Raw genomic sequence first — 144,179 nt, 5'->3', positions numbered from 1 at the left:
AAGAGGAGAAGATCTTTCCCCGGGCCCTACACGTGTGTGTATATTTAATAGCCGACCTCAGGATAGGAGATAAGGAGAGTCATGCAAGAACCCCAACGAGAACTGGCCTCGCTGCCACAACCCGCGCGTGGGAGTCCAGTCATCTGTAACCTACAACTTTGTAAATATCACTTCGCCCTTGGTTTTTAGGGATAGTAGCCAGCGGCTAGATGGTTTAAATAATCGTAAGACTCTCCCTTGGCCGAGCAGAGGAAGTTGTGATTAACACATTGCACAGCCGTACGAGAGACCCCAGCTATTCCCAGGCCAAGTACTTCACTGGCCGGGAAAGTAAGAGGTGGAATCGAGCTCACCGCGTGGGAAGGAGCTAGGGCTAGTCCTATATCATTCTGCAGCTGTCCTCTGTGACAAGGCAAGCCACAGCCATTTTTGGTGGGCTCCCAAGGAAAATACATCCAGTCTGCCACCCAGACGAGGTAGGGGCTTGTATCTTCATGGAAGCCCACGGTGGCTGAAAAAATTATATCGCTTTCTAATCTCTGCCTATGTTAAGATAATTGATCACATACAGAGAGTCCTATCCCTGTGAGGCATCATTGCAAGGAAGAAATAGGAAGAGATCTTGAAGAGATCTAGCCTTCTTTTGGTGGGGGAAGGGATAGGGGAGGTTCTAGCTAAGCAGCCCTGATTCGGCTGCACAGTTAGGGTTCCTTGAGCCTCCTTCAATCAGACTTCAGGCGTGGGAGTAGTAGAGAATCCTGGTCACTAATTTCATCCAGGATATGGGCTAAGTTTAGGTGCCCCAGGCTGATCGGTTTAGATCTGAAATCACTAGCCCTTTCTGGCATCACAGACCTTACAGGACTCCCCCCGTGAACTCTGATAGGCCTGAAGAGAATTACCAGCCCCCAGCTGGATTCGTTCCTCGCAGACACCCCAGATGGTACCGGGTCTATACTCCGCCTCACCGTGGCTCTAGCCCTCTGACAGAGAGTGCCCTCAGGGCAGAGGCAGCTTCATGCGCACCTGAGGCTGCTGTGCTGGGGGGACGTAATGAAGCATTGTGAGCTGCAATATCGGCCGCCAGCTGATTAGATCTCTCTCGCTCTCTCTTCCCAAAATCGGTGAGGTTTCTTTGCTTTCTCCTGTCACCTGGCCATGGAAACATGGATGAAAGCAAATCGATGGAAGTTAAATTCGGACCGGATGGACAAGGTGCTGGTGCGTAGGCGTGGATGCATCCCCCTACTGCTCCCTCACCCAGATCGTGCATTTGCCGTTTCCTTTTGGATCTTACCCACACCTAAGTTCAGTCACAGCAACAGTAAACAGAAGTGATTGTTTTCACTTCTGTGCTTAGCTAGCAGATTGCCCCCTTTCCTTGCTGAGCCTCACAAGAGTAATCTGCCTCTTTCGGGGAGCCCATGGTTCTTGGTCTTACTTTAGCGCCTCTAATCGTGCCCTGGCAAAGCAAGTGAAAGCGTCGGCGAGTGCAGAATGCAGCTACCCCTCTACTTGGTGGCGCTTGCTGTGGAAAATATCACACCTGTGCTTCACAGGCTACCCATTTACTTCCAAGTGCCAATCACGGTCCTGGCCAAGTTGATCTTGGAGACCAATTCTCCTCCCATGCTTCATCTCCACAATTGAGTTCGGTTGGGAGCCCGTGGCTGACAGTCCCCAGTTTGAATTATGCAGGCTGGCCGCTCCATGAGGTGGAGAGTCTTTGCCTCCGTTATTAGCTGCCCCCCACCGGTCCCACCACGTACCCTTTTCGGTGAGCATCAGAGCACAAGGCACAGTTCATCCCTGTTTACTCAGGCTTCCGGGTGCCTGAGGGAGATGAGCCGCAGCTGGAACGGGCGTTGGGCTTTTTTTAAGTGATGTTTTAAAAATGTTTATACGTGCTCCCAGCTAGTACAATAGATACATTTGTATAAGACGTTTCCCTTAATGAATGTAATTTCATTAAAAACAAAAGTAAGGCGAGGTGAACTTGATCACTATAGCTGGTGGATATTTCTGATATGCAAATCAGCAGTGAAATGGTTAATTGTGTTAATAATAAGACTTGGTATTTATACATTGCCTTACGTCTTCCAGGGTCTAACAACCCATGCCCCTTCGGGCTGTCAGTGCAGGTTGGTTCCACACCCAAGCCTATCCTGTATCCGGAGGACTATCACTGATAATAGAATGGCCTGTTGCTTGTAAGTTGCTTTAAAGCCACAAATGGTTCTTACCTCCACAATCGTTAACAACCGCATGCTTTGCAATTAGGGTGATTTTTTTTAACATGACATTTTAGCTTGTCTACGCTAAATTCCGCAGATCCCCCAGCATCTGTGGATTTCTGTGCTCAAATACGCCTCTTTTGTGCCTGTTCAACAATTTGTTACATTGTTTATCTACAATTTTATGCAACGGCTGCAAATAAATGACGTCTCCTTCGGAAGACGCTGCAAATTGCCAGCCCTTTATGGCATCCGTTTCTGGAATCGTAGGGACCCAGCGGTCCTACAGTCCTCAATCAGACAACTTTCCCATTCCAGTGAACTTGAGACGGGGTGGATTAATACAGACGTGTAGTCTGCAGGTACAGTCTCTGAAGCAGCTTTATTTCGTTAACCGAGCTTCGAAATGCGGATGTTTACTCCAGCTAGCCTTTGTGCTTGCGGTGCAATAGTGGCGAGATACCCTGACCCTAGGGAGTGCGTTTGAATGAGAAATATAACGGTGATTTCCAAGCTGCAGGCTTCTTAGCGGGAAGCGGGAAGTGAAATGAAAGTCCTCTTTTTATTGTCCCTTGCTAGCAAACACACACACGTACGTGTGTGTCTCCCCCTAGTCCCCTTTGAGCTGAAATGAAAACCTGACCCCAGTACGTTGTTTGTTCCTTGCCTGCAAAAGCACTTCCCAGCCCACAGAAATTCCCTCCTTGTATTTAGCCGTTCGCCCGTCAATAGAGCGGCAGAGGCCAAGTTACCGCCATTAACCTTTTCATCACCTTTGCTCCCAAAAAATTCCTTATCACAGTTCACGTGGATTCCCTTGGAACAAGGGCAGGTGCGATCTCTTGTCCACTGGGTTTTCAACGCTCCATTAAGCACAGGCCCAGTGTCGCTGAGATGGGCGAGGCTGGGGGGAACGGGACCGTGTCGAGGTCAGAGTAACAACGACGTGGAAGAACCGGACACAATGTGGTTGAAACCACAGTCTCCTTTGAACAAAGAGATTTAATTGTCAGTATTTTTTTCTTATGACATTTTAGGCTAGACTGATCTCTGTTTTGATTGCTTCTGCATCTCTATGGACACAGGGAAACATATCCTTTTATGTATGTGGATGTATATATATATCTATAGAAAGATACACAAAGATAAATACAATATTAGATCATACAACAATTTGGATTCTCTTCTCTTTAGTTGGAGCTTCTCGTTTTACTAATTGACTCTTTTTTTATATATATTTAAAAACCGTTTTCTGCCAACCAGTGGGTGGATATTTATTCACACTAATTATTGGACTGATTTGCAAGGTTTCCCGCTTTTGATATAAAAATCTCAACCAGGACACCTCTTTCAGATAAACTTAATCGGGTTTTAATCACTGAAATGTTGATGACCACAAGAAATGCATGTTTTGAGATGAAGGGCTGATTTTTAGTGTCAGTATCCTACTCTGTTACACCGTTGTAAATCCAGAGTAATTCTATTTACTTCAGTGAAGTTACGCTGGATTTACAGCGGATTTTTCCCTTTCAGGGAAAATAAAAAACAGATAATTATTTCTACATTGTAAAGTGTAAATCATTACTTTAAAAACCGGGGCGTTTATTTTAAGAATGATCAGTTTCATTTTCTTCTGGTTTAAAACACATGTACTGTTTCTCAAACAGGTTTTATCAAAGACAAGAGAAGGAAATTTTAGTGTTTTAATATTCGATAGCTGGATGTTAAAAAAAAAAAAGCCAAAACGTCAGAATAATTTCATATAGATCATCCTCGATATTGTTTACCTCTAGTAAAAAGCACCATAAACTATGCGTTATGAATTCAAAGACAACTAGTTTGATTCTTTATCATACATGTGCATAGTTACAGCTCCCAAAAAGCAAAGCCCTGTGTAATGTTATGGCTACAGAGACGCATAAATCTACACTTTCCTTTCATTTTACGTTTTCCTACAGCACTATATGGGTGAAAAAAATCACTCAAAAAACACGTTAAATTATAATCAAAAGAAAGCTTCAGCATAACCCACAGAATCATAGAATATGCGGGTTGGAAGGGACCTCAGGAGGTCATCTATTCCAACCCCCTGTTCAAAGCAGGCCCAATCCCCAATTTTTGCCCCATCCCTAAATGGCCCCCTCAAGGATTGAACTCACAACCCTGGGTTTAGCAGGCCAATGCTCAAACCACTAAGGTATCCCTCCCTCCAAAACTACTACAAAAAAAAACTTAGAAACCCAAACGCATCCTTCAAATCGCTACCCAAGAGCTGGGGCCAGATCCTCCTCTGGTGCAAATGATCATCACTCCTTTGAAGTCAATGGCGCTCTGACAATTTACACCAGTTGAGACGGTCTGAGTTAGCGTTAGTAAGAGAAGATCCTGCGCCTTCATGCGTGCAGAAGCTGCAACCATGAAAAGAAAATCGGAAAAAAATGTTAAAACGTGTGTTGAGAGGAACGATGGGTTATCGGGAACTTTAAAGGGGCAGAGGGGGCCTCGAACTTGCAACCCAAAAGTCCCATTCATTTTCTTTGGAGCTTCGCCTGAGAAAATACTTTAGGCCTAAGGAATTGCGTTCCATTTCCCTCCCCCGCAACATAATCGAAATAAAACAACCCCCACCTCCTCGTTCCCAATTCGCTCCCCCTCCTCCCCCCCGCCAGACCCTGCTGGAGTTTCTGAACATTTTCCTTGCAGGAGTAATATTTGTACATTGACCACGGGAAACGTACAAACTAGATTGCGTGAAAACTGATATTTACAAGGAAGAACAAAACTCTCCCCAACTCCACTTGCCAAGGCAAACTACTCCCTGGGGTTACGAAAGATACCTCAGCGCAGGGGAGCCGCTGGGGGTGGGCGGTGGATTTCCAGGTCTCTCCTCCCACCGAGGAAATCGCTGCTAGAGAATTCCAGCTGTTCACGGCCATGCAGAGGGAAAGGAGAGGTTGGCCTTCCCTGAATAATTTAAAGGAGGAAGATGAATCTCGGAGTATGCAGACCTATGTATATTCCGTGGGTGGGGCATATTCCATAGATGGGAGCACATAAACCCAACATCAGACGCTTAATTGTGGAGCCTTTGTGGAGTATAATAACCACCAAGAAAAAAAGGGTTCGTTAGCAAAGTAGCGTTAGGGATTCAGGGGGGAGGAGAAAGCATTGGGACATGGCTCAAGTCACGCACACGTCCAGAGGCATAAATATACTAAATTGCGTTCAGGTCTGCTTACAAAATCGGTTTCGCTACTTCGGTTCTTTCGAGCGATTCTTTTGTGTGAGAAGTATACGAAAGTCCCTGTCATCAGCCTGGAAGGGAAAGTAGTGTAACAAAAGAGGGCAGGGAAACGTGATGAGATCTTGGCAGCCGTCGCCCATTATCATGTGCCCGTGTCCAAGCGTCTCCACCCTGAAAAGGACTTCACTGCACGAAACAAGAAAGCCTAAATCTCTTTATTCGGTCCCGGACACGAATAGGAATTTGGACGGAATTATTAGACGTAATTTACGCGTGATACTCAAAAAAGCCGTGAGCCTTAGCTGGAAAGTACACAGTCATCGGTACACACACAACTCCCGAAGCCTCAAATTCTCCCCCAGTATTTTCCCCTGGTGTACAATTCCAGAGGAAATAAAACACTAGCAGGATCATGCTGCCACAGCATTTTGTAATCTTTTATAGATTTGTTTCAGGAACTTTTAGGGGATCAGTTCAAAGGAGGGAGGCTGCCCCAAGCGGCTATTTCATTTTTATACGGATTTCGTAGTTTAATTAAGAACTGGAAGTTTGGAAGGCGATTCTCCGCCTACCCGATCCAGTTGTGCAACTTTAAGCGTCGACCCCGGCTATGCACAGCGTGATGGGGTTATTAGGTAAGCACAGCACACAGAGAGTGGAAAATACACACACTTGGAATAATGATTTTGCCACTTTGTGGGTTGAAATTATTAAATAGGCTGCCGACGACTTGCTCAATACAATAATAAATAAAATAATAATCATAATAAAAAGCCTTCAAAATAATGATCAAAAATAAAAGAAAGGAAAGCTGCCCACCCACGCACATTCCTCCAGAGCGGATTGTGGATTGTTAATCGATCCAGTGCACAAAAACCTTACTCCTCAAGACCTTTCTAAAGCAAAGCGTACCCTCTGGATAAACTGCACTTTAAGGGTGTACAGTGTAAAAATCGAATTGTACTCGTCCAATCAAATATTTCGGAATTTATATTTTAGCCTATAATTATAGCGAGTATTCTGACTTCACTGCATCCTAAATGTAAGTTAACTAGACAGAGTACAAAATATTCAAACCTCTTTCTCAGAAAGAAAGGAGACCTATTGCCGTTCTGAATATATTGGATCAGATATATGTCAATACCTCTAACGTTAATGGTCCGCAGACTCACCCCAAAATGTATTGATCTAAACTGTCTTCCGCTAGGGAAATGAAACATTGTGTAGTGGAACAATAAGGGACAATCAGATAGTACTGCCAGTGTGGGAGACGAGAGAAGATACTTTCTAAACGAAAAATATCTGTGCGTATTTAGAATTCTATGTAAAACGCAGAAAGGACACGATGGACGTAACTATGTGTTAAACTAAAGTTTATAAATTAAAAAAGTACAGCGGATAGCTTACAAACATTCACAATTCATTTAAAGTAAATAATCTAGTTGAGTGCACAGTGCCAGTAAAAGAGGAAAAAGCCACGAATTACCTTGTAAGAAAGAGACTGTTATATTACTGAAGTAGATCACAAACCCACAGGATAGGTTTGCTGACGAATTTAAAGACAGAAAAAGAAAAGGCACTGAATGGTACTAATTTTCCCCATTAACTCCATTTTTAAAAAGCCTGACTAGAAATATTCACATTGAATATAAAAATAATAATAACTTTAGTACAACTGGAAAGTGCTAAAAACGCGTTACTTCTCCCTCCCCCAACCCCCACCAAGGAAAGATCCGAGGGAGAAAAGAGGTCTGGCTTTTTGATACAGGGCTCACCCTTTTGTGACACATCTGTCCTTTGCCATGGACCATGAAGAACAGGAATAACACGGGCAACAAGAGAACGGGGGATTTGAAAGAGGTTCCTTACATTCAGCACCATACAAGGCACACACGGTTTGCAACGATTTGGAAGACCAACAAACAGAAAAATAATCTTCCTTTCAGTCCATGGGGGGAGTCCTTGATCTCCCGTTCTGATCTAGGTTTCTTTTTCCTTTCTCTCACACCAGATTCGGCTCTCTATCAATCCGGAGCAACAATATCAGCAAAACAAAAACAAACAAGCAAGTCTACACGGAATAGAGTGACAACATGGATACCATGAACGAGTCGTGCCGAATTAGAAGAGTCCTCGGCTTGGGGAGGTGGGGGGAGGGGGAGTTTGCAAAAGTCACAACGTGGAAAGGAGGGGGAGGGGGAAAATTACCCAAATAACAATAATAAAAATAATCAAATAAAATAATAATAATAATAAATACTGTCCGGTGCATACAGTCCTGCAGCTGGGGCTCGGGGTTGCTTTGGATCGGAGAGGGCTGAGGCTGGTCAGTCTCATGGAGTCCCCGCGGCTGCGGTGCAGGTGGACAGGGCCCACCCGGGCAGGCAGTAGTAGGGGTAGTAGTAGGAAGGCTGCAGGGACAGCAGCGAGGGCGGCCTCAGCATCTCCCCCGGGTGATACTGTCTCTGATCGTCCCGCACCAGCACTTTCACCGCCACTTTCTTGGCGGCCGGGGCCGAGGCCAGCAGGTCCGCGGCCATCTGGCGCCGCTTGGTCTTGTAGCGGCGGTTCTGGAACCAGATCTTCACCTGGGTCTCGGTGAGCTTGAGCGAGGCGGCCAGGTCGGCTCGCTCCGGGCCCGAGAGGTAGCGCTGGTGGTTGAAGCGCCGCTCCAGCTCGAAGACCTGCGCGTGGGAAAAGGCCGCCCGGGAGCGCTTCTTCCGCGGCTTGGGGGCCGCCTGCTCCTCCTCCCCGGCCAGCAGCTTCTCGCACTTGCTGCCTCCGTCCTCCTCCTCCGGCGGGCTGCGATCTGCGGGGGAGAGCAACAGCCGAGATCAGAGACAGGGCAGGCTGCGGCAGAGCAGGTCACCGACCCAAACCCAGGGACAGTGGGGCGAGGGGAGATCGTCACCCCCGCAGTGCGGCCTCCTAGGCACCGCTCAGACTGCAGGCCTAGGCCCCCAGCAGGCCAGGTTCACGGGGAAGGTCACACAAACCCAGCGAGGCACGGCTCGGGGTTGAGGCACCAATGCACCCCCAAACCCAGCCAGGCACAGCTCAGGGGTAGGCCGCACTGCACCCTTCCTTATTCAGGCACAGTTCAAGACTTTTGACTGCTTGCTTTATAGGTCTCATTTCATCCCCGCAGGGAAGGTGACAGGAGACGCAGCCAGAAAGAGGGCCAAGCTGCATCCCCCAGCCCAGGAGTGTCTTAGGGGACCACGGCACCCCCTAGCCGGGGAACACGTTAGGATATGCCACTGCCCCATTCAGATAGCCCTCGCTCGGGGCTGGGGGGGGGGGGTGTCACAGGCTGGCACAGCTCCTCCCACCCTCACTGAGGTAGAGCTCCAGGGGCTCCTAGGCCGTTTCACACACACTCAGCTGTGCACACGTCTCATTCATAAGGAACAAGCGCTTGCAGGGCAGCTAGTGATCAGTAATTAGGGAGTATTTGTGGGATGGCTTATCTTTTGGGAGCACATCAGAGAGAGCAGGCTTGCTTTCCCCTGTGGTTTTGCATTTCTCTCCTTTCATTGCACTGTTCTGCCCCTCCCACCTCTGTCATCGGGATTTGTCTGGCACCCGGGGGCAAGGGGATGGCTCCCTCCTTTGCCATCCTTATTCTTTGTCGTCAATTGCCTGGCCCATCCTTTTAAAACATAAATAAATCCCGGGGGGGGGGGGCGAAGCGCCTCTGACCCAAGGCCTGTGGGAGTAAAAAGGCAGCTAGAAAACAGTTCACTTCTCACAAAGGGCAGGGAGGCCTCCAGCCGCCAGCAAGGAGCTTGACCCCAAATGCAAGGCGCGGTGGGGTTCTATTTCCTTTAGCACAAAGGAAACTTCTCCCAACGTCCAGTCAGGTGAATCTTTGTAACAACTTGTCTGACCAGCACTTCCAGATTACAGAGCTGGTGGCCGGTGGCTGGTTATTGTGACTGATCTATGTAGCTGTCCCATTCACCCCCAGGGTCTGTCCCTCTCTATTACGGGCTTTCTCTGAGTCCTTCTGCCCTCCCCCCTCCCCCCAAAAAATCTCTATTCTGATTCTCCTTCCTTGTGAGATGCCCGAGCTACAACCACTAGCCAGCGCCCGCGCTGGGAGAGCTCTGGAGAGACCGATTCTCCTTCGCCCTTGGGGAGGGGCCCGGCAGCAATCACAGACCCTGCCACGCCACGGCTCGGCCACCATCAGGAGCTGGGGACTGGTGGGCGCAGAGAGGTCTGGGCCAAGCATCAGGGTGCTGGGCATCGCCAGTGTCCGGGGCACCTGGGCACACAGGGAAACGGGTGTCCAGGGTCTCAGAGAGCTGATCGCAAACCCCAGGGGAGCGAGAGTCCCCGCTCTCTAAGGCACATGGAGCTCAGCGGCCGGCACTGGGGCGGGGGGGCATCAGGGCTCCACCCGCCTGCCACTGGGGGTCCTCCTCGGCCCCTGGCCTCTCCCCCCACAAGCGTACCTGAAACGCTGGCCGACATCTCGCTGTCACTGAGGCCCGGGGGCTCTTCCTCCTGATCCCTGGGCTGAGCCTCCCGCGCAGGCCGCCCCCGACCAGGGGCCTCTCTGGAGCGGGCGCTGTTGCCGGGCGGCCCCTGCGGCACCCCGGTGCTCTCCTCCTCCGAGCGCCTCTCGCCCTCGTGGTCGTCGCTGAGGGCCGAGTCCGAATCCCAGCCCGCCGGGGCTCCCATCGTCCTCGCCGCCGCCGGAGCAGCCCGGGGGCAGGCCCGGGCCGGCAGCAAAGCCTCGTCCGCCGCGCCCGCGCCCGCCCTCTCGCCGAACAGCCTCCAGCAGCAAGCCGGCGTGGTGGGGGTGGCCGGCGGCGGCCGCCCCGCCAAGTGCTGAGCGCGCTCCTCCTTCTTGTTGAGGATGGCCTGGATGGAGAAAGGCGTCAAGGCGTTACCGCTGCGGACAGCCATCTGCCCCGGGGGGCCGCGCGGGGGAGCGGGGAAAGAGACACAGAAGCGAGGGCTGCTGCCGAAGCGCCCCGGTGCACCAGCGCCCGCCCTGGCCCCGGCGCCAGATCCAGTCTCCGCCCGGATCCCGCTCCTTCAACTGGGAGACTTCATCGCCGCCCCCGGCTGCAGCCCCTGCTCCCCGGCCCGGAGAGAGCGAGCGGCGGTGCGGGGCTGGGGACGCTTTAATACGCCGTTCCCATGCAGCCCTCCCATAAGAGCCTGGCTGGCTGCCTGGCCTGGGGGCTGCCCCTGAGCCTCCCTCGCGCCTTCTCCCCGGCGGCAGCAGCGGGGTCCCGCGCGGCGCTGGACTTTTTCCTGCCTCTATCTGTTCCTTTGCTCTTTCCTGCTCCTTTTTCTCCCAGCCCCGGTGTCATTCCTCACCTATGAGTGACAGCCCCGACCCCGAGCCTTCCCATTGGGCAGCGCTCCGCGCAGGGTGGGAGTTGATTGGCGCGCCACAGCTGGAAGCTGTTGATCTTCAGACAGAACTGGGCGAGTTGAAGGGAGTCGGACGTGGGCTAGTTAACCCCTTCCTCCCTGGGGTGGGGGCAGCTTGTCCGTATCACCGGCGCCCTTCAAGCCTGGCGCGATCTACCAGCTACGAATAGACCTTCTGTACCCTAACCCAAGGGGTTTACAGAACTATATTAGGCCTTCAACTTTTCATTCTAAACCCGTGATGGCTCAAAGGATTGCCACGGTTTTCCATTTATAATGTACGCGGTCCTCTGACTTTCTATGTTATGGTTTCACCCACCCCAAACAAATGCTCCGGTTCCTTGTGAAAAACCATGTACTTAATCCGAATCAGTAGTTCTCAGAGTTTCGGGGGGCTTTCCCCTCCTCCTAGGTGTTGGTTAAATTAGGAAATCGATGTAGTGACCCGCTTTTAAAATATGGTTTAATTAAAAGTTGAAACAGTCAATGGAAACGTAAACAGTGTTCCAAATTAGGAAACCTTTGAAATGCGGCTCTCTAGGAAGAGTCTTTAACATTATTTATTTCATAGTCTGTTAGGGACTGTAAAACTGCCCTTGAATTAAAGCTGCGTATGCTATTTAGCTTTATATTGGGGAGAAAAACTTTCAGACTTTGGGCTGCTTGCTTTATAGGGATCACTCAAAATTTCTTCAACAATTTTCCAAGGCGGGGTGTTGTTTTTTTTACATTTTAGTTATTTACAATTTGATGGTTTTATATTAATGATTATCTTAATCTAATGGGACTTTTAAAGTCTTTTTTTTTTTTTTTGTTACTGCGATTAAAAGCTGTTCTTACTTCTAAATCGCTATTTGACGGAAATAAAATAACTCTAAATAACAGGAACATTTTGGAAACTATGAAACCAACACTTATTTTCTAAATCTTACTCATTTAAACATATACAACAAATGTGTCTCTGGTATCATGTTTTATTTTCGCCATTAAAAATATTGTTGCTCTAATAAAATATCGAAAAATCCCGACTGGAGTATTAATAAAGTAAATGAAAACTATAATCTCAGTGCTACAGCTCTGAGTTTTGGGCTTGGTGATGAGGGCCAATACAATGAGAAAGATCATATCAAGATTTTTCGTTACCGAACTGGCGGTTTTTAACGTGAAATAAATACACACGATTTGACTCGCCTCTTTTATAAACCCATCTAAACCTTCCGCATTTTTTATTTTGTTGTCTGCAGCAGCGTCATTTTACACTCGACCAAGAAACCGATTGATTATGAACGATTCTCCATCAAAATATTTCCTAAAACTTCAGTATTTCCGGCAAAAAATACCTGGTGTGCCCTGCGCAGGAAAGAAACCCAAAGGCGTCTTTGATATGACGAATGTGGGTATGATTAAAGCTTGGGAACAAATAAAGCCAGTTTAAATATTATTTGAGCTCCTTCTTCTTCTTCTTGTGTTTCCCATGAACTCCTGGCTAGTTATCAGTTCTGGCACGTAGTGTCTAGGTGCATGGGTATGCTCAAGAGATATGCGAAGGAAACTGGGGGTGGGGGAAATGCGGAGTGTAACAGACATATAGGAAGTATATGAGGGAGTGTGTGTGTGAAATATGCAGCCCTTGACACCTTTAGGTGACTATCCGTAAACATGCAAGCAGCTTCTGGGTGCTTTGGGTGCGGTGTGTTTATACTAGCCGTGCCAGGAGCAGCTTTAGGGGTAACAGGACCGATTAACAGCGGCTGGGAGTGTGGGGTGGATTCGTGGAAGCAGAAATGCGCGTGGGTGTAAGAGAAAGAGACACACGCACGCCGGGAGTTTTGAGGCACACCCTGAGTCACAGATGCAGGCACTTGGCGTAGGTGACCTGGACGGGGAGGGGGAGTGCGCTTTCGGGGCGCAGAGCGGCGTGCTGGGGGCCTGCGTTTCCTGGCGCTTTCGGGGGGCCCGCGTGCGGAGCGAGGCGGCACGGCGGAGCTCCCAGGCCAGGCTCCGGGCGTCGCTAGAGCCGCCGCTCCGATTTACGCGCCTTCGTTCGAGTCTACACGGCTGGACCTCCCCCCCGGGGGGTTAGCTCGCAAGGGCTGCGATTCTTCTTCGCCAGGCTGCCCCCACGGAGCCCCGCCTGCGCCGGCGGTGCCCTCTCCCGGCCCCGAGGACAGTCCCTGGGCGAGGAGGTCGGGCAGCGAGCGCCGGGGAACAGGGGGAAGGAAGACGGAGTGTACGGGGAGCCTGAGGCCGGGCCAGGCCGGTTGCTCCAGGCGCGGCGGCGGCGGGACCGACTGGGTGGTCCGGGCTCCTCCCTGGGCTGAGCAGCAGGCGCAGCTCCGCCGCCGCCCGTCGCTTGGCCCGCCAGCGGGCAGCAGGACGCCCAGCGCCGCGGAGCGCTCGGTTTGTTTGCTCTGCCATCCAGAGGCTAATCTGTGACCTGTAAACGCAAGTGCCACCGGGGCCCAAACGCCAGGCTGCCGGCTTCCGCGCTGCCCGAACTCAGAGCCGAGCATTCCCAGGGCGAGAGTCTGCACTTGGGGGTCTCCCAGGCAGCCCTGCGTACCCCTGCCCCGCACCAGACATCCCACCAGAGCAAAGTTAGGGAGACGCAGAGTTAATCCGGCTGGCGAGGGAAGGAAGAGAGAGGATCGCTGGTCTGCAATACAAATTCACTGCAGCTGATTGGAAAGGCTGTGCCAGAAATCGCTTGTATTCTGACTTGGAAAAGGCCATCTTTCCCCTCCACAAATTTGTCATGATTCGTTACAAATAATCTCTTCTAATTATCAACAGCCCCGAGCCTTCTAATCAGATGCAGGGCTGACTTAATAGTTTACTAAAATCATTTTTTAAAAAGTCAGGTTTTTTTTAATGGTCCAGTGAAATGCCTCTGGATACCGAGAAATAACATGGTTTTTTCCCCCCTAGAGCCATCCATCCTGCACAGAAACAGTCTTGTAGATCTAATCGTATTTGCTGCTTTCCTTTACAGATTGTCTTATTGTTTTGCAGAGATAAATTGCTTCCAGTAGTAACCTGAACTCACCATTTACAACCGCACGATCGAATTATTCACCAAAAGACCAGGACTCTTACGAATAATTACTCTCTGATCATATCTGAGAGAGAAAGAGGAATATATATATATATAAATCTCCTCTGTAGAAGAAAGGTACGCAATAAAGAAAGATTTACAATGTTGTTTAATTGGTAGGTCAGAGTGTAACATACGAAAGTCCCGGAAGTGACAATTTCCACATCTCCCTCAATCCATCAGTAAGTGTTTTATAGGACTTGATTTCCCGTTAAAAACAGAAAACAAGTATTTTGTTTGAGTTGCCATTTTATACAGCTGACTTGCAGATAGCAAATCTCTGTGTATATTATATATCTATCTTAAAAGTGTGATGCGTTAGATCTGCCTGTTAGTTCTTCACTCGAAATTATTTTGTATTCTTCTATTTGGGCTTAATTTTTACGGCTCCATCTCGTTATCTCCTGTATCAGAAACTTTTACATATTAATTTCAGCGAAACGATCGTCTATTTTTCCCTACAGTTTTTGTTCTCTGTCTTCTCAGATCACGTCAAGAAATATGAGGAAAAATAGCTTTCGGATAGTAGATCTTAAATATTAGGAACCGTAAAAACACAATTGTAGAAAGGTCTACAACTACAAATAGACGGTGTACGCCACCTAGAGGCAGTTCTGTATCAGTACCTCACTCTCTCATGGCTGTGTTGCTGCTCCCTTAAGTAACTCGTCTGAAAACAGTCTGGATCCTGATTATTAATTAAACAGAAAAGTAGTTCAGGAACACGGCAGCAGTCTAGCATTCGGCAACAAAATCTATGCTCTGAAGGACGTGCCTGTTAGTTGGTGCAGTGCTGATACATTTTTAATGTAAGTTTTTTAAAAACAAGTTTTGGAAAATTTAGATGATGAATTCAGTAGAAACTGGTGTGAGAGAGTAAGGATGACCAGTGTGAGTAAAGGTAACAGGATAGAGCCCAGAATGAACTAGTATAATCTGCTGGGACCCAAACTTGAGTTATATCAGAGGCGAAACCAGGTATTTTTCCTTTAAACTGCCTACTGAGTAGTTAGAAGTGTCCTTATTTCAGATGAATTGCTCCTTTCTTAAGCTGGGAGTCTTTCCTCTAGGACAGAAGAGAAAGTAGACTCAGACTCAGAATGATGGCCTACAAGCTCCTCTCAATGTTGTGGCATCTCGGGGAGACAAAATGGTATGAGCTGGAGAATGATCAAAGTGCATACTTCCTGAAATGTGACATAAGTAAGGCATAAAACTATGTGGTCAATTGTTTCTCACCTTCATCACTTAAGCATTCCTTAACTTCGATGGGGATACTTGCGTAAAGTGAGCCGGATTTAACCAACATGCCTGCATTTGAGGAGCACTAACTAGTCCTGCGTTAGAGAGGGTCACATGAAAGCACCCATAGTGGAATGGGGAAAATAATACTACTCATAATTATTACATAGCATGGGAAGCAGTCTGGAATCCACTGAGTAGCTAAAAGTCTTTACCCACTAATCAGAAACCTGTGTATAGGTTCATGTCCAGGCCCCTAGCCCATTTTCAGCTGCTGCCTTAAATGTCTTTTACTACATACTTGCCCAGGGCCTACTTCTTTTAGCCTGGGGTCCTTCCTATTAATCCAGTTGTGTAAATGGCTTTAAAATGTAAATGAATCTCTTTTTTTTTTTCTTTTTAAACAAATAATCCCCTGAGGCATTGGAAACCCAAACGGAAATGACCTGCTTGTTTTCGCTGTCCAAGGTAAGTGAAATGCAAAGGAAATAAATACATACACAAATAGATTGCATAAATGGAGGAAAAGCAAATTAGATGTTTAACATTATTCTGTTTAAAAACGGTAAGGTGCTATGAGTCTCACAGATAATGTTTTACAATGGACCTACATCATCCTTTACATGGGAATAAACTGTATAGGGACAGGAAAACTTGTAGAGTTTCCCTGGCATTGCTCCTTTGGTGAGGTACAGTTTGGCCACCTGGGGAACCAGTTGGGGATTTGTTCCCCCAAACCCAGTGGTTTTCCCAAGACCCATGCGGATCTCAGGAATTCCAGAGGCTAGGAACATCCTCAGTGAATGCTTGTGCTTCTACACTGGCTTCCTTTCCCAGTCCGTATGGAAGCACAGTTGCAACTGAGATGTGCTGCCAAGTACTCTCCCTTCATCCGTGATGGTTCCAAAGCATGGAGGGGGACAGTCCCTAAGTAATTCTGCCCAGGGATCGTTAATTTGAGGTGAGATTTCCCCTGAAGAGCAGCTGTCTCCCAAACCCTACTCCCAGTTTACTGCCCTCTGATTGTATACGTATGGATCCCTACCGAGCCTCATGGAAGGTCTTCCATGGGGCTTGAGGAAGAAAGGCCACTTCTGACTCTGAGTGGAGGATTAGTCTCTAAGGTGCCACAAGTACTCCTTTTCTTTTTGCGAATACAGAGTAACACGGCTGTTACTCTGAAACCTGAGTGGAGGGGATGATCTAGTACAGTGATTCTCATCAAGGGATACACAAATCCTTAGGGGTACATAGAGGCCTTCCAGGAGGTACATCAACTCACCTAGACATTTGTCTAGTTTTACAATAGGCTATGTAAAAAGCACTAGCAAAGTCCGTAGAAACTAAAATTTCACACGACAATGACCTGTTTATACTGCTCTATATACTATACACTGAAATGTAAGTACAATATTTATATTTCAATTGATTTATTGTTATAATTAATAGTAAAAATGAGAACGTAAACAATTTTTCAGTAATAGTGTGCTATGACACTTTTGTATTTTTATGTCTGATTTTGTAAGCAAGTTGTTCTTAAGTGAGGTGAAACTTGGGGGTACACAAGACAAATCAGAGTCATGAAAGGGGTACAGGAGCCTGGAAAGGTTGAGAGCCACTGACCTCAGTACATTATTTTTATTATGACTGTGTTCCTTTAAGGTTCTGCAGTATATGAAACGTAAAGGGTTCTGGACAGAAAACTAATTTCACTAGAAACCATCAGGTCAGCCTCTTCTGAATAGGATAGGATTACATTTTATAAGAAAATCATGTTTCCAGATGAATCTCACATTGAAATGCATGGTGATTGTAGTAGGTATATTATTTAAATAAGTTACAACAAAGATTTCTTACTTGTGTATTAGTGGGTCTTCTTGCATGATTAAGGGTTGCAGTACCAACATGCTCAAATTGCTTTTAAAAAAGCAAGAACCCTATGCTCCTGCCATTGTTGTCAGTGGTATGTTTTATTTACTTCAGTGGTTGCAGGAAAGGCTCCTTAATATTAATAGAAAGATTCTAATGATTTTTAGAATTACATTTAAACAAAGCAAGTATTTTCCTTTTTAATATTAAAAATGAGAAATTTTAAACTTATCAACCGCTGAGAATATACTTACCAAATTAGCATTAGTAGGTTTTAATAGTAGGACTGTAATCTGCTTCTCTTCTCATTTTCCTTATATGGGGAAAAGGCTATGTTCCTTTAAGACTGGAAGACACAAATGCAAACATTCCTATAGAAGTTTACAACCAAACTGAAAGTAATGTCTGAATCTTGCTGGTAGTTGCAGGGTGACTCTGTCTGGCCCCATTTAAATGCTCATAGCCGCTGCTCCTGGAAACAAACTAAAACTCATGTTGTAACCTCATCTTTGGAGTAAAAAGTGGAATCCTGGCATGCAAAATACTGAAAAAACCCACAATGTCAGCACTTTGCAAATGGCTTCACAGTTAATCTCCCTTAACGCACCCCTCCCCCTGCCCATGAAAAGGAGACAAAGAAAATACTTCGTTAAAATTATCTGAATAACTCCCAGGAAAAAATAGAGATGCACATTTACTTCCACCACTTATACAGTGTTACTGTAACTCAATGAGATATTGACTCACTAAGGGCCCAATTCTGCATTACATGTTCAGGCAAAACTCTCATTCTAGTCAGCCTTTTCCCCTCACGTATTGCCCCCAGTACTGGAATGAATTGATGTATCTTCTGATATATTTCTCTGTTACACTCTATAAATCTTTCAGAAGTTTGGCTATAAATTGTTAATAATAACAACATAGCATGCTTATCCAAAGATCTGGGAGCACCTTGTAAATAGTAATTAAGCTTTATAGCCCTTTTATGAAATAATGTATTACAAGACGTTGCTTCTGGACTTAACTTTCCATCTGTAGGTCTCAAGATGCTTTAAAGGAGGGTTAGTATAATTATTCCCATTTTAACAGTAGAGCAACTGAGGCACTGACAGATTAAAAGACTTGTCCTAAGTCATACATCAAGTATGTGACAGTCAAGAATGGAACGGCTTCCAGTATCTACTGTACCCACTGGGCAACACCTCCTCCATATCATTTATTAAGGCATTCAAATTTTAATGTATCCCCACTGCATTAAAGGAAATTCATTTGTCCTATGCAAGGCTCTTATGCTATCAAAAATGTTCTTGTTAGTCTGATGATGCTACAGTCTTTAATTAGGCAAAACTCCCACTGAAGTCAGTCGTCTTTCCTTTTTGTTTCTATTGCTACAATCAATTAATGCCTCACCTTGATCTTTATTTTATATTTGTCTTCTATATTCTGAAGGAGTATGACAGTTAGTTGTGTAATTAAAGCCGATGGGAGTTTTTCCCATAGCATAATAACTTAACTGGTCTTTACCTTATTTTACCCATAAGTAAAACAAGTAAATTAATACTGGACTTGCCTACCTCACAAGGTGTTATGACGTTTAATTAATGTTTGTAAGGGGATTTCAGATTTTTGTATGAAAGATGCTAAGAACTCTGGTCAGTCTTGTAATCACCTCAGATTCAGTTTTGCATCATCTTTAATATTCATATTCAGTAATAAATACACAGACAATAACAACAAAAGAGTCCAAGATCCACTAGTGGCTACCCCTTGTAAGTGCATACTGATTGCAAGAAATTATCCAAAAGATCCAGGATCTGGTTACAGTGTGTTACACGTTCTTCACCTCCAGGTTTTTCTTTGCTGTGTAGATATACTCTGAGATCTTACTAATGAGGCTCTAGCCTGCTATCCTTTGATCTCTAAAACCTTAAGGATCTCTTGACAAGCAAGATTAACTCAGGGAAAATAGATTTTTAAAAAGCCAGCTCCTACGTGACCAGAGGAGGTAGGAGCAGCAAACAGGGGAGTTTTGCAAGACAGTTTAAAAGGGGAATATACATATAACAAACATACTCTAAAAACTTAGGCCAATAACACCCCTCCCCCCAAAACAAGCAAACAGACACACAAAAAACCATTCAAGAGTAAAAATAATGCAGGCAGTAGTCCAGCCGCAGAGTAGGGGTGTCATAAATATAAAGGGAAGGGTAAACACCTTTAAAATCCCTCCTGGCCAGAGGAAAAACCCTTTCACCTGTAAAGGGTTAAGAAGCTAGGATAACCTCGCTGGCACCTGACCACAATGACCAATGAGGAGACAAGATACTTTCAAAGCTGGAGCGGGGGAGAAACAAAGGGTCTGTGTCTGTCTGTGTGATGCTTTTGCTGGGGACAGAACAGGAATGGAGTCTCAGAACTTAGTAAGTAATCTAGCTAGATATGCATTAGATTATGATTTCTTTAAATGGCTGAGAAAATAAGCTGTGCTGGATGGAATGGATATTCCTGTTTTTGTGTCTTTTTGTAACTTAAGGTTTTGCCTAGAGGGATTCTCTATGTTTTGAATCTAATTACCCTGTAAGGTATTTACCATCCTGATTTTAGAGGTGATTCTTTTTTACTTTTTCTTCTGTTAAAATTCTTCTTTTAAGAAACTGAATGCTTTTTTCATTGTTCTTAAGATCCAAGGGTTTGGGTCTGTGGTCACCTATGCAAATTGGTGAGGATTTTTATCAAACCTTCCCCAGGAAGGGGGGTGCAAGGTTTTGGTGAAGATTTTGGGGGGAAAGATGTTTCTAGACAGGCTCTTTCCTAATAAAATAAACCCGGTTAGATGTTTGGTGGTGGCAGCTAAAGTCCAAGGGGAAAAGGTAAAATAGTTTGTACCTTGGGGAAGTTTTAACCTAAGCTGGTAAAAGTAAGCTTAGGAGGTTTTCATGCAGGTCCCCACATCTGTACCATAGCGTTCAGAGTGGGGAAGGAACCTTGACAAGGGGTTATCCAGTTTATTGTGCTGAATGCAGCACTTACAATTACCTGCTTGGAGGGCAGGTGATATATGTGTGCATTCGTAGTGAACAACTCATGGCCTTCAGAGAGAGACTGTATGGGCTCTTGAGACCAAAGTCGCTGAACTGGCGGACCTAAGGGAGATAGAGAGGTACACGGAGACTTTCAGGGACCCAATAGAGCAGTCCCACCTCCAGTCTGACAGCCTTTGTGCTGTTGAGCAGGATGAAAGTCTCAGGGAAGGAGAAGATCAAGCTGGAGCAGAGGGAAACAATCCTGTAGTTTGGACCCTCCTTCCCGGTGATGTCATTGTATCCTCTCACACTGAGAATACTTGCTCCTGGGGCATGAATCCCAGTTTCTAGGAAGAACTAGGTAATAGTAATGGGGGATTTAATTATTAGAAATCTAGATACAGTAATAGCAACAATAATGTAATTAAATTTAACATCCCCGTAGAGTGAAAAATGCCAAAGAAACCCACCACAGTAGCATTAACTTCAAAACTGGGAACTACACAAAAATGAGGAGGGCAGTTAAATGGAAATGAAAAGGAATAGTCCCAAGAGTTAAATGCCTGCAAACTGCATGGATATAATTTAAAAACACTATAATAAAGGCTTAGACTAAATGTATACCCAAACTACAAGAAAAAAACCAGTTAGAGGACTAAAAATGCCACCCTGGTTAAAGAATAGAGTAAAAGAGGCAGTTAGAGGCAAAGAGGCATCCTTCAAAAAACTGGAAGTTTAATCCTAGGTAGGAAAATGAAAAGTATAAACTTTGGCAAGTCAATTGTAAAAGTACAATCAGGCAGGCAAAAAAATAAAATAAAATAATGAAAGAGCAGCTAGCTAAGGACACAAAAACTAAACAGCAATTTTTTTTAAGTCCATCAGAAGCAGGCAGCCTGCCAAACAGTCAGTGGGGCCACTGAATGATTGAGATGCTACAGGAGCACTCAAGGAAGACAAGGCCATTGCGGAGAAGCTAAATGAATTATTTACATTTCTCAAGGCTGAATCCCCATGCTGGCACTTTGAGTGCAGAAGGTGGAGGCCCGCAAGGATTCTAAAAATTAATACTGGCCACTCCAGGCTGGTATTAAACTCCCAAGGTTACAGTTTTTCTCTGACCTTGGATGGATAGATGCTGCCACCACCCAAGTGCAAATAAACCCCCTTTTTTAGAGAATCCAGAAAGGCTCACTTGGGAATCCCTTCCTGTGGGGTACCCTCAAGTCCTTTCCCTGCCCCCTCCAGGGAAGAGCTCAGAGAGAAAAACAAAGGAAATCAGCTGTTGTCACCAGCTAATTAAACAACATCTGCACAAACCTCTTAGGACACAAAAAACCCAATCCTGTTCTTTAAAAAGGTAAATTTTACTAAAAACAAAAAGAAAGAAAATACATCTGGAACTTAGGCTTTTTGCTAGATCTTAAAAACAATTACAAAAATTAAGCATCAAGATAGCTCTCTTGAGGTTCAGCTTAAAGGTTACAAGCAAAAAAACCCAAACATCTGGGGTTAGCACAGAGGAGTCCACAAGCCAATAAGAAATAACCCTAATCACGTCTTCCTAGATATTCCCTGATTTACTTACATATCTGGGGTTTCAGATAAGTAGGTTTGAGGTATGATTTGATGCTTTTTCATACCTGGTTTTAAAGCTTTTAAAGCATAGCTCCAGCCCTGTCCTGCTCTGTCCCCTGTGTCTGGAGAACAACAACAACAAACAGAGAAAGGGAAAGTATTTTCCCCAATTCAAAAAAGTTCTAGCCCTCCCATTAGCTCTTTTGGTCAGGTGCCCACTCCCTTTGTTTTACCTAGGGCTTGTTTAACCCTTTACAGGTAAAGCAATTAGTGAATAGCTATTAACAGGGATTTTGTAGCTAACTGGCTGGCTGGGTGTCCATAAAAGGGAGCAACCCCCTTCATCTATCACAACACTGATCTTTACTGCAGAGAATTTGAGGGAGATTCCCACACCTGAGGCATTCCTTTTAGGTGACAAATCTGAGGAATTGTCCCAGATCAAGGTATCAGTGTGTGTGTGTGTGGTGGGGGTGGGGGGAAGGTGGGCTTTGGAAAAAAATGATAAATTAAACTATAATAAGTCACCAGGACCAGATGCTATTCACCCAAGAGTTCTGAAAGAACTCAAATGTGAAATTGCAGGACTACTAGAAGCTGAGATTGGGTGACAGGGGATGAATGACTTGATGATAACCTGTTCTGTTCATTCCCTCTGGGGCACCTGACATTGGCCACTGTTGGAAAACAGGATAGTGGGCTAGATGGACCTTTAGTCTGACCTAGTATGGCTGTTCTTATGTTACTAACTGCCATATATAACCCCTTGCTTAAATCAGCCTCTGTACCAGATGACTGGAGGATAGCTAATGTGACATCAACTTTTAAAAGTGGTTTCAGAGATAACATTTGCAGGCTAGTAAGATTAACTTCAGTACCAGGCAAGTTGGTTGAAACTGTAGTAAAGAATAAAATTATCAGACAAGTAGCTGAACATGATATGTTGGGGAAAGAGTCAACATAGCTTTTGTAAAGGGAAATCATACCTCACCAATCTATTGGAATTCTCAGAGGGTGTCCACAAGCATGTGGACAAGGATGATCCAATAGATATAGTGTACTTGGACTTTCAGAAAGCTATTGATAAGGTCTCTCACCAAAGGCTCTTAAGTAAAGTAGGCAGTCATAGGATAAGTGGGAAGCTTCTCTCATGGATCAGTAACTGTAATGCCCGATGGGCTAGAAGACAGTCTAAAGCAAGTAGTCAAGTGTGCCTGGGTGGTCGGGTTGCTGACAGATCAGTCTATCTCAGAGGCAGTCTAGGGCAAAAGTCAGTGTTCTTGCAGGGGTCAGCAGCTGGAAGATCCAATCCAAAGGGCTGGGTTGGTGGGTTGGGGAGGCGAGGTCAGACATGGCAGCAGGGTAACAAGGCAGGGTCAAGGGAGGCAGCATGGTATCAATGTTGGGTCAATGTAGCAAAGTGGCAAGGCAAGGTGGTCTAGGCAGCACCTATGAGCACTGTTGCTCATACAGTTTCCTCTTCCAGTTGGGGCCTTTTTATAGTCCAGGTACTCAATGCCATGCTGCCTGTCCACCCAGTCAGTGGCTGGAGTGTCACTGCTGTGGATCTGTAGGCCTTTAGCACTAGGGCTGTTGGTCGGGGCAGCAGTGTACAACTGTGGCACAGCATCTAAGGATGCTGCCAGTGGGCCTGGGTTCAATAATGGGGTCTTTACATCAACTGGTGAAAAGGTAGGAAACAAAGGGCTAGAATAAATGGTCAGTTTTCCCAGTGGACAGAGATAAATAGTGGGATTCCCCAGTCTTCTGTACTGGGACCTGTTCTGTTCAACATACTCATAAATGACCTGAACAATGAGGTGGCAATATTTACAGATGATACAAAATTACTCAAGATAGTTAATTCCAAAACTGACACTGAAGAGTTACAAACAAGTCTCACAAAATGGGGTGACTAAACAACACAATGGCTAATGAAATTCAGCTTAGATAAGTACAAAGTAATGCACCTTGGAAAACATAATCCTAACTGTACATACAAAATGATAGGATTTAAATTAGCTAGAGCAAGAGATCTTGGAGTCGTCATGGATAATGCTCTGAAAACATCCACTCAATGGCAGTCAAAAAAGCTTACAGAATGGTAGGAACCATTAGGAAAGAGATAATAAGACAGAAAATATAATGCCACTGTATAAATCCATGGTATACCCATGCCTTGAATACGGTGTGCAGTTCTGGTCACCTCATCTCAAAAAAGATGTATTAGAATTGAAAATGTGCAGAGAAGGGCAACAAAAATGATGAAGGGTATGGAACAGCTTCCTTACAAGGAGAGATTAAAAAAACTGGGACTGGTCATCTTAGAAAAGAGACAACTAAGAGTGGGGACATGGTAGAGGTCTATAAAATCATGACTGGTGTGGAGAAAGTGAACAGGGAAGTGCTATTTAATCTTTTACACATCACAAGAACCAGGGGTCACCTGATGAAATTACTAGGCAGTAGGTTTAAACCAAACATAAGGAAGTACTTTTTCACACAATGCACAGTCAACCTGTGGAACTTATTGCCAGGGGATGTTGTGAAGTCCAAAAGATAACTGGGTTAAAAAAAATTAGATAAGTTCATGGAGGATAGATTCCTCAATGGCTATTAGTCAAGATGATCATAAATGCAACCCTCAAGCTCTGGGTCTCCTTAAACCTCCAATTGCCAGAAGCTGAGACTGGACAACTGGGGATGGATCACTTGAAATTGCCCTGTTCTGTTCATTTTCTGTGAAGCATCTGGCACTGGCTGCTGTCTAAGACAGGATACTGGGTTAGCTGGACCATTGGCCCATCCCAGTATGACCATTCTTGTGTTACATTCTTATGCAAGTATTCCTAAAATGGGGAATTCCTTCGACAGACTTGTTTGCTACCAATGTGAACATGAAATGTCCAGTGTTCTGTTACCAATGAGGAGTTAATGCAGAGTATAGGCAAACAAGTTCTCAAAGGAGAAAGAGAGGCTACTTACCTCATAGTAACTGGAGGTCTGCGAAATGCCTTTGTCCACCTGGCTCCCAGGCCAGCCTTCCTTCCTCACCTATATGGAGTCCTTTCCTGGATTTTCTGCACTAGTGAAGGAACTGAGTGGTGATTAGGGTGGCTCTGTGCTTTATACTCTTGCTTTAGGGGATACAAGGAGGTGCAGGGCACAGATGAAGTCCCACTGGACATTTGTGGTTAAAGGATCCAGGCTTGTGCACACACACACATACGGTTGGATCAGTTTGGACAAAGGAACCTTCATAAACTCTTCCTGTAAGGTAAGTAACATCAGTCTCTTTTCAAATAATCGTGTTCCTTCACTTCAGCATAAGAGCAAGCATTAAAGAACACAGCTTAAACCACCCAGCCTGTAACTTCCAGTTTAATTGCTCTGGATTGGAATGTAACATTTTTTACTTGACTATTTCAATCCACTTCACTTAGTGCCCAGGAAGATCCACATCTCCAGTTCAACCAGTCCTTGATGCCTTCACTTCCTACCATGTCAGGGATTCCAGCTGTCTTGAGCAGGGCTGCCAAGATCAGCTTCAAACTGGTCTCCAGGACTACAGAGAAATTCTCTGGGTCCCTTCATAGACGCCGACTTCCCCTCTTTTTCCCCTGGGTGCTCAACCCCCTTCTGCCCCCAGCCCCGTCCTCACTCCACCCCTTCCATGAGGCCCCACCCCCATTCCAAGCCCTCTCCCAAAGTCCCCGCCCCAACTCCGCCCCTTCCCTGCCCCTATTCCGACTCCTTCAACAAATCCCCGCCCCAGTCCCGCCTCTTCCCTGCCTCCTCCCCTGAGCATGCCACGTTCCCGAGCTTGGCTGCCGGTGGGTGCAGAGCACCCACAAATTTTTCCCCGTGGGTGCTCCAGCCCCGGAGCACCCATGGAGTCAGTGCCTATGAGTCCCTTTACATTTCAGAACACGTCCAAACAGTGGTAGATTAACCACAGATCCCATTGACCGGTGGGTCTATATCCTGGCTGTCAGGGCACCCATTGCCAATATAACTTATTTCTACAAATCTGTCTGGGGGGCCAATGCTGGCGATCAGTGGGTCTAGCAGGCACAGGAACTGAGGATTTGTGGGGATGAGGACTGGCCCTGGCTTTCCTCTGTTTCCCCTTGTATATGAATTTTTCTGTAGTGTGCTACCATGTTAAATATTATGGAATGGGATCTTAGACAGCCCTAGAAGACCACAATAAATTGAAGCACAAGAAGCAGGAAAAAGTGTATGAGGCAGGCCAAACAGGGAGGCAACCGGGCCTACCAGATTAAAAAGCATGAAGTGGTAGTGTTTCCAAATCCCTTATCTAGGCTCTAACGGTTGTGGTGAGCCACCACTGCTGGACCACCCTCAGAGGCCCCTCTCTTCTGCTTTCTCTGTAGGTCCTTGCCTCTCCATTGCAACACTGGCTCTTCTCCACAGTATCCAGGAATGCAAGATCCTTGCTTTACTTTGATTCAGCCTTAGTAAAGTGTGTTTCATACGTATACAAGACTTGGGGCAGAAGAGAGTGCTAAGTTCAAATTCAGTTGAAAGAATTTTTATCACTAGTTCAATGGATTTTTTTTTTTAAAGATGGCCTTACATTACCTGTTTCCTTAGTCTGAGGAATCCTTGCAGAATGGAGTTAAACCCGTTATAAAGCAATTCTCAGCTTTTGTTTATATTAAAAGAATAGAGTGAGACTATCATTGTCTCAAAAGAAAACCACATTCCAGATCTCTGCTTGCTTTGGGCTTTGAACAAGAAACAAGTATTTAATGTTGACATCTTTAAGTTTACTCACTAGAAATGGTGACAGATTATTATGACTGTGATTGTTACCCATTTTCCCTTTCCTGTATTTCTTCTTCTTCATTCACTTTAATAAACTTTGGCATTTAAAGAGAAATTGTTGCATAATGTATGTGACCGTCACAATAAAAATCTAGAAAAATAGATGCTGGTCTTTCAGCACTGAACCATCATTAAAGAGTTACGTTACTCAACCGACAATAAAAGCTATACATTTGCCATTCCCCTGCTATGCTTGATTAGATCCCTAACACCTGAAGCAAGAGGAGGGTTGCAGCTCCACGCACTGATTGATGATGAGCCCTCGCTGTGATAAGCTGGCCTGCGCAGTGTTTTTAGAAATTGAATTTACTATGGTTCCAGCTAAACCAGTGCCTCCCATGGTGTGGCCAGCCAGTGTGGAAGGGGCCAAACTGTGTTAAAACATCTTAAAATGTGGTTCTAATTCAGTTTGGCCCCCATTCCTACGGCTGGGCTGTACCAGGTAAGAACCGCACTTTGGACTTGGTTTAGCTGGAGTCATGTATAAATGCTGTTCCTTAGCGTATTAGAAGCCCCAGCCCCTCAGGACTCTAGTGATGTCATCAGCTTTTACAAGGGGAGCACACAGCTCTGAACCTGACTCAAGGTGGGTAAAAAGCCATACAGTGCCCTATTGAAAAATGTATTGACTCGTTATGTATGTGTAAGCAGCTCTGAATGCGCTCTCCCCTGACTTCTAGTGATGACCTGGGGGAAAGAGGAGCAGACAGTATTTGCAGGGGCACACCTGCTCTGCCCAGGTGTCCAGCGGATGGAACTGCCTTTCCAAAACGTTCAGTTTTGGCTGGGTTTGGGTTATAATTCTCTTTAGTACTGAGGGCAGGGGTAATGAAATTTGTTATCCTTATTGTACGAGTAAAGGACAGCAGAATTGTACTTGCCAAGCCCTGATTGAGGGGGTCACCCTAAACTGAACTGCACTTGCTGAGCTGGGGGTAGGGAAGCCAAATCCTGGTGAAAGTAAGGTGGGCGGAGATGTTTCTTTCAGAAGCTGTGGAGTGTGTCTGAAGAACTACGATTTAACCCTTCCCTTTCCTGTGTTTAAAGATAGAACTGAGGAGACTTAACTGAGCCCCCTTGTTTCCTTTCCGTGATTGCTCGAGCTAAATTCACTGATGAGCAGGTCTGCGAGCTGAGGGTTAGACGTGGTGTGGGGACAGTGTTACAGTGAAGAGGGGGCGTCAGAGAAGTTCCACTACCCAGTGAAATCACTGATAGCTGGACTAAATGGCGGAACCTCAGAACACAGTATTGCAGAAGCAGCAAAGGTGGCCCTGGGCAGCCAGTGGCGACCGAGATAATAGCACCGGCAAGAGGCCAGGGGCAGCAGAGATAGTGGCAGCCCTGGAGCCTCGTTGCTTGTTGCTCCCTGCCCCTTTTCGGGGTGGGGTGTGAACCCATCAGAACACACCTCTAAACTCTGGGTCTGCGCTGACCAAGGCCAACCAGCTGCCAGTGGGGTGCGGGAAAGGGAAGTGGTGTGTGAAAGGGCTATTTGTTCACTGGACTTTCACACTGCAAAGTGGAAAACTGAGGTAAAGGACATGGCCCAGTTTTCGGTGGATTGGGTGTTTGCTGATGGTTCCATGACTTTGAATCGTGCTGGTGGTGTTTTCCCAAATTCATGCTGGTTCCTTTTCCTTTGGTAATACACAGACTTGGTGCTTGTGAGTGGGGAAGTACTCAGGGTGGTGTTGGCTGGAGCTGGTGCTGCTTTGTACTGCTAAGAGGAACCCCTAGATACTGCTGTCGACTGTACCTGGCAGAAGGGTTACATAGGTTGGAGATTTGGGCTCTCTAACAGATTTTTTTTATGTATTTTTTTAAAATGAAGTATTTCAGCTCACCTGGAAGAGCCAAATTTGGAGGATGACAACTGCATGTGTAATCACAGAAAGTGCATATGCATGCAATCTGATGATAGCAAGCCTGGGGGTGAGTTATAATCCCTGCCCCTGACTGGCTAAGAATATATACATCCTATCTATCTATTGTTTTTGTTATCCTGTCTCTGCCAATCCCCACTCGGGCATTTGTTTGTCATATCTACCTATTACAGCTTGTCTTGTAGATTGTAAGCTCCTTGGGCAGGGACTGGGGTTTGCTATATGTTTAAAAATCTAAAATTCTGTTCAGGCCGGTAAGGACCATTATGATGATGATGATGATGTCTGATCTCCTGCATAACATAGGAGCTATGCAGGAGATCAGAGTTTATTTCACCCAGTAATTCCTGCATCAAGCCCATAATCTCTGATGGAGCTAGAGCAATGTTACTCAACTGGTAGGTTATGAGCTGTTTAAAATGTATATTACAATGTAAAGCAAAGGAAATCTTGCTCCCTGAACCCCTGTCCCCATCCTTACTCTTACATTTACAGTAACAAGGATAAAAGTCTATATAATGTGTGGGTGTTTTGAGATGCTGACAGAAAATTCTTGACCTTGAAGGGTAACTGTAAGGGGATCACAAAATATTTGACCCCCTAATCAAGGGTTGCTAATGTGAACTGAGCTAGAGCTTATCTTTTAGAAAGCCATCTAAGGTAAATTTTTCTAAAGCCAAGACTCATTGGCTCCTAAGTGTCTAAATCACTTTTGAAAAAGGGACTTAGGCTCCAAAATCACTTAAAAGCTTTTGAAAATGTTACCCCTAATTTTGATTTAAAGACTTAAAGTGATGGGAAATCCATCTCCTCCTTTAGTTAAGTTGTTTCAAGGGTGAATCTGTGTGTGGCTAGAAAAGGGGAAAAAAATCAGAATGTTATAGGAGTGGATGGAGTGTCAAGTGAACAGATGGTACAAGGACACCCTAGGACTCCTCAGAGGAAGCAAGCACTAGGACTTCAAGGAGCTGCAGAAACTCAGGCTAGCTGATAGGGATGTTTCCTGTGAATTTAAAGTACAAGCTGACAGAATAGCTGAAGAACTGTAAACAGGCCTGAGGGGTTGTCATTACAGCAGTTGTCTGAAATGCCTCCGTAGCCTGTGTAGAATCAATTAAAATAAGTCCACCCCTAAAACAATGCTAAAGAAATTTGTGGAGAGCTTAGAATGGATGCACAGAGCAGAAGTATGGAAGCTGCATAAGCACTTACTGTGATTACATGTCACCTCAGGATGGGATGCAGAAATAAAATTTCTAGACACCATTAATGACTGCTTCTTGGAACAGCTAGTCCTGGAACCCACAAGGGGAGAGGCAATTCTTGATTATGTCTGAAGTGGAGCTCAGGATTTGGTCCAAGAGGTAAATATAGCAGAGCTGTTCGATAATAGCAATCACAATGTAATTAAACTTAACACCCGTGTAGGGGGGAAAATACCATGTAAACCCATTGCGGTAGCATTTAACTTCCAAAAGCAGAACTACACAAAAATGAAGAGGGTAGTTAAATGGAAATGAAAAGGAACAGTCACAAGAATGAAATGCTGCAAACTGCATGGAAATGTTTTAAAAACACCATGCATACCCCAAATAATAATTTAAGAAAGCAATAAGACCACCAAAGAGAAAATGCCACCATGGCCTACCAGAGTAAAAGACGCGGTTAAAGACAAAAAAGACATCTTTTAAAAACTGGAAGCTAAATCCTGCTGAGGAAAATATAAAGGAACATAAATTCTGGTAAGTCAAGTGTAAAAGTATAATTAGGCTCTGGCCAAGAAAGAATGTGAAGAGCAATTAGCAGAAGAAACACAAACTAAACAGCAATTTTTTTTTAAGTCCATCAGAAGCAGGAAGCCTGCCAAACACTCAGGGAGGCCACTGAATGATCAAGGTGCTACAGGAGCACTCAAGGAAAAAGAGGCCATTGCAGAGAAGCTAAATGAATTCTTTGCATTAGTATTCACTGCAGAGGATTGAGGGAGATTCCCAAACCTGAGCCATTCTTTTTAGGGGACAAATCTGAGGAACCGTCCCAGATTGAGATGTCAATAGAGGCACTTTGTTCCAAAAACACTAAATTAAACCATAAGAAGTCACCAGGACCAGACGGTATTCACCCAAGAGTTCTGAAGGAACTCTAATGTGAAATTGTAGAACTACTGTGTGTGGTATGTAATCTATTGCTTAAATCAGCCTCTCTATGAGATGACTGCTGGATAGCTAATGTGACACCAATTTTTAAAAAAAATTCCAAAGGTGATCCTGGCTATTACAGGATCTAATTTCAGTACCAGGCAATTGGTTGAAGCTCATGGGTGCAGCTCATGGGTGCAGTGGAGCATTGTCTCCCCTGCCCCCAAACAGAGGAAAGATATGGCAGGGTGCACTTGGGGTCACAGGTCAATGTCCACCCCTACCCCCTGATTTCTGCCAGTGCTGAGCTGCTCTGCTTGGCCTGTCGGAGGGGTGGAGGGCTCTGTCCTTTCCACCCTGCGCCTCCCGCCCCAGCACATTTCTGTCTCATTTGGTCCCTGTCAGGACAGAGCTGCTTCTCCTGCTGATGGTGGCCACTGCAGCTGGATGGCACCTCCCACCAGGTCCTAGTGCCTGTTGTTGTCACCTTCTACTGGCGCCCTGCATGGCCACCATCCTGTTTTCTGTACAATGGTGAATGCCCATGGCGGGGAGGGGGGGCAGGGAAAGAGGGGCACGAAATGGTGGAAGTAGGTGGGGTGGAAGGGTAGGGGATGGGATATGGCAGGGGAAGAGAAGGGGATAGGGGCAGGGAACAGCTGGGAGCTCAATAGGGGCAGGGGATAGTGGCGAGCTCCAGCAGGAAGGCTGCCATAGCAGCACCAGGAGGCACTAGAGTGCCAGAGTGCCACAACTCCCACACTCAGGTCACTGCAGGAGCAGCAGGGGCTCCCCCGTTAAGCCTGCCCATCCTCCCCCTCCCCCCACACCCCCAGGCACCAGCAGCCCAGGTACCACTCCAGTGGGGGGGGAGAGCCAGTGAAACAGGTTTCAACATGTGCCCCCTAATACAGCAGTCAAACTATGTCTATGCTGAAGCAACAGAACGGAGTTATCAGACATGGATTAACATGATATGATGGGGAGGAATCAACAAGGCTTTTGTAAAGGGAAATCTTCCCTCACCAGTCTATTAGAATTAGGGTTGTTGATTAATCAGTTAACTCATGCAATTAACTAAAAAAAAATGAATCACAATTAATCACACTGTTAAACAATAGAATACCAACTGAAATGTATTAAATATTTTTGGATGTTTTTCTACATTTTCAAATATATTGATTTCTATTACAACACAGAATACAAAGTGTAAAGTGCTTGCTTTATTACAAATATTTGCATTGTAAAAATGATAAATACAACAAATAGTATTTTTCAATTCACCTCATACAAGTACTGTAGTACAATCTCTTTATCGTGAAAGTGTACCAAATGTAGATTTTTTTGTTACATAACTGCACTCAAAAACAAAACAATGTAAAACTTCAGAGCTTACAAGTCCACTCTGTCCTACTTCTTGTTCAGCCAATTGCTAAGACAAACAAGTTTGTTTACATTTATGGGAGATGCTGCCGCCTGATTCTTGTTTACAATGTCACCTGAAAGTGAGAACAGGCATTTGCATGGCACTTTTCTAGCCGTCGTTGCAAGGTATTTATGTGCCAGATATGGTAAACGTTCATATACCCCTTCATGTTTCAGCTACCATTCCAGAGACATGCTTCCATGCTGATGATGATCATGAAAAAAGTAATAATTAAATTTGTGACTAAACTCCTTGGGGGAGAATTGTATGTCCCCTGCTCCATTTTACCCACATTCTGCCATATCTTTCATGTTATACCAGTCTTGGATGATGACCCAGCACATTTGATTTACGAACACTCACTGCAGATTTGACAAAATGCAAAGAAGGTACCAATGTGAGATTTCTAAAAATAGCTACAGCACTCACCCCAAGGTTTAAGAATCTGAAGTGCCTTCCAAAATCTGAAAAGAACAAAACTCTGATGCAGAAACTACAGAACCCAAACCACCAAAAAGAAAATCAACCTTCGGCTGGTGGTATCTCACTTAGAGGATGAAAATGAACATGCATCAGTCCACTCTGCTTTGGATTGTTATTGAGCAGACCCAGTCATCAGCATGGATGCATGTCCTCTGGAATGGTGGTTGAAGCATGAAGACATATGAATCTAGCTCATCTGGTATGTAAATTTCTTGTGATGCTGGTTACAACAGTGCCATGCGAATGCCCATGCTCACTTTCAGGTGACATTGTAAACAAGAAACGGGCAGCATTTTCTCCTGCAAATATAACCAGGCTTGTTTGTCTGAGCGATTGGCTGAAGTAGGACTGAGTGGACTTGTAGGCTCTAAAGCAGGGGTGGGCAAACTTTTTGGGCTGAGGGCCACATCTGGGTGGGGAAATTGTATGCAGGGCCAGGGCAGGGGGGTGGGGTGCGGTGTGCAGGAACAGGCTCAGGGCAAGGGATTGGGGCAGAGGAGGGGTGCATGAGGGGGCTTAGGGAAGGGGGTTGGGGTGCAGACTGCAGGAAGGAGCTCAGGGCAGGGAGTTGGGGTGCAGGAGGGATGCAAGGTGTGGCAGGGGGTTGGGGTGCAGGAGGGGTGCAAGGTGTGGCAGGGGGCTTAGGGCAGGGAGTTGGGGTGCATGGCCCCTGGGGTGGGGGGAGACAGGGCTCTGTGCGCTTCCCTTGCCACACCTCCAGGTACCTCCCCTGAAACTCCCATTGGCTGCAGTTCCCTGTTCCCGGGCAATAGGAGCCAGGAGGGGCACGTGGTGCCTGGAGGCGAGGGCAACGCATGGAGCCCTCTGCCCCCTGGGTCCCAGGGATGTGGTGCCGGCTGCTTCTGAGAGCAGCGTGGGGCCTGTGGCACCACAGGGGGCAATCCCCAGCTTGCGGGCTGTAGTTTGCCCACCCCTGCTCTAAAGTCTTACATTGTTTTGGTTTTGAATGCAGTTATTTTTTTGTACATAAATTTGACATTTATAAGTTCAACTTTCATGCTAAAGAGATTGCACTACAGTACTTCTATTAGGTGAATTGAAAATACTATTTTTTTTACAGTGCAAATATTTGTAATCAAACAAATATAAAGTGAGCACTGTAAATTTGTATTCTGCGTTGTAATTGAAATCAATGTATTTGAAAATGTAGAAATAAATATTTAAATGGTATTCTACTATTAACAGTGCAATTCATTTTTTTAATCACTTGACAGCCCTAATTAGAATGCTTCAGGCAAGCCAACAATTGTGCACAAGGGTGAGTCAAGGGATAATGGTGCACTTAGATTTTCAGAAAGCCTTTGACAAGGTCCCTCACCAAAGGCTCTTAAGCAAAGTAAGGAGACATGGGATAAGAGGGAAGGTTCTCTCATGGATCAGTAACTGGTTAAAAGACAGGAAACAAAGGGTAGGAATAGTCAGCTTTCACAATGGAGAGAGGTAAATAGCGAGGTTCCCCAAGGATCTGTACTGGCACCTGTACTGTTCAACATTTACCACTTTTTCCAGATCACTTATGAAAAAGTTTGCAGATAATATAAAATGCTCACGATAGTTAAGGCCAAAGCAGACTGCAAAAAGTTACAAAGGGTTGGCTCAAAACTGGGCAACTGAGCAACAAAATGTCAGATAAAATTCAATCTTGATTAACGCAAAGCAATGCACATTGGAAAACATTATCCCAATTATACACAGAAAATGGTCTAAATTAGCTGTTACCGCTCCAGAAAGATCTTGGAGTCCTGGATAGTTCTCTGAAAACATCTGCTCAATGTGTAGCAGCAGTCAAAAAAGCTAACAGTGCTAGGAACCATTAGCAAAGGGATAGCTAAGATGACGAAATATCATAATGTACTGTATAAATCCATGGCATGCCCACACCTTGACTACTACGCAGTTCTGTTTGTCCCATTTCAAAAGAGATATCAGAATTGGAAAAGGTGCAGAGGACAATAAAAATGATTAGGGGTGTGGAAGAGCTTCCGTATGAGGAGAGATTAAAAAGACTGGGAACGTTCAGCTTGGAAAAGAGGATTTAAGAGAGAAGATAGTCTATAAAATCATCAGTGGTGTGAAGAAAGTAAGTGTTATTTACCCTTTCATGTAAAACAAGAACTAGATGGTGGTGGTGATTCACCTAATGAAATTACTAGGCAGTAGGTTTAAAACAAACATATGGAAGTACTTCTTTACTCAACACACAGTCAACCCATGGAAATCATTGCCAGGGGATGTTGTGAAGGCCAAGAGTATAACTTGGTTCAAAAAAGAATTAGACAAAGTTCATGGAGGAGAGCTCCATCAATGGCTATTAGCCAAGATGTCAGGGATGCAACCCCATACTTAAACCTCTGACTGCTAGAAGCTCGGATTGGATGACAGGATGGATCAATAAATAGCCCTCCTCCGTTCACTCCCACTGAAGCATCTGGCATCAGCCACTGCCAAAAGATAGGATAGATGGACCATTGGTCTGACCCAGTCTGTTCGTTCTTATGTTCACTTCAAGACATGTGCATTGAAAAAACCCAAAGTGGAGACATACTCTCTGATAGGAAGAGAATTAAAAGCTACTAGCCAAATTCACTCCCGCTGGTATAAATGGGTATTACTCCACTGAAGTCAATGCAGCCGAAGCCATGTGTTGGAAGGAAGACAACAGGCCATACAATATGTCCTGGACTCAAGACTGTGACTAATGAAGTGGTCTGGAGAAAGTAGAGAGCCCAGCAGTTTGCTTCCAGAAACAAAGGACAGATGAGATGGCTTGGGAGTAAAGTTGTCTTTTCTTAATGCAGACTTCAGTGATGGAGATCAATGTAGCAAGAGTGTAAAGCTTATTGAAGTATTAATGGTCTGAAAAGTACAAGTCTTTATGTGGACACCCACACCAAAGTGGGCACTTGTTGATACAGTCATGACCAGCTTAGAGGCTTGAGGCATTTGCCTTCTGGTCTAGCTTATTATTACATTTATGGGAAATTCTGAGGGAAGTCAGGAGAGCATGGGGGCATTCAGACTGGTCAAACAAAATTCTGAACACACACCACATGTGATTAAGTGTACATCTTCATATGGGAGTGGATGTCACAGGCTATTTAAAATAACCCACACACTAAGAAAATATGTTCTTACCGGAGAAGCTGCTGGCATGAAAAGCAGCAACTGGGGAGCTACTGCTTTTTCAAACACTGCAGTGCTAGCAACGAACTTCGTTCTAGATGCTTTGTGCATCACCTACATTATCTATGCTGCTTCCTCCTATGTTGGCTCCTGCTATGCAGAGACAGCAGGTTTCACCAGCTGCTGCTCCACCAGCTCACATGGGATTGTTGAAATGGCAGCTTCAAGTGATTTTTTATTTACAACCCTTTGGAATGTAGGGATTGTTAAAATTGCCAATGAAGACAAGGCCTGAATGTTCTAAACTGAGGGCAATTAGGGGTTCTAAGTATGAATTTAGAAGCTTTTTATTTGTATTACAATCTTCCACAGCAAATTCCCTTCAGCCCCACTAGGAATTTGTCTTGCCAGAACTGGCAGAGGGCAGTCTTGCCTTTGGAACTTGCTTCCTCTGTTGCTGTGCCAGAGCATCACTGCATCAGTCTTTAAGGCACTATGGCCCTCATTCTGCAGTCAGTCAATCTCTAGTCAGCAAAGCATTTAAGCATGTGCTTAACTTTCAGCAGGTGTTTAAGTCTCATTGGCTTCAGTACAACTTAAGCATGTGCTTCGATGCTTTGCTGAACTGGGGCCTAAGACAGACCTTAAAAAGTTTAAGGATATTTGATAAGTCTGAATAACGTAATCAGTTCACTGGAGGAGTTCTTTAATTTCAGGACATGGATTCCCTTAATGAGCTGTCCAAATTATTTTTGTAGTAAATATATGATACCTAGATGGCGTGATACAGAGGCTTTATAAAAAGGGACTGATTATGCAAACTATTACTCATGTGAGTAAGTCCATCCAAGTCAATTGTAAAAATACAATACAAACAAACACAGTGACACAATTAAGGAACTTAAAGATATAACAAATATTGCAACTCAGGTTTTGGGAAACATTTTATAATTTATATATAAAATCTCAGTAAGAAATCAAGTAGAATATCTGACAAATATGCGCCTTACAATAACGAGTAAAAAAACAAAACAGAATGCTAATTTTAATTATAAAACAAGAATATGAACAAAACATTTTAAAATAATCTCAGATTATTTGGCAACTCATCATATCATTGCAAGAGACAAATTTGATCTTAAGAAAAGCTTAACTGTAAAACTTAACTTGAACATTTGCTCTTACAGGAGTATTAATATACATTAAAAAAAGATTCTGGCAATATCATCAAGTTCTACTTTTTTAATACCTGTGTATAAAATGTAACATAAAATGCTGAAGCTCCATAGTTATTTGAAGTTAAATATCACTTCTATGGGTCCCTCTTCATTGAAAGACAAACACTGAAAGAACAGTTAAGTTGTGAAATAAAACATAGCAGTTTGTTGTACTTCAGAGTAGCTTTGGCTGAAATGGTCTGAGTAAACCTAAGCTAGTACTATTGACTACTTTGAGGTTTGTACAAAACTTCAGAGATGGAAAGTTAATCTGGAAAGATGACACTCCCTATTTTATACATAGTTATGAATGTGAACAGAAAAGGGAGAGAGAGTCCCCTTTACTATGCTAATCTACTTTAATACATGCGAGAGAATACTTTACCAATTGTCTGAGCATATTTCAGAGAACTTCGGGTTTTAGACAGCCCTGAAAAAAAAAGACTCCTACTGATGGCTGCATAGAATTTAAAATATCATTAATAAAACCTAAGGTATATACTAAAGTTTACAGACCAGTCCCCTCCATACAATAAATAAAGTGTTCATCATTGATTAGATTCATACACAGAGTAAAATACAACCTATTTTTACAAGTTTATATACAAAGAATATTAGTAGGCCCTTAGTGCCTGATGGAGTGGAAGCATCTGCATGAGCATGTCACATTGGGAAATCCCAACTTTCTGAGTCAGTGTTAAAATCTGTAATTACTTTGTTTTCCTTTCAGATACAAAGTAAACTTATTTTTTTAATCTGTATAATATTCTGTATAAACAATAGTTTATAAAATTGTTTAAAATGTAACTTAAGTTCTGCATCTATTAACTTAGAGCTCAGAAACGAGCACATGCAAATCCCTTTGCTTTTACACAACAAAACAAAAACACAGAAGCAGAGACCACTCTCTTTTCTTTCAACTTTTCCATGAATATTATCAGATGGTAACAATTATCGCTTTGTTTTCTTTAATGGCATTTCGTCCACTTTAGGCTGGCCTTTTCTGCGTACCGCTGGTGGGCTGGCTTCCCTTTTACGCTTGCTAGCCTGCATCTTTAACCTAGAAGTTGTAACAATTATTAATTATGCTTAGAATTTTTATAATAGTTTATATTTTCAAAGGGGTTTTAGGCACACTTACTTAGAGTCACATTCCTCCATCCCAAGGGGAAATGCCAGGAGATACTGTCTCAATTCCCCAGTGTACACCACCTCCCTCAGTTGCACAGCATGTAGGGGGACTATACCCCACTCCACTAGACCTTAGAAGGATGCTACATATACTCACCCTCAATAGCCAGCCAGTTCTATTGGCTGGTGCAGAGAAGATAGAAAGGGACATGATTCCACCACCTCTTCCCCATTGTTTGGGGGGGGAAGGGAGGGGGAAGGGGCAGGCGTGGCTTGTGCCCCAGGAGGACATAAGCAGGGTTCAAGTTCCTTCACTCAAGACAGTAAAAGAACAGCAACTGACTCGTGTCTCTTGTGCAGGAAAGGGCATAATGGGAAGGCACCTTACCCACTCCCCTTTGTGCATGCATGTGTAGGCCAATCATGCCCTAACCCTAACCACACATGACCACAGCCTGAACTACTGGCCATCACAAAGTACTTAATATAAACTGAAATGCAGCCTCTAACTGTCAGTATCCAATATGTGCTTGCCACTATTGCTGCAAGTTATTTAAGCAGCGTGCGTGCTCCCAATACCACACACTGGATGGAGGAATACTGTAGAGGTAAACAATACCGTAGCGGGTCTCTGTAGAGGTAAATAATTATTTGTGCCCTTTATTGTTCCCGTATCATACACAGAGATAGTCTCAAACTTAAAAATGGGAAAAAATGCTTTCCTTCCCTCCCCTTCCAGTGCTATTTTTTAAAACTTGAAATATTAGGACTCTCAAAGGCTCCCTTCCTAAATTCGTCCAACAGAAAGAGGGAATATCTTTGGAGAATCTGATTACGTCACATGCTGCTGAAACCTAAATTGCAGTTCTCCTGGCCCCAGCATCTTCTCCATTCCAGAAAGAATTGCAGCTCAGATTATAGCCTTGTGTGACATTGTTGCTCAGGCTCTCCTAAGTACTTTCCAAGATCCTCCAGCACAGAATGGGAAGTAAAGACCTGATATTTCAAATGTAAAAGAATACACAGGAAAAAAAATGGGGAAGAGTCCTTTGAAACAGTTTTGGGATATCAGAGAAAGGCAAAAACCTCTTTTCTTTTTGCTTTGCAGTTCAGTGCTGTAGTAAATTATAGATGCAGAAAAAAGGATCCATTTAATGACATCCAAAACAAACAGTAAAAGATGCTTCCATTTTCATACTTACTGTGCCAATGGAGGAGACCTGCTAACTTTTGCTTCACTAGGCGACCTCTTTTTTGCTGCTGAATTTTGCTGTTTTTTAGGAGAAACTGGACTTGGGCTGTTTCCTTTAGAAGCAGCACGGGTGGTTGGTTTGCTTGGCTGCTTTCTGAAACGTTAACAGAAAACTTTCTATAAAAATGATGAATGAATACAGCAAAATAATCAAATCAGATTCAGCATGCATATGTAATAAGTACAGGAAATTAAACTATATGGCATTTACCAGAAGTGGATCAATACTGTCAATGCAAAATGACATCTGCAAGTTTGGGAGTAAAGAAGAACACATCTTAAGAAATCCAGAATTGAGATTTGTCCTTTATTCTTGTTGTGCTTATCTTTAATATTAAATTATGCACAGGGTATGGGGGGGTGACTCTTAGGGCTTGTCTACACTACCCGTGGGGGTCAATCTAAGATACGCAACTTCACCTACGTGAACAGAGTAGCTGAAGTCAATATATTTAGATCTACTTATTGCGGTGTCTTCACTGCGGTAAGTCAGCAGCTGACGCTCTCCTGTCGACTCTGCTTGTGCTGCTCGTTCTGATGGAGTACCGGAGTCTGGGAGAGTGCTCAGCGGTCGATTTACTGCATCTATACTAGACGCGATAAATCAATCCCTGCTGGATCAATCACTGCCTGCCGATCCGGCGGGTAGTGTAGACAAGCCCTTAGGCTGTACATGGGGTTCCCCTTCCAACTCAGACGAAGAGTTCTCCTTCGGTGACCATGGTGTGGGTCGCACTGTGCTGCCTTCCCCATGCTTGTCCTTTTTCTGCACTGGCGAGCACGCGCTGTCAGTGCGCTGCTTTTTGTGCTTCTTCCTTTGCACTGGGAGATGGTGAACGGTGTGGGGAAGAGCACAGTGCCAGAGGAGCGCTTCGCACAGAAGCCAAAGTACTCTGTGCAGAATCGGAGCAGCTTTGCTCTGATGCTGGTCTGAGAGTAGCTTCCATTAGGATAACCTTGAGTCTTATTTCTCTGTCCTTTTTAGCGCGGGGTCTAAAGTCCTGACAAATCTGGCACTTTTCCCTCATGTGAGTTTCTCCCAAGCACTTCAAAGAACTTGAGTGTGGGTCGCTCATGGGCATAGGTTTGCTGCAGGAGGCACAAGGTTTGAAGCCTGGGGACTAGGACATACCCAACCAATAGGACAAACAGAGCCCCTCGATGATAGTTAGTCCCTAGCTACGCTATTTATACTACCTCTAAACTACAATTTCTATATACTCTAAAGCTATGTTTAAAACAACAACTAGGAATCAGAGACCAAAATCCACAGGGAAGAAGCCTTACTGAAGCAAGAGAGATAGTTCCAGCAATGTCATGGGCGGTAAGAAGGAAAACTGAGAAGAAGATGAGTGGCCGGCGGTGCCCCTTATACCAGCGCATGAGCAGAGGGCACTAGAGCTGGCCCAACGGATACCACTGAGGGAAAATCTCTGGCAATGGTGGACACAGTGTGCACACACCTAATGTGGAATGGACACGAGCAAGCACTTGAAGAATCTTAGTTACAAGCAAGTATCTGGTCTTGGGTGTGTTGATGTTGGCAGTATAGATAACTCCTCTTGGGGGATTCACAGACAAACAATTGTATGACTGTTCTTTTGTTCTGCATACAAGATCTTGAGGGCCAGAGAATACCGCTGTTAAAGGTGTGGTCTGAGCACCAGCTGAGTCCCATAAAGGTAAAAATTAGATGTCCTCAGAAATGAAGCCAAGATAGTGATTACTAGAATCCCAATGAAGATGGTGGTGTCAAAGTACGTTGTCACTGAAAATGGAACCAAGATAGGGCTTGACTAACTCAGAAGATCCTGACATCTGATTCTGTGGTTCCATGGGAATCCTATGCTCAGCATTAATATAAGGAAGACTAGAAATGAACTTTTGTTTCACTGCACTGAGAACAGCCCCTAGAATGCACCAGATCACCGATCAGCACTGACAGAGATTGAGGTTGGTCTCTCGGGCAGTACTCTTGGTACCATTTAACTTTTGGCATCAAGAAATAAGATTTCTCTCTAATCTCAAGGGGTCACTAGAATGAAAACTTCTTGCTTTAGCACTGCAGATTGGTGCTGTGTCCTCATTTTTTCCTATAATTCTTAGAAGAGAAATAGCAGTTGACAATTGTGGTGCTGTCTCCTTTTCTTCTCATGTTCTCGAAGTACAAAAGAAAGTACAAAAGAAAAATGGCATGGAACAGAGTTAGAGGCCTCTTGTTTGCCTGCTAGATCACCCAGATTCTCTTGGCTCCAAACTTGGGAGAAATCCCTATCAGGAGGGCTATGAAGAAGGGCCTGGAATTAGTTCTTACATGCCTGATACAAATAAGAGTCTTTTAGGAATCTTCAGGTCTTCTTGATTCTTGAGAAGAGAGACTGTCCATCCAAGTTTGCTGATGTAATAATAGACTGTAATTGTCTGCTTGAATTAGAACTACCTTTTGGAATACTCCAATTTTGGACATGACCGCATCTGCAGGACTTTATATAAAGTTGGACTTCTGGAGAGACCAAGTACCATTCCCTTTATTTGGGCTCCTTATCCCAAGAACAGGGTTACTACAATTTGGATTGGAGTAGTTTGGCAGGCCTTTCCATACTGAAAATTTTCTTTGCACTGCCACAACACACAGTATCTTGGAAGCAGCTAGTTTAAGAATACACTAGGGTGTGTGGTATTATGACCACTATAGTAGCCATCAAGTTCAACATCCACAGCATAGTCCTTGCAGAAATTTGCTGACTCACGTAAATTTTTCTTGTCACCTCCATGATGTCCTTTTTTCACTTCATGATTCACTTTTTTCAGGGTGAATTAAAGCTTTTAGATGAGCCATGTTTACCAGTATACCTATATACTACATTATTACACAAGGATAAAAGGGGATTTTAGATCTATGAACTTATTAACTGCAGCACCCTAATGTTGGCAAGAACAGATCCTTCTATGACCACTAAACATCTCAGGGACACATACTGCATGGGTGCCAGTCCAAAAGACAACAACTCACTCATTGCTAGAACCAATTCCTTATCAGAAATCCAAGATGTAACAAACAGATGGGATGCAGCCATTATGCATGTGAATCATTTGTCAGCACATATCTAGCTGCTCTCCTCCAGAAGGGGTAGGGCTTTACATCTTATGGTGGTTGAACATGTAATTTTTAGATAGTAGTTATATCTGATAGGAACTAATATTCGCTCCTCTATTGCATTTTCTTAACTTGACTACCATTGAGTAATATGACAGCACATGACAGAAAAAAGCCAGACACTGTGATTCAGAGTCTCCGACTTCATTAAGCAAAAGGTCACTAGATACCATGAAAATCTGAGAGGACTAAACTAATGTCAACTTCAGTACATCTACAGCGGCTAGAGATGATACCAGAGCTTACGTTATGATGACATGAGGTACAATATTTATAAGGGATAAGTCCCCACACCATGCACACACAACTTTAAGTGTTGTAGCTAAACAGATAAACTTTAAAGTATTAAAATCTCAGCTCTTAATACATGCAACCCAACATCATCTTTGTTCCAGTTACTGGTAAATATGCTTTACCACTCCCATCATTCTCCCTGCCAGTTTCATTCCTGTGAGAAGTGAAAAGCATGTCAATTTCCAGACTGAGTGGAGGATGGCACAAAATACTAAGAGTTCAATTGCAAAGAAAGCCATTGCTTTGTGCTTGGTCTACATGGAAAAATTATATTGGCATAGCTACATTGGTCAGGGTGTGAATTGCCAGTGTACATGCAACTATGTGGATGGAAGAGTGCTTCTGTTAACATAACTAATGGTGTTTGGGGAGGCGATGTTACTACAGCAACAGAAAAAACGGTCAGTGTAGGCTGTGTCTATGCTGGGGGCGATGCTGGCATAGCAATGGTGACATAGGTTGTGTAGAATAGAGGCAACCTTGGAGTTGCAATCTGTAGGTCAACCTGTTGAGGAGCTGGGATTTTTAACACTAATGTTACTGTCCTGTTTTGTAGGGCTGACAGATTTTTCAATATCAGACTCTTATTTTTTAAAAAGAGAGGTTAGTTAACTGTGTGTGTCATAGAACATTGGAGGCAATGTCTTTTAAAAATACTAGCTAGCTGAATATTACTTTTGAGCCTCTAATCTCGTGGCTGATCTAGTTGTGGCTCCAGAATGCGTTTCATCATCTTCATCATCATCATCATCATCTTCATCATCATCTTCATCTTCCTCCTGTTCTTTTGTTTCCTCTTCAGCAGCAGATGCCAACTTCCGACGTTTTCTTTCCGGCTCCAGTATTTCTGTCCATGAAAAATTTTACATGTGTTATAATTTCATGAAAGGCCCTTCAAAAGACACTTAGTTTAGAAAAGGCATTTAAAATGGGACTTGTAGTAGAATAAGTAATTTTCCGTTTCCTTCATCCTTCAACACTTAATTCACACTTGTTTGACTTAATCTCTCAAAACACACATTCTCAATAGTTTACTTTCGCAGTTCACAGCCAGAATTCATACAAAATTCATCGGGGTTTATAGAAGCATCTGGGATGTACCAATTCTGACAGGAGATTACATCAATTTACATAATATTTACACTAGCTGTAACCCAATGATTTTTTCCCCAATGAAAGGAAAACATAATAAAGCTGATCTTGTTACAATTTTATGTACACCTAAGCACAGTAAACTCTTCAGTCTGTTAAGAGCAGCACAATTTCATGTCTTACCAGTTTCCTCTGATGGAATCACAGAACATCTGGGCTTTCTTCCTCTTCGACGCACAATCATCTCTGCTTTCCCTGCCTCACCCTCCTGAGGTAATGAAATGAAAGCAAACAGGACTAATGAAATGTGAGAAAGCGGGCCATTTTTCAGTATACTGCCTAGAGGCTTTCAGTAAAAATGCTTGAACTTACATTTGCTGTTTCTTTCTTATTAGACGTGTCTTTAGCTAAAAAGAAGAAACACTGTAAGAACTCTACCTAAATGTAAAACTGAACTTCAAATCCCTTTACTAATCAATCTTTTTAAAAGAAAGTTTCTAAACTCAGTTTGTTGGCTTTGTATAAACATCACCAAAGTAGTCAGAAACACATTTAAAAGCGCTCTTTCCAGCAGGGATGCCAACCAACTGCAAACAAAAGACAGATTTTTTTGTTTTTGAAAAGAGATGGTCTATTCATTAAAAATATTCAGGTCTTTAAAATTAAGATTTTTAGGTCACATGACACTATTTACTGCATTTATTGATTTAAAATCAGTAGTAAATGCCATTCCACTTTAATGAAAAAGCAAAGTTATTTAAATATTTCAATTGCAATCTAACAGAGGAGGATGGCAGCCACAGAAAAGGACAGAGTTTTAGGGTCTGACTGCAACTCTTGCATTAATCAAAAGGGACTATTCATGTAAAGGTAGACTGGATCCTTCATTTAATACTTCTGAAGGACTGTGATGCATGTTTCAAAAATGCATATACAATCTCCATCATGCAAACTGTCCTAAGAAGCAGCTCCCAGGCCTGAAAGGGAAACTATATATCTGCTGTCACTGTAGTGGGTGCTTACAAACTCTAACTTTGGCCTGCCCAGCTCTGTGTTGGAACAAAGTCTACTCCATTCCTGGCTGATAATTTTGCCAGTTGGCATCATCTGAATAATGGTGCAGACAGAAATCCCTCATAACAGAAAGAAGAAGGAGGCTCATAACAAAAGCAAATTCTTGTCTTTCTTCCCCCCTCTACAGAACTACTAGCTCTCTTTGCTGTCTGCAAGGCATGAGAAAATCCCACTCCCAAGCCTCGACTCTGCCAATTTGGTTGGACAAAGCTTGATCATCCTATTAGTCCATCTGCTTATTTGTCATAGCATACGTAGAAAGGACATCTAACTATCCAAATTATTAGATCGTATGAGCAGAAACATATAATAAAACTATAAACACACATTTAAGTGTGTTGGAGTTAAGTTAATAAAATTAATGAAAAAGCTCAAATTGTGAATGAAAACTATTAACATTCACATACATACCTATATTAAATACAATTATGCAGGTAACAAAAATGTATGAGATTAGTCCTTCCATTAAGAAAAGTATTTCATGCAAAATAAAACTTCTAACGAACAAATTAATAATAAAATGTGAACAGAGTTCATTCATTTTGCTGTGTTAAACTATGAATACATTAACATTTCGTAAAATCTCTTACAAAAAACACAGATGTGTTAAAAAGTACCCCACAAGACATATAACCTCTCTTTAAAATATAGAATGGTAGAATCATAGGACTGGAAGGGACCTCGAGAGGTCATCTAGTCCATATAGTATGGATACTATAGCTTTCCTATAAAGCTTCAATAAAAGTATATAAACAGGTTCTACCCTGAACCTGTGTAATAATCCCCAAAAAATCTTGATCCAGTAACAACCACTATAGTAATTGGTGCAAAACAGTTTCAGTTATAAATCCAGTATCATGTGCTCATAACTTTCTGAAAAATTCTTGAGACATTTTCCATGCTTAAAGTTTTGCCCAAAGAAGATTATTTTTGGGAGGGTTAAGGGAAATTTGAATCAACTGTGTTTCTCTCTCTTTTGTTGTACAGAAAAGCCCCCAAACCCTATTTCCTACTCTGAACACTAAGTTTCTCCCCACAATGAACCCCCACGAGATAGCTATTTTTAAGCCAGACTTTGATATTTCAAACATAGCATGGAACTAGCCTCACTGAAGTGTAATGCCTTGGTTAGGTTTGGAAAAAAAACCAACCCGTTTTATTTAATAGTTATACATGTTTGAAACTACTACTTGGGCCATGGGAAGTAAAACAAAAATCACTTCATAAAAAAACTCTCCTTGGCTCTGAAGCCTACAAAAAACTAGATAGTGGTCAGGCTCCTGGTGTGCTGAGACAACAGCCTATCATGCTGACCAATACCATCCCAATGTTGCTTTGTATACCTCCCTTGGTCTAGCTGTACCCATCTTTTGATCCCATTTCCATTGCAAGTGAAGTTAGTTGAGCAAAGATAGGGTAAGTACATATTTTTCTATTTGTATTTTAACCTCCTTACCTTAATATTTGCAATTTTGGTATCTGATTCATGGAAAGAGATGGAAGCAAAAATGGAAACTAGCAGTTGAGAGTCAGTTTTACTATAGTAGCCACTGCTTCTGTGAAGTTCTGCCCTGTGCCCCCCAACACAGTGTATGTGCATATAGCATAACAACATCTTCTGTCGTGTATTATTTCTTACTTAACGCCAGGAGCAGCACTGTTGAAATAAGTCCTACCAGGATCAAAAGAGAATAACCTAGTTGCTATCTTTCTGTTCTATCTAAAACTCGTATTAGGGATGGACATCATGTTTCTACCAATTCATTTACTTAGTTTCTACAGAGAGGAGAGACGGTTGAATGCAGATGCAAAGCTCAGGAAGGACACTTTAGAACTTTTTGGAAGGTAAGCTTTTATAGGTCCCCCCCTTCTCTTTCCTGCTGATCTGTTAAGATAGATGGATGATTTATTTGCTTACCTGTCTGAGAAAACTTTCCTCTAGTAGCAAGATTTGGAGACAGTTGAACCTAAAATTAAAAAAGCCCCAAACATTTCTTAAAATAGAACTAGATAAACCTAGCAATGGATTAGCAAGCACTAAGATTTACTTCCATTGATATAAAAACATGTTTCCAAAACCGGAAACAACAGAAAAGTCTGACTGACATGCAGAATATTTCATATCTAATTTCTTGTAGTGACACTGGTCTGCATTTATTCTATGCATGACTGGACAACAGAGTTTGGAACAATTTTTTGTGAGCTTAGTTCATGGACAAATCAAATTACATCAATTATTGAAACATGCATTTCACACCTTGGAATGCTACTGCTTAATGAAAACAACCGAGATTACACATATTTCTGAAAACTAACTTTGCACAGTCAAGACAATTTAATATATAATGATATGTAGGAACGGAAAGTGTAGTACAGTAATTTTATGTAAATCTACACTACTAAAGAAACTCACAAAATCACTACAGCCACAAATTAGTGTTCACTCTGGATAGAGGAAAAACTGCATAACTACAATCTGCTATGATAAGAATACAAAAACAGTTGCTTTCACCACTGGATTTAAGAGTCTGCAATAAGGAGTCTAAAGTTCCCTTTGAAGTGTGTATTTATCCCCAGTAGCATTAATGGATCAGAAGCAATCTCCCCTTTCTTATCTCCAACCACTAAGGCCTCACGTTATAGGGACACACTTTCTGGTGGAGGGTAGACCCAGCTCCTTCTGGACCCAATCTATGTTGACTGATAAATCTGCCAATGTGAGTCACCACACAAAGATGCAGGACATTCCCTTATAAGGGGCTGTTAGAAATTGTCAGCTAATAACAAATGTTGAGTGGGATTAGAGCTAGATGAAGAACAGTAATTCTGTTTCATGGAGGATTTCCAAATTTGTTTTCATTCTGATTCGGAACGAAAACAAAACAATGAAAGATGCTCAGCAAAACAAATCCAAAAAGGGCTTTATTGAAAAATTGCTTTGATACAATTCCGCCAGGCAGGCTAAAGGGCATTTGGGAGCCCAGAAACCTTGGCTGAGCAGGCAGCCTCAAAGCTCAGGAGCTGGGGTTCTCAGCCTCTTCAGCAGCCTGCTTGTCGGACTGCTAAGAAGCCAGGAAGATTGGGATTTGGGTTTCACATGGCTCCCGGGCCAACTGGCTCCTCAGGCTGCCTGACTCCTGTGGACCATTTCAGATTTGGTGACTTGGCATTTACCTTTGGGAAATTCCGAGTCAGAAAATTTCCAATCAGCTACACTTGGGGTAAAAAGTTCTGATTCAACATCACACCACACTATAATTTGACTGGACTGTACTGAGCAAAAATGCTTTCAACAGAACAGGTATCTTCTTTAGCAGCTGTTGTACGGGTTAAAATATTCATAAAATCGACAGCAAAGACTCTTAGAAGTTAGAGGGTTACCTAGGGAGCTATTAATTTACTATTTACATATATCTGTCTTCTGACTAGGCCTATTAGCTTAAATACAAACTGAAATCCCCCATATTGAAACTCCCGACAAAATACAGGGATCATACAACCAGTTTTTACACTAGATCATCTCTCCTACATATTAGGCACTTAATACTTATATACATTGAGCTCACTGCTGGAACTAATAGGGTGGGAGAGGGGGCAAAACTGTCTAAGTCTTTTCCCCCTTTCCTTATACTTAGGCCAAAATAACCCCACCATAGGTAATAACAGCATACAAATGTCTGTAATCAGTATTTGAGTCGGTGTGTAAAATTATCTGTAAAAAGTTTGATATTTTCATTGCTGCTACAATTTTTGAAAGAGAATTTACATCTACAATGCTGGATTCAAAAAAAGCACTGCTAAACTGCTGGACACTACTATTGAGGTCAATTGGTTAGAATACCTTTTTGCTCACAGAAATCAACTATTATATTGGATTATATTTTCAGGACCATACCCTCAACCAATAATTTCTAGTTTATATATTTATTGATTTGTTTTTTACATAGTAAGTTACATAAAAAAAATTAATTTTAAAATGACCAAAATGTGTGAATCCAAATAAAATATTCAGACACTCACATTCCCAGTGTTCGTGTCAGCTTCTGAATCCACCCCTGACGGAGAAAAAAAAAAGTAGATTCAGAAAAATCATTAACGTTTTCATATTTTCCATGAAGATATCGCATAGTACTTACTACTCTGTACTGCTTCAACAGGGTATTTACGAGGCCTTCCTCTTTTCCGCTTAACTATTACAGGTTGATTTTCCTAAAAAAAAAAAAAAGGGGGGGGGGGAGCAGGCTTTAGTTACTATAACATCAGGTTTTAAATTAGTGCAGGTATTCATTCAATATTAAGAATTACCATACTATCATGGTTTCAAGAGAAATCTGAGACCTTTTCTAGTACAAAGTATCTTTCCAATGACATACAGAACGGCCTTCAAATCATAATAGCCAAAAAAGTCTGCAAACAGCTGAGCCATTCAGATGATCAAAATAAGATGTTTTTTTCCTATTATTTAAAGACATATGTCTTGAGTAAGAATCACTGCCAATGTAACTTACACTTCAGCACTAGTTGGGGTCTACATATTTCAAAGCTTTGGTAAAGAATGCAATCTTTTACCTCTAGGTCATTGGCTTGAATCTAGCCCAGGTTGTAAGTAACAAAAATCATCATCTGATTGCTGTATTGTAGCCTCTGTGAAATAAGTTAGTGCAGGTCAGTCTAATTTTTACTGGACAGATGGCCAGATCCCAAAAACCACCACCACAACTGGCACCTCACTGCTAGTTCCAGGAGAGAGACCAAAGACTGAGGACCAGATCCAAAGCTCATTGAAGCCGAAGATGGTCTTTCCTCTGATTTCAGTGGACTTTGGATCAAGCTGTGAATGAGCAAGGAAACCTACTTCCCTCTCCGCTCTAGGGTATGTCTACCTTGCAGCTGAGGGTTTGAATGGAGCCTGTGCAGATGTACCCGTGCTAGCTATAGCCTAGCTACCTCACTAAAAGGAAAAGAAAGAGGATGCTGCAGTGCAAGCTTCACAAGCCCACTTGACATTTCTGGGTCCGTATTTGCTCATGCAGCCCACACTTATGCCCGCGCTGCAGTTTCCTCACTTTTCCTTTTAGCAAGTTAGCTAGAGTACAGACAGCACAGATGTGTCTACACAAGCTGCAATTCACATCTCCAGCTGCAATGTAGATGTACTCTTAGGCTACATCTATACTACGAGCTAGAGGTTGGCTACTCAGCTTGTGTATGCATACTTGCACTAGTCTGATAAGAGCTAGTGCAAATATAAATAGCTGTCTTGCTACTACTGTGGCCACACTATTTATACTCACGTTCGCTCTTCTCAGGCTAGCACAAATGTGTGCACACAAGTTCGGAATCACACCTCTAACTCATAGCGTAGACACAGGTATAGAGATGCGTCTTCCAATTTTGGGTTTTGATACAATAGGAGTGTTGTAGGGTAAATTTGCACTGTCACTACCTGTGCTGTGTCTAGGTAGTGATTGCAGTCTCCAGGACAGTCAATCAATGCACCTTTCACACACAATAAATTAACTTACATTTCTCAGCCATATACTTTGCAGACAAGTACTATTTTTCACACCCCTCGGTTTGTAAAGCCAGGCTGCTGCCTTAACTAACATAAATTCAACTATACATTTCTCTGAAGGGGAAAAATACAAATATATTTAAACTTCTGAAAATTGCCTACAATAGCTTTTCCATATATCAATATGTCAAGATATTGTGCCCTGATACCTGGCTAGAAATAGAGTCTTTATACCATTGGAAAGGGACAGTTCTTGGCTTTTAACAGTAAATAGCAACAATTACTGTGATTTATAGTTCTGAAGAGTCATGAGATATCAGATCTCAAACCTGTCACTGGTCCAGAATTTACTTTTGTGTATATTTCAGGCCACTGTAGTTTGGAGGGAGAAATCCAGCCTTTGTGAGACTGGGGTCTGGGAAGTAAAGAAAAATGTTCTGCCAGGTTACGTTTAAAAAAAACAAAAAACAAAAAAACCACCCGTGGCTGTTTTGCCTTTTGGGAGTAATCTTGGTAGAGATGGATTAATTTGGAGGAATGCAAATGAAGTGGTCAAGGTTGCATGCTAAATGCCATTTGTTACACATACAGCACCAGCACATACCATGTCTCTCTTTAGACTACTCTCTTCAAAAAAACCCCAAAAAACCTTACAAGTCATATGACTTCTCTCCTGCATTTTTTACTCTAGGTGATGACAGAACTACTTATGGCTTATATTCTGGACTGGACATTATGGTGTGGCTATTTAGTCAGTCACTCTACGATGCTCCAGGTGATCAAATCATTGTTTTCTTTTATGGCTGTGGTGAAGTCAATATTATTTTTATTGCTGCAGTCAGAAAGTAAAAGACAAAACGTAATTTTGTCTTAATGCTAAACTTTCAAATGGCAATGAATTAAGATGGATAAGACTACTTGCCTCTACAGAACTTAAATTAGACTCCAGACTCTGCTTTGCTTTTTCACAAGTATCCTGCTTGCTGGTTAACTCATCTGCACAAAATACAAAGTCAAAGACACAACTTCACTGCATATCTTTGCTTTAGAAACAAAAAGTATTGGCCACAGTCTCTGTACTGTCTCAAAACTACTTTATATGCCTGGGGGTACTATAAATTAAACGTCAGTAAAAATATTATTAATACATCAGATAGTATTTGTCTTACAATTTTTGCTGTATTATGTTGTTTAGGCTGCTTCATTAGACAAGTGGGAGTTACTGTACAGGATTTTGGATTTTAAAGTAATGGAATTACAATGTTTGAGAGGGTGACCCATATTATTATAACAAGAACCCCAAAGTCAACTCATTTATTGATACTACTATTAATTTTTCCCCACACCCACCAACCAGAAAGTAGGGAGGTGAGCTGATTGCAAAACAAACTCAGATTTGTCAGCAGGTTTGTTGGTATTGAGAATTGAAGCCATTAAACAGATCAATCCCATGTTAGTGTATAGACACTATGCAAAGGAAGGTAGATGAGGAAGTCAAAGCCTACATTAATTCATAGGACACTATATCATTTTTTTTTTTTAGTACAGTGTATAAATTAATTAATAGCGCTAAGTCACCCACAGTCAATGCAATTTATACACTTTACTGCTACAGGCAGCTGTATTGGAAAGGGGAGTTCCTCTCTGGGAGAGCAGGTTGTGGTTCTGTCAAGGAAAGGCAGCTTTAATTTATGGCCAGATTTACACAGAGCCTCACTAGTGAAGTGCCCTGACCCTCCCATCTCTCTGGCAAACTGCCCATTTTCTGACTCCAGGTCATGCAATGGAGCAGAAGCAGTGGCTGGCTTACATTCCTGTGCACCTTCTCTGGACAGGCCTTCCAGGGGCCCCAAATCAACTCTTTGGGAGTTTCAGAAGCCAACCATGTGTTTTTCAATGGCTGCTACACTTAACATTTTTATAGACAACTCTATTAATGGAGAAGATAAGCAAATATTTAATTATGAAATAAAGATTCTCATTCTCAGAGACATAGTCTAATTAAAAAAATTAACTGTGTACAGTTTCAGTAAATTGCCCTGAATTTATATTTCCATTACCTTTTTCTTCCACAGCACTTGAAAGAGGTATGTGTTTCCTAATGATTTCTTTGGATACCTCAGCTGTATCTCCAGAGGTCACATCCTTAATTATTTTGAAAAAATAATAATAAAAAGAGGTATTTTATTACAACTATAAGGTCACTGCCAGCTACTCTTAAAAAATATGAATGTAAAATACTATTTTTATTCTTCATGGCTATTTAATTCCCTATTAAAACTTTAGTACTAAAGTCAATGGGGGAGAGAACAAACAAAATCTCATGGGCTCATTCCTCTATAGAGCATTTTATCCCTCCAATTTTGTCTTAATATTTGCAGATTAATGAAAGGTCAATAGAAGACGTACTACTATGGGACCTCTGCTGTACACGCTATCTTTTTTTTTTTTCTTACCAAAGACAGAGCATCAGTTGAATGCTGGTACCAAGTAGTGGGGCAATCTGGTCACACAGAATATACTCAGACACACTCAGATAATGGCTATTTTTCTATCAGATGCACGGGAAAGAAAAAATAACCTGGTATTTTCCCTACTGATTATATAAATTTCACAGTAACCAGGTGGTGTTCAGCTCTGTGTGTGACATTTCTCGATGATGAAAAATAGCTAGTGGTTTCCCCTTCAGGGTCCTTCATAGCCATACATGCAAGGGAGACAGGAGCCTATTCCCATTAAACCTCAAAAGCAGGGGACTGGGGCAACCAATGGAAAATGGGATGTTGGAAGAAGAGTTTAGAAGGGGTGTTTTCTTCAGGGGGAGAAGCTGAGATAGCCTGGACTGTGGGTGGGACTGTAGAAGAGGCTGGCACAGCCTAGGAGTGTTGTATAGGAAGAAGATTTTAGGGGGCAGTGAACCTGAAATAGGCTTCACCAAGCTGTCCCTCTCCAGTCACCCCACAATTGTGTCCCAATCCTCTTTCAGCCTTTAAATCCTGCTCATTTTCAGCTCCTGCCCAATCTCTGTCCCTACTCCCCATTCTAACCCACCTTTTTGTTCCTCCCTTTCAGTATTCCTCCATTCTGCCCCTTTTCCCTCATTTCCCTGCCTGCAATATATAGCACCAGCCTCCTCTTCTTCCCCTTCCCCCAATTCCAGAGACCCAAGCTGGCAGGGCACCAACAAGGGGAGCAGAGAGAGGGGAAGCAGAATCTTTGGTAGCAACAGCTGCCTGCAATGGTTGAGAGGGAACTGGTGTTGTATGCCTGCTGTCCAGCCAGATGTACAAGATTCTGCTGCAGGCAGATTATATTGAAATGAAGGAAGGTGCGAAGAGCTGCCAAATGTGTGAATGTCACATCTGATGTGTGACACTTAGCAGCCTCAAAATTTTGGAAGAGTTCAAAATTGAGGCTTGAACAGTTTGATTCTTTTCATGGTAACATTTAACAGTTAAAATATTATTGTAAGCATTTACAATTACTGTAATTATGAAAACCACTCCCTCCCAAAAATATAAAAACATATCTACAGCATCAGACACCAAATTCTCTCAATATCTTTTTGACTAAAACAGTGAAAATGGATAAAAATACCTTGTTATCTTTTATTTTGGAGCACTGACTTGGTTTGTTTCCTTTTCTCAAATCTTGAGTAATTGGATAATCATCTGCAAAACAGTTTAAATGTTTAACTGAAATGCTCCTGTCTATGCTTATGAGAGCCTGATCCTCTTCTTATTTACACCCGTTTTGCATCAGTGTAATTCCACTGATGTCAGCCAAGTTGTCCCTGATTTACAAAAATGTAAATCAGGGTGGGGGGGGTGGGGGGAGATAAAAAAAATCAAGCCCTTCTCTTTGAAGGAGCAAATACATGAAACAATGAAAAGAGACTTTCAGTTCCATATTACTTCATAGTTTTTTTTAAAAAGCATAAGAAACAACCTCAATTTCATAGATGTGGCACACTAAATTAAACATGGACCTCAACTGCACTCCAACCAGATTAAACAGCAAAACTATTTTACATGCCATATGTTTGCATTCAAATATATTTATAATTAATCATGTTGACAAATTCATTTATTCTCTGGAGCAATAGAAGAAAAGCAGTCATCACAGAATCACAGAATATCAGGGTTGGAAGGGACCTCAGGAGGTCATCTAGCCCAACCCCCTGCTCAAAGCAGGAACAATCCCCAACTAAGTCATCCCAGCCAGGGCTTTGTCAAGCCTGACCTTAAAAACCTCAAAGGAAGGAGATTCCACCACCTCCCTAGGTAATGCATTCCAGTGCTTCACCACCCTCCTAGTGAAAAAGTTTTTTCCTAATATCCAACCTAAACCTCCCCCACTGCAACTTGAGACCATTACTCCTTGTTCTGTCATCTGCTACCACTGAGAACAGTCTAGATCGATCCTCTTTGGAACCCTTTCAGGTAGTTGAAAGCAGCTATCAAATCCCCCCTCATTCTTCTCTTCTGCAGACTAAACAATCCCAGTTCCCTCAGCCTCTCCTCACAAGTCATGTGTTCCAGTCCCCTAATCATTTTTGTTGCCCTCCGCTGGACACTTTCCAATTTTTCCACATCCTTCTTGTAGTGTGGGGCCCATAACTACACACAGTACTCCAGATGAGGCCTCACCAATATCGAATAGAGGGGAACGATCATGTCCCCCAATCTGCTGGCAATGCCCCTACTTATACATCCCAAAATGCCATTGGCCTTCTTGGCAACAAGGGCACGCTGTCGATTCATATCCAGCTTCTCGTCCACTGTAACCCCTAGGTCTTTTTCTGCAGAACTGCTGTCTAGCCATTCGGTTCCTAGTCTGTAGCAGTGCATGGGATTCTTCTGTCCTAAGTGCAGGACTCTACACTTGTCTTTGTTGAACCTCATCAGATTTCTTTTGGCCCGATCCTCTAATTTGTCTAGGTCCCTCTGTATCTTATCTACCTCTCCTCCCAGTTTAGTGTCATCAAGAGAGGAAGTGACAATTTCCGTTAGTCCAATATCATTCACATATTTTTACTCTTCTAATGTCATTAATATGTAGCATATATAAAATAATTATGGTTAAGAGGTGCAATATCTTCTTTTTGTAAAACTCTTCAGTGGTAATTGAGGCAGGGCTTAATCAATATTACCCAGGGCAGATCACAGTTCTCAGATGGGTAGATGCTCTGACTGAACAGGTGAAACATCTGGCGGGATATTAGAGTGGAGCGCCTATTCCCTCTTTGTCTCCCCCCAACTTCACCTCCCAGATCAAGCCCCGATGCCCTGTCCATCAGGGCTTGAACTGGGAAAAAAAAATAAATAGTGATATTTTCTCAAGCTTTACCAACAAGCTAAGCTCCACCTACTTCAGATGCCAAAATGAGACACCACTCGCAGTAGATTTTGTGATGTTCAAAATATGATTGTGTTTATTCTGCTGGGATCCTCAGGCTTGCAGGAGATGGTTCCCTCTCAGTACGATGCACCTACATCTATGGGTACTGCTGGACTCGGCTCTCCCTTGATGGAAATGGGGATTCCTTGCTGGACTCTATGGGAGTGGCTGCCCTTTGATGAGGATGCACTCTGGCTCTGTCCCTCCACTCTGGCCTTTCAGCTCCACCGATCAGATTGGGGACAAAAGGGCAGTGGTACTCTCCTATGCGCCATCCACTCATAACACCAAAAAGAAATGCCACTCAACAGATTATGCAGGTCTTCCTAATACATCCCTCTGCTTTCTTAACTGCTTTTAACAACAGTGAAATACGTAACAATGTTGACATTTAACATCTGAGTTAACAGTCCATGGAGATGAACAGGAGCGATGCCCACTTGTCAGAGTAATTGTTTTTGACTCTCTACAAACTCAAGCAGACAGTACTGCATGGGTCACGTGCATGTTTTCAAGGTTATTTTCTCAACCATAAGGGCTATATTGACTTTTTTGTTTAAATGAAAAATGGAGATATTGGAGAAAAGAAGGCAGTCTCAAAAATAAATAAATGAATAAAAATACACATTAGTCTCCTGTTTATCTGAAACCTTATTATCCAAACAGCTGTTGAGAAAGATGAGCCCCCAGTTCCAGGGGATGCTACATGCTGATGAATGGCTTCTGCAGCAGCACAGGGAGCCCCCAGTAGCCCTGCTGTCATGGGAGTGTGGGGGACCATGATAACGGAGCTGCAGAGGGCTCCCTGCGCTGCCTCAGGGCCAGTGACACCCAATTCCTGCAGAGGCAATGTGAAGGGAAGGCTGCAGTCCTGGCTGGACAAAACAAAGTCCTGGCCGGAGGTCTCTGCTCCTGCAGGGATCAGGTGTCTCTAACCTGCCTGTGCTACTCCCTAATGAGACAGTTCATCAATGATCAGTGCCAGGTACTCCCACAAATTTCTTGGAACCAAATCAACCTTTGAAGGTAGAGACTAGGACTGGAAATCAAACCTGAGCCTTATGCATGGCTGTGCAGAGCACTATCATTAAGTTACCAGACTGGCCCATGAGCCACAGGTTATAGACACAAATTTGAACACACAAGTATAAAAAGCCCTCAAGATTTATGAAGATAAATATGAGTGTGTCTACAGTTGTTTTAGCTACCTGATTCACCCTCTCGAGTAGGCGATTGGTTTTTTTCCATTCCTGGCATGCTGCTTACTTTTTCCTGATCAGGTATTTCTATCTGTAATTAAAAAGTGGGAGTATGTCAGATTTACCACATGAGAGAACAGAAGAGGCAATCCTGTTCCCAGGCACTGGTAGTTCAAAAGGATCTGTATATGTACCAACTTCATGTTCCATTTAGAATGCTGGGTCAGGAAACCCAAGGTCCTGAAGTAAAATGGTTATGTATGTTTTGCTTCAGTCTGTAAAAGGTGAATATAATAAGCATGCTTACCTCTTGATCTTTTACTTCAATCTGGATTTTTGCTGCTGCTGTCATGTCTATGGTATTTGAAGTTTCCTGTGCTGAAACACAAAGGTATAAATATATAAATGATCAAGTTATTAGTATACACTGCATATATTGGATATAAGATGCTCAGAGAAAAGTGTAGCGAGGAAGAGCGTTTATGCACAGTATGTTGCATCTTGCCTGGAGCTGGACTGAGTAGAACAGAATTAAATATTTAAATCTTCATTCTGAAATTACACTGTGATTGATTTCCCACAGTCCAATTCCCAGTGGACGCAATACATCTGTTGGCAGTCCCAGGGGGCAGGTCTAGTGATTGGGCACTGAGACTGAACTATCCTGCTAATGATAATCCCTCCAAATCAGGGTTCTAAGGCACTGTAGCTGCGTTTACTATACCTGTTGTGTGAATATACAGAGGACTTCACTCTGTGGGGATATCAGAGAGGTGCCTTTTATGATCACTAACATTCACACACAAGAAGGAAAATAAAGGGTACATTCAGACTTATTTTTGTCTCCCTATTCTAGCAGTAAGGAAAATCTAGAGGAAAGGTAAGGTTTTTTTTCTGGTGTTCAGTATTTCACCCATAATATTCTTCCCTTATATTTTGTAAAAAAGCAAGAGTATGTAAAGAATAATTCTTATGCCAAAAAAGTATGTTTGACCTTAGTTTGACCACAAATTAACAGTTGTACAATACTCTTGTGTGAGAGATTTTTTTCATTACAGACTGCCATTGTACTGTAGAAGTTACAATGGATAACTCAATAACAGCTTTGCCTTCAATAGGGCTTTGAAGGGATGTGAAGTCGAGTTTGATTTCTCTGACCAAAGCTTAATGGTCACTAGTACCACCTATGGCATCGTGGGAGGGAGCTAAACAAAAAAGGGGGCAGGGAGGTGATTAACATTGAGATATCTGGGTGTGCAGGGAATTCTAATCACCTGTGGGCCCAATTATAAGAAAACGGTTCAATGCAATATATGGGAATGAAAAGAGATTTGTAAAATCTTCTTCGCTTACAGCAGTACACTGTTGTTGTGCTATTCCTGCTTTATTTTGGGGGATTTGCATGCATAAAAGTTCTGTGAATGCAAAGAATTACCCAACTTCAGTATACAACTATGGTAACTGCATGATGAAACTTCCTGAAAATTTAGGCCTAACTTTTTTGGATTCAAAATGTCCAGTAGTAAAAACAACTGAAATACCTATCTGATCAGATAATTCAGTAATATCTCTGAAGAGAAAAATGAGGGTAGGACAGTGATTTTTGAGCCACTCTCATGCATCTGAGAGCTGAAAGTTATAAAGAAATAAACAGTGTATATTAGTCTGAACTATTGGTCCCAAACAGCATCATACAATTACCCTTTGTTGGTATATCCCAAAGTCAAAAATTAAAAATAAAGTCATGGTTTAAGTAATTCCATGGTGAAACAATCAGCAAGAGAAATATATTTCACAAACAAATTTAGCATGGAACTTCTCTTTTTGTTTAGCTGCATGTGTATACAATAGAGCTGTGTGGAGAATGGAAATTCCATTTTGAGCAAGATTTTGAAAATTTGTTTTTGTTCTAATTAAGAACAAAACCTGAAAACACTGAAATCCTCCATGAAAGAAAATTCCAGGAAAAAATTGTTTTTGGTCAATTGAAACTTTTATTTCAACTTTGACTGAAATTATAATATAGAATACAAAATAAAAAAAATGTTAAGCAAAAAGTCATTTCGAAAGGAAAAATGTTTGTCCCAGAAAGGCTGAAACACTCCCTCTTGCTCATTTTTACTTTGAAAGGAAATTTTGGCAAAATTGACACTTTTCAATTTTCACGGAACTACACTTTCCAACTGAAAATGGTTCTGTCAGTGTTTTTCTAACCAGCTCTGGTGTACAGTATATGTAAGAATATACTTACTTACCTGTTTCTTTATCTGTGGTTACTGGAGATTTAGATTTCCTTTCTTTGTAGCTACACTCTTCAACTCTTTGTGTGTCAGAGTTTTCCACCTAAGCGTAAATCACAATTGCAAAGTTAATACACTTATTTTATTCATTGAAGTTATGAAGGCTGAAAGAAGAGAAAGTTTTCCCCAATTGCTACTCTCAAAATAGAATATGCCGTAGAAGGAAAGAACTGAATGAACACAAACAAGTTTGTTCTCAGAGCTCTAATACCTATACTAACATAGAACAGCAACATGATGGAAGACCAGTCTAGCTCTATAATAACTATTAGTATTTCCAGAATTTCTACTTACCATATTTTTAATGAAAGCTTTCCTTCAAGCTTCAATTAAAACATATTTTTATAGGTTTTGAAAAGGATATAATAGGAGGGACTACATACTAATCGGCATTAATGGGAGAGCACACAGCTACATGTGCAGATGCTAAATTTATAAATAGCAGTTTTAGGATGACCAGAAATGCAGTAAATCACCATAATAATACAGGACTGGGAAATAATTTTTACAGAAAGAACCATTCTCTAGTAATAGCTCAGACAGGTAAATGCTTAGTGATTCTAACATTTTTAAGTACATTATAGATTATTAATTTTTATACTTTAATAAATTACTTTGTCATCTGGATTAGCAGCTTTGTGTTATAAAGTACATGCCTTTAATACCCTATGACATTTTACATCTGCAATGTTTTCAACTACACCCTATTATATTTATCAACCTACAAATCCTTGTATGATCACAACACATAGTATTATCAGAAAGCCCGGCCTTCTTAAAGTTTCAATTATCATCCCCATTTTTCCTCTCTGTTCCTCCTGCTGAGGAGATTTAATGAAGCTTCTCATTTCAATCTGTCAACACTGTCCTGAAATGGTCACAGACTGTTGCAAAGTAATGTAACAAAACCTCTTTCCTGAAAAGCTCAGTGTGCTTGCATCTGCAATGCTCTCAACACCTATCAGGTTGAGAGCACAGGTTCAGAGATAAGAACCAAGCTCTGGATGGTGAAGGTAAGAAAGGAAGAGCTGAGGTACTCTAAGCACAATTATGTGGCAAACTGAAAAATAGCAATTATGCATCAATTTGCATAGCTGCATAACCTAATTATACACAGACCTTGTATATACTAGAAATAACATTTCCCTTTAGATTGCAGTATGCAATTTTGTCGTCCCAGGATATTAGAAAGACAAGATGCATGAGGTTGAACTTCTGTTGAAACTGGTCCAATAAAAGGTATTTTCTCACTCACCCCGTCTCTCTTATTTCCCTTCAGAGACTGCTCAATGTAAATCCAAAACGTAAAACAAAGTAAACGTAACAAGATCTTACATCTATAGGGTCTTTCTTCAAAGCAGCATTCTTCAGAGGCAAATCTGTTAAAATAAAACAGAATACTGATTTTATGGAAATCAAAAAGTCCAGCAGAAGCTTCGTGCCGCCTCATGATGTATCCAAAAAGGTTCCTGAATATGTGAAGTTCATGTACTATCTAATGCAATGGGTTTTTTTTTTTTTTTTTAAAAATGAAAAATATAATTTTGATTTCTAAAGGGTAAGGTAGTTTAAAATCATTAGTGTTTTATGGCTACATATAATTTAGATATTAATGGATGAAATCCTGGCCCTTTTGAAATCAATGAGTGCAATGCTATTTACTTCAATGGGATCAGGATTTCATGCCATATATTTAAAATCACAAAGCTGGATGCTGGATCATGGGATAGTACATAACACATGCTGCAGCATCAGGCTCAGTAGGGGAACCTAAGCTTACATGATTCCAGTAACAAGATCCAAGTGTGTCACTTCTGTAATATACTAAAGAGAGAAAAGCATAGTTTAGAAAATCAGAGCACAAGACTAGAAGCCAGAAAGGCTGGTGTGCTAATTCTGGATCAGATAAAGCTCACTCTGTGCTCTTGTACAAGTCACTGACCCTCTGCTTCCTGACAGGGAACTATAGGAGTGGCTGGGGTCTAGAGCATTTTTGAAAATCTGGCCATTTTGTACAGATGTGTAAATGAGAGCTGAAATCTTTTTGAAAGCTGTTACCATCTGTAGGTGCTGAGCACTTTTGAAAATCTGGTCCCTGAAGCACCGACTTCATATTTTCATATTAAAAGTTTAAAACAACTAAGAGCATTCCACGCAATTTAAGTTTCCTATCCTACATTTAGGATACAAAAGCCAGTATCCAGCATAATTTAAATGATCTGTGGTGGCAACACTGTTAATCTGTTTAAAAGTATTCCACATAGTCAAACTTTTTACTGTTACACCCTTAGATTGCAAAATGGTATTTTTCAATTTTTAAAAGCACTGTCAATTGAAGAGTTAGATCCTAGCCACTCAAACAGCAATGATATGTTTACATTCCTTGGAATCTTGGACTACTAAACTACTGTGTCTGCTGTTCATACTCAACAGTGACAGAATACACATTTGTCTTTTAAACAACTTCCTTTTACGTATGTTGAACTATACCAAACACAGCAAAGAGATTATTTAAAAAAAACTCTACCCAGAACAACAAAGCATTAAAATCTTGCATATGTGTCATATCTAACATGATTTACACAACAAAGGGATTCTTTTGTGAAACATTTTACATTATGAAAGACTACTTTAGCCAGTTCAGTCCACACATTTTAAACTAAGCACTGCACGTCTGGATGACTGAGTAACTAAGTGTTTTGAAGTGCACGTTAAAAAGTACAGCAATCTCAAAGGACAAATTAGCGTGGTAGCCTGAGACCAGTAAAAACAAACAAACAAAAACCCGAAAAACACCGAAAGAAAAATTGATCCTCTGAAGATAATACCCTGCAGCCAATATTCACGGTTTAAAAACCTTTTGTGTAAGTGCATATTTGAGCAATGCCTATTTCCTTATATGCATTTATGAAGCAAAAGTTTTTACACCTTTAAAGCTGTCTGTGTGAATTTGATCCCCTGAAGACTAAATCTACAATTCCATTTATACCTAATGTCATGTCAGCAGGAATTTGCAGATCTTGTAATTTAGAACCTTACAGGTCTACACAAAATTTAAGCACTGCATGAGTGACAATCACCCAATGTACACTGTGACCTTGCCATCTAAGTAGTAGACATGATGGTCTCTGTGAAGCACTGGTCAAAAACCTTCAATACCACGATTGCACATTTTTTTATATTAACCAGCACCACATAATCAGACTTTCATACACACTTGTGAAGTGTTCCATTTCTCCTTTGATCATTTATTTAAAAATATTTTATTTTCAAAAAAACAATTTTTAAGAATTTAGGGTCAGCAGATAAAAAACTCTTCGTGGACAAATCAAATGTCACGTAGGCCTGATGATGATTTTTCGAAATAAGTACTGGTAATTAAAAAAAAAGTATGTTGCATACAAGGAAGGGACCTGGATTTCTAATTTCCTTCTAACCCTTGTAATGAGTTCCAAGGAGGCAGACTTCTGTCCTATGAGGAGTCTCACTGACTTTGATGGGGATCCACATAGGCGTAGTGGGTATGCCCCTTCAGAGATCCTGGTAGGATTGGGATCCTTAGGCCTGATTCATGTTAATAATTATGGCTACTTTTATTCTGTTTTTGAGGAAGGGCTTTTTTTTTTTTGGTAAGTGGTGGAAGAACACAAATAGAAGCAGAAAAAAAATTCAACTATAGAAGTAGGTTAGCTGAGGGCTTAAAGGCTCTGCCATGTTACTCAACACAATGGAAGCAGATAGATATTAAAGTCTATATCTATCTACTTACTTATATTTAGAATCGACTTAAATCCCCATATTCTATTTTAGGTAAACGTACCTCTCTGCCCCCCTTGTCAAGTTATCCTTCCCTACCTCACATAGAAGGATAGAATCATAGGGTTAGAAAGGACCGCAAAGGTTATCTAGTCTAACCTCTCCCAACTCACCTGAGTTCTAATCCTACCTACGGGTCCAGCTGGCTTCAAAATCAACATGGGAGAGGGTAACTGTATACCTAGCCATAACAATTTACTGACTCTAGGCCTTCAACTCTAAACTATTAGTGGAAGGGACTGTGTCTTTAATTTCCTTGGACAGTGCCATGCACAGTGTTATCCCTGTTATCTTTTGTAATTCAACTTAGTCTTGTTATCTAGTTGTTGCAATAATTGAAGATGATCTCCGTTTCTAAATCATGTGGCAAATGTCCTTACAAAACTACCTGGAGCACAAACCCCAACAAAAAGACAGGAAAAAAATAAAAACATTCTGGGCAGTACTGTTCTTTTTCAGCCTTATAGGCATAACAAAACAACTGCAATAAATATTTGAAAATAATGCTTGGAGAAGGAATTAAGTGAGTGCAGAAACATTTGCAGTGGAAGAGATTTCTAACAAGTCACATAGTCCTAAAAACAACTCAGCCTTTAACTTGAGAAAATACAGTTTTCCCATCATTCAACTTATGAATGCTCTTCAAACTATGGCAAATGGATATGAACTTGGTATCTTCTGGCTAGCAGGGAAGACACATGAAATCTTCCTCTGAAGCCAGTACTAACAAGACACTGTGACTCAGCCAACATAGAAATGCAATTACTAGTAGATCTCTGCAAAGGACTTGTTAAAACACTAAAAACAAGGACATTCTAAGTTTAGTCCTACATCCCTTTGGGAAGGTCGCTGTATTTTACCTGAATACTGACAACATTTTGAGAACATTAACAGTTTGTAATCTGCATGCAGTTAGAAATCTTCCGTAGAGGCCAACATGGGAAATAAGGGGATGGAAATGAGAGAGAGAAAAACCACTTCTGAGATGGTTGTCTCAAGCAATTAATAGAAGCATTAATAGAAGTCTGAAGACTTATGAAGCAAATTTCTAGCGTATTACTGATGTACTTTGATGCTCTGATTTAACCTTTTAGAAAGGCTATTTCCATTCAGTACAAATGAATAGGATAAGCCACTTTTGTCATGTTACAATAGCATGTTTCCAACCCCCAACCCAACGTATTTATTCTATTCCACTGAAAAGTGTGGCTCAGAGCTGGCCACCAAACGATATGGCAATACACTCACCCCAGGCTCAGTTTGCCCCCTTCACTCTTCAGTTAATTCACACCCAGGAGTTTCCATTAACTTCTCCTCTTGGGGTCTGCTTTATTGAACCATTCTAGTTACATAATAAAAGCAAGTTTTCTTGGCCCTTCCAGGTTCAAATCGTTCCTCACCTGGTCAGCAGGATTCTTTGCAGCCACACTTCAAGAGACTGCAATTCTTCCTAAACCAAGCTGTGCAGGTTCCTCCAGTGTCTTCCTTCTAGGGCCTATGCCTAAATTCTGGCAAGCTTCCCTAGCTTGCCACAATCCTTGCTCTATTACCAGAGCCTTCCTGCTCCTCACATGTCTCTTCCAGTAAGTGAACAGAAGTGACGCTTATAGGAGGTGCTGCAGTGTCACGTGATCCTTGATCACCTGACTTCATCACAGGGCAGAGCTTGGGGTCTTTAACCCCCTGTGATATTACTGATTTTTTAAAATTTATTTATTAACTTAAACTGCTTTTCCTTGGGTATTATTTCTAAAGCAATGGGTCAAGATGATTGACATAAGGCAGTTTTAGGATGACTAGTTTCTCTGACTCTGATGCAAAAAAAAAAAAAAAAAAAAAAAAAATCAATGGAAAGACTTCAAATGGGTTTCAGTGGCCTTTGGTTCAAGCCCTCTGTGCATAGTCTCAATTAAAACATTTCATCTGTGTAGGAATTAATAGATAGTACTTAAACTCACAAATATGAAAATGTAAACCAGTCATCATAAAAACATAGAGACGCATAACTAAGGACAGGAATGACCACTCTTATAATCTAGTTTGTACAGCTGCAGAACACAGGCCATAGGACTTCCCTGAATGAATTCCTATTTGAAGTAGAGCACAGATCTTTTAAATTAAGATTGAGTGTTTTTTCTAAAAATTGCCAGAGATGGAGACTCTACCACAAGCCCTAGTAAATTGCTCCAAAGGTTAATTATCTTAAACATTACAAATTTACACCTTATTTCCAGTCTGAATTTATCTAGCTTCAGCTCCAACCATTCCCACAGGTACTTTTGTCTGCTAGACTGAAGGGCTCATTATCAAATTTTTGTTCCCAATCTAGGTATCAGACTATAACCAAGTCACCCCCTTAATCTTCTTTTTGTTAAGCTAAACAGAGAGTATATCACTAAGGCACGTTTTCCAATCCTTTACTCATTCTCGTGATTCTTCTCTCAAGCCGCTCCTATTTGTCAATATCCTTCTTCAATTGTGGACCTGAGAACTGGACAAAATATTTCAAGAGTGGTTGCACTACTGACCAAACAGGCGTACTAAGCCACAACAAAATAAATCTACCTTTTAGACGATCTTCAATATGGGGCTCCTCATGCAGTTCTTGCCTTGTTGGACTTCTAGACTTTTGTGGCTAAAACCAGAATACAACGGAAACAAAATACTTCAGGTCTATGGGGAAAAAACTGTCTCGTATCCATAGTAACAGGTATCACCATATAGCCTTAGCAAAGTGGTCAAGGGATCTTTGAATTACAAGATTTTAAACAGCTTTTCAATCAAATATTGATACAGCATATTAGTTTAGTAGTGGGGATTAGCAGTATTATATCACCCAAAAGCACAGCACCATAAATTCTACTTAACTGTTAAATCTGCCACAGAAATAATGGATTATTGTAATGTAGAGATCTCAAGAGAAATCACTTGAACTCCAGATACAGTTTCTAGGGATTATTCTCCCTGTACGTGAAGTTCTCTGAAGGTACTTTAGTATAAATCTAGATTAGAAAAATTTATAGATGAAGATACACCACTAAAGTAGCTATCACCAGAGTATGTAGCTGTTGTGGCAGTAAAAAATATCTTCCTTAGACAGTCAATTTTTCCAGTCTTCCCTGGATTTCTCTTAAAACAAGTGATTTTGCAGCTCAGCACAAAAAGGTGGAGAAGAGAAAATGAACATCAGTAGCATCTGTTCATTTCAAAATACTTAACTAATGGATATTAAGGATCATAAAATGTATGTATGCATAAGTATTTTCAGAAGAACTATTTATCATAATAAGCATATTCACAATAGGACTCCAACCCTTAAAAAAAAAACAACCAAGCACAGATTGAGACATTATGTAGCCATTTAAAAGGGGGAAGTACACCATTGGGACAGGCAACAGATTCTACTGCTGAATAATCTGGAAGGTGCATGTGTGCAATTTAAATACGAGTCATTTGAAAAGCTGCACCTAAATATCTGGAGAATGTCCCTTTAAAAGCTTGCAAGATTCAAATTCAGTTTTAATTGCACACACATTCTATGTAAATAGTAATAAATATAAAAAAGAAAATTTCAATTTAAGATTGTGGACAACTACACAGGAGAGAACGTTATCGCTACAAAATACCAGAAATACCTCTTCAGTTTTCAAGTTCGTTTTCAGTTCCAGATCTTCAGTTAAGATTGGTAAAGTTTCTTTCTTGCCTGATGAAATATAAGTAGATTAACAATTATTTTATTAATTTGTACAGAACTGCAGTAGGATTGCTGTTCCCCAGGAACATCATATAAACTTGATGTATTTGATGTAGCTACCCCAGTGATGAAATGAATTAATCATTTTGAAAATAATCTGTCCCCCACAAAATACAGTTCACTCTCCCATCCACTTTTTTACATTTTGATGGTTGAGTTGGGGGTGGAGAACATTGGATCCCAGGTTTCTCTCTGCTTGATTTTGAAAATTATGGAAAATATTGAACATTTTATTTTAAATATACTGTTAGTATTATCAACAGACTTCATTATGTAAAAATCTAAATGGAACACTAAAACTGTATGAGTCACTAGATAGCTCAGGAGTTGCACTAAGGGATGTAAATCAAGGTTTTATTTAAAAAAAAAAAAAAGATGCCTAAAGTTAAGAGTTTGAGTCCATAATTAGGCACCCAAATAAATGACCAGATTTTCAGAGAGGTCTACCATTCAATAGCTCCAATTTATGCAATGATTGTCTTTTTGTAATATCCTGAAGATTCTCCCCTCCGACACACTCTTTAAATAGGAGCCACAGGGTCTTCACACCTCTGAAAATCAGGTCAATTAATTAGATATTTAAATATGGATTCTGAAGTCTTCAGGAACTCTTTTTTTGAAAATCTTATTAACCAAAAGTCATTACCATCTGAAGGCTGCTTGATGATCTATGTGAAATGACTCACTGGTTACAGTCCACCAAATAAAATGAGTACAAATGGCATCAATGTAGGCTGTTTCAGAGGAGAACAAAAACTGAATAGGAAGATTGAACTACCCAGTATTCCCCAGAGGAGACAGGGTTGAGGAAGATTTGCAGGGCAGTGAGTGGAAGTTTGCACTGTCATGGCCCATGCTTGTCCCTATTCTATACATAGTGAACTTCAGTCTTCAGGTTTGTCAATTTGGCATATTTTCTGGAAACTAAATTTGTCTTACAATGTTTAATGTATTTCTTCTATCTTCATTAGTGAGAATACCTGACAGAGAAGAAGAAAGCATTTATAAAAAAATTACTTGACCAGTATTTTCTGTATCCTTTACTATTAATGAAGATACAGTATATCTGAGAGCTTTCTTTCTTTTACAGCCCAATTTCTTCTGAGTCTGCAATGAAGTAATTGTGATGCTGGCAGACCAGGTGACAGTTCATGTCAAGGTCGCAATGTCTCAACTGACCACTGACAAATACATAGCTGGAATCAGATATGTGTTACCATTGTTAGAAGTATGAATTATAAGAATGTGTTGAGACTTTATTGAATGCTTGTCAGTTGCTGCATGCATTAATCTCATTCATAACATCTGTAATCCCATATTGAAAGGTATTATTTGAGCGGTTGTATTGTGAGCCTCTGTGACTGTGTAAGTCAGCAGACAGGAAAGAGACATTACTTAATGTGAGAGGCAGACAGACCATTATAGGGCGTTTCAACAGAATTTCCCCTACATATGTAGATTCAGGAACTGCAAAAGTATGGGGGAAGGGAAGAGAAAGAGAAAACCTTACCTGAATTGATGCTTCTATTTTGTTGAAAAGAAACTTCGATTCCAAGGTTATCATCTACTTCCACAGTGTTCCTTTTGCCATCATTCTCAAATTGTTTATCCATATGAGACACGGGGAAGTCACTCTTTTCTCCCAGTTTTGCTTCTATAGTTATTTCACCCTGCTTGGTATTTACAGTCAATTTGCTTTCATATTTAGAAACTAGTGGAAGCGTTTGTGCCCTAGGAGGTGAAGTCCTTGTTTCAGAAAAGTCATTTTCTAATAAGCTACTGTTAACATTATAGTCTATGTTTTTAAAATCATCATTCCTTTTTGCTTCTTCTGAAGGAATACAAGGTTCTGATGTAACTTCCACATATGGAATATACTCTTCAGCTCTTTCATCACTTGCATCCATCTCTGTAGAAGGGCCAACAATGACTGTAGACTCTGTACTAATCTCCATACAGAGGGCTTCCTCTACACTTATGAGGTTCACTGTAGTCTCAGCTGTTTCTGCAACTTCAGTGTCTACTGTGATCTTACCTACTGCTGATTCTCCCATCACAGCATCCTCATGAATCTCCTCTTCTCCCCTAAATATGCATTCATCTCCTTCTCTACCACCCACAGGCAAAGAACTATCACTTTTTTCTGGGTCTGTAGATGACAGGATGCATTCAACTTCTTTGGTACTATTAAAGATGACATCATTTTCATCTTTTACTTCTGTGTTTGCTGCAACGAGCTGACTTTCCTCTATGACTGAGAAGGTGAAAAGACTGTCACATTCTTCCATAGTACTGAGAGTGATCACAGCACCTTCCTCTTTACCTTCTATACTTGAAGCAATGTGTTGATCTTCATTGCTGCTGGCAACTCTCAGCATTGGAGCCTCACATTCTACCACCTTTCTAACAAAAATCATAGAACCACCACTTTTTCCTTCTGTGTTTAGAGCAGTTAGCTCACGCTGCTCATCTCTCGCTGCACTGGTCTCAACAACCTTACATTCTTCTGCTGCATTTGGGGAGATCATGGAACCCTCATCTTTTTCTTCTGTTTCTGCTGCAATGAGTTGACTTTCAGCTTGTGTGGCTGCACTGATCAGGACTATCGCACATTCTTCTGTCCCACTTCTGGTGATCATGGCAGCCTCCAGTCTTCCTTCTGTTCCTGAAGCACTGAGTTGATCCTCATCTTGTGTGGCTGCACTGGGCATAGGAGCCTCAAAATATTCCCTACTTGTGGAGATCATGGCAGTGTCACTTTTTGTTTCTGTGCCTGCAGCAACATGCTGAATCCTATCCTCTGTGGCTTCACTGGACATGAGGATCACTTGTTCTTCCATTATACTTGTGGAAATCATAGCACACTCATCTTTTTCTTCTTTGCTGCTTGCAGTTGGATGATTTTCATCATCTCTAGCACTGGATGCACTGGGCATGGCAACCTCATATATCTCCATATCTATACAAAACACAGTACTCTCATTCACTTCTTCTGTTCTTGCAGCAGTGACCTGACTGTTATATTCCATAGCTGCACTGGGCATGGGAGCTTCAAATTCTTCCACAATACTGGTGGAAATCATTGTACACTCATCTTTTGCTTGTTTACTGCTGGCAGTGTATGTATTCTCTTTGAATTCTGTGGCTGTACTAGGCATGGGAGCCTCAAATTCTTCCTTCTCTATTAAGGTCACAGTGCTTTCATTTTCATCTGTTCTTGCAACAGTGAGGGAACCTTCTTCAATTCCTGTGGCTGAACATGGCATAGGGGCATCACCTTCTTCTACGGTACTGGTAGAGATCACGTCACCTTTAGCTTTTTCTTCATCAGTAGAAGCAGCAGGACTCTCATCTTTCTTTGTGACTGCACTGGTTATGGGACCCTCACATTCTCTGCCATGATTTCCATTGGCACTGTTGTCATTCTTCTCTTCAGCTGCGGCAGCAGACTGACCCTTATCTTTCTCTGTCACTGCACTAGTCATCAGACCCTCATACTCTTCAACATCTATAGACATCATGGCATCCTCATCTTTTTCTGTATTTGGGGTCAAAGCGTCTTCATCTGCTACACTTGCACTTGTCACGCTGCTCTCAACTATCCCCTTTGCACTTTCGCAGATTATGCCACTATTAGCTTCTTTCTTTGCACCAGTATTGCTGTCAACCCCATCTTTATTTATATTTGTGGCAGCCATACCTGACTCAGCTTCTACTTGTTCTGCAACGATGCAGATAATGGAACTTTCACCTTCTTCTGACCCTATACAAATGAGTGCACTTTCACCTTCTATTCCTGCACAAGTTGAAGAATGCTCTATTTCTTCATTTCCTCTTCCTGTACTGGTCACAATACCCTCACCTTCTTCATCCTCTTCTTTTGCACCTGTGCTAGTCACAAAGCCTTCATCGTCACACGGCCCTATGCTGATCATAGCGATAGTAGCTTCTTCTTTTGCTCCTGTACTGTCCATTGCACTTTCACATTTTTCTATATCTAAGCCAACTGCAAAACCTTCATTGCTATCTTCCAGTCCTGTGCAGACTGCTGCAGACTCAGCATCATCTTCTGCTATTATGCCTGTGCTGGTCACTGTACTTTCACCATTTACAGGATCTTCACCTTTGTCAGCACTTGTTCCTGTCATGGTATTGTTGTTCATGACCATTTCGACACCTGCACCAGTTACAGCACTGTCTTCTTGTGCATCTACACCAGTCACTGAGCCAATTATGAAGCCAAGACCTCTTTCTTCTGCACCTGTACAAGTCACAGCACCCTCACTGTCTTTTAACTGGCCAGCACCAGTTACATTACTCTGGCATTCATCTGAATTGTTGCTGCTCATGGATCCTTCACCTGCTTCTGTGCCTGCACTGGTTACAGCACCGTCACTTTCAGTTTCACCTATACAGGTAATAGAACCTTCAAATTTGCCTGTACGTCTACAAATTGAAGTCTTGCACTTCTCTTCTGAGCCTGCACTAGTTACAGCGTCATCTTTTTCTTCTGTCCCAGCACCGTTCACGTTATCCTCAATTTCCATTCTGCCTGCATTGACTGAATCTCTACCATTTTCTTCTGTATAAATCATGCTGCACTCACCACTTTCTCCTTCCTTTGTACTAGTCAGAAAACCTTCCGTTTCTGCAAATCCTCCAGTGACAACACCGCCACCTTCTTCAGCTGCTGCAACAGTACACTCACCATCTGCTTCTGTGCTGAAACTGACACCTTCATTACTTTTCGCCCATATACTTGTCGTGAAACCTTCATCTGCTTCTATGCTTGTGCAGATTAAAGTAACCTCACTTTCTTTTTCTGAGCAAGTAGTTGTGGCATCACTTTCCTTTTCAGAATGTATTACAGCACCCTCACCCTTCCCGTCTCCTCTACTGGTGGACATTACAGTGCTCTCAATCATTTTCTCTGTGCTAGTTCCTATTGCAGTGGCCTCAGTTGTTTCTAGCTGGTTGTATATGTGATCAACACTTCCTGCACTGGTGCCCACTACATTGTTTTCATTTTTATCTTCAGTGTCAGTTATTATGCCATCACCTTCTTCTGCTCCACTAACTATAAAAGAGTCTTTAATTATTTCTTCTGGAACTCTTATAACATTCATTGGCACTAGCAACAAAGAAGATTCTACAGCGTCACCCATATCGTGTCCATCACTCTTTTTGACCATGTCCACCATGGTACCCTTTTCTTCCTTTGCAGCAGGGCCAATATTTAAGTTTTCATCACTTTCTTTTTTCCCCAGGTTCATTAAGACAGATTTTTTCATGCTTATACCTCCATGATCTGCAACTTGGTCAGTCATCAAGCCTTCTATTCCACCAGTTACATTATATGCATTTCTTCTTTGCACGCTATCTAACATAGTCACTTGATCATAACCTTCTTGTATACTTACATCACCCATGTTCTCTCCTACTGCTTCTTCACCAATTAGAGGAGTCTCACCATCTTTTTTTTCAGTGTCTATCATGGTGACCTCACCTTCTTTCATAACACAACCTAGCACAGGGCTACCCTGTTGTTTCATGTATGCAGTTTGTGTTTCATTTTTGTCTAAAATAAAGGAGTCTTTATTTAAACAAATCTTATCTAAAGTATGAGATTCCTCTTTAGCTACATTAGGCAAAGAGTCTGTGAAGTCTGAGATACATATATCCATGGACTTTTTATGGGAAGCATCTTGTCTGGATGAATTAATTGCTAAAGAAACACTTTCTTCAATAGGATTGACATTATTGTTTAAATTTTTTGGTTTTCTGGCATCTTCTGAAGTCTGCTCCTTAATAGGAGCATTAAGTAAAATTCTACCACTTGTTTCATACACAATGTTCATTTGATATGCCCCCTGTTTAATGGGTCCTTGCTCCTCAGAAGCTTGTTTGGACACAGTATCTAGTGCATCTACTCCTTTAACAGGATTTTTTTCATGTTCAATGGTTTGTTCAGAATTTCTGTCAGCTGGAAACTCTGATACACATGCTTCGAAATCTGCCAACCTGTTTCTTAATTCATTTTTTGAACTCTGTAGGTTCGTATTTTCTTTTGCAGTATTTTCAGAGTCCATGTCTAGTAGTGAATTACTACTGCTTTTTTCTTCAATTTTAGATGCTTCATGTGCCTTTGCATATGTCTGTTCTGAATCAACTTCCATTGGCTCTTCTCCTTGTTCAGAATGTAATGAGTCATCACTAGTCCTGATTGGTCTTTGAGTGGACGGAATATGACTGGTTACAAATATATCAGTTGCTAATTTTTCCTCTTCCATTGTCATTTCATGGGCTGACAAGCTTCCTTTTTTATTTTCACAAGACAATTTCTTACTTGACTTTTTATCCATAATCATAATCCCTTGCACCTTTTCATGGCTACCGTCCATTTCTTTAATATCTTTGTCCTCCAATTTGTTACTCTCTTCCTTCTTCTTCATTTCCTTATTGCTATGCTTTAAGTTTCTGCTTTTGTGACCTTCTACTGACAGCTTTCTTTCTAGTTTGGAATAACTTAAATCTTTATCACTCTTATTTTTCTCTTTTACAGATATCTTTTCTCCTGCTTGTAACTTAACTCTGTGGCTAAAGTCTTTTTGTGAACTATAAATTGAACGCATCCCACTTTCTAGCTCAAAATCAACAATGCTTTCTTCAAAAACTTTATCTTCGTTCTTGGATTTGCATTGTTTATCTGTGTCATTCTCTTCCATGTTCTTCTCTCTGTCTGGTTTCTGAACAGTCTCGTGTTTTGTAAAACTTTCTTGTAATTCTGTTTCAATTGGTTTGGATTGTTTACTGTGACTCTTAGATTTAGACTTTAACAAAAACTTGTCTTCTAAGAAACTCTTCGATCTTCGTCTATCTCTGTGAATACTATCTTCTTGCCTTAAATTACTATCTGAATTAGTTGATTCTATTTCATTTTTATCTTCTGAATAGCTTTCACTCCTTCTCTGTGATGAAGAAACAAGTTGCTTAGAATTACCCTGAGAATCCTTCTGTGGCCTAGAATCACTTGATGACCTTTTGGACTTGTATTCCGCTCTTGACTTTTCTGTTGAAATGTGTCTGTCTCTTTTGTTATTTTCTTTACGCAACATTTCTTCATTTTTTAACGTGTATTCAGAAACATTTTTTCCATCTTTGCTAGTCGTTGATGTTTTCCTTTCACTTCTGTGTTTACTTTTTTTTTCAAATTTATCATCTGATGGAACCTTTGTTTGTTGATTATGTTTTTGAACACTATCCTCACCTTTCAAGCTTCTCTCAAAAGAATGAAGGTCAATATCATCACTTATTTTATGTACACTGTCTCCTTTATATTTATGTTTTACTAACAATTTATCTTCTGAAAGAGTTCTTTCTTTTTCATTTTTATCTTTAAATGATTTCAGCTCTTTCTTGGGAACACTTCTCAAATTTTGAATTTCTGTATCATCTTTTTTAAGATGTTTTTCATTTTTAAAGGCATATTTCTGCCTCTGCAGTTCATCAGTATTAATCTCAGCTCTGTCCAGTTGCTTTTTGGGATCCTTTGTTTCTGTGTCCTGCTGCGTTCCTTCTATCTGAAGAGAGGTAGATGTTTTTCTTTTATGTTCTCTTTCCACTTTAGGATCATTTTTGCTTTCCTCAGTTGAATGTACTGAGTCTGAAACTCTTCTAACAGGCTTAGTCACTTCGCTTTTTCCATGATTATGCTTCAGCTCCTTTGAAGGGATTTTTTCACAGGTCTAAAACAAAAAAAAAAAAAAAAAAAAATCATCAGTACATTTACTACCCTGAGGAATCATTTATCACCTTAATTTAGATCTTTGAAATAATTAGTTACACAATATTCCTTGTAAGAACCCCAAATTAATTTCCCCCTCCCAATAGGTAAAAATATGAAATAATAATCAGAATGAGCAGGCATCCCTGAATTAATTCCAGTTTGAACTAGAGCTTATCTTTAAAATAAATCCAATCTTGATTTAAAAATTTCTAGTGATGAAGAATCTCACAACCTTTGGTAAATTGTTCCAACAGTTAATCACTCTCATTATTAAAAAACTGTACCTTATTTCCGGTCTGATTTTGTCAAGCTTCAATTTACTGTAAATCTTGTTACAGTAAAAGCACTGTTATCCAACATGTTGGGGGAATGGGGGTGCTGGGAAGTCAAAAATTCTAGTTAACTAAAAGGGAGGAAATTGGGCATGGGAGGGGGCTCAGGGCTGGGCGGTGGGAGGGGGTGCGGGCTCTGGGAGGGAGTTTAGGTGAAGGAGGGGGCGCGGGGCAGGGGGTTGCGGTGTGGGACAGGTGTTGGGATGCTGGATCCAGGCAGCGCTCACCTCGGGTGGCTCCCTAGAAGTAGTAGCATGTCTCTGCTGCTCCTAGGCGGAGGCACGGCCAGGTGACTCTGTGCGCAGCCCCCGTAGCAACCATTGGCCGCAATTCGTGGCCAGTGAGAGCTGCGGAGCCAGCACTTGCGATGGGGGCAGCGGACGGAGCCCCCATGGCTGTTCCTCCACCTGGGAGCAGCAGGGACATGTCGCCACTTCCGGGCAGCCATTCGGAGCCATATAGGGAGCCTGCCAGCCCTGCACCAACCGGACTTTTAATAGACCGGTTCACGGTGCTGATAGAAACTGCCAGGGTCCCTTTTTGACCAGGTATTCCGATCGAAAACCGGACACCCGGCAACCCTACTGAAGATCAGAAATGCTGGTTTAGAGAGCTTTCTAGTTGGTAAAGAGAACACAGCTTTCACTGTATTTGTGTCTGCTAGAAGAAGAGCCCTGTTATCAAATTTCTGTTCCCCACCCATAAACTGATCAAAAAATCACCCCTTAACCCTCTCTTTGATAAGCTAAACAAATTAAACTTCTTGAGTTTCTCCTATAAGGCACGCTTACCAAATCTTTTATAATTCTCGTAGCTCTTCTTTGAACCCTCTCCAATTTTTCAATGTCTTTCTTGAAGTATGAATGCAAAAGCTGGACACAGGATTCCATCAATGTCAAATACAGAGATAATATAACCTACCTAACTCCTACTTATTGTAACACTACAAAGGTTTTCTACGCTAGCTGTTCTAAAAAGCCAAGAAGCAGCATTACTAAAATAACAAGGCTAGAAAATTAAACTAAGAGAAAGAATTAGAGGAAAAAATAATTCATAAAGATTAATCTAGTAGTAGGGAAGTTTAGTATATACAGATAATCATTTTTTCAATTAAAAATGAACAGAATAGAGACATTTGATAATTTCTGTATAGTAAAACAAATGTTTTGATATGAAATTTAAAATAAAGTTTACTAGTTGATCTATGACACAAACCTCATTTGTCTTTTGTGTTTCTTTGGAATCTTCTTCAGGATGCTCATATTTCTTTTGCCAACTATCTTCAACATACCTAAAATAGTCAATCAAAGCATTAGAAAAATGTCGTAACAATTTAGTCTATCAGTTTTGAACTAAGAGAAAATAGACATTTGCACACCAAAGCATCTAACAAGAACTTGCTGCATAACCTTGGGCAAGTCATTTAACACAGTAAGCTGCTATTTCTCCATATGCAAAATGTGGACAATACTTACCTACTTCACAGATGTGCTGTGAAGATTAATTAATGTCTGTGCAGTGCTTTGAAATGTAAAGTACTACACAAGTATTAGTACTGTTAAGTATGACTAGGTGTCCCCTGTAACTCAGATGAGCAAAGAGAACCACAGCACAGGCGAAAACAAATGTCCTCTCTGTATCCTTACTCTACTGCTTTCTACAGAAAAGAGTTTTTAAAATACTGAATTGATCTTCCACAAACTTGGCTTCTTATATATGTCTCAAGACTTAAAAATCAAGCCAAGTCTGGAGACTGTGCTGATACTCTTTGCAAGGATGCATAACACATTCCAGTTTGCACTGCACCATGTATTGGGGGGGAGGAATGCAAGCCAAAATAGGGAAAGAACATCTTAAAGAATATTTAGATAAGTTAAATGCATTCAAGTCATAGAATCATAGAATATCAGGATTGGAAAGGACCTCAGGAGGTCATCTAGTACAACCCCCTGCTCAAAGCAGGCCCAATCCCCAATTTTTGCCCCAGATCCCTAAATGGCCCCCTCAAGGATTGAACTCACAACCCTGGGTTTAGCAGGCCAATGCTCAAACCACTGAGCTATCCCGGAGGTTGTGAGTCAGTATTTCAGTCAGCAGGGGCTGATGAAATACACCTTAAGGAACTAGCTGAAGCAATCTCAGAATCCTTAGCAATTACCTTTTAGAATTCATGGAGGATGGGTGAAGTCCCCGGGAATAGGAGAAGGGAAAACATAAGTACCTATCTTAAAAAATGAGGACAAAAGAGGACTCGGGGAACTATATATTTGCCAGCCTAACTTCAATACCTGGAAAGATACTGGAACAAATTATAAAACAATCAATTTGTAAACACCTAGAGGATAGGGTAATAAGTAATAGCCAACACAGATTAGTCAAGAAATAACCATGCCAAACTGACCTAATTTGTTCTGTGACAGGGTTACTGGCCTAGTGGATAGGGGAGAGCTGGGGGGGAGCTGTGGACATGATATATCTTGGTTTTAGCAAGGCTTCTGACACAGTCGCATTTTCATAAGCAAACTAGGAAAATGTGGTCTAGATGAATTTAGTATACTGCAGGTGCACAACTGGTTGAAAGACTCAAGTGTACTCAAGAGTGTTTTCAGTGGTTTTCTGTCAAACTGGGAGGACACATCTAGTGGGCTCCCGAAAGGGTCTGTCTTGGATTTAGTACTATTAAAATTTTAATTATCTGGATAGTGGAGCGGAGGGAATCTTATAAAATCTGTGGATGAAATCAAGCTGAAAGGGATTGCTAGCACTTTACAGGACAGGATTAGAATTCACAACAACCCTGACAAGTTGGAGAATTAGTCTGAAACCAACAAGGTGAAATTCAATAAAGACACTTAAGAAGGAAAGAATTCCAATGCACAACTACAAAATGGGGAATAAACTTGCTAGGTGTGGTTCTGTTGCAAAGGATCTGGGGGTTATAGTGGAGCACAAATTGAATGTAAACCAACAATGCAATGCAGTTGTGAAAAGGGCTAATATAATTCTGGGGTGTATTAAAACAGGAGGGTTATATGTAAGACACAGGAGGTAGTTGTCCCACTCTGCTTGGTACTGGTGAGGCCTCCACAGGAATACTGTGTTCAGTTCTGGGTGCTAAACTTAAAGAAAGATGTGGACAGATTAGAGAGTTCATAGGAGAGCAACAAAAACAATAAAAGATTTAGAAAACTTTACCCATGAGGAAGAGTTAAAATAACTGGGCATGTTTAGGCTTGAGAAAAGACAGCTGAGGAGGGAACTGCTAATAGTCTTCAAATGTGTTAAGAGCTGTTAAAAAGAGAACTGTGATCAACTGGTCTTCACGTCCACTGAAAATAGGACAAGAAGTAGTGGGCTTAATCTGCAGCAAGGGAGATTTAGGTCAGATATCAGGAAAAACTTTATAAGGGTAGTTATGCTTTAGAACGGGCTTCTATGGGAGGTTGTGGAATCCTCATCATTAGAGGTTTTAGACAAACACTCATTAGGGACGGTCTAAGAATCCTTGGTCCTGTCTTGGCACAGGGGGCTAAACTAGATCAGGGGTTCTCAACCTTTTTCTCTCTGAGGCCCCCTCCAACATACCATAAAAACTCCATGGCCCACCTCTGCCACTGTTTTTCGGCATATAAAAGCCAGGGCCAGCATTAGAGGGTAGCAATCAAGGCAACTTCCCGGCACCCACGAAGCTAAGTTGCTCAGGCTTCAGCCCTGGGTGGTGGGGCTCAGGGCCCCAGGTTGCAGTCCCATGGGATTGGGCTTCAGCTTTCTGCCCTGGGCCCCAGAAAATTGAATGCTGGCCCTGCTTGGTGGCTCCCCTGAAACCTGCTCGTGGACCCCTGGTTGAGAACCACTGGACTAGATGACCTCTTAAGGTCTCTTCCAGTCCTACATTTCTATAGTTCTATGACTATATTAATAGACAAATAAAGTTATATTAAAACAATTAGTAAGGCAAAAGATCAAGGGGAAAGAATTAGAGTACAAATCTCAGGCTTCAATCTCCACTTCATGATTATCAAGTGGTGAATTTCTCAACCTCAATTACACCCACACTTTTATTTTCATTGAAAGTTTTAAATTGAAAGTTTATGTATATTTCTTTAACCTTTCACAATCAGGCAATGAATTAGTTTGGTTGCATTATCAATTGAATTGACAGTGGAAGGCCATTAATTCACTTCAGCATACTTCACTCTACCCACACCCACGGTGCTCAGAGGCACCTAGGACTGGAGAGAGAAAACAAGAGAGAGAGGTGGTGAGCTGGGGACTGGAAGTCTGACATTAGAAGGATCACAAAAATGCACACTTAAGTGCACATAAGAGAAAGGTGATCAGACGCATTCAGAATACACACTTTAATTATATTGTAACATAGCAGGAGCTGGCTGCCAGGGTGTTATCAATACAGTAAACTAGGAGTATAGTAGCTAAATGGGAAAACCCATGTTAAATTAAAATAAAGATCTTTAAAAAAAATCAATCATTATTTTCTCAAATAAAGCTTGCTTCCCACAAATATTTTTGCATGCTTTAAGGGGAAATTGTTATAATGGGTATGTGGTGACTGCAAAAGTGAAGAGAAGTTTTTTTTATAAGCAAAAGTGAGTATGTATTAATGAAAAAAGAAAAGGAGTATTTGTGGCACCTTAGAGACTAACCAATTTATTTGAGCATAAGCTTTCGTGAGCTACAGCTCACGAAAGCTTATGCTCAAATAAATTGGTTAGTCTCTAAGGTGCCACAAATACTCCTTTTCTTTTTGCGAATACAGACTAACACGGCTGTTACTCTGAAACCTATGTATTAATGGAATTTCTTTAAAAACAAATATAAGGAATACCTGGAATCTCTTTTTCTTTTCCTGCTCAGGGCTACCTTTTTTTCTAAAAACTTTTGTTCTTTAAGAACATCCTTAATGCTGGTACCGGTAACTTTCAGTTCAAAATCTTTTGTCGAAGACTCTTCCAAGTTCAGGCCACTTTTACCTAAAATATACAACAAACAGTTACAGTGTTTGAGAAGCATGTCTTTTTATTATTTTTGTAAGAGACATTGTAAACAGTTTGGGAATTACTAATCCTGTTTTTTGTTAGATTTCAGGAATGTCACTGTGGACATGAAAAAGTTACATATGGAATTTTTCACAATATTTTAGTTACTACAGTATTTAGTTACACTGAGTGAAATTCTGGCCATATTGAAGTCAACTGCAAAACTCCCAATGACTTCAATAGAACTAGAATTTCACCTTATTTGGTTAAAACACCCAAGTATAACTTGTAATTTTAACATCACCTTCAGCACCCTGACTCCCACTTTTCAGAGACTTTGTTTTCTCTGCAGCTTTCTGTTTACGCTTCTCTTCAAGTCTCTCTCTATTAATCTGCCTCCTTAAGAGTCTCTCTTCTTTTTCTCTGGCCTGAAGACAGAAAAACAATGAAAAAGGTGATTTATTTGTATCTTTAAATCAAATGAAAAATGATGAAAGTTATGTTAAAAAAATAAAAAAATGTTATACAAGTAAATTTCTACACTTCTGCAGAATTCAGCGTTTCAGTATAAGAGCAAAAATAATCAATCAATGAGTACTCAAATAGGCTGTTTATAGTTTACAAAGTGCTGTACAAACTTTAATTAAAAGTAAACCTCATAAAATCCTTCTATGAGAGGATATTAACCCCTTCCCGAGTCTATAAGGTTTTATCCCCATTCTACAGATGGAGAATGGGCAGGCACGGATGTTATGAGCTCATGTCAGAGCCAGCATTAGAATTAGGATGTTCCTGGTTTCCCAACCCCAATTTCAGTCCACTAGACAAGGCTACCTCCACTTTCAAAGAGCTTTACACTTGTTTTCTTTCATCCCTCAACTCTGTTGTACATAAGAATTACATGGCCACACCTAGAGCCCAGTTTAACCCAGCGGTATTGTGGTGCACAAACCCAGGCAAGCTGCATAAAATGAAACTCCAGCAAGCTAATCAATCCTGGAAAGGTTAGGGGATGGGAGTGGATGAGAAACTCAGTAGATTTGCTGGTTGAGATGGAAAGGTGTTACCCCATTCTATAGGTGAAGAAACAGGCACAAAGACTATGAGACTTGTTTCAAGTACATGTCCAAAACATAAAAAGGAGATCCCAGCCCTCCAACCACGCCAACATGTACACCTGAACATTTCTTCCCCCTCATGCTAGTCAGAGACAGCAGGAATTACTGCAGCTGAATGGCTGTACTAACAGCATTACATGGAAGAGGAGTGAGGAAGATGGTTGGGGCCAAACAGGTACCAGGTCTTGTTATAGTAAAGAAATGTGCAATCCACCTTGATAGGTGGTGGTAGGTAGATAAGGGATTTCTTCTCTTTCCCCTTCCCTCAACTGGCAGAGTACACGCAGCTTGCTAGCCCCAGACTCCCACATCTGTGCAGTCTCTTTCACTTCATTCTTCTCCAAATTACCGTTAACCAAGAAAGAACCCATCCTTTGCTGAGATGTTGGGAAGACACCATCCACACTCAGTGCTTCATCTGACATTATCAGCCAGAGATGGTTGTAAAACAGTAGGACCTGGATAGTTCGGTAAGCCAGTAGTTCTCAAATGACTGTCAATGGATCACTGCCATGAAATGTTGACAGATCACATGGTGCTGGAGACAGTCTATAGAAGTAGCAGCGGCTTCCAGGAAAAAAACAACTAAATAAAGGGAATAATTTTTGTATTGAGAAAACACTCAGATGGAGTTAGAATGTTAATAGTGAATGTATTAAAACTTACAATAGACTGACGGTGTTGCTCTACAGTCCGTTCATCATCGGAATCACTGTAGTACTTGGAGTACAGAAAAGGCTTGTGAACGTATGCGTGACGCACAGGTTTGGCTTTTCCATCACAAATCTCATTAGTCTGAGGCTTTGTTTTACTCTGATTGTTCTTCTCTTCTTCGTCTAATCAGTAAAAAAGTGAACATAAATTAAAGTGACATTGTTACGGTAAAATTTAAGTGTTGTAAAAACAAACTTCCATAAAATCTAAGACCAACAGAAATGTTTCCTTTAAAAAAAATGGTTTCAAAGAGATTCCAATTCAATGTTTACAGCCAAACATTACTAAAGTATGAGAAGTGATCAATCCATTTTCATTGTCCAGATGAAAACGCAAAATATAAACAAACTGCGAGAAGAAATTAGATTTAAAAATTCATTCCATTTTGATACTATAAATGAGTCATTTAACACAGTTAAGGACATTTTATATATCATTTTAGCCATGACAAATTGTGTACAGCATTACATCAGCTATGGCTAAATTTTGTAACGAAGACAACCCCACGTGTATTTTCGGGATGCAGATACACTGCATTGGTAAAGCCTCGTCTGTAAAAATCAAACATTGTTCACATACCAAAAAATCAGCACAATATTTGCGGATTTAGAAATCACAGATTTTTTCTGTATAGGAACTATACAAGCGACCTAAATTCATCTATGGATCAATAAATGCTGAGGTATTATTCTGGTTGAAATAACACAAGCAAATCTATCATTTTGTTTTGTCAGGTTTATTCAGTAAACATACATACTGTATGTTTGGGCTTTACCAATGCAACAGAGCTGCATCCCTGAAATACACTACAAAATGTAGCCATAACTGTCAATACCGAACACAATTTGTCATTGTTTACATTGTCAGTAACTGTGCAGTCAACGTCATGTTAGTTAACTCAATTCTTCCCCCACATTTCTGGGCACAATGAAATTTTACAGTGATGACAGGCTAACAGAAGACTACTGAAATGGTTCCTGGTTCCAAAGCAGTCGATCCTACCCAGGAGGAAATTCTGTTGACTACAGAAGCCTCCATATTCCCTAAAGCCTCAATGTATCAAAGAATTTGAGAGATGCCCAGGACTAGGAGAGGACAGAAAGGAAAAGACAACAAATGAAGACCCCCCCACATCCACTAATCCTAAATCTGGACCTACCCTTATCTTTTCCACCAAAATCACATAGCCTTTGGGAATTCCTGCAATCCTAGGGCTGTAACAACTCCCTGATCCCCAAATGCTCTGCTTACACTACACCTGGGTTCAAGTCAGAATATCAGTCTAAGGCTACGTCTACAATACACAGCACTGGCAGCGCCACATAATGCATGTGCAGCTACACGCTGCAGTGAAAAGCAGGCTGAGTCCACACTGTGGTGTGTAGTTACATGCCACTGAAAGGCTCTACCAGGGGGGAGGCATCAGGAAAAGGCTTCAACAGCTCCAGAGCCTCTCACTGCAGCAAGGAAAAGCTCAAGCACTGGGGTGCTGGCAGAGTCATTCCTTGCTGCTTCCCCCTGCCAGAATCTTTTCCTAGAGCAGGGAAAGGCTCTGGCAGCAGGGAGATAGTAGGACACTACACTGCTAAAAAAACAAACAGTGTAGATAAGGGAGACCCGGGCTTGAGCACTTAGACAGTCTTCTAAGATATGTACTCGGGTACATACCCACACCCTTCAGGCATGTCTCTACTCCAGAGGTTCCCAAACTTGTTCCACTGCTTGTGCAGGAAAAGCCCCTGGCAGGCCAGGCCGGTTTGTTTACCTGCCGCGTCCGCAGGTTCGGCCAATCGCAGCTCCCAGTGGCCGCGGTTCGCTGCTCCAGGCCAATGGGAGCTGCTGGAAGCGGCATGGGCCGAGAGATGTACTGGCTGCTGCTTGGCCCGTGCCACTTCCAGCAGCTCCCATTGGCCTGGAGCAGCAAACCGCGGCCACTGGGAGCTGCGATTGGCCGAACCTGCGGACGCGGCAGGTAAACAAACCGGCCTGGCCTGCCAGGGGCTTTTCCCGCACAAGCGGTGGAACAAGTTTGGGAACCACTGCTCTACTCAATTAGCCTAAGCTGTGCCTCAACCATCTACACTGCTATTTACATCCATACTAAGGGGAGCAATCCATGTATGCACTCCCCATGCTGCTGAAAAAAGAATGCAGTGCAGATGTACATTTACATTAACTTCACATAAAAGGAAAAAAATTAAAAACAGCACAAAAAGCAGATGGCATTTTTATGAAGTGTCACCACTACATCCTGAAATAATACACACAAATAAAATAATTTTAAAGTACTGGACTACATAAATATTTTTTATTTTAAAATGCCAAATTATCTATTTTTATTATTATTTACTAACAGCAGAAATGCTATGAATTCCACCCCCAAAAGAAATATTCTCTCTCTATTATCACACTACACATATATGATAAAATATACTTCAAAATAGATCACTTTGTAAGGTACTATGTATTCAAATGGCAGGAAATACACCAGCCAGGATATTACTAACAAATGTATTCTTTTTGTATTATTTTTACCATCTGATGTGATCTCTCCTTCTTCAGTGCTATCGGAAACCACAGCTTCCTCTTCACTTTCTTCTTCAAAGGAAGAGAGGTCACTAGTATGGACAGAGCTAACAGTAATATCACTGAGCACATCCACGTCTGAATCCTCCAAAATAAGTTCTTTAAAAAAAAGAAACAAAGAAGTTATATCATGCAACTTATCAAACCAATGTGTTTAGCTCATTTCCTAAGAAAAGTCTATTGTTATTTTAAAAACTCTGATACACAGAGGTGATACGTGATCTCTAAACACAGTTTGAATTATAGACAAAAGTTTGCTTTAACCACAAGTATAACCCCACTGACTACAATGGAGCTATTCACGTTGTGTGTGTATGGCAAGCAAGATTTAGGCTTCTATTACAAGTCCACCTTTTCAGAGGAGGGTTCTGGCCTTTGAGGGGGAAAGCTAGCATTACTGTTGACTTTATACTGTTACATGGCTTGTTAAACAGGACTACAGTTACCAATATTGTTGGCCCAACATCTTTTCACTTTCTAAATCCACTTTTGAAAACCTCCACAAAAACCCAAAATGTCCCTCCATCCCACAATATTTTTTAAGTTGCCTTTTCTATACCTTCTTTTACACCTTCTGTTATCTTGTGTTTACTGCTGCTTTTTTCAGTAGCCAACTGTTTTACTGATTCTGACTCTCTCTCTTTCACTTGCTTCTCTTCTTTTGGCTTTAGGGCATCATCATTCTTCTTTGAATGGTCAAACCTCTTGTCATTCTTTTCTTTTTTCTCTTTTTTTCTTTCCCCTTTCTCAGTGCTCTCTGGTTTCCTGTCACCTTTATCTGTCAATTTACTTTTCTGGTCATCACTTTCCTGTAGAATTTCTTTGCTTGGATGAATTAAATTGTTAACATCTTTTGTTGAATTTTTGATTTCTTCACTTGGACAGGGGAGTTCATTTAAATCTTCACACTTTGCAACTGCTTCACTCCCTTCTGAAGGATCACAAATGGGTTTCTCTTGGTCTGGGAAGTCTTCTGAGTTTCGCTCTCTCTCTGTGCTACCATCAACACTCTGTTGAGATGAGAGTCTTTTTGAAGTTCTGTCACTGTTCTTGGAATTTGTATTTTCTGTAGAAGCCCTGGCAGCACTTGCTTCCTGGTTAAGAGAAGTTATTGTTTCCAAAATGGACATGGCATCACTAGCTACATTAGCACTAGGAGCAGTAGTAGAAACACCTTAAAGAATGAGAAAAGAAAGAAAACATTTTAGCTAACCAAGATTTCTATAACATTTGTTAAAAGGAAATATGTATTTCTACATTGACTGGTTATTATTTTTGAAGGGGAAGGACTTTTCAAATGAAACATGAATCTCAGAAGTCTGTTAAGGGGAAAACTGAATAATTAGACTATTACAATACCTTAATTCTGTCCCTTCTGCAGATGTATGTTAAGGACAGCCTAAATGCCCAAAATCTTTCCAAACAAAAGAACTGCATTAAGACAGTTACATCTCTTGTACATAATTGGCTACTCATCTTTTATAGCCTAGATCCTACTTGATCCTGGTGTGAAAGTCAGTATTTAACTTTGAGACTGTAACTTCTAGGACAGACTGATTTCCTGGTAACTTCAAGTAGAGGCGAAATTGTGATAAGTGTTCGCCTCTTCTTCCCACCCCTCACAGCAGCAACAAATCATTATCCTGGGCTGTTGTCTCTCACAGAGCTCATCTTGCTGACACTTCAAATATTTAGTGTTAACAGCAGAACTAGGGATGATCAATAATACCACTTGCCAAGAGGAGAAAACCAGGTAGAAAACAGACAACATAGAGTAACAGCAAAATACCTTGTAGTGTGATGGAAGCATCTGCTTTTTCCTCACTAGGGGCTGTACTGGGGCTTGCTTCCTCTTTGTGATTTAATGTGGCTAAAAACTCATGAACAGCTTTTTCCACCTGAGGTCTGAATGTGTGGTTGATCTTTGGATCCACAACCTGAGAAATAATTCTGTCAATTCCAGACTCCAACATTCCAGACCTGAAACAAAATAATTGTAATACTTAAATATATGGAAATTTATTTCCACAAGCTACCTTAAACAGATCTGGTTTATCTAAAGGGTGTTCCTTCCACACACACAACTTCCAATAAAGCATTAAGTTCTCAGAAAGTAATTTTTTTCACTTGCTTCAGGAACACCCATAGCGGACTTGTGTCTAGGTAGTACTCAAAACGTTCTATCAACACACATAGGAATAAACAGTTCCTGTCCAAAAAAAAATTTTGCAGCATATGAAAGATAGTAATAAAAACTATACCAGCAGCCCTTTTACCATGCCATTACTAGCTAACTTCTTGTAGGCACTGCAGTAATAGTGGGTTTTGGGGAGGGACTTAGATAAGAGGGTATTTATCTTTATGAATCAGTCTGAGGAGGGTATTCCATGCAGAAGGGGCAGTCTGGAATGTGTCAGCAGCATTATATCAATTGTCTTTATAATCCCAATGCCAGGATTTCTCAGTATGGCATTAGGTGACAGCTACTAAACAGTGGAGTTCAGACAATTAACTTACCTGTACATAATGGAAAGGTTAAGTGTTGAACCAGTTAGCTTCCTAATGGCCTACCTTTTGTTCATCATACTCTAGAAACTGCATAGGTTGTTCATGGCTACACTTGACTTGAGACCCTGTTTCCATTTACGGTGTTATCAAGTCTTAACTACAAAACACTTGTCTTTGCCCTATCCTCAAGTGCTGATTCCTACAACTAACTTGTGCAACAGGTGGCAAAGGCTCACTATTCACACAGCCAGTACTTTTGTTCTCAAGGTTCTCATCTGTCACTAAAGTTGACAGGAAGACATCCCTAATCTACACATGTTCATTTGGAGCAACATTAGGCTGCTTCTCATATTAGTGTATCTGGCAACACCAGGCCGAGGAGAATGAGGTAAATGCGTTTATGACACAAATTGTGCTCACTGTAAATGCTTATTCTAAGTTATTTTGATATGATCGTTTACCAGCAGTCTTACAAAACTTTTTAGCTGTCTACAGAAATCATGGCTGTTCAAGGATTCTTGTTTTGTGAACATGACTTTGAGTAACTGACTTGTGCTTCAACATACGTGGATTATCATATTCACAATCCTATTAATAACCCAGGATTTAACCCACAAAACCTAATGACAACTAGTAATTTGCTGAATCACCCACTTATGAGGTAGCAGTAGTGCTAGAATCCCTACATTTGAGGATATTACAACATATCACATAGAATCATAGAATATCAGGGCTGGAAGGGACCTCAGGAGGTCATCTAGTCCAACCCCCTGCTCAAAGCAGGGCCGATCCCCAATTAAATCATCCCAGCCAGGGCTTTGTCAAGCCTGACCTTAAAAACTTCTAAGGAAGGAGATTCCACCACTTCCCTAGGTAACGCATTCCAGTGTTCCACCACCCTCCTAGTAAAAAAGTTTTTCACATATTCTCTCTTCATAGAAGTTGTGGAACTTCTTTGTCTATTTAGGTTTCCATTCATTTAGGGGATGAATATTTTTTAAAACAGCAGAATATTAACTCAACTTGTGACTTACTTGAGAACCTGCTGCCTAATATTATTTCTCAACTGATTCTTGTTGAGATGAGGACTCCAGGTATGAGTTGCTAGGTGGTTGGAAACAAAGTTGTCAACACGTTGTCTTAGGTTTTGATAGGCAGGCTAAAAGGGCAAAAAAAAAGTGAGATCAGATATTAAAAATGCTGCTTGAAACTCATTTTCCTAATGACAAGAGCTGAGAAACTTAAAAAACCCTAGATCTTAACCACTGAGTCACTACAAATACCAGGACACAGCCTGCCATCCTCTGATGGGCAAAGACCATTTACCAAAACCTATTTACCTAAAACAGTTTTATGACCCATATTGGAAGCATGTTTATAATCTACATAAACAGCATGTTCTTCTAAAACCACTGACCACTGGCTGGCCTCTCTAAATAAATGACACGATCTTGTCGAAGTCAGTCACTGACACTGATTTCAAGGGGAGCACACTGGAGAGCTCATTCCTTAGGCAGGTAGAACAAGGAACCGCCACGGATCTGTCGCTAACGAGGATGTCAAGGGTCTAGTGCGACAGACAAAGCGCTGATGTGTTGCTGCGATGTGCCCCCTGCCCATGGGGAGCGATATTCCCCAGACCCTCTAGCCAGGCAGGAGTCTCCGCAACGCTGCGAGCACCCGCCGGCGCCGTGCCCTGGGCAGCCCTGCCTCGCCTCCGGCAACGCTCGCCGCTCACCAGGGAGGACCCTGCTGCGCGTCTCGGCGAGAGAGCCAGCCCCCAGCCCCGGCGGCACCAGCCCAGCCAGCGGAGGGGGATGTTCCCGCAGAGCCGGGGCAGGTCTGCGTCCCTCACTCCCTCCTCGGACCTGCCCGTCCTCCGCCCCCTACCTTGGTGTCCACGTCGGCCAGGCAGTCGCGGCGGAACTGGTCGAACAGCCCCTGGCTCTTCAGGTGATTAACGATCACGGACACCAGCTCGGGCTCCACCGCGCCGCCCCCTCCAGAGGCCCCGGGCAGCGGCGGCTGCTGCTGTGGGGGCGGCGGAGGGGGCGGCGGCGGAGGGGGCTGGGGCTGCGGGTTACTGGCCATGGCGGGAGGAGGGCCTTCAGAGAGCGCGGGCGGCTGCCGGCTCCGCTGCCCGGGCTCCAGGCAAAGGCTGGTTACCGAGTAGCAGCCGCGGCAACTCTGACCCCGGAAGTGAAAGGGAACGGAGGGAGGAAGTGAGAGACAACGAGCAGGGAGGTGCAGCGAGCGGGAGCGGCGCTACGGCTGCGGGGAGGGGCTGATTCGCACCGTGAAAGGGGCGCTGCTACTAGCCCTTCAACGGGACCGCGGGGAGGAGCGGCCGTTGCCCCTGCTCCCACGGCGGGAACATCCGAGCCGAGCTCTCCGGCTTCGGCTTCGGCCTCCCCTGGCGCGGCCCCATTGCTGCGCCCAGCAGCGCCGCCTCGACCAGCCGGCGGAGCGAGCGGCGCTTCCAATCCTTGCCCCGCCCCTGCCTGCCGCGACGCGGGTCGCCCAGATTTCCTGACGGCAAGCACCGGAGAGAGAGAGAGAGAGAGAGAGAGAGAGGAGAGGGACGGCCGGTTCTGAGCATGCGCATGTGAAGTGAGCATGCTCAGTAACAGCCGCTGAAGCCGCTGCCCTAAGCTGGGTATTGGCGCTCGCGGGAACCTGGAGAGGCAGGTCTCCGGGGGCAGGGGCAGGATCTGGGCAGGGACCCGAAGTGGTGGCCCCGGCTGGCCAGGCCCCTGGAGGCAGGGGAAGGGCTGAGGGGCACCATCCGGGACGGGGGGCGGGAGGATTCGGAGCTGGGGTTGAGAACGGGGTCTAGGCGGGGCAGAGGGGCTTCCCCCCCATTCCCCCTCATCGCAGGACAGTATGTCTTAGCTCCCGCCTCCCAGGGCCCTCTTCTCCAAAGCACAGCGCATCCCCATGCCTGGACCAGGCAGCTCTGCCCTCTCTGATGTCCTCTGCTGAGCGGCTCAGGGAGACGTGATTCAGTGGCATATCCTACTACCCTCCCACCCTCCCTACGAAAACGAGACTGGTCAGTGTTTAAACGCACCCCTTGTCAGTTTCTGTGTCTGTACAAAGCCTCATCGCACTTCACAAAACGTGCCTGAGCTGCAGTTCTCACTCCCTGAACTGGCCTGCCCTTTTTCTTGTGATCACCTGGAAGTCAAGTTTCCCACCTGTTAAATTCTTTACTTTTTAAAATGTTATTTTTATTACTCTTAGCACTTCATCCTTCACCTTCGTTAATCCATGGCAGATGAATGTCATTGTGCCGTTTAGATGATATTTTAGGAGTAATAATCATTTTTAAATGATTGCTAGTAGGTTCAGCAATCACAGCTCAGTGTTTCTAATGTAGCACTTCCTGTTTGTATCGTGACATTAATTTTTAATTCAATTTTTTTTTGTACACCAGTTTATTCTTTGGGATCATATCACATCAAAGCTGACTGATTTCCAGGGTTGATGTCAAATTTAATCCACCAGTCAGGATTGCTTTTGTCAACCATTATTTTGTCTTGTTATCCGGCACCCTCCTCCTTTGTCACGTTACCACTTATGTGTAGAATTTGATTTGCAAACAGTCTCTGCAGGTCAGATTTTTAAAGGTTGAAAGTGCCTCGATGCTTTTGGAAGTCCCACTAGTCACCTAAATACCTTTAAAAATCTGGCCGAGAAGGCACTATACTATCTTCTGTGAAATCCTTCTCAAATGTAAATTTCTGTTGTAATTTTTTCTAAATATAAGTATACAACCACAAGTATTAAAAAATCATGAGTTATGGACCCAAAATCACTAAATTAAAATAAATAAATACATTTTTAGGTTCTTTTAATTTGCCTTTTTGTTTCTGAGCCTTTAGGTCCTGCTTCGAGCAGGGGGTTGGACTAGATGATGTTCTGGGGTCCCTTCCAACCCTGATATTCTATGATTCTAGGGCGCACTAGCTTCATACTTTTTCTGTTACCTCTCCCAAAGAATCCATATACCTAAAACAGTTGTACATTCCAGTAACATTCAGAGCTGTGTTGGACTTCCAGTAAGATGTGATTTTTTTGTAAAATAAAACTTATTAAAAACCCTTATTTCTGTAAGTAATTTGCCATCCTGCAAACACTGAAGTGCACACTTCACTCTTTTATTGCCTCATTGGTTACATACATAAATGTTAACATTTCTACTGAATTGTGTATGCATATTTTAATTTCTTAGCCTTTTATGTATGCTTCATATGTTGATATGATATATTTTAGTGATGTTCTTCGTTTTGACAAGTTTACTGCGCTGTGCTGCCAAAATCAAGGATTTTTTTAAAAAATGAATTATCCTGTTCCTCCTTTGCGTTGGTTGGATGGGTGGGCACGGGAGATCTGGTGCAGACCTCACCTAGTTTGCCTTTTGGTGAAACTAAAGTGTCTTGTCTCTACCATGTTTTACAGTGGGATAGCTACTGCATGTTTGTTACCCCATGGTAAAAACTCACGTTTTCTTAGAACTGAGGACACAGACTCTACTGATGACTGAGATGTTAAATGAACTATTATTATTCATTGCTTGACATCTCTGATGCTGATTGTGTGGCTAACGCTGCTCCTTTGCCTTTAGAGAGATTTGTGTCTGAGGCTACGGTTACACTAGACAGTTTACAGCGGGGGAACTGCAGCAATGCAGCTGCACTGCTATAAGCTCTGTAATGTAACTGCTCTAAGCCGACAGGAGAAAGCTCTCCCATTGGCTTAACTACTCCAGCCCTGTGAGTGGCAGTAGCTATGTCAGCAGGACAAGCTCTCCCGCCAACATAGTACTGTTTACACCAGCACTTAGGTTGTTGTAACTTGTGTCTCTCAGGGGGATGGCTTTTTCATACCCCTGAGCAACATAAATTAATCTGCAGTAAGTGCTAGTGTAGACATAGCCTTAATATCTGCAGACCCCCATTTGTACAGGTGTCATGGAAAATCAGTTAAAAGCATTTTATACTAAATGAGTTAAGATATCCTCCCCCCTATTCTCTTCCCTTATTGAGAGATTATCAGGGGTCTCAAATACGTGGCCCGCGGGGTGCATGCGGCCCATGGAGTTATTTCCTGCGGCCTGCCATAGGCGCCGACTCCACCAGCAGCCAAGCTAACCTCACCCCCTGCCCCCCTCCAACTCCTCTCCCCTGAGTGTGCCGCATCCCCGCTCCTCTGCCTACCTCCCAGTGCTTCCTGCTGCCAAACAGCTGTTTGGCTGTGCTTAGGACTTTCCAGGAGGGAGGAGCAGGGATGCGGTGCGCTCTGGGGAGAGGCAGAGAAGAGGTGGGGCTGGGATGAGGATTTGGGGAAGGGGTTAGAATAGGGGCAGGGAGGGGGCGGGAAGAGACTGGGTAGGGCAGGGCCTCATGGATTAGACGAGCAATCTGAGGTATGAAGTTCAGCATGTATTATTCTGTGCTGTGAGTAGTTGGGAAGATTGTTTGTTAAAAGTGGCAATGTATTTTGTATGAATAGTTACTTCAAAAAGTTCCTGCCATTAGCTTTGTTGATAGACTGTTAGTGTAGATCATCATCACTATTACTGACCACATAAGGAATAATTGCAGGTGTTTATATTTTATTAAAACCCCTCTTTGCATTACAGTTTTTAAAAAGTGAATACATTGATTTTTAATAGCAAACTATATTACTCTTCATTTTTGACAAAACTTTTGTATCATTGTATGAAAAGGTTTCAGTGATGCGGCCCTCGGGCCAATGTACTAGTCCTCATATTGCCCTCATGGTGATTTGAGTTTGAGATCCCTGATCTAGATTGTGTGACAGTAAAGGTGTGAAGTTAAGTGGTTGTTAGGCAGGATCGAACCTGGGAGCTCTGGAGCTTAGTGCATGAGCCGCTACTGCATGAGAAAAAGCCATCTCTCTTATATATATATAGGGGAACACCACACCTAGGAGGTGTGTGGGTTACAACAGCATCTTAACCCCCTGTGTGGATGCTTTCATTCAGAAGTAAAGTGGCCATTTGTTGTGTTTACACCTTTCTTCCATTATGATGGTAATATTAATCCATTATTGTGATAGCCACAAAGTTGTGAAGACAGTCTGATAGGTAATCTGAAATTATTTTTGTTGCAGCCTAAAACATTGTGATGTTGTGTCTCTGTGCATCTGCAGAGTGTAGGACTGATCACTTGGTCCAGAAAGATCCATAAATAGGGTGTGGCAGTCACAGGCATTGACTTACCAATGTGCTGGGGGGTGCCTGACCCCTGGCTCTGCCCCAGCCCCGCCTCTGCCCATGCCCCACCTCTTTCCATCCCCTCCCTTGAGCACACAATGTCCTCACTCCTCCCCTTTCCCCCCAGAGCCTCCTGAACACTACAAAACAACTGATCATGATGGGCAGAAGGCATGGAAGGTGCTGATCAGCAGGACCTGCTGGCAGGCAGGAGGTGCTGGGGGAGGTGCTGATAGGGGGCCTACCAGTGGACGCTCAGCACCCACCATTTTTTCCCCATTGGTGCTCCAGCCCCGGAGCACCCACTGAGTTGGTGCCTATGGTGGCAGTTACTAGAGGTGCTCTGTATTGTTTCTGAAGCTGTATAGGATGTTTTTAGTGTAGGCAAGCCACTTGAGAAGTGTGAGACTGTACCCCTATATTCACACTATTGTAATAATCTTTGTACAAGGTATGCTTGTGAGGTATCATTTCAAAACTCCTAATGTGCTGGTCATTACTGTCCTGGTAAAATGTGTGGCAACACTGTATGTAAGGTTATAAGATTCCATTGGGTGGTGTTACTAAAATATGTTCCATGTCTGGAAAGTGGACAAACCAATTTCTCAGAGACCAAGGGCAAGCTGACACCTCAGCCTGGTATAAACAAGGCCAACAGGCTATTACTTGCTAAGTGACTATTCTTTGGCAAGAAAGGGGACAAGGGTGAAAAAATCTACTTAGCAAAGAAACAGCATGGAGTTTCTGTTCATGTAGCCACCATGCTCCCAGCTTGAAATGGTTCTCCAAGGGAAGACCAGACTAGAAAAAGAAGGGGTAGATACCCCAGCATACACCCTCCTCCTTGCTCTATCCATTGATTCATGGCACCAGAAGGAACAAAGGAAGCAGTCATTAAATAGAAGAAGAGGTCCTGACCTAAGAAGTTTGGCCAGTAAGACTGTTGAGCACGTGGTGAGAAAAACTGCTATGAATTTAGTTTAAATTAGGCAAGTTACTTTTTTCTTGTAACCATTTCTGACTTTTATGCCTCATTACTTGTACTCAGTGTCTCTTTGTGTAGTTAGATTAAACACACTGTATTAATAAATTTGTTTTGAATGAAGTATGTGGGAAGCTCCATTTAGGGTAACAAGATGGATGTGTAATCATTTGTTAATTAAGTGATTTTTTTTTTTAAATAAGCTTGTATTGTTCAGGAGAGGGCTAGGGAAGGATATATTTCTGGGGGGAAATCTGGAACTGGGAGTGTGCTGGAGTCACCCTGTAGTGTAATTCAGGCTGGTAAGAGACTAGGGGTGACTGGTAGGCTGCAGATACACACAAACCAAGCTGAGAGTGACTTACATGTTGGTGCTTGTTTTGTGAACAGTCCTGACTGGAGGCTACAGCAGCCAAGCAGCGTAAAGGGCACCCCACATTAGAGGGCAGGGGTGGCATAGCTCCTCACTATGTCTGTATTGGACCCCAGATGATATGTCACAGTAGGTCACTCCTGATTTTCTCAGCTATAAGCTGAGAAAAATCAGTGTTTGAGGGGTGGGAAAAGCCCTTTGACAGCAGTGGCTTATTGATGCATGTACATGTCTGCTAGCGGATGGCTTTGCTGACAACACTGAGATGTTTTGAAAGAGAATGCTGATATTCTTAACAAAAATCTGCAGAAGCTATGCATATATACACTACATATTCTGGCAACTTTCTAGAATCAGAAAAGTATGGGTGGAAGAGGAACCTTGAAAAGTCATCAAGTCCAGCCCACTGCACTGAGACAAGACTAAAGTAAACCTAGACCATCCCTGCCAGGTTTTTGTCCAACCTGTTCTTGGGGGTAAGGAAACCCAAAACATAACCACCTTAATTGAGGGTGATTCTACAACCTCCCTTAGAAGCCTATTCCAGAACTCAACTACTCTTACGATTTGAAAGTCTTTCCTAATATCTAACCTAATTCTCCCTTGCTGCAAATTAAGCCCATTCTTTCTTGGCCTATCCTCAGTGGACATGTTACCCTAGATTTTGGGCCCAAGGTACTTCAATATTGGTCTGCCTATAATTCTAAATAGATTTGAGGATTTATTCTGCCCAAATGGGGAGAAAGGTAGTGACCTGCCCTAAGGGAATTGCCAGGAAATTTGTCTCTGACCTGCAGAGGACTTCCAGCATAGCTAACCCTGGAAAGGACACAGATACAGCCCTCCGATCAAGAATAGGTACACAAACAGCAATGCTTCAAACAAGGTAAGTGGTTTCCTTTTCTTGCTTTACTAGATATAGTGTAAAGAGAAAATTACAATGTATTGTAGGCAATTACTTTAAAAAAGTCATGCATTTAAGTGTTAAGACAAATACACTGTTGCAAAATTGGTACACACTTGAATGCTTCATACATATGCATAATGCCTATAATACAATAACCTTAGACATGTTACAATGTAGCATACAAGTATCCAATATGCATGCATATAACAGCATAATATAGCATTAAACAAACATGAAACAATTAACAAAACCATTCTGCAAGCAGTAGCCAGCTGCTTACAGGATGGGGTGGGGCAGTTCTCACTCAGTAGCAGGTATCCAGCTTTATTGACAGGTATACACATAAGTGGTTTTAAAATAAGCAAACCTCAGACTTACATTCCTTTTCTCAATCCCCCGACTCATCTTTAGGTCCTTCTGCTCTATCACTTTCCCTCCCCCTGCAGTCATCATCTTCTCAATCACTCTCATCTCTTACTACACACCTTCTAGCTTGCCAGCTGTCTCCTTTTATTCAGTTCTCTGACCTTTTCTGATTGGTTGACCTTTCAAATTGCCTGCTCCCTGCGAGCGTGGCAACTCGTTCAGCCAATCAGCTTTACCCTTACATCATAGCTACTCCTCCTCCTTCCCCCTCCCTACAGGTGTTTTGAGTCATCCTCCTGAACTTTGTTCGACCCTTGTTTCTGATTTGCTATTGGTCAATTTATGATTTGCTAATGGCATCTAAGTAATAGATAGCAAGTTTAAAACAAAAGGAAGTACTTCTTCACATGCTGCACAGTCAACCTGTGGAACTCATTGCCAGGGGATGTTGTAAAGGCCAAAACTCAAAATGCAAAAAAGAACTAGGTAAGTTCATGGAGGATAGGTCCGTCAATGGCTATTAGCCAAGATGGTCAGGGATGCTATGTCCTTAGCCTCTGATTGCCAGAAGGTAGGAGTGGATGACAGGAGATGGATTGCTCGATAATTGCTTGTTCTGTTCATTCCCTCTGAAGCACCTAGCATTGGCCACTGTCGGAAGTCAGGATCCTGAGCTAGATAGACCATTAGTCTGATCCAGTATGGCTGTTCTTATGTAAATTTCTGCCTCTGAGCATGCGCTCTGTTACCTTACTCTAAGCATCTGGATGCCTATATCCCACCTAAACTCCAGAGCAACTTGCAAAACAGGGAAGATGTGGGGGAGCAATGTTTATCTTGTGTATAGGGCCCTATCTCATAGCAGGTTCAGAGACTGTCTACTGGATTGGGTTCCATTCAAAATCTGGCTGGAGAAGGAGGCTGTGGTGTCCTCTTCCACCTTAACGTCTAGTCCAGTAGTTAGAGCACTTGCTTGGGATATAGGAGTTGTGGGTTCAATTTTCCCTGAGGTAGAGGGGGTAAAAAAATTGAAAAAGGGTCTCCCACATCCCAGGTGAGTAGTTTAACCAATGTGGTTCCTACTCCTTTGGTTGTTTTGTGTGGAGTTAGGCAGATACCTGTCTCATTTTCTCAAGAAACAGCTTAGACACCTGACTCCAAAAGGGAGCATACCTGCAGTGATGACTTAGGTACCGAATTCTGTGAGGGATGGATCTTATAACCTTAGAGATTTCACCTGCCCCTCTGGTCAATATATCCCATTGGCTGGCTTAGGTAGCTCTCCGCCTATGGTGCTGGCTTTTGTGGATCCCACTCGGAGGTGCCTCTCTCTCTCCATTCATTGTACAGGGAGCTGAGGCACCTAACTCAGGATTTGTGAGTGTTCCTCACAAATCCTGAGTTGTAATAGTGGTGTTCCTGTGACTTTCTTGGTGCCTAAAAGCTAGGCATTGAGATACTGAGTGGTGGAGTGCCTAACTCCCTTTGTAAATCTAGTTCTTAGACCTTTTCCTCACTGCTACAAAAGGTGAGTTTTTGTTTTGCTTTGTTTAACTTGGGATAATTAAGGTTCAGGAGCTATTCTGAACTAAAAGCACAGGGAGGACAAAGCACTTCGGTTTTAGCAGTGGGGAAGAGGCCTCAGAAAATGTGTCTGGAATAAGATCAGAGGTAAACATGCTCATATGTTTGTGCCACAGTAAAGACGTGAAAATTTTGTTTTGAAAACTTGATCAATATGCGTAACAGTGACAAGAGAGGTGAAGTCTGGATAGGAAAGAAAGGTAGATGTCCTGCCTAATAGCTTGTGTTTAAAATGTATTCCTAAGTATTTCAAATACTGTTTACAATGCTTTACACTAGTTTCAGTGTTTGTGTGTACGTTACAGTTTCTACAGTACACAAACATATATGGCTTAATCTGCAATGAAAAGAAACTAATAAAGAAATAACAATATCTTCATTCAGAGTTTAACATACAATACCCCTGTGGCTTAATTCTGCAAAATTGTGGCAGAATGTACCCTTATATTCACACCCAACACACCATTGTAATAATATTTGTACAAAATATGCCTTGTGATGTGTCATTTGAAAACTAATAACTTGCTGGCCAATATTATCATGGTGAAATGTGTGTAGCAACATTATATGTAAAGTTATGAACATAAGCCAAAATTAGATCTGAAATGTATTTATCAGACAAGTCTGGGTAAACCAGTTTTTCAAAGACAAAGGACAAGCTGGTGTCTCTAGCCTGATGTCATCAAAGTTAATGGGCAATCACCTGTCCAGTGGCCATTCTTTGGCAAGGAAGGTGGGTAGGAACAGATTGAGCTGCATTTTAGCAAACAACAGTGGGCTAATCTACACTGGAAGTGCTATGGAGGCCCAGCTGCACTCATGCAGCTGCACCGCAGTAGTGCATTTGGTGAAGATGCTCTATGCCAGGGATGGCCAAATTTACTGACTGTCTGAGCCACATATGACAATCTTTAAAAGTTTGAGAGCAGGGGCACACCTGCTGGGACTTGAGGCTTCATCCCTGTGCCCTGGCAGCCCCTAGACCCTCCTCCCAGAGGTGACACATGGGGGGAAGTACATGGGGTCAGGTGCCCCCACCCCAGACTTTTGCTAGGGTTTGCTGGCCCTGCTCGGTCACATGGTGCTGCCAGGCCTGGCAAGCTGGGATCTGCGGCTGTGGGGAGAGGCAGCAGCATACAGCTGAGAGCTGCAGGGTGAGCTGTTGCTTTTGCTGCTGCCTCTCCTTGCAGAGCTAAAACAGGGAGCTGCAGGGAAGGGCCACTGAGGGTAAGAGGTGGGGCTTGACTCAAGCAGTTTTGTGGGCTGAACCTTTAAATTGTCCCCCCCGCAGCAGGCACCAATTGTCTCTGACAGAAGCCTGTCACCTCATCACCCTGTCGCAGGGCAGAAGCCCTGAGCTCCCACCCAAGTTTGGTAGACAGAGAATTGGGGGGTGTGTGTGTGTGTGTGTGTGGTGGGCTCCACAAGCCACACTTTAACTGTAAAAAAGCCACATGTGGCTCATGAGCTGCAGTTTGGCCACCCCTGCACTATGCCAATGAGAGAGCTCTCCCATCGGTACAATAAAACCTCCTCCACCAGAGTGCTGTCCACACCAGTGCTTAGGTCAGCGTAAATTATGTTGGTCAGGGGGGTGGCTTATTTACACCTGTCATAAAAATAAAGGGAAGGGTAACCACCTTTCTGTATACAGTGCTATAAAATCCCTCCTGGCCAGAGGCAAAACCCTTTCACCTGTAAAGGGTTAAGAAGCTAAGATAACTTCACTGGCACCTGACCAAAATGACCAATGAGGAGACAAGATACTTTCAAAGCTGGAAGGGGTGGGTGGTGGACAAAGGGTCTGTCTGTGTGATGCTTTTGCCAGGAACAGATCAGGAATGCAGCTCAGAACTCCTGTAAAAAGTTAGTAAGCAACCTAGCTAGAAATGCGTTAGATTTCTTTTGTTTAATGGCTGGTAAAATAGCTGTGCTGAATGGAATGTATATTCCGCTTTTTGTAACTTAAGGTTTTGCCTAGAAGGATTCTCTATGTTCTGAATCTGATTACCCTGTAAGGAGAGAAGCAGGTAGAAAGTAACCCGGGGAGTCAGTTGGAGAACCGGACACTAGCTTGGTGTGTTTTGGCTGGATCCTGGCTGAGCTGTTGATGGGCAACCCTGCCACCACCAAGGCCCTAGGTTGGGACCTGGTGGAGAGGGAGGGCCTGGGTCCCCCTATCCTGGCAGCTGCCCACCCTGGGGTGGTGGCCTGCCTCACCAGCTCTCCTGGCTCTGGCCAGCAGGCTGCACAGCCCTGATTGGGAGGATTGCGATAGGGACTCTGACTGTTGGATCACCCTGCCCTGACAGAGAGGGTGAGTAGATTGACTTTGGCTGTAAGGCCACGTCACTCCAAGACCTAGCCGGGTTGCACAGACTTGACTGTGGGCCTGTAACAACTCGAGCCCCATCCCAAAAGGGAATGGGGTGTGCATGACAGACGACAGAGGGTAATAACTGATGTGATGGGAGGGGCTATGTCAGATCTCAGGGGCAGAGCATGGTAACCCTCCACTCTCCCTTTTTTATTGTTGCCTCCCCTCCTGTAGCCAGCCACAACAGGATGGGAGAAAGCTTGCACATGGAGCTGAACAAAACTTGGCAGCAGTGGGAATGGGTGGGAAAGGTAGCTCTCACCACCAAATGAGGAGTGGGGGGTCAATTAGAGGGAGCAGCACCAGCTGGGGTCTCACCTTCACATGCATAGTGGGGGCTACAGTCACACCACCTGAACCAGGCTCCCAATGGCTACTCTTTCCCCATAGGCTCATGGGTCACTGTCATTCCCTCACAGATCACACCATGAGTTAAAGCTTGTTACCTACATACACTGGTACTCGTGTCCCTAGATCTGGAAATCAGGAATTTCCAGTTCCAGGATCCAGTTGTGCTGGATCTGGCCACTGAATCACTTAGTCTTATACCCTGGTTCCCAGTAGCTTCAGAAAGAACCCCTGAAATAGACAATTGTGGCATTACCTGCTGCTAAATTTGCTCCTGACCCCATTGACTTGTATTAGCTTGTACTCTGAAGCATAAGGGCTTTCCTCTCACTTAAATATTTATCCTAACAAATATAACTAGATGTTTTCTATCCATTTGTGTCTCTTTAAAAAAAAAAAATCCTGCTAAGCTTTTTGCTTCAGTGATCTTGTGACAATTAGTTCTGAGTACTAATTGAGTATTTAATATCACAGTGCACTTAGTTTTACATGTTTCCTTTCAATGTCATTGAATGCCCCTCTGTTCTTCTGTCCTAAGAGAATAAAGAGGAGGGTTGGATCTACTCTTTTTATGTATAATTTATTTGTCATGTCTCTCCTCCCTTATTTCTTCCCTAAACTGTAGTCCCAACCTCTTCTCTCTCTCCCTTTCTTTCCCCATATGGAAGTCTCTTTGTTACCTCTAATTGCTTTCATCATATTTCTAAATATTTCTGCTGTCTCTCCTTTGAAATAGTGGGTGTGTAATTCCAGGCTATATTCAGTCTTGGTCAGCCTAGGCCCTACTGTACAACACTTGCTACCCTAAAAGCCCCTAGTGTATTAGCTGACTTCAGAGACTGCCTTTTTTATTTATTTATTTTTTTGTTAGTTCAGTCATTTCATTTAAGTTCTATCAGAGCTCTAGGATGAACATATCCCGTCCTGTGACTTATTGATGTTTAATGTGTGAATTTGTTCCAACACCACTTCTGACACCGCAGTCTCTAACAATGTCTCATCTTCTTACCTGAAAAGATTAGGTCTGTTGTAGTTATTTCTGGCTTCCTCTGAGGTGAAGGAAAGAAAATCCGTTTTGCTTCTTTGCAATGTCCTTATTTTCCCTGATTGCTCTCTTTACTCCCTGGTACATACACACTGGCTTTTGTTTCCTCCCGGGGTGTCCTCCACCCCTGTCCTGCCCTGAGGCCTCACTCTCACTCTGCTTCTTCCCACCCTCGTTCTAACCTCCCCCTCTTAAGGCCCCCAGCTCTCCACCCTCCCGCAAGTGCCTCCCTCAGCTGCCAAACAGCTGCTCTGTGGCACCTCTGAATAGCTGTGGCTGATGAGTGCTGCACACCCACTATTTTTTTTTTCTGTGAGTGCTTGAGCCCCAGAGCACCCATAGAATCAGCCCCTATGCCCTGGTACTTAATGGACCCACTAATACTCTTGCAGGCTTCTGATATTCTAATCTTATCAAATAAATGTAACTATGATGAAACAGAATCAGGTTGTAGCCCTCTTCTTAACCCTTAAAATAGCTCTCTAAACTTTTGGGACTTACTTGAGGACCTGCTGCCTCATTACTGTTCAGCTGGCTCTAACTGAAGTACAAGCTCAGGGCTGGCCCACAACATTTTGGCAATTGAGGCGGGGAGCTCAAATGACGCCCCCATGCCCCCTCACTTGGGCCAAAACTTTGAAAGATCTCAATTCTACCTTCTTCCTGTTCTACTCCTCTCATGGTACTGCTCTGCTACCTACCCCAAGAAAGGAGAACTAACAACTTAAAATGCCTTGTTCAAAAATTTTAAGTAACACTTACATTTGCTGTTCAGGTGTTTGAAAGTAACTTTTCTTGTCTGCATAGTAAACACTGGCATTTTTACCTGTTTGAATAATCAAAGTGGTGCTTTCTGTGCCTTCTTGGTTGCAAAGATTTGAACTGCTTCCTGCTGAAGGTCCATAGTCTGAGCCAGCTCATGCTCTACTGTGATGGTTGCAAGGCCGACCAGCCTCTCCTGTGTCATTGTGGAGCGTAGATGTGTTTTTGTTAACTTCAGCTTGGAGAAGCTGCATTCTCCACTGGCAACTGTTACAGGAAATGTTAGAAGTATGCGCAGAGCAACAAAAGCATTTGGAAAGAGGGTGGCCATCTTATTTGTGCACATATATTCTAGAACAGCCTTTGGAGTTGATCCTGCTGAAATGTATCTTGAAAGGGCTTTCAGTTCATCACCTAAATCACTCGCATCAATATCGCACATGTCAACACTGTCTCTAGTTCCCTGCATTGCTGGTGTAGGTCTTCTTCAGGTATAGTGAGGAGTTTTGGAATATCATACAACATCCCAGATATACTGCTGTGTTCCTTGAGCTGCATGAAACGTTCTTCAACTGCACAATCTAGCGCAATCTAGCACCTGGTTAAAGAATTCAACTTTGAATTGTTGTTTGGGGTCTCTTATGGGATTATCCCATGCCTCGTAATCAAAATGTCGTCTTCTTTGGTGACTCTTGTATTCTTGAATGGGTGAGAAAATAGCTTCAGTGTGAAGTTCCTCTGCCAACTTCTGTGCACTCTTCAGAACGTTTTGAAATCCCTCATCTGAGCGGTAAGACTGTAGGTATGACAACCTTTGTCCAGTTGTTCCATTGCTCCAGACATATCAAGGTCAGCACCTTGGAGACTCTTGCTTACAACATTTATTTCAAACAGTATGTCATGCCACAACACTAAGCCACACAGATATTTGAAGGTATGGTTGCCATTATGGAGGATAATGCTATCTTCCCAATTTGGTGTTTGATAGGCTTTATCGCCTCCACTCAACTTTCCCATTGTGTGGCACTCAGTGGTTTGTGTCAGAGAGGATGTTCCCAGATGTTGCTACAAAATTTGCCATCAATATGCAGAGAAAAATACATTACAAAATTCATCAGCCTCACTAGAAGCTGATGCTGCATCACTGACCACCAAGTTCAATGAACAAGAACTGCATGGGACAAAAAAAGCTTGAGGGTTTAACTCTCGGATCAGTGTCTGCACTCCTCTCTCATGTTGGCACCATTATTATAGCCCTGACCTCTCATGTCAGCTATTGCAATTCCCGTATCTTCCAGCTTTTTAAGAAGCACATTTGTCATACCAGCTCCTGTAATATCATCAATGTCAATAAATTCTAGAAAATGCTCTCTGACAGTCACCATTGCAGGGACAGTTTCACTAGGTTCTGTTACAAAATGCACCATTTAAAGTCATTTGTTCCATATGGCTGATGTCAGGTGTGCAGTCCAGAATAACAGAGTAATCTTGCTGACTTCAGATCTGCCACAATCTTCTGTTTGACTTTTGTTGCCAGTAACTGTATGATCCCATTTTGAATTGTTTTTCCAAGGTAGTGGTGTGCATACATTTCTTGGGTGGTGACTCTTCTTAGACGCTCCTGGAGTACAGCATCAAACTCAGCCATCAGCTCAACAATTTTAAGGAAGTTTCCATTGTTTGGCACATACAGCTGATCGGAAGTGCCACGCAGTGCTAGGTTTTGGGTCGCAAGCATTCTCACAATGGCAATGAGCCTTTTCAGAACATTTTGCCAGTAAAGAGACTCTGATGCAATCTTCTCTTGATGCTGATCATCTATGGTGCCCTTTAACCTTAGTCTCATCTCAAGTTCTTTCCACCTATGGAATGCTCTCTGGTGATTTGCTGCCTTCTCATGGCATGCCAGATTTCTAGCCAAATTTTTCCAGACCTTTGTTTCTGTAGAACCCAATGTGGCTGGAACATTAGACTGGAAGAGTTTGCAACAGAAACAGTATACAGCATTCTGGGTTTTTGAGTACACAAGCCCTGGCCTCTCCACTTTGGGACCATTGGGGATTTCATGCCAGTAATGTGTTGTATGGAAACTTCTATTTTCATTGTCTTTGGGGAACATGAAGTTTTTCACTTGCTATGGCTCGTGCAATACAAGGAAGTGCCTCAGGCTACTGCTCAAGCGGGTCCATAGTCCTGGATCATCTAGACTTAAGGAACTAAACTAGGCAACAGCTGTTTCTTGTGCCTCCACCACACTCTTCTCTGATCTACACTTTTCTTCAGAAATGTGCATGGTTACATCCATTTGAGATGGAGATATGGATGCTTCAGTAGCTGCCAGGTCACCTGCACTCTGACTAACTGGAAGATCAGGCATCTCCTCACCACTCACATCCTCACTGGGGCCAGAAGGCTCACCGTGAACATTTGAGTCTATGTATCTCAGGAGAGCTCCTTCCTGCTTCGATAGAAAAGCTTCTTTTGCTTGCTTGCTTTTTCTGAATGCTGCCCCAGAGGGGCTTTTTCTTCTTTCACTTGTAAGCAGTGTCAGGATGAGCTCCACCCTGACATCTGGTGGTGAGGTGTGGCAAGTTGTGGAAAAGAACTTCAGGGGCCAATCTCATTTGCATAGGCACACCCACCCTGCCTAGAATGAGGCCATAGCTGCCCAAATGGTCACTTTGGCTGCTGTGGGATCCCCAGTGTCTCTGTTATTGGGGCAGGAAGAATAAATTGTTATTACCCTGATTATGGGAACTGTGCTTGGAACTGTACTTGGCCTTTTGTTATGCTTGAGGGACTCACCATCAATTAAGTAGCACTCGCTAGGCAAGGGTCATGGGTTCCAAAACTGTGTGAATTGAGAGAGGCTGGGGACAAGTATTAATACTTGGTGGCATGGGCCCCTGGGTGAAGGTTTTACATGCTAATTGTACTTCCTCCTCTCTCCACTGTGGAATATCAGAGCTAATTTTGATTCTATTAGGAGTTTAGTTACAGGCTGCTAAAGCTCACTTTGGGCTAATGGTGCACCAGCACTGAGGCTCCCCTACTACAAGCTGAATTCACCAAGGAGCTGAACTGACTAAGAGCTGAAGTCACTGAGCGTTGTGTTAAGTAGGGTGGGAGCCTGAAGATATATTGTGGAGCAGTTTGTGGGAGGGCTGGAGTGCCTTGTGGACAGGCTGGTGGAGCAGTTCATAGGATGTTGGGAGCTGCTTGTGGGACGTGGAGCGGAGCAGTTCATGGACCAGCTGGTGGAGCAGTTTGTGGGACGGCTGGAGCCACTTGTGGGATGTGGAGCGGAGCTGAGCGAAGCAGTTCGTGGGGTGGCTGGCGGAGCGGAGCGAAGGCCTATGGAGCTGTGGGGCGGTCAGCTTCAGATCATGTAAGATGCCCCTTACCTCTCTTTTCCCCCCTCCCCCCAATCTCCACCCAGGTTGGGAGGTAAAGCTCTGCAGATAAACTTTCGAACTCTGGGGCTGCCCTGACCAGGGACAGAGACTTTTGGGTCATTGGATTTTTGGGACTTTGGGTGATTTGGGGGTGCTGGACTCAAGAACCAAAGGGAAAGGGCATGCTCCAATTTGCTTGGGGTGGGTTTTTTGCTTGTGGGTTGTGTTATGAATCCTGTTGGTGATGTTTCCCCAACATAATGCCACATTGTTTCTCTCTGTTATTAAAAGGCTTTTTGCTACACTCAGACTATGTGCTTGCGAGAGGGGAAGTATTGCCTCTTGGAGGCGTCCAGCGGGTGGTATATATTTGTCCCAGGTCACTGGGTGGGGCTCAAGCCGGTTTGCATTGTGTTATTGGAATGAATTCCCTAGATATTGAACCCGGCCCTTGTTGCTGCCAACTCTGGCGGGCAGAAGGTTACACACTCATGACTGCTGTTCTGTGCCAGCTATAGTGGCTCTCGACACTCAGCTGAAGGGGACAAATAAGCAGGCTGGTAGCAGGGCCTGAGCAAGGAAAGATATCAGCGTCTTAAGGGCTTAACTGGCTCTTACTACTTCAGTTGACTGCCTGTTCCCCTTAAGTGGGTTTGGGGAAGCAGCAGGAAACAGGAAGCTCCCTGAGAAGCTGGTGTTAATCAGTCCAGCCTTCTGGGGGTGCTAGAGAGGTACATAAGAGGCTCCTCCTCTCTCCCTGCAGCTCCTGCTGCTTTCTGTTATTCTCTCTTACCTTTTCTCCTGCCTGCCTGTTATGTCTCTTGTGCCCTCCTTCCTCCAGCACAGCAGTCCACCATCTCTGTGCATCTAGAGCAGAGAGAAGACATATGCACCAGCAGCAGACACAATTTTCTACACTCTGGATCCTAGGGGTGTCCCCACTCCACAGTCTGGCACCTGAGGCGGCCGCCTCAGTTTGCCTCATGGTAAGGCCAGCCCTGTAAAGCTCCATGCAAACTGCCAGATAGCTGTAAAACAGCATAAAAATGTTTCCAGAAAATTCTTAGACTTTATTTTTGAAGGCATTCTGCTTCTGTGCTGTGTTTGGAAAGGAAGCATTGCAGCATCTTGCTAATGTAATGTAAAGCAAGCAAATGAGACTATAGAAGAAAATGGAAGTGATTAGTCTAATCTTAAAACCAACAAAATATTATATTGGACTTCTAAAATTCTAACTTTTATAACCTAAGATAGTAGCAATACAAATCAAAAGTGGTTTTAATATGTATTAGAATGGAATGGGTCAGGCTAAAACAGGTTAACTTGTCTGAAATCTCAGTGGGCCTTGTTCACATTAGGCAATCAAATTGTATTGGCCTGAACCAGTGGAGCAAAAGCACTTAGTTGAGGTGTTAAGAGATGTAGAATCAGAAAAAGGAGTGTACTTCTGAAGCAAAAAGAGAAGGATGATCCAGGAGGAAATTCAAATTGAAAACAAAATTAAATGTAGTAGGAAAATTAGTTGGAGGGAAAGTGGACTAGAATAGGTTTAATGAGCAGTTCATGCTGAACTATGTAAAATGGTGGTTCTACAGGAAAATGGTAGACTTGGCCTGGAGACTGGGGGTGGTGGTGGGGCTATTGTTCTCCCTTGGCTGGGGCTCCTATCCTAGCCAGCAAAGGCAAGGATGAACGTAAGCTTAGATATGTGCTTATAAAGAATGTCTGGCTCAAAGTGAGTGAAAAGGGACCTGAGTATAATTGTACAGCTACACAAAATGTGGGATGTAATGAATAGAGATCCTGGTCAGCTACAAAAGTTGGAAACTTCCCTTTGCTGCAGCAGCAGCAGTCATTAAAAGGGCAGTCACAGGGCTGCCACTGCAGATGTTGAAGCAGGCCAAAAAATCCAAACAGTCAAGTCTTGGTTCTAGTTTCCCCTTCATGACATAACCAGTCTTAGGCTATCTAGAACTGTACACAAGGAGCCAGATCTTTAGAGGTGCTTAGGTGTGCTTGAAAATCCCATTAGGTGCCTGCCTACATCTTTAGGTGCCTAAAGACCTTTAAATTCCAGACTAAACTTGTCAGGCTTTCAGATTTTCTGTTTGGATGTGTTTTTTTGCAGCAGCTGAATAGGTGGGGAGGGGAAGGATGGTTCAGTTAGACTATATAAATGTACCAGCACTTTTCTGCTATACAAGCTATAATATCTGAGGGTGAAAGCGAAGGGCATCAGTCTGAAAGAATCTGTTTGGCATTCACTAGAAAGTATCTACAATAAAAGTTCTGTGTTTGATCTGTATGGAACTGCAGTAGCCAGACTTCATTTCAGACCTCATATCAGGAAGCTCTAATAGCACTATGAAAACAGTTGTCTGCATCAATACCATGCTAGGAAATACTGGGTGATTTACTAACTAAGAACTCGATGTCCTGTTGTTTATAAGGATCTTCCTTAATTTAAAAAAATACAGATGTGGCTGTGATTTTGATGAGAAAATATCCTACCATAGTGCAGTGCCTGAATCCCTGGTTAGAATTAGTGATTGGTAAAACTGTGAAAGGTAATGCGAGTAACCCACTTCCAAATTTTTGTTGACAAACTTCACAGCATGTATAGTGGATCAAAAATCTATACAAAATACAAGGGATGGCACTGAAACTTGACCTTCACCACTTGTCAAAACATGTGCAACTCAGCTAGCTGCTGCTAGCCTATGGGCTGTGAAAGTGCTATGCTTGAACTATGCTGTTGGCTAGCAACACTTCATGATAGCATCTGATCCTTTAACTATGGTAGTATAACTGTGATCGGGGAGAGGATTCTCTGTCATAAGTTTGGGGTAACTGCACCCTTAATCCCACTCCACGATTTTCCTCAAGGAACACTCTCTCAAGTCTCAGGCTCTAGCTGTTCTTTCTCTGTGCAGACACCCAGTCCCACTCCCTTCTGACTCTGAGTTTTAGGCTGCATCCCCCTCCTCTTTACTGTGATTATCACAAGCAGGCCTGACAGACGTCCAGCCCCCTACTCCTTAGTTTCTCTCCAAGGACTTTGACAGTGACCAGCCAGCCTTCATAAGCTGAGAACATTTATTCAAGGATTATAAAGGTCATGGCTGTTTTTAATCAAAAACGAAAGGCCCTCAGTCTTTTCCAACTTTGTTTTGTTTTGGACCTCTGGTACCTCTTCGAACCAGTGTATGCAAACCATCCCGGGGTGATACTTCTCTGGAACTGTTTACTATCTCAGGGTCTGCAGTAATCTCCCCCTCTCCCCATTTTAGTTCCTGGAGGAGCGGTGGTAGCCCTGCCCCCATGGAGCTGAATACAATTCCTAGCCCACAATGATTCATAGAACATTCATAAATGTAATACAGTATGGTGCCAGAAGATACCGCATGCAGTTGCAATCTGTCACATTTTGTAAATTGACTTAGAATTGACTACTGATGCTTTGATTGCAATTTAGGAGTTGTGAATTAGGAATAGATTTTTCAGCTGGTGCAAATTTCATCTCACCACAGAGCTATGACACACCAGCTGTGGATCTGCCCTTAAGTGTCTGAGCTCTCTTTACAGCTACAAAGGCAAAATCTCAATCTTCCTCAAGACTATGAATGGTTACCATGATTATTAATACAAGAAGAGGAAACTTAGGGCAGTTCCTCAGATAGGCCATTGAAGACCAAACACTGCCATTCCATGGGTTAGATTGCAAAAACCAAGAACAATGCAGCATGGTAGACCATTCAAACACAAGATTATGCTACGTTTGTCCAACGTGAAGTATTTGTGGCGTACTCCAATGGACATACTATGAAGAAAACTAGAGGTTTGACTACAAGAATCTGTTAATGGAATTTAGGAATTTAAGGGCAATCAAGGATCAGTTGCGCTCAGTGATCTGAAACTACTGCAACCAACCGTCCATACTCTAATTATTTCAACAGCTGAATGTGAGACTGTGCCATGAATTATACACTGTCCCACACTGCTTGTAACTTGCTAAGTGTTCCATGCTTGTCAAATCTGTTTTATCAAACACAGTAGTCTACTGCTGTAGAAGCTTAATCCTAAAGACAGTCTGAACATGGCTTATCAGTCATCTGGGGCCAACCAGACATCTTTATCTATGAGAGAAAGAAAGATGCAATGCTGGAAATAGGAGATTCCTGGAAAGAAACTGAACACTAGTTCGAATTCCATTGAAATCAGTCTCAGGTTCTCCGTTTGTAATGGTGCACTGCTGTCTATATATCAATTACTGTGACTTCATAAGTATATACTATGTATATACATTTGCACTATGGCATGTACTTTACACTAGTGTCTGTATTGTAGTGTGTATATCCAGTCATATGACTCATAATTACCGGAAGTATTTCACAGCTTTTCATCACAGCTGAAGCCCAGAACCCTGATTGGTGTGGGTATGGGAGCTCCAGAAAATAATCTCTGAGAATTTAAGCCCTGGGACTAGGCAAGGTGAAGTATGGGGCTGAAGTGGAAATGGACAAGGGACTCAAAGATTCCCTGTGGGGAATATACCTAAAAAAAATTCTGCAATTTGATCCATTCAAAAAACCAAAGACAATGTGCTCTTCAGAATTACTTTGAGTGCTAGGGAGATGTCATGTCAGGAATAATTTAGAACCCAGAGTAGGGATAAAGTCTGTTGGAGATAGAGGGGCAGATATTTGGCTGGTATAAACTGTTCTATCTCTAATGGAGCTATGACTAGTCACACAAACCAAAAACTGTCTCAGAGAAATCATCCCAAATTTACCTTCCAGTCTGTGGCAGAATATCTGTACCTGGCACCATCCATCTTAGCAGTGGCTCTGCTGGGGTTACTTTGTGGGCATAATTCTCTGTGGCCTAGCAGCATGTATAGTCCTTCAGCGTCCAGTTAACTTGCTGAATGAATATGCAATCACTTCACATTTACTTTTTCCTCTGGCAGTAAACTTGCTTCTCTTTATGGAGGCTCATCCTTGAAGAAAAGTCTTTAATTTGAAACACAACCCTTTGTTCCCCTGCTTATGTTTAAGGTCCTTTCCAGCAGGGGCCTTTGTCATGCAGGAAACAGACTCTAGTCCACCCTTTTTCCTGCTGTTAGGCATTGCTAAACGTCCTTGTGTGTGTGCTTTATTATTACAGCGTATATGGTGCGTCAGCTGGCATTAAAGGCATTAAAGAAACCTGAAAGTAGTTGAGGTAGAGACTGCTTTTGATTACGTGGGTTTGATCAGATGACTCAAGACTCAAAACCCCGACTCTCCAAAGGTCCCACGGTGGTGTGGCTGCCTTGATAGGTGAAGCTCCCTGGGAGATGCCCAAAATCTGGGGATTGTATGTTCATTCCTGGATAAAGGAAAAAGCAAGTTTTTAATTGTTTAATAAATCATGCTTGAAACACGCTTCCTGGCCTCAAGACTCTGTTTCTTACCATCTCCCTACCCAAGTTCTTACTGGTGCCTTTATTGGTTTAAGTACGGTATCTTTATTTTTTCCCCATTTCCTGGCACTGTCAAATAGGTCCTACGTGAAAGGTGAAGTTTGGATAATTACTTTTTTTCATAGGAAAGACAAATGCAATTTGAGTCAGTGAGAGACTGGCTTTCCTAAGTGTTTCTCAAAAGCAAACCTTTGGCAAGCTGTTACTTGGCACAAATCAAAATGGTGACTGGACAACAGGTTTCAGAGCAGTAAAAGGAAAGCTTTTATTCCAGCCAGCATGTAAGGGCCTTGGTGCTGACACTTCTAATACTTTTCAATCACTTTTAAAGTGATTCCTAGAACAAAACTAAAATTACTGAGAGATCCTGGTTCTCACACTGAAATTAAACAGAGCAACCCTTGTCACGAACACTCTAGTTTGACGGAGGCTACACACTAGAGTACTTCAAAGTGGCTAGTCAAAAAGCTTTGTTTTAAATGTCTCTCTCAAAAATATTCAGGCTTTTTTTTATCTCCAGTAACTAATTTTGGCCATTTCGCTTGGAGGATTAACTGGCTAAAGCTAGAAAATTTAATATTGGCAAGTATTTTGGTCACATTTGAACTAGGTAAATTCAACATCACCTCTCCATCCACATGCATAAATGCAAAATATTGCCACCATTGGGGAAAACAAACTGTCCTTTCTTTGCCATATTTAAAATGAAAGACCATGTTTTAAAACTTTGCTTAGTGAAAGTGTTGCTTAGAGAGTAGGATTTTTTTCTTTAAAGACTCTTCTTTGCACCTTCTAGTACTTTGATGTTCATCACCATTGCAGATGGAACTAGACCTCCCATTGTATAGATGTTTAACTTTCCCATGCTCAAAAAGTGAATAAGTGGCACAACCAAGCTTACTTTTTTTAGCATTCCTGGTGCCCCAGTCAGAAGGTGTCTTTTGCAACAGGGAGTAAAGTAAAATAAAGTGTTGCTCTAACTACAATAACTGACTTCGACCCATAAAGTCTCTTAAAATCATTGTGTTTCTAACCAAAAAGAGTTCTGTGTAATGTGGCTGGGTTTGTCAATGGAGTTGAAGGGAGTTGGGTGTACGTCATTGACAAATCCAGTGTATACCTCTTCATAAACATAGTAATCAGCCTGCTGTAGAAGCAGGTGGCACGTGCCATCACTTTGTTTCACTTCAGATGCAGACTGTTCCAGGGATCCCCCGCTCTCTCTCGTAGACTTTATTTTAGATTTCTTCCTTTGTTTTAGATTCTTCAAAATAGGAAGCAAGTCTTTTAGATGGGGGAACGTACATGTTGTTTTTTGCTATTTGTATGTGTGTGGGAAAAGGGGTGGTAAAAACCTAGTGGAAGCTTGCTCTTCAGAGAGAGCACAGATTATGGTTGGGATCCATGAAGGTACTTAAATCCCAGATTTGGCTCTACTACATTTCACAAATCTCCCACCGAATTCTAGAGGCACCTAAACTTACTTGGCATCTAAGCCTTCAAGGTAAAAGTTTCCTGGGCACTTAAGCTTCTGCCTCTGAGCTTGTGCGCTGCTCTCTCCCTCTTGGTGTCCAGATGCTTATATCCTACCTAAGCCTAGAATGAGTCACAAACCAGGGAAAGACAGGTATTCAGCCACCTAAGTCACACGTGGAGGCCAATCCAGGAGGCAGGCTCAAAGACTCCCTACGCAAGCCGGTCCCATTCAAAATCCAGCTAGAGAAGGTACTGGTGGTGCCTACCTTATACTTTTAGCCCAGTGGTTAGAGCACTCACTTGAGAGGTGGGAGACCCAAGCTCAACTCCCCACTCTGCCAGAGGGGGAGAAGGATTTGAACAGGGTCTTCTACCTCTCAGGAGAATCCTCTAACCACGGGGCTATGGGATAGTCAGATATGCAGCTCCTTCAGTCTCTCCTGTTGAAGCCCCCAAGGTTCAATCTCTGTACTCTTTCATTATTCTTTCTCCCACTCTATCAGGGATGGAGGAATTTTACCTGGGTTTTCCACATCCCGGTGTGAGCTCTGACCACTGGGCTAAAAGTTATAAGGTGGCTGCCTCCCACACCTGTTGATGTTGTGTGTGGAGCATCTAACTCAGTCCCGTAAGAAATCGTAACTATGGTTTCCTGGACTACCATACATGGCTTGAAAGCTGGAAAACAATCTGAATATGATTACCAGATGTGTGGGTGTTCAGGAAAAGTAGATATGAAGTATAAAATAGGGTGTAAATCCAACTCCTAGTTGGGACACTACAGATGACAAATGGTGGAAGTTGTAGTACCATCAAACCCGCATAGGGCACCCTCCATATACTTTTCTTTCCATCTTTATTTCTGATGGGCTCCATGAGATTGTAAGTACGCATAATGCTATATCTGTCCTGCTTTATTACATTTTTTGACTATTTCAATTATTTGTCTATACTAAATAAATAAATGCATGTATACATGCAAAATATATACATGCCACCATTGGGGAAAATACAAACTGTCCTTTCTTTGCCGTAGCTAAAATGGAAGACCATATTTTAAAAGATTGTGTATTTACCAATCTCATCCTGAACAAGAATCTTTATGTAACCGCTGGAGTAAAGAACCGGTTATTTGTACCTGGTGTAATTTGCACGCTTAACTTATCAAAGGCTTCAACTTTGTGGTTCCCAGTGTTTGTGTGATTTCTTCTTCTTCTTTCTTTTTCTTCCTTCCCTAGGTGCCTGAAAGTTGGGTCCTGTGATGCTCAGCATTGCTAAGTCCCTTTGTGGACCCCATCCTACATGTTCTGCCATTAAATTTCATTCTTGCATAAATAAAATCTTTAGGATGACGCAAAATAGTGCTGCTAGGGTACATGAAAGCAAAGGAATTGATACACAAAATGAAGACACTTCTTATATCCACATTCTTTATTAAATACTGGCAAAGTGAAATGCTGCTTAAGTAGGACACACTCAGCCTAAAGCAGAAGTTATGGGCCAAACTCTGCTTTGATTTACACTTAGTGCAGCCCACTAAAGCTGGCAAGGGGTGGGGCATGAATCAAGGCAGACTTCTTGAATGTCCATGTTCTCATTCATGCCATCACTCTTCCAACAGAGATTGTTATACTCCAGGAAGAACTGGGTAGAATTGCTGTGCTCTAGGGCTAATAAGTATATTTTCTGAAAACTTGAAGTTAAAAACGTTTTGCAATTATTCATGGAAACTTTTTGGGTTTTTTTTTTTTTCATAAACAAGCTGAACATTTGTTTCAATTTTTCTGACTTTTTCTCTTTTCTTCCCTCTCTCTTTCCTCTACCTTTTGTGTTTGTTTTTTTTTGGAAAACCATTTCTGGTCACTTCTTGACCAGCTTTACTGCATTCTCCTTACACAGTTGGCAGCTAAGAAAGCTCCAGTGTGAGTCACCTCTGTAGTGATAAGTGGTGGGTGAGAAGGAAGGGCATATCATCAATGTCAGTATGATGCTAGCCCCCTATACATGGCATTTAACTTACCAAAGTTGTGGTGGTGGTTTGTTTTTGCTTGCTATGCCTACAAACTTGCTTTTTTGAGGAATTACTTTTTAGGATGGGGTTAACAGAGTGGGGTAAAGATATGAGGCAGAAACAAAATAAAAACCTCTTCATTTGTAAATCAGCGAGTAGGTTAAATAGGCTCCAGGTGATGTCAGAGTCCTATTGCTTTCTGAACAGGAAATGACATAGGGGGCAGAGTGGAAGCAATCCAGGATCATAAATTCATTCCAGCTGCAGGGGGTATAGAGTGCAGAATGTTTTTGTTTTTTTGTTTTGAGGAGAATGGCTTGTGCATGGAAGTGCCAGCCCCACCCATTCCAACATCCTGAGTCAGGCCCCTGAAACAAGATTTTAAATTTATCTTTGTTCCCGTTCATTTATTTGCCTACTGGCATTCACACTTTCAAGCTTTTCTCTGCAATGACGAAGACTTTAAACTCTTTTTAAAGCAGAAGCAGTGTTGCATGTAATTGCATGACTCCAGGAGCTGGGATTTCATGGAAAAACAAATGTTGCAAGACTCAATAAAATTGTGGGAGTTGGCAATACTAGAAGGCAGGGAAGCAGCTTTCTAGCAACATTTCTCTTCTGCTTCTTAGAGTAAGGTGTGCAGGAGTGTCTGCGTATTTGGACTTGGGTGAGGAGGGCGTCTGAGAATAAGGTGCTATGGAGATGGACTTTGAGGGTTAGGGAAGCTGTGCATTTGCAGTATAGAAGTGGAGAAGGAGTCAAGGCTGGATGAGTTTCAGAGTAACAGCCGTGTTAGTCTGTATCCGCAAAAAGAAAAGGAGGACTTGTGGCACCTTAGAGACTAACAAATTTATTTGAGCATAAGCTTTCGTGAGCTACAGCTCACTTCATCGGATGTATTCAGTGGAAAATACAGTGGGGAGATTTATATACACAGAGAACATGAAACAATGGGTGTTCCCATACACACTGTAATGAGAGTGATCAGGTAAGGTGAGCTATTACCAGCAGGAGAGCGGGGTGGGGGTGGGGGGGAACCTTTTGTAGTGATAATCAAGGTGGGCCATTTCGAGCAGTTGACAAGAATGTCTGAGGAACAGTGGGGGGAGGGGGGAAATAGTTTTACTTTGTGTAATGACACATCCACTCCCAGTCTTTATTCAAGCCTCAGTTAATTGTATCCAGTTTGCAAATTAATTCCAATTCAGCAGTCTCTCCTTGGAGTCTGTTTTTGAAGTTTTTTTTGTTGAAGAATTGCCACTTTTAGGTCTGTAATCGAGTGACCAAAGAGATTGAAGTGTTCTCCGACTGGTTTTTGAATGTTATAATTCTTGATGTCTGATTTGTGTCCATTGATCCTTTTACGTAGAGACTGTCCAGTTTGGCCAATGTACATGGCAGAAGGGTATTGCTGGCACATGATGGCATATATCACATTGGTAGATGTGCAGGTGAACGAGCCTCTGATAGTGTGGCTGATGTGATTAGGCCCTATGATGGTGTCCCCGAATAGATATGTGGACACAGTTGGCAATGGGCTCTGTTGCAAGGATAGGTTCCTGGGTTAGTGGTTCTGTTGTGTGGTGTGTGGTTGCTGGTGAGTATTTGCTTCAGGTTGGGGGGCTGTTTGTAAGCAAGGACTAGCCTGTCTCCCAAGATCTGTGAGAGTGATGGGTCGTCCTTCAGGATAGGTTGTAGATTCTTGATGATGCGTTGGAGAGGTTTTAGTTGGGGGCTGAAGGTGATGGCTAGTGGCGTTCTGTTATTTTCTTTGTTGGGCCTGTCCTTTAGTAGGTAACTTCTGGGTACTCTTCGGGCTCTGTCAATCTGTTTCTTCACTTCCGGAAGGTGGGTATTGTAGTTGTAAGAACACTTGATAGAGATCTTGTAGATGTTTGTCTCTGTCTGAGGCGTTGGAGTGAATGCGGCTGTATCGTAGAGCTTGGCTGTAGACAATGAATTGTGTGGTGTAGTCTGGATGAAAGCTGGAGGCATGTAGGTAGGCATAGCGGTCAGTAGGTTTCCGGTATAGGGTGGTGTTTATGTGACCATCGCTTATTAGCATCGTAGTGTCCAGGAAGTGGATCTCTTGTGTGGACTGGTCCAGGCTGAGGTTGATGGTGGGATGGAAATTGTTGAAATCATGGTGGAATTCCTCAAGGGCTTCTTTTCCATGGGTCCAGATGATGAAGATGTCATCAGTGTAGCGCAAGTAGAGTAGGGGCATTAGGGGACGAGAGCTGAGGAAGAGTTGTTCTAAGTCAGCCATAAAAATGTTGGCATACTGTGGGGTCATGCGGTTACCCATAGCAGTGCCGCTGATTTGAAGGTATACATTGTCCCCAAATGTGAAATAGTTATGGGTGAGGACAAAGTCAGAAAGTTCAGCCACCAGGTTTGCCGTGACATTATTGGGGATACTGTTCCTGACGGCTTGTAGTCCATCTTTGTGTGGAATGTTGGTGTAGAGGGCTTCTACATCCATAGAGGCTAGGATGGTGTTTTCAGGAAGATCACCAATGGATTGTAGTTTCCTCAGGAAGTCAGTGGTATCTCGAAGGTAGCTGGGAGTGCTGGTAGCGTAGGGTCTGAGGAGGGAGTCTACATAGCCAGACAGTCCTGCTGTCAGGGTGCCAATGCCTGAGATGAAGGGGCCCTCCGGATTTCCAGATCAATGGATCTTGGGTAGCAGATAGAATACCCCTGGTCGGGGTTCCAGGGGTGTGTTTGTGTGGATTTGTTCTTGTGCTTTTTCAGGAAGTTTCTTGAACAAATGCTGTAGTTTCTTTTGGTAACCCTCAGTGGGATCAGAAGGTAATGGCTTGTAGAAAGTGGTGTTGGAGAGCTGCCTAGCAGCCTCTTGTTCATACTCCGACCTATTCATGATGACGACAGCACCTCCTTTGTCAACCTTTTTGATTATGATGTCAGAGTTGTTTCTGAGGTTGTGGATGGCATTGTGTTCTGCACGGCTGAGGTTATGGGGGAAGTGATGCTGCTTTTCCACAATTTCAGCCCGTGCACGTCGGTGGAAGCACTCTATGTAGAAGTCCAGTCTGTTGTTTCGACCTTCAGGAGGAGTCTACCTGGAATCCTTCTTTTTGTAGTGTTGGTAGGAAGGTCTCTGTGGGTTAGTATGTTGTTCAGAGGTGTGTTGGAAATATTCCTTTAGTCGGAGACGTTGAAAATAGGATTCTAGGTCATCACAGAACTGTATCATGTTTGTGGGGGTAGAGGGGCAGAAGGAGAGGCACCGAGATAGGACAGATTCTTCTGCTGGGCTGGGAGTATAGTTGGATAGAGTTACAATATTGCTGGGTGGGTTAAGGGAACCACTGTTGTGGCCCCTTGTGGCATGTAGTAGTTTAGTGTCCTTTTTCTTTTGTAGAGAAGCAAAGTGTGTATTGTAAATGGCTTGTCTAGTTTTAGTAAAGTCCAGCCACGAGGAAGTTTGTGTGGAAGGTTGTTTTTTTTATGAGAGTATCCAGTTTTGAGAGCTCATTCTTAATCTTTCCCTGTTTGCTGTAGATGATGTTGATCAGGTGGTTCCGCAGTTTCTTTGAGAGTGTGTGGCACGAGCTGTCAGCATAGTCTGTGTGGTATGTAGATTGTAATGGATTTTTTACCTTCAGTCCTTTTGGTATGATGTCCATCTGTTTGCATTTGGAAAGGAAGATGATGTCTGTCTGTATCTGTACAAGTTTTTTCATGAAGTTGACAGATTTCCACTCCATACAGCTGAATGCAGTGCCTTGCATAATGACAGGTTTCAGAGTAGCAGCTGTGTTAGTCTGTATCCGCAAAAAGAAAAGGAGGACTTGTGACACCTTAGAGACTAACAACCGCATTTGCTCCAACCCCTCAGACAGAGACTAGCACCTACAAGATCTCTATCAAGTGTTCTTACAACTACAATACCCATCTTGCAGAAGTGAAGAAACAGATTGACAGAGCCAGAAGAGTACCCAGAAGTTACCTACTACAGGACAGGCCCAACAAAGAAAATAACAGAACGCCACTAGCCATCACCTTCAGCCCCCAACTAAAACCTCTCCAACGCTTCATCAAGAATCTACAACCTATCCTGAAGGACGACCCATCACTCTCACAGATCTTGGGAGACAGGCTAGTCCTTGCTTACAGACAGCCCCCCAACCTGAAGCAAATACTCACCAGCAACCACACACCACACAACAGAACCACTAACCCAGGAACCTATCCTTGCAACAGAGCCCATTGCCAACTGTGTCCACATATCTATTCGGGGACACCATCATAGGGCCTAATCACATCAGCCACACTATCAGAGGCTCGTTCACCTGCACATCTACCAATGTGATATATGCCATCATGTGCCAGCAATGCCCCTCTGCCATGTACATTGGCCAAACTGGACAGTCTCTACGTAAAAGAATAAATGGACACAAATCAGATGTCAAGAATTATAACATTCATAAACCAGTCGGAGAACACTTCAATTTCTTTGGTCACGCGATTACAGACCTAAAAGTTGCGATATTACAACAAAAGATCTTCAAAAACAGACTCCAGCGAGAGACTGCTGAATTGGAATTAATTTGCAAACTGGATACAATTAACTGAGGCTTGAATAAAGACTGGGAGTGGATGTGTCATTACACAAAGTAAAACTATTTCCCCCCTCCCCCCACTGTTCCTCAGACGTTCTTGTCAACTGCTCGAAATGGCCCACCTTGATTATCAAAGGTTCCCCCCCCACCCCCACCCCGCTCTCCTGCTGGTAATACTCACCTTACCTGATCATTCTCATTACAGTGTGTATGGGAACACCCATTGTTTCATGTTTTCTGTGTATATAAGTCTCCCCACTGTATTTTCCACTGAATGCATCCGATGAAGTGAGCTGTGGCTCACGAAAGCTTATGCTCAGATAAATGTGTTATTCTCCAAGGTGCCACAAGTCCTCCTTTTCTTTTTAAGGCTGGATGAGGCACTGTTCATAGCTTCTAAGAAGCTACTGAGATTATCTAGTCTGATTTCCTGCATACTACAGGCCATAGAACTTCCCTGAAATAATTCTAGTTTTTAAATAGAGCATATTGAAGCTTAGCTATTTAAACTTAAGTTCAGGTCCCCTAAGCTTGCTACTAATTACAAGCCAACCTGGAACTACTTGTTTCTTTTTAGGGAGAAAGTAGAACAAAATGTCTCCTGGACAAAAATAAAACACTTTTTGTTTAAGGCTATTACTATTCCAGTAACCATATGGTGCTGCCATTTGTTTTGTTTTTCTAAGAGTAATGTTTTAAGAAAGCAATGTTATGCTACAGCCCAAGGAAGAAGCAAATAAGAGTTTATTTGCTCACAGCTCCACACCTCTTTCAGTCCTCAGCCCCAAAAGCTTGCTCGCTAGGCTTGTCACAGGGCCACACTCCCAGTGCTGGTTTAGGCTGTGTTTGATGCTTCCCTACTGTCTTTCTCATCATCTTTGGCCTTTCTGTCTCTTTCACAGACACACAAACCTTCACAAAACCATAGCCAGTCTAGACTCCTTTACTTACATGTGCCTCTTCTTGGAGTAGGGGCCACTATTGCTTCAGCTATCTGGTTCCATTAAAGGAGCTTAGTTATATGAAACAGTTATCTTAAAAGAAGTGTGAAAGTTACACCCAACATATAAGCATAACTATAAATCATGAGCCATTAGGTGGTGTCCTTACCTTGAAAACCCTGCTGAAGGGGCCACTCTGTCTCCCTGACACACTGGGATTCTTGTCACCAAGAGGTACATGCAGCAGGATCCTTCTGCAGCATTTGTTACTGTTGATCAAACACTCCTATCCTGCCTTGAAGAGGCTGCTAATATGAATAGAAATACCCTAAAAAGACTCAGGTCTTCTCAGACTGAACCCAGAGCATTCTTATGTGAATCTTTTCCTCCACCTTCCAAGATTTCACCGAGTCAGCTATCCAATCCTTTCTCCCATGTTGTTCATCTATGTGAGACAACACAAGCTGAAGTACCAGCAGAATGCAGTCAGCACCCAGATCTCCATCTCTTACGGTAAATGGAACCAGCACCTGCTCCCTGCTTTCTCAGGTCCGAGTTGGAATGAGCAGTGGGCTAAAGCTGAACCAGGCAAGACTGAGCTGATGCTCACAGCAAGAGTAAAGCCTTTCTAAGGACTGTCTTCCTCTCGAACATCTACTATTTAGAAAAAAGAAAAGGAGTACTTGTGGCACCTTAGAGACTAACCAATTTATTTGAGCATAAGCTTTCGTGAGCTACAGCTCACTTCATCGGATGCATACTTGTGGAAAGTACAGAAGACATTTTTGTGTGTATAAAAACATCTTCTGTAATTTCCACAGTATGCATCCGATGAAATGAGCTGTAGCTCACGAAAGCTCATGCTCAAATAAATTGGTTAGTCTCTAAGGTGCCACAAGTACTCCTTTTCTTTTTGCGAATACAGACTAACACGGCTGTTATTCTGAAACCTACTATTTAGAGACTCTGTCCTTAGCTTAAATTGGGTTTGCCAACTTGAGGCTCCTCTGGCTGCTCACTGCTACTGGATTACCAAATGGTTGTAGCAGTAAAAAAACACTCCTCTCCCTCTGAATGGTGGCAGGCTTTAGCCCTAGTCTATTAGCCCCATATCTGGTCATGGTGACCTCCATAGATTTGCAATAGGCAGACTTAGTGATTGTGGTTTATGTCCAAGAATGAAGTCACAAACCCTGGAAAAGCTGTGTTGCAGCCCCCGTCTCTGAAGGTGTCATTTCAGTGCTCTGATCCATACTGGCTTTCCAGTGAATTCAAAGGCCAACTTGAGGTCTTCGTTCTGATGCCCAAGGCCTTCTCTGGGATTAGGACAAGGTGATTTCTCATGTATCTAGGACTATCTCCCTCTACAGCCATGACTTCATACAACTGCTTCATCCCCTGTAAACAAATAAAATGCCCTCAAGCCTCCCCCATTGGAGGACAAAACTGTCACAGCAGCTAGATCAGAAGTCTGGCGTGCTCATCCTCACACAATAAGATGATCACCCCCATCACAGCTTTCAGAACTGAATGTAAAACTCAGTTCTTTATTTAGCTTTCCTCCATCTTCTTATGCAGCACGCTCACTCACACACCTAGCTAATCCTATAAATGAATCCAGCTATTTCTCTGACAGGCTGAGGTTCAAAGAAGATGTTAAAACTTTTAAATATGTAGGCAAATGGCAATATAAGTATTTAGGTAGTGAGATGGTGGGGGGTGGTGCTGGTGCAACAATTACACTTCCTTTATTGATGAGGGAGGGAGGGGACCATGAGGGTGGATGATTTTAGGGATGTTCTGAGGAGGAGGGAGTTTCTTCAATGTTGGGGGAAAGCAGTCCCAACCTCCCTGCAAACCTGCAGGATTGTCTCACTATCTGTTCATTTCAAGGAAAAGAACAGCGCTTTTTGATGTAGTTTGTGGCTCTCATGATCTAAACTCTGCAGGGTTTTCCAGCCTTAAATACTGGGCAACTATCAAACTGACTTGGTATTAAAACCATCACTGCTACAGAATTTAAAGGTTTTGGGTGATGTGGGGGCAGGGGAGAGGACAAGAACTTCTTCTTTTTTTTTTTTTTTTTTTTTGGTAATTTTAATAATGTCCTTCTGAATGAGCTGTCTTCTGACATCTAATGATGAGCTGGGGGTGGGGGGAAGACTTCAGGAACAGACAGTATTTGCATAAATACACCTATTCTATGTAGGTGCACAGCATGATGGAGCTGCTTTGCCACAGTCAATTTCAGCTGGTGTTGGATTACAAATCAATGCCATCCGAGATCACCTGGTCAGAGCCATCCCACCACCCATAGGGAAGGTTGCCATGAACTCCACCATCCCCGGGACTGACAGCCAGCTGCAACCAGACATCATCATCACCAACGAGGACCAGAAGAAGATCATCATGGTGGATGTCACAGTGCCCTTCGAGAACAGGACCTTGGCCTTCCGCAATGCCCTAGCTTGAAAAGTGAAGAAATATGCCCCTCTGGCTGAAACCTTGAGAGCTAGGGGTTACTAGATTCAGATACACATGCTGATCATCAGAGCCTTGTGCACATGGGACCCCAGTAATGAGCGAGTGTTGAGAGAATGCGGACTCTGTCAATGCTAATCTTGGCTGATGTGGCAACTCATGGTGTTGGACGCCATCAGATGGTCAAGGGACATCTACACAGAACACATCACTGGACATCAGCAATAGCAGGAGAGATGAGCTGGAGTTCCAATGAGAAGCCCAGTAAGGAAAGTAACTGAAATACTTCCCTGATAGATTGTATTTTCTAAATGGACAACCTACCCTAATTCTCTCAGTGGAGGGAGAAAGAGGTGGTGTGTTAAAGGAACATTTGTTTTGTTGGACTTTCATACTGCAAGATAAGAAACTGGGGCAAAGGACACTGTCCAACATACTCTGGGGTGGGTGTTTGCTCAGGGTCATATGCTTTCAAATCATGGTTGTGGTGTTTTCCCACATAAATGCTGGATTCTTTTTCCCTTTTTGTTAAGTTTTCTTTGCTGCATCCAGACTCAGTGCTTGCGAGTGGGGAAATATTACCTCTTACAGATGCCTAGGGTGGTGGTTAATTTTCCCAGATTACTGAGTGGGAGCTAGAGCTGGTTCTGTTTTTGTATTTTTAAGAGCAACCCCTAGATACTGAGCCCAGCCCTTGTTGCTGCTGACTCCACCTGGGAGAAGGGTTACAAGCACTTGCTGGTTTCAGCCAAAATTTGTAGTAACCTAGTGGTACAGTTTAATAACTTCTAGCATAAAGAGAAGAGCCTGAACAGGACAAGAGCATCACATATACCATGCACACAAACACCCCATAAACTAAAATCCTGTACAGCAAAGCTTTCTACACAAGCCTGCAATAAAATAACTCAAGCAGAGAACAAAGGCAATAGAAAGATACATGAACTTTCCAAACTCAATAAAAGTCAACATTTATCAAAGGCTTCTCAGGAATGGCTGATTTCACAAACACATTTAGAGCTAGCTTCTGCCCGATTTGTACCTTGTGCAATTCCATTAATTTTAGTGGTGTTGTGCAGCATGTAAATAGAGCAGGAATTAGTCCTGCATATGCTTGGGAAGAGAATTGACCATATACCAAATTTCTCACTTTGACTGGGGAGGGGTTGTCAGATTAAAATAATCCTATTAGACAAGTCATCCAAACCTTCAGGGTTAAGTGAAAATATTTCCAGATGCTTCTGGGATGTGTATTATTGATGGCTTCTCAGATATTCGCTCATTCAGGGTAAATGCCCCCGCCCCAGCTGTTTCTTCTACAAGACTATCCTCAAACTCTGTTTGTGGTGCATGAGGGTGAAGACTTAGATTTTTCTGATCTAACATCTCACAAACACTGTGCCTCTTTATACCTTAAAAAATCCCATCCTTTCCTGGTGGACCCTAAATTTAGCTACATGTAGAAAAGAGTACTCACACGTAAAGTTCACTGAAATTCAATTCCTGGTAATAATGCTGCTATTTGAGGTGTGTTGTTATGCTAGGATCAGAACGAACTTTCACTAATAAAATATATTTCTATGTGAAATCAGAATTGCAAAAAGATCCAAGGTCATTTAGAGAATTAAAAAAAAATCACTTGTATCTTTTTAGCTTGTGGATTTTTTTTAAAAGTAATTATTTAATCAAATACTGGCAGGCAAACAAAAGATCCTTAAATTATGGATGCTAAAATGGATTTTGTACATTCATCCAATCTTATTCCAGGATTCCATTCTCCAGAAGCAGCTCTCTGGAGACCACGCCTTGACTGTGCTCTTGCTAGCAATTTCAGTTTGTTTGTTTGTTTGTTTGTTTATTATACAGTCTTTTACTAGTCTCAAACTGCAATTTCACTTTCAGGCACCATACCATGGTGGAGCAAATAAGTCAAGTTTTCATTCACATTTTCAAAGAAAATATAATGCAAATTTTAGTGGAGTTTGTCTCCCCTTTGCAGCGTGTTGCTCTAGCCTAGAGCAACTGACTTACAATGGAACTATCCAACATGAAATTCTCCCTTTGTTCTCAGTTGAACTTCCACTGGTCTCTTTTTGGCTTCTTAAAAAACTTTAAAATATTTGAACAGTTAGAACTTTGCAATAATCTCTCTCAATTCTCACTAATGGAATATTAACACCCCTGCACGTCTCCATACACAACTTTTGCTTTTGTTATATACAGAGTAACTACAACCACAGGATTCAGACATAGCATTTTTAATTATTGCATTTGTGTGTGCAGACAATTAATATGATATGTAGTCTTAGATGAGCACTCTAATGTAAACTTTGTACTAATATAGCTTAATTCTCCCAAATCATGTTACCAGTCTGGGATGATGGACCAACACTTAGTTTCCATGATGATCTGTATGTCTAGGATGCATAACAGAGATTTATCCACATGACATGTTTGTATAACTTAGCTTTCAAATTAAATGCTAATACTCTTTGCAGTTCCTACTGAAGTCTTCACTTCAGCAGGCATAAATCCTGGCCAGGAGCCCAAGAAGCATGCCAGAGGAGGAGTATGTAGTTGTGGGACGTGACTGCATACTCCCTTGCAACCAGAAGGGTACATGGATCTCCTAATGTGGAGTGGCCAGCAGAGTTAAGTGTGTTCCATCTCTGTTAGTGCCTCTGAACTCTCTCTTGGGTGTTCTACCACCTGATCTTTACCGGCTGAATTCCCCCAAGAAGGCCAAGAGCTATGTTGGTACAACTATGTGTAATTTATAGTTCCCAGCTTCAGCGAATCTGTCCCAGAGTCTTCAGGGCTCCATTTACCAACAACATATGGAATGGTTAGCATGGGATTTGTGTGTAGCTTGCTCGGAAAAGGAAATGAGGAAGCAAACATCACCATGGTTAGTTTAGTGGGTGATGAGTTACAGGCACTAGATAAGCTCCTTGGAGCAGGACCTGTCTCTTTGGTGATGTACTAGGCACTGTTCAAACACAATAAGTATCTGATCCAGGTTCCTATCTACTATTGTCATATAAATAATAATACACTCTGCTTAAAAAGATCCTATTGCCACAGAGACTGCTTGGTGTTACCCTAATTATCTGACACCCCTCCCCTCTATCCACTTTATTCCTCTTGTTTAAAACAAGAGAATATATAAATACGGCTGGTACATCAAGGCTCCCTCCTTCCTCCATCTCAGCATGTCTGGGAATCAACAGTACAGGATATTGATGCACTATCTCTTATGCTGCTGGAAATGGCAACATCAGGAGCAGAGAAGCAACAGATTGCCCTAAGACAACTTTTTTGCACTATATGATGAATACAGCTACAGTGTAGCAACCACTTCCAGCATTCTTTCTACTTTTGTTTTCTTATGTGTTTAAATTAAAGGAAACATGCTTTCATATAAAAATTATCAAGAATTTGTTGCCAAAATCCATCTTTAGCTGCATCTATTTTATCTCTGTCCGCTGTTTTCTACCGCAAAGAGATGTGTATGTTTTTGAAAAAATTATGAAGAGACCTTAGTTCAGCTTGCTTCATTTACAAATTAAGAGCAAGTGTGAAATCCTGACTTGAGAAGTCAATGGCAAAACTCCCATTGATTGCAAGGGGGCCAGAATCTCACTGCAAGAGCCTTTTTTGATTTTTGATTTTGATTGCTATTTTCCATTTTGTCAGCAGATGGGAGTGTTTTACTTTTCATCTGTACTTCACAAAAATTTGTAGGTGGAAAACACTAGCTATTCTTTTATCCAAATGGACGTTTCTACTATGCAGTACATATCCTAACAGGGAGTCACTGAGATTTCATACCAGATCTCTTTTCATAGTGTTTAGATGCTTATTCAGTCACCACCATAATTTTAAAAGCAGATTATTTTTTGTTTGCTATTCTCAAACTACTGCACTGCCTCTGTCCCCACCAGACTCACCATCACATGTAGAAAGAAACTCATATACCGCCCCCTCCCTCCCAAAAAAATCAGTTATAAACTGAATTGTGTACTCTAAATTGTGTACCTCTATTTTTTCAGTTTCAAGTCTATGGTATAGAGTAATGCATCGATATTCAAACCTTAAACTTATATTCTTGAACCAAGGCCTAATCAAAACCATTTATGAACATTTTAAGTGAATCTTGTTCAAATAATCTGACAGTAGGCATTACAGGTCAAGAAAAAATGAGGGTATTTCCATGCCTGAATTTTTTCCCCAATATATTGGGTCCAAACCATCTTACATTCAGTCCTTATGGAAAGATTGACCTTGAGGAAGACCTTGAGCTATCTGCTGCATACTGGCAATTCTGCCAAGCAGTTCCATCTACGGAATATCGTGCACATTCTGTGTCCCTGTTTGGACTTTGTTTGCATACCAGACGTATAGGCCAAAGCATGGCCTAAAATGCAGCTGAAGTAATACTGATTTGTTTGCATAAACTCAGTGGGAGATTTGATTTCTTTCCTTCCACCCTCCCCCTTGAAATCATGGGTAAAATAGGACACAATGGGGCAAATGCCTAGGCCCTTCCACTGCACGATATTTTGCTTTTAATCATCCTGTATCTGTAATTTGAAGAACGTAGCAAACTAAAATATTTTACCATATTGCTTGCTAGTAGCAGCGGCAAGAAACTGATATTACTGCTCTACTGCCATTTGCTCTAGAGTATTAATACCTGGAATCTGCTATTAAATACAGTCTATTCAGAAAGCTTGAGGAAATTTGATGAGGACGATTAGGAAATGAAGTTACAGCTAAGTTAAGCAATTACATTGATGGCTTAGTCCACCTGAACAAACCAACCTGGATGGGTTCAGTATGGTTGCTGGCTGAAAAGGGAATATAAACATTCTGTTTCCTCAGTTTAAAAAAAATAGTTCTGGACTTCTGGAGCCATCACAGTTAGGATGGGGTATAAAGGAAAAAGGCAAGCCATTACATTTTCAAATAGAATTTCAGCTTAGCAGAATTCTGTTGACCTTAAAAATATCATTATGTACTTCATTGTTTAGCAAAGAAAAAAGCTTGATTCTTCCTCTCCTCATCTAAGATTCCTATATGACCATCCTCATCTGTCTACCACTGTAGGTATTTATACAGTGCTCATCATTATGATATCTGAGTGCCTCATCCATGGACCATTTTAGAACAGAATTTGAGTTTACAGGAGGTTGGCATCTTAAGATTCCCACACTAAAGATGACTCACACAGTTTTAGAAAAAATAATGTGGTACCTTTTTAACAATAGGGACATTTGGAAGACTGCAAACAGAATGGGCATTGAACTACCCTTGAATCTTCTGAACTGTGTTGTGACTGCCATCTTATTTGCATATTCTCCCCAAGGTAATAATTCCAGGTGTTCAGATAACATGGAGATGACTGCTGTGAAGACAGATAAAGTAGGAATGGTTGTTGAATTGAAAATAGTATGCACTCATGCCTAGGAGCACTGCTTTTCAGTGGCAGCACTTAGAAAACATAATTTATTTAATATTTATATTGCAGGAATGACAAGAGGCCTTAATCTGGTCAGGGCCCCATTACACCAGACACTGTAAATGAAAATCCCTGCCCCAACAGGTTTACTAGTGTAGGACTTACATAGTTCTATCCACTTTCAAAGTACATTACATACATTCATTAACCCTCAAATTCTGTGAGCTAGTATCTCATTTTACAGATGGAGAAACTGAGGCAGGGGTTGAGACTTGTCCAAAGCCTCAGAGTCAGTGTTAGAAATGAAATTATGATTCAAGAGTTACCAGCTCCCAGTCGCATGCTGAGAGCACCAAATCTCTCCCCTTCCTTTTGGAAATGATGACATCTGAGTGCCTGGAGTAGCTGGCAGTCAGAATTTGCTTGAACTATCAGCCCTGATGGTGTTTGTTTACAAAATCCAAACTTCTGAGAGTTCAGCAGATCTGGCATCACAAATTCAGTTGAATTAATATCTCTTAAACCCATTTCTCATTCTATTTCCAGTTCACCTGCAGACACACTGTAATAACCACAAGACTAAAATCCTTTTATCCAATTGAAAAGATTGGCCAATACTACAAAGCAGAACAATCCAGGGTCAAATCCCTTCTCTGACACACACTTTCAGTTCCTTTTTGGACTTGTTCTGTATACCAGAAATACTCGTCAATGGATAATCTAAAAAATTGCACCACTTCCATTTATGCTGCTTTTCTTTTTCCAGCCTCTGTTTCACGTAGGCATTCTAGTCAGCTAATAGACCAGATCCAAGCATCTCGCTGCAGTGCTTTTATTTCAGGTCTGTCAAGTTCCATTAGGATTTTGCTGGATGTTGTGAATTCAAGCTAAATTCACACACCTGCAATAAATAGGCCATGGTTCCTCTCTGCTACTTGGGGCAAAGGGAGGTAAAATGGACTAGGAATGCCCCAAACATACAGAGAGTAGGGACTAGCAATACTGTTTCTGGAGAATGTTTCTCACTGGCGCCGGAGATGGTAGCTTCTTTTAGAAGCTCCTCAGTGTGAGAACTTTATGGTGGGGCATCATGGTTCTGGGGTGAGAGGGTTGTAGAGCTAGTTGCCTTGTGGCTTGCTACCCTCTTTGTGGAGCATGTTGAGGAAACTGCAAGATGACTCTCCTAGATTTTCCTGAATATTTTCCCCACCTGCATTGCTCCCCCAGACAGGGAGCATTACGCTCACAGTTTAGATTAAATAACCTTTGTGACCTTACAACTGGAGAAGTACAGCACTTGTAGTAGTAGTAGGTGGTGGAATACTAATAAAACTGCAAAACTCAGAAGAAAGAAACCAACACTTTAAGTACTTAATCTTTCAAATTTCACCAGGTCCCAGCTACATTTATAGACATTTGTCTAACTGTAGTTGGAAAGAGAAGGAATCTGAACTTTTACAAGTGTTCAAGTGTACTAATGTATGTAGATGAATCAACAGTACTGGTTGTGACACCCTGGCACCCTAATATTCACCACTGTCCTGTAATTAGGATATGTTTTGTGCAAAGTATGCCTTGTGCGGTAGTATTCTAAAAGTCTTGATCTACTAGACATTAATATCTCATTGGATTGTATGTGCTACCATTGTATGAAGTTATGAATTGTGGCTATGTATATGTTATTGAAACATGTTGTGAGGTTGAAAACACCCACAACCAGCCTTTCAGGTACAACAGTAAAAAGGCCAAACAATGTTAATGTCTTATTGAGGAAATGCACACAAGAATTACCCCAGAAACTGTGTACAACAGAAGTCTCTCAGAGATAGCACTACATAATGGGAACTGTTTGACCCAGGTCACAGCAAAAGAGCTTCCCAGCAAATGGGAAGAAGATATAAAAAGGGGACAATGACATCATGATGGGACCTTAGTCTTCCTACAACAATATCTGGAAACACCTAATGGACAAAGACTGAATTGTGGGAAGTGATGGTCCCAGGCTAGAGGGATTTTTAGCCTGTGTATGAACCTGGGAAAGCCAAGGCAGCGTGTGCCTTAAGAATCTGCCAGCCTGTTTATCACTCAAGGTGAGAATTTGCTAATTCATACCCTACCTATCTAGTGTGTTAAACTCAGTTTGCAGTTTTGTTTATTTACTAAGGTGATCTGTTTGCAATCACGTATAATCTATCTTTTGTAGTTAATAAACTTGTTTTGGTTTTGTCTGAAACCAGTGGGTGGAAATTATAACTTGGGGCAGAAAGCTGTTGCATATCTCTCTCCACACTGAGGGAGGGGGTGAATTTTATGAGCTTACACTGTACAGTTCCCTGTGCAGCACAAGATGGTATAATTTTGGGTTAATTTTGGTATAATTCCTGAGGGTAGTGTATGCCTTAGCAACTGGGAGGTACCTTAGCTGAGCCTTCCCATGCAAAGCTGATCTCCGCATCTGTGTGTGAAACTGCAGCTGGGTGTGTCCCTATCTGTGTGTATACTGGTAACAGAGCAAGCTTGGAGAGCTTGGCAACTTATCACAGCGCCACAATGTGAAAGGTTGCCCAGGCTGTTGGGTCAGGCAGGCTCAGTGGCACCCCAGGGGGAACCCATCACACTGGTATTCTTGGCAGTGGCAGGAGGAGGTGGCCAGTGTTGTTTGTTTCTCATTATTGGGGCACTATCTTTATTAAATGGCTGAATAATAAACTGATTAAACTGTTAAGAATGCACGCAGCATAATATTTAATCTTTCTTTATCCCATATACTAATGTTAAAATTGTAAAGCTGTTTAAGGAAGCTGTCAAATACCTGATGATCTCTTTAAAAAGCATGTGTCTCCAAGTGACAAGAAAAGCGAGGCTTAAAATCTTCTTTTGTTTTTTTTGTTGGTTTTTTCCCAATAGGAGAGCTGTTGTGTGTGTAGGAGGTGATCATATTGTGCAACCTCTATAGTTCCTGGAACATACACACAGCACTGAATGTTCTTGTTATCTGATTATATCCTGTGGCAAGAGAGCAATTTTGCAATTCATACAACTTTTGATAAGGCTTGTAAGTGACATTAAAGCTTACTGATGTTTATGGCTGGGTAGTCCAAATTTACAAAGTCTTGTGTTTGCTAACTGTTATAGCCAGCATTGACCCAACAGTACCATTGGCAAACTTGCATTCCTCACTTGCCCAATCCCAGATTAAACAAAAACCTTTGGATATATTTTAATCTAATGAATACTGCATCTCTAAAGCAGCTATTTCAATTGTGGTTTAAGCACAAGGATTATTTAAAATAAAAACAGACAGTCAGACCTCCATCCTATTGTTTTAGAGTGGGATTTGTAGGGTTTGTGGTTTTAAAATCGCAGTTGCTAAACTAAAGAGGTGGATCTTCCATCATGACCTGAAGAAAGTGGTCTCCTTTGGAGGGTTTTCAAGAGCCTTTGCCCTGTTGAGGGAAACTGTGATACAGACTTCTCAACAAGCCTACACAGGAAGTATTTTAAATACACTGAGGATTTCTCCTAGTATAGGTCAGTGTAACTCTATTGAAGTTGCCCTGATTTATGCCAGCTGAGAATCTGAGCCAATGTGCCAGATGCTTGCAGCTGTTATGGCGATTCCTGGAAGGAGAGTCTGTTTTGGATAGATGGTCCTATTCTACTAAAGGTTTCATAAATGCATATTAACACAGTGAAACTGATCCAGTAGCAAACAGGGAACCAGTGAAGGTTGTGGCACACTCTTTAGCTTGCCCTGCTGACGTGATGGCATGTGAACCAGCTGTAGTTTCCTCAGGTACATCTACTCTAACAAAAATAATCATGCCCTTATGGAAAAACCCTTTAGAAAGTAATACATACATTTTCTATAGGTTTTTGGCCATCCTGTAGAATTGATATCCCAGCTATAGAATTTGACAGAACGGTACAAAAAATTTTAGGAAGAGAATCCTTCTCTGTTAAATTCTGTATGCTGCTAGTGTAATCTTTTTAGAACTCTGCTGCTTTTATCCCCACTACATTTAGATTCCAGACAACTGGAATATGCAGAATACATGAAATATTACACACTGCTCATCATGATCGAAATGCTGAAGTCTCTGCTTAGGTTTTTTTTTAACACATTAATCTAAAATTTGTATGAAATGTGTAATTAAACATTGGTTCAGGCCCACCTCAATCTCCCTTGAACTCTGGGGAGACTTAGGGCCAGCCACGGCTCCAGACCTTGCCTTTGGGGATCACCCCTATGTCTGATCATTTTCAAGCAAGCAACTGTGTATTTTTTTTTTTTTTTTTTTTTAAAGTGTGCAGAGTAAAAAAGTTAGACAAACTCACTGTGGTTCTCATAGTAGCTAATTTGTAAATTAAATAAAAGCTGAAAGCATTTTAGGTACTAAAGAAGGCACTCTTGTGAGCCTACTAGGGAATAGAGCATCAGTGTTTCATAGTAACCCTGGCCCCAGAACACTAACACACTTAAGCACACGCTTGACTGTATGTTTAAGTGCTCTGCTGTCAAGACATAACTATTAGAGCTGTCTGGAAAATGTCAAGGGTCAAATTTTTGACAGAGAATGGAAAAAATACCAGGCAAGTATGATTATCATCATCAACAAAGAGAATCATATCATGGAGCAGGGCCAGTGTTTGCTCTTTGTTGCCTTTTAGCAATGGCTACATGGTAGGCCACTTGGCTACATTTGTCTAGGGTGAGTGGTTATGTTTCCCACCTCACCTGCTTTTGAAACCCTGGTACTCAACATGATTGATGTTAGATTTGATAATACCCCAAGTATGAAGAATATAATTCCCTACTACTGCTTTTCTCTTGAGCTAGTCTCCCTCACTTCCTCCACTGACATAAATCTGTCAGTCAGTTGGGGTGGCTAGTTGATCTAATTGCTATTAACATTTTCTATAGCATAAGGGCTCACTTCATACCAAGAAATGAAGCACATTTCTCTTCATAATAGTGATTTTTGGAGTTCGTTTTCACTATATCCATTTTGATCATGATACCTCCAGACAGAAACACCAGAAGTACTGTTTCAAAAGCCATGATAGCTTTAAAATTTTGACCAAGCATTGGCTCAGCATTAAAATAACTTGCCTAGATGAATTATACCTTTAAACAAACATACTGTGATGAACCTACTAAATGGGAAACTACCATTCCCCTCAAACCCTTCCCTGTTCACCTATGACCCCCTCAGTTGGATACACATGAACGTCCCTCTCCCCTGGCCAATAGGGCAAGGGCATAGAAACTCTTGGAAAAACCCTGCCACAGCAAGTAATCTGAGGTGTCCTGGGAACTTTATCTCAGTCTTGCTCAGATTCCTTTCCCCTTTAAGAACCCGAGCTAGCTAGCTGCCGGCTCTGTGTCCCAGGGAGTTCCTTTCGGCCCCTCTCTGCTCAGCCTTCTCGCTGTATCTCTGCTGCTTCCCATAGCTTCTGCATAGACCTGAATCTGGGTGCAGTATCTGCCCTAATTGTGGCTTAACGGGATGATTTAAAAAGCTAACTCTTTTCTACATGGCTGATGTGTTTATTTGGGCTGAACTCTTCCTCCCCGCTGCCCCCCTAAAGTCCAGGTCCTGCAACCAGATCTTTCCTGGCAGTCTCTGTGCCCACACAGAGTCCCAGTGAAGCTAACTGAAGTCTGGTCATGTGGTCAGTTGCAGGATTGGGGCTTGGAATGGTAACATTCTCTTTACTGTTACGTGACTCATCTGATCCTCTTTTTAGACTTATAAATATGGCACCCAGACTCTAGTGTACCTTGGAAATGCACATAATAAAAAGTTAAGAAAAGACAATGTGGTGGCAGGGTGATACTCACCCGTAGCAACAGGATAGTACTCTAAGTCTATTTATAACTATGTGATGCCCTTTAATAAGAGGGCCATCTTTCTCTTTGACAGGATGTTTTCCCTGTCTGAGTCACAGGAGAGCTCCCGACAGCTTGGCCCAGGTCCACATAGGGACTGAGGTGTTGCGACACTGAGCATCACAGCACCTAACTTTTAGGGGCCCAGAAAATCGCAGGAACAATACTTCAACCCACAAAGCCTGTGTTAGGTGCCTATACAATGAATGGGGATAGAGTTACCTTAGAATACAGTTCACAAAGCCAGTGTGCTAGGCAGGAGGCCACCTAAACTAGCCAATGAGAGATGCTAACCAGAGGGGTGCGTGATAAACCCTGTCTCCCAAATGTGGCATTGAACTCCAGGCTGCAGGGAGGCACCCATCTCTGCTTGTGATTCACAAACCAGGAAAGGTAGGTGTTCGACTGCCTAAAGTTGCATCCAGGGGTCAGTCCAGTAGTCATGCTCACAGACTGCCTATAGAATAGGGGCCCCTCAGGGGAGTTCACACACAACAGCCAGGAGGGGGCAGGAGGCTCTCCCTTATAAGCTTGTGGTCCAGGTACCCACCCAGAATGTGGGAAACCCCTAGTTCAAGTCCCCACTCTGACTAATGAGAACAAGGGATTTGAATAGGGTTCCACTACCTCTCAGGTGAGTCCCCTGATTGCTAGGCTATAGAGTCATTCTAACTTTCACTGACCCAGTTAATACTTCATTCTTCATTTAAAGTGGAGCAACTTCAACACAAGAGACTGAGGATGACACACATCAGAATATTCCATAGCCTAGTGATTAGGGCACTCCCTCCCCTTAGAGGTAGTAGATCCCTCTTCAACTCTCTTCTCTGGCAGAGGTGGGGTCTTGAACCTTGGCCTAACCGCCAGGCTGCAGGCAATTAGGAAGGTGCAGCTTCTCCTCATCAGCTGTTTTGTGTGAACTCATCTGAGGGGCTCAATTGGGAAGGCAGCCTCTGAGCACACCTAGCAGATTGGACCCTGCATACAACTTCAGGTGGCTTAAGGCCATTCTTCCCTAGTTTGTGAATTGCTCTGGGGCTTCAGTGGGAGATAGGTATGTAGGCACCTAGAGCAAGGCAGCAGTTCACATGCCCAAAGGCAGAAACTTGGGTGCCAAGGGAATTTAGGTGCCTACATGGCTTGGTGGCAGCCAAGCAGGAATTTTGTTGATCAATGGCACCTAAAAATGGGACTTAGGCACCTCATGATGTCCTGAGAAGGCGAAGGCCCACCAGTCTATTTGCCCTGACATACCAGGGGTATGGGGGTAAGTGGCTTGAGAAGAGAAACAGCTGGGGCTCATTAAATTAAAAGGTCCAAGCTGATGTGAATAAAAGATGGCAGATGAAAATAGTAGCCAAAGATAGACTAGTTAAGAGGAGACTGGATGGCCCTGCTTGCAGAAAGGGGTGGGGTTTTATTTGGGTCTGACTTATACACCAGAAAGAGGAGGTATTGATATACATTTCAAACTTGAATTGAATGGGGAGAGAATCATAGAACTGGAAGGGACCTCAAGAGGTCATCTAGTCCAGCCCCCTGCATTCAAGGCAGGATCAAATATTATCTAGACCATCCCTGACAGGTGTTTGTCCAACCTGCTCTTAAAAATCCCCAATGATAGAGATTCCACAACCTCCCTAGGCAATTTATTCCAGTGCTTAACCACTCTGACAGTTAAGAAGTTTTTCTTAATGTCCCAACCTAAACCCCCCTTGCTGCAATTTAAGTCCATTGCTTCTTGTCCTAGCCTCAGAGGTTAACAATTTTTCTCCCTCCTCCTTGTAACAACCTTTTATGTACTTGAAAACTGTTATGTCCCCTCTCAGCCTTCTCTTCTCCAGACTAAACACACAATTTTTTTTTCAATCTTCCCTCTTAGGTTGTTTTCTAGACCTTTAATCATTTTTGTTGCTCTTCTCTGGACTTGCTCCAATTTGTCCACATCTTTCCTGAAATGTGACGCCCAGAACTGGACACAATACTCCAATTGAGGCCTAATCAGTGCAGAGTAGAGCAGAATTACTTCTCATGTCTTGCTTACAATACTCCTGCTAATACATCCCAGAATGATGTTTGCTTTTTTTGCAACGGCGTTACACTGTTGACTCATATTTAGCTTGTGATCCACCCCTAGATCCCTTTCCGCAGTACTCCTTCCTAGACAGTCATTTCCCATTTTGTATGTGTGCAACTGATTGTTCCTTCCTAAGTGGAGTACTTTGCATTTGTCCTTATTGAAATTGATCTTCTTTACTCCAGACCATTTCTTCAGTTTGTCCAGATCATTTTGAATTGTAATCCTATCCTCCAAAGCACTTGCAACCCCTCCCAGCTTGGTATCATCTGCAAACTTTATAAGTGTAATCTCTATGCCATTATCTAAATCATTGATGAAAATATTGAACAGAACCAGACCCAAAACCGATCCCTGTGGGACCCCACTCATTATGCCTTTCCAGCCTGACTGTGAATCACTGATAACTACTCTCTGGGAATGATTTTACAACTAGTTATGCACCCACCTTATAGTAGCTCCATCTAGGTTGTATTTCCTTAATTTGTTTATGAGAAGGTCATGCGAGACAGTATCAAAAGCCTTACTAAAGTCAAGATATACCACCTCTACTGCTTCCCCCTATCCACAAGGCTTGGGAGAGAATAGTTGCCCCCCCCCGTCCCACACACACACTTCCCCTCTGTCTTGTAGGGAACTTTTGAGAACCCACTCTGTGATACTCTGCTTTGTTTTGATGCCCTTTAATTCTGATACTCTGCATTGCCTCCTGTTTTGCCTGGCTAAAATGAAAATTGTTCATGATGTGACCACGAATGGTGTGTTTTTGGAACACCATTTTGCAGTGCAGTAAATTGACGCAGGCTGTGCCAACTGGAACTTGCAGTCCAGTTTGAACCATAAGCAGAAGAGTGCTTTAGTATGTTTATATCAATGGACTAGTAGCTGCTGTTTGTAACTGGACCATCTACCAGCTGTTCCAGTACAGTGTCATTTACTGTTTTTTTAATTTAATTTTTTTTCCGCTTTTCAAGCAGATCGTTAGCTTAATAAGCTACGTAAACACCAGAAGCCTCATATGTGCTAGTCAGTCACCTAGTAGCACTCTTCCGTCTATACAAGCTCCTTCTGTCAGCTGGGGTTTTCCCAAGATGACACTTCCTGTGATACAAACTCGCCCACCCTGGCTGTCTTCAGTTTTACGTATGTGATGCATTGTTTCCAGCAGAAAGCTGCTTCTCTCCGCCCTGCCTTTTTTAAAGCAAAGTTTAAAACATCCCAAATGTAAACATTTTATAGCAACAATTATCGCTTGCTCTCATTTTTTGTTGTTAAGCTATTTGCTTCCCCATTCTGGTTTTGATGAACACTGTACTGAGAAGTTACAAGAACCATGTGTGTTCATTGTTCACTTTCTCCAAATTCATTACAAATGCATTACAGTTGAGTAGGTTACTGAGCAGTGCTCTTCTCTAAAGTAGTGCACTGAGCATCACCGGTTTCTTAGAATCACGGGAGAGCAGTTCGGCAAAGAGGGCAGGAATGGGTGACGAAATAGAAACAGCTTGAGAAACCACTCTTGGACTTCAGCTTTTCTAGGTAGTTTCTCCTTGTAACATCCCTAAGGAAACAAGGAGGCTAAGGGTATGTTTACATTGTAGCTGGGCATGTGCCTCCCAGCCAAAGCAAACAGACTCATGCTAGCTTGTCTCAAGCTACTGCACTAAAAATAGCAGTGTGGACATTGCAGTGCCAGCAGAGGCTTGGGCTAGCCACCTGAGCTCGGATCCAGAGGGTCAGGTGAGTCCAAGCTAAAGTGGTTAGCCCAAGCCCCTGCTGGAGCCACAGTATCCATGCTGCTCCTTTTAGCATGCTAGCCCAAGCTGAGCTAGCACACATCAGTCTGCCTAGGCTGGGCCTGGGAGGCATGCTCCAGCTGCCAAGTAAACATACCCTTAGGTTTTTGCCAATGATCTTACTTAACTATTACATCAGTAAGACAGATGAAACAGGGTTCAGTGTCTGACAGAGAATCCATTAACTCTGTATGTTTTCCTGCCTCCCTAACAGCAATACTTTCTTTTGCTTCTGCATGTCCTTATACATACACACAGGGTGGGATCCACAAAGGTATGTAGAGGCGTAAGTCCCAGTTTTAAGCTCCACTGCAATACTCAAAACTCCCACCAAACCCAGGTGCCTAAGTTTTTCATGGTAAAAGTTCCCTAGGTGCCTATGTTTCTGCTTCTGAGCATGTACACTGCTCCTCCTCTCTAGGCTTCCCTCTGGACACCTATCTTCTGTCTACCACAGAGCAATTCACAAAACCAGGAAAGATAGGCATTTGGCCACCTAATTTGCATGTGGGGCCCAATCCACTAGGCATGCTCACCAAATTGGGTCCCGTTCAAAATGTGGCCACCACGTTATAACTTTTATCCAGTCGCTAGAGTCCTCACATGGTATGTGAGAGACAGGTTCAGTTCTCCTCTCTGCCAGAAGGGGAGAAAGGAGATCTTTGTCCAGATCCTACCTCTTTTCTTCCCCTCTAGTAGAGCGGGGGAGGATTGAACCAGTGTCTCTCACATTTGAGGTCAGTGCGCTCACTACTGACATTATAAGGCCGTCACCACCACCACCACCTCTAGCCATCTGGCATGGAGCAAGGCAGGCAGCTAACTCGTTTCCACAAGAAGTGCCTTCAGTGCCTAAGCCATGTGACTCCAGCAGAGGGGTTCCCATTTATTGATCGTCAGCAGGGATAGGCACCTCTCTGCAGCCCTCACTTAGGGGCCTGTCTCTGAGGGGCATGGGGCTTAGCACATACCTCTCTCCTCCCATCATCCATTGGCTAGCTTAGGTGGCTCTCAGCCTAGCATATTGGCTTTGTGGACTGCATTCTAAAATGCCTGTCCCTCCCCATTCATTGTATAGGGAGCCAAGGGGTCTAAATCAGCTTTGTGGATCAGTGTTGTTCCTATGATTTTTTTTTTCTAGGCACCTAAAAGTTAGGCATAGTGATGCTCAGTGTTGCAACACCTAAGTCCCTCTGTGGATCTGGGCATAATGTCCACAAGAAGTTATTATGCCTCTCTCCACTAACATGGAAGAAAGGTTCCAAAATGGGACCTATGAGTTGGGATGATTATTAGTGGCTTTCATGGGTGCAAGTAAGGAAAATGTTCCAAGAATTAAGATGTCGGCTGTAGCATATAGCATGACTTCAATCACCCTGATATCTGCTGGGAGAGCAATACAGGAGTGCACAGACAATCCAGGAAGTTTTTGGAAAGTGTAGGGGACACTGGTGCAAGTGCTGGAGGAACCAACTAGGGGCAGAGCTCTTCTTGACCTGCTGCTCACAAGCCGTGAAGAATTAGTAGGGGAAGCAAAAGTGGATGGGAACCTGGGAGGCAGTGGCCATGAGATGGTCGAGTTCAGGATCCTGACACAGAGAAGAAAGGAGAATACAGACCCTGGACTTCAGAAAAGCAGACTTTGACAACCTCAGAGATCTGATGGGCAGGATCCCCTGGGAGAATAACATGAGGGGAAAGGAGTCCAGGAGAGCTGGCTGTATTTTAAAGAATCCTTATTGAGGTTACAGGGACAAACCATCCCGATGTGTAGAAAGAATAGTAAATATGGCAGGCGACCAGCTTGGCTTAACAGTGAAATCCTTGCTGATCTTAAACACAAAAAAGAAGCTTACATGAAGTAGAAGATTGGACAAATGACCAGGGAAGAGTATAAAAATATTCCTCGGGCATGCAGGAGTGAAATCAGGAAGGCCCAATCACACCGGGAGTTGCAGCTAGCAAGAGATGTTAAGAGTAACAAGAAGGGTTTCTTCAGGTATGTTAGCAACAAGAAGAAAGTCAAGGAAAGTGTGGGCCCCTTACTGAATGAGGGAGGCAACCTAGTGACAGAGGATGTGGAAAAAGCTAATGTATTCAATGCTTTTTTTTGCCTCTGTCTTCACGAACAAGGTCAGCTCCCAGACTACTGCACTGGGCAGCACAGCATGGGGAGGAGGTGACCAGCCCTCTGTGGAGAGAGAGAGAAGTGGTTCGGGACTATTTAGAAAAGCTGGACGAGCACAAGTCCATGGGACCGGATGCGCTGCATCCGAGAGTGCTAAAGGAGTTGGCGGATGTGATTGCAGAGCCATTGGCCATTATCTTTGAAAACTCATGGCGATCGGGGGAGGTCCCGGACGACTGGAAAAAGGCTAATGTAGTGCCCATCTTTAAAAAAGAGAAGAAGGAGGATCCTGGAAACTACAGGCCAGTCAGCCTCACCTCAGTCCCTGGAAAAATCATGGAGCAGGTCCTCAAGGAATCAATTCTGAAGCACTTAGAGGAGAGGAAAGTGATCAGGAACAGTCAGCATGGATTCACCAAGGGCAAGTCATGCCTGACTAATCTAATTGCCTTCTATGACGAGATAACTGGCTCTGTGGATGAGGTGAAAGCAGTGGACGTGTTGTTCCTTGATTTTAGCAAAGCTTTTGACATGGTCTCCCACGGTATTCTTGCTAGCAAGTTAAAGAAATATGGGCTGGATGAATGGATGATAAGGTAGATAGAAAGCTGGCTAGATTGTCGGGCTCAACGGGTACTGATCAATGGCTCCAAGTCTACTTGGCAGCCAGTATCAAGTGGAGTGCCCCAAGGGTCGGTCCTGGGGCCGGTTTTGTTCAATATCTTCATTAATGATCTGGAGGATGGTGTGGATTGCACTCTCAGCAAGATTGCAGATGACACTAAACTGGGAGGAGAGGTAGATATGCTGGAAGGTAGGGATAGGATACAGAGGGACCTAGACGAATTAGAGGACTGGGCCAAAAGAAATCTGATGCGGTTCAACAAGGACAAGTGCAGAGTTCTGCACTTAGGACAGAAGAATCCCATACACCGCTACAGACTAGGGACCGAATGGCTCGGCAGCAGTTCTGCAGAAAAGGACCTAGGGGTTACAGTGGACGAGAAGCTGGATATGAGTCAACAGTGTGCCCTTGTTGCCAAGAAGGCCAATGGCATTTTGGGATGTATAAGTAGGGGCATAGCGAGCAGATCGAGGGACGTGATCGTTCCCCTCTATTTGGCATTGGTGAGGCCTTATCTGGAGCACTGTGTCCAGTTTTGGGCCCCACACTACAAGAAGGATGTGGAAAAATTGGAAAATGTCCAGCAGAGGGCAACAAAGATGATTAGGGGACTGGAACACATGACGTATGAGGAGAGGCTGAGGGAACTGGGATTGTTTAGTCTGTGGAAGAGAAGAATGAGGGGGGATTTGATAGCTGCTTTCAACTACCTGAAAGGGGGTTCCAAAGAGGACGGATCTAGACTGTTCTCAGTGATAGCTGATGACAGAACAAGGAGTAATGGTCTCAAGTTGCAGTGGGGGAGGTTTAGGTTGGATATTAGGAAAAACTTTTTCACTAGGAGGGTGGTGAAACACTGGAATGCGTTACCTAGGGAGGTGGTGGAATCTCCTTCCTTAGAAGTTTTTAAGGTCAGGCTTGACAAAGCCCTGGGTGGGATGATTTAGTTGGGGATTGGTTCTGCTTTGAGCAGGGGGTTGGACTAGATGACCTCCTGAGGTCCCGTCTCACCCTGATATTCTATGATTCTATGTACTCAGATGCCTCAGTGGACTGACCTTTGAAGAAAAAAAATAGCGTGGCAGACTTCAAGTTCAAACTGTTTGTATTTTGGAAAATACACAAAAAGGAAAATAAATTAACATGGCACAATGTATATAAACTTTCTTTTTACTTATCTGCAAGAGTGAAATGGTACATGTGAAACAAGTGCATGTGAAAGCATTGTAGACTGTGCTGAACTTTAGGTAGGCTTTCATCTTGCGCCATCTCTGCAGTCAGTGTTCAGCTTTGTGATGCAGAGGTTGTAATATGCAGTATAACTCCTGGGAACTGCTGGTTTGATGTGACAGCTCTGCATTTATAGCTCAACAATAGGCGTGTGTGGGATAATATCATCCACACTATTGTAATTTTCTCAGGCTACATGCTTTCTAAAAGCAAATAGGATGGAAGGCTGGTTGTAGTAGAACAACAGGACGTTCATTTTTTTTGGACGGTCACTACATGAGAACAGGTAACAATCACCTGACTTTGACACTCTGCTAATATTTGTATTTTATATATAGCATATCAATTTGTTTAGCATTGCCAAAACGCAAGACTATGCTATTTTGACACACTTAGTCACATGAAAGCCATCAGTTTCATAATAGTTCTGCCTATCTAATTTGTGCTGCTTCTCAGTGCTGGCATTATTGTGTAGCTTCCCACACTGCAAACAGAAATCTAGAGTGTATGGTTGCAGTTCCATATTTTATTTAAAACAATACAGCACTGTGTCTCTTGATGTCAAGGCAAAGATCATATTAGTGAATCCATGATTACATAATTATAGCTTAGAAACCACTTATAGGATGGAATTGTATAGTGTAACTTATAAGCAAGACTCCTAAAAATAACACTCTTGGTCTTTTAAATCACCAGGGCATTACCATGGAAATGGAATGTTGGTTTTTACTTGTCAGTCACAGCATCGTCTGTCAGTCACATGTTATCAAGAAATTGCACTGACAACAGACTGTACAGGGCAATATGTGGGAGCTGTTACCTTGCACCTCTGTTGGATTAAGGCTGAAAATTACACTGGTCAAATAATAGTGATTCATTAATACTTTCACCAATAAATGAGAACATTCTAGCTCATGAGTATGCATGGAAACAAAGAGGCTGCTGTGTGGCCCCAGGGATTCTGGATAAGGTCTAGGGATCAAGGTGTGTCATTCACTCATTTGTGCATGTATGAGTTATGGTTGCAATGACAATTGCATTGCTAACCATCACAAATTAGTCACACACTTAGTAGAAGGGATAATGTTTTGGTGTGGAAAGCTACCAATCAGAAAATGGTTGCACAGTTATATTGCTTTTGTGGTAATAATGGGGGTCTATTTGGTTGTCATTCCTATCACAGGCTAAAAATTGGCCCTGCACAGACATATTGTCTTCATAGATTCATAGAATATCAGGGTTGGAAGGGACCTCAGGAGGTCATCTAGTCCAACCCCCTGCTCAAAGCAGGACCAATCCCCAATTTTGCCCCAGAACCCTAAATGGCCCCCTCAAGGATTGAACTCACAACCCTGAGTTTAGCAGGCCAATGCTCAAACCACTGAGCTATCCATCCCCCCAAATTGTATCTTATAGTATCGTTAACAGTGTTTTTCACCAATGATAGCACTAGGTCTCATCTCTGATTAGCCAAATGAGCAGAACTTGAGGAGAGAGTGGAGTAAAAGCTAACGAATTCCCTTGTTTGTCTGTTCTTTGCTTTTTCCATCACACCATCACTTATTGCAAAAAAATGAATATTGGCTAGAAACCCAACAGTTGTGTTTTTACAGTAGATTATGATATTAATTTACACAAAGTTAACTCTCAACTGAAAAGGAAATCATGACATGAATGATCTTATCACCATACATCAAGAAATACAATCCTTAAGGTACTACTGCTCAGCGGTGCTCATTGCAGTATAAGAACCTATGTAGCACAGAATGCTGCAGAGGCTGCAGCCATTCCATTGGGTGGCTTTGTTCCACAGACAAGGAGACTTTCTCAGATCTTGAGACAGCCATATATTGAATACGGGACTATTAGCTAAGCCATCCCCGATAATCCACTCAGTGTGATATGTATGGAAATCAGGCTGTGATTTTTAAACCACGCTGTGGATTTTCAAGAACAAGAGTAGCGCTGTTCAGTCCCATAAGGTGGTTTTAAAAGAGAGAGGACATTGTTCTCTAGTAAATTCTATATGATTTTTAGAGAAGGGCATTGTGCAGCTATTTTATAAAGCCATCTGGGATCTGGCAACCTTATGGACCATCCAATGCCTATTTTGTGCAATTTTTGGAGTCATTTCCCCAGTATCCGGAGAGAACTTTTTGACTTATAAGTCCAAAAGCTTATTTTATTCCTTTGTATGTTTCATGTGTTTAAAAAACTCCGGTCTTTAAAATCTCCTAATTTCAACGATTCAAAAAAAGGTAGTTCTACCTCTACAGTCACATCTCCTCTCCCCTCAGTTCTACTGATGGCTAGAACAAGAATAACTCCAATCGAGCATTTCTTCCAGTGAATTACAGACAAAAAATGGCTATCCCGGGCCACTAACCTATAAAAATGAGCAAAACTGATATAAAAACCTATTACAGGTAGCAAGAGATACTGAAGACAATATCCGTGATGTAATGTTTCTACCACTTCATTCTACGCTCGAGACTATGGTTGAGAATGATCTGCTTCACCAGGTTCCTGACTGCCCTGCTTCTAACGTGACTGCAAAGACTCTCCTGCAATGAACTTAGCATTCGTTGGCCATGCACACCATAAATCCTAACGGTGCCGCTGAAGCTGTGACAGTACATGCTGTCAGTGCATGGTACAACACTTCTTCATTTCATCCAGCATCTGCCATCCATGCTAGCCCCAAATGCTCCATGGGGGGTTAAATAACAGAGGGGCCAGTCCTGCTGTGGACCCTACAGAACTCTGGTGTGTGTCTGTG

The 144,179-nt window shown here is 42.4% G+C and overlaps 2 protein-coding genes across 7 annotated transcripts; both read right to left on the bottom strand.

Moving 5' to 3' along the window:
- Nucleotides 1-6,834: 6,834 nt before the first annotated feature.
- NKX3-2 (NK3 homeobox 2) lies at nucleotides 6,835-10,797 on the bottom strand. Its single transcript, XM_037896438.2, has 2 exons — nucleotides 9,939-10,797; nucleotides 6,835-8,287 (listed from the first exon to the last, which is right to left on the bottom strand). Exons 1-2 carry the CDS (start codon nucleotides 10,393-10,395, stop codon nucleotides 7,812-7,814), a joined length of 933 nt encoding a protein of 310 aa, XP_037752366.1. The 5' UTR covers nucleotides 10,396-10,797; the 3' UTR covers nucleotides 6,835-7,811.
- A 25,740-nt stretch (nucleotides 10,798-36,537) lies between these two features.
- Nucleotides 36,538-94,187, bottom strand: BOD1L1 (biorientation of chromosomes in cell division 1 like 1). Of its 6 annotated transcripts, XM_037898048.2 has the most exons (27): nucleotides 88,739-94,187; nucleotides 87,883-88,007; nucleotides 86,130-86,320; nucleotides 84,900-85,514; nucleotides 84,290-84,439; nucleotides 81,707-81,876; nucleotides 80,227-80,350; nucleotides 79,772-79,916; nucleotides 76,141-76,216; nucleotides 68,318-74,552; nucleotides 66,689-66,756; nucleotides 65,619-65,688; nucleotides 60,573-60,616; nucleotides 59,193-59,280; nucleotides 57,245-57,315; nucleotides 56,947-57,028; nucleotides 53,936-54,009; nucleotides 52,399-52,483; nucleotides 51,261-51,334; nucleotides 48,960-49,032; nucleotides 48,844-48,878; nucleotides 46,742-46,790; nucleotides 44,122-44,156; nucleotides 43,933-44,017; nucleotides 43,333-43,504; nucleotides 39,157-39,300; nucleotides 36,538-37,883 (listed from the first exon to the last, which is right to left on the bottom strand). In XM_037898048.2, exons 1-27 carry the CDS (start codon nucleotides 88,937-88,939, stop codon nucleotides 37,775-37,777), a joined length of 9,390 nt encoding a protein of 3,129 aa, XP_037753976.1. In that variant the 5' UTR covers nucleotides 88,940-94,187; the 3' UTR covers nucleotides 36,538-37,774. The 6 variants fall into 6 exon arrangements, 3 of the variants coding, with proteins under 3 accessions (XP_037753976.1, XP_037753977.1, XP_037753978.1); XM_037898049.2 differs by lacking the exons at nucleotides 51,261-51,334; nucleotides 52,399-52,483; XM_037898050.2 differs by lacking the exons at nucleotides 81,707-81,876; nucleotides 84,290-84,439; nucleotides 84,900-85,514; ... (1 more) ...; nucleotides 87,883-88,007; nucleotides 88,739-94,187 and adding an exon at nucleotides 81,390-81,554.
- Between the last annotated feature and the right edge of the window lie 49,992 nt (nucleotides 94,188-144,179).

The sequence above is a fragment of the Chelonia mydas genome, chromosome 4 (assembly GCF_015237465.2).
Source record: "Chelonia mydas isolate rCheMyd1 chromosome 4, rCheMyd1.pri.v2, whole genome shotgun sequence".
NCBI classification, from domain to species: domain Eukaryota; kingdom Metazoa; phylum Chordata; order Testudines; family Cheloniidae; genus Chelonia; species Chelonia mydas.
The sequence above is the reverse complement of the archived record's forward strand: the minus strand, read 5'-3'. Positions and strand labels throughout refer to the sequence as shown.

What these genes read in the sequence shown, in the direction of transcription:
- BOD1L1 (XM_037898048.2), bottom strand. Translation starts at nt 88,939, where the DNA reads ATGGCCAGTAACCCGCAGCCCCAGCCCCCTCCGCCGCCGCCCCCTCCG. An exon ending in AGCAACACCGTCAGTCTATT is followed by an intron (nt 80,351 to 81,706) that starts GTAAGTTTTAAT and finishes TTCTGTCTTCAG; the next exon opens with GCCAGAGAAAAAGAAGAGAG. An exon ending in TGGGAGTCAGGGTGCTGAAG is followed by an intron (nt 79,917 to 80,226) that starts GTGATGTTAAAA and finishes TGTATATTTTAG; the next exon opens with GTAAAAGTGGCCTGAACTTG.
- NKX3-2 (XM_037896438.2), bottom strand. Translation starts at nt 10,395, where the DNA reads ATGGCTGTCCGCAGCGGTAACGCCTTGACGCCTTTCTCCATCCAGGCC. An exon ending in GATGTCGGCCAGCGTTTCAG is followed by an intron (nt 8,288 to 9,938) that starts GTACGCTTGTGG and finishes TCTCCCCCGCAG; the next exon opens with ATCGCAGCCCGCCGGAGGAG.